At 40.1% G+C, this 113,806-nt stretch overlaps 5 protein-coding genes across 12 annotated transcripts; 3 read left to right on the top strand and 2 right to left on the bottom strand.

Annotated features, from left to right (window-relative positions):
- Positions 1-1,416: 1,416 nt before the first annotated feature.
- Positions 1,417-19,810, bottom strand: LOC117667088 (cobalamin binding intrinsic factor-like). Of its 2 annotated transcripts, none has more exons than XM_034420274.3 (9): positions 19,703-19,810; positions 13,764-13,943; positions 10,930-11,073; positions 8,794-8,949; positions 8,059-8,240; positions 7,746-7,932; positions 6,943-7,078; positions 2,464-2,582; positions 1,417-1,696 (listed from the first exon to the last, which is right to left on the bottom strand). In XM_034420274.3, the coding sequence occupies exons 1-9, from the start codon at positions 19,770-19,772 to the stop codon at positions 1,635-1,637; spliced, it is 1,236 nt and encodes a 411-aa protein (XP_034276165.2). In that variant the 5' UTR covers positions 19,773-19,810; the 3' UTR covers positions 1,417-1,634. The 2 variants fall into 2 exon arrangements, with proteins under 2 accessions (XP_034276165.2, XP_034276164.2); XM_034420273.3 differs by lacking the exon at positions 19,703-19,810 and adding an exon at positions 15,890-16,071.
- A 2,774-nt stretch (positions 19,811-22,584) lies between these two features.
- OOSP3 (oocyte secreted protein family member 3) lies at positions 22,585-33,897 on the top strand. The gene is given in 9 exon segments (XM_087883752.1): positions 22,585-22,654; positions 25,385-25,563; positions 27,194-27,306; positions 27,728-27,831; positions 28,610-28,781; positions 30,099-30,213; positions 30,605-30,788; positions 31,774-31,992; positions 33,599-33,897. Coding segments are annotated over 9 exon segments (1,455 nt in total).
- Positions 33,898-37,245: 3,348 nt separating this feature from the next.
- On the top strand, positions 37,246-45,597 carry LOC148116529 (membrane-spanning 4-domains subfamily A member 8-like). The gene is made up of 7 exons (XM_087891544.1): positions 37,246-37,313; positions 38,235-38,332; positions 39,669-39,779; positions 40,886-40,942; positions 41,044-41,196; positions 43,884-44,006; positions 45,420-45,597. Exons 2-7 carry the CDS (start codon positions 38,273-38,275, stop codon positions 45,465-45,467), a joined length of 552 nt encoding a protein of 183 aa, XP_087747670.1. The 5' UTR covers positions 37,246-37,313; positions 38,235-38,272; the 3' UTR covers positions 45,468-45,597.
- Positions 45,598-50,922: 5,325 nt separating this feature from the next.
- On the top strand, positions 50,923-61,782 carry LOC117667227 (membrane-spanning 4-domains subfamily A member 4A-like). Its single transcript, XM_034420435.3, has 6 exons — positions 50,923-51,345; positions 51,616-51,726; positions 55,150-55,206; positions 59,000-59,152; positions 60,439-60,564; positions 61,579-61,782. Exons 1-5 carry the CDS (start codon positions 51,286-51,288, stop codon positions 60,559-60,561), a joined length of 504 nt encoding a protein of 167 aa, XP_034276326.3. The 5' UTR covers positions 50,923-51,285; the 3' UTR covers positions 60,562-60,564; positions 61,579-61,782.
- Positions 61,783-73,736: 11,954 nt separating this feature from the next.
- PITPNM1 (phosphatidylinositol transfer protein membrane associated 1) lies at positions 73,737-105,058 on the bottom strand. Of its 7 annotated transcripts, XM_087881514.1 has the most exons (26): positions 104,108-105,058; positions 103,564-103,724; positions 99,670-99,762; positions 99,294-99,508; positions 99,080-99,201; positions 98,323-98,544; positions 95,538-95,849; positions 94,711-94,806; positions 91,940-92,047; positions 91,760-91,821; positions 91,277-91,518; positions 90,775-90,964; positions 89,992-90,099; positions 89,251-89,432; positions 87,919-88,118; positions 87,643-87,813; positions 85,134-85,286; positions 82,991-83,139; positions 80,799-80,909; positions 79,748-79,864; positions 78,398-78,546; positions 77,687-77,836; positions 75,749-75,932; positions 75,110-75,238; positions 74,686-74,929; positions 73,737-74,265 (listed from the first exon to the last, which is right to left on the bottom strand). In XM_087881514.1, the coding sequence occupies exons 3-26, from the start codon at positions 99,745-99,747 to the stop codon at positions 74,249-74,251; spliced, it is 3,711 nt and encodes a 1,236-aa protein (XP_087737640.1). In that variant the 5' UTR covers positions 99,748-99,762; positions 103,564-103,724; positions 104,108-105,058; the 3' UTR covers positions 73,737-74,248. The 7 variants fall into 7 exon arrangements, 4 of the variants coding, with proteins under 4 accessions (XP_087737640.1, XP_034276163.2, XP_034276162.2 ...); XR_015731075.1 differs by lacking the exon at positions 103,564-103,724 and having other exon boundaries at positions 78,426-78,546; XM_034420272.3 differs by having other exon boundaries at positions 103,564-105,058.
- Positions 105,059-113,806: the final 8,748 nt, after the last annotated feature.

Here is a 113,806-nt window from a genome sequence, read left to right as displayed (position 1 = left end):
CAGTCAGATTCACATTGATTCTTCCGCCAACAAAGTTTTAGATATCTCCTTTGAGGGTTCATCTCCACTGTGGCTTCATAAAATTTTGCTTTCAAAAGTATTGATTTGTAGCGATGCTGTCAGGACATGATTAAATAAAATGCTCAGATAAAAACAAGTGGTTTGCTTAGCAATAGAAATTTTGGGCTCAATTATGGTAATAAGTCAAGGACATATCTTGTTAAACAAAAAGACTTTTGCTTTCATCTTTTTCTCAGCCCGTGCACAAGATCGGTTAAGTTGTCCTTAGTGGCACCAATATAAAAGTATGTTTTCTCCTTTAAAGCCAGCAGCATTTAATGGCAACCTCAAGATGTATAAACATTGGAATATTACCAATTATATTAAAGCAAATTCTGGTGAATAGTTGTGGGTTACCTCAGGGCTATTTTTGTAATTCACTTTTTTTCTGTTGGTTTAAGGTTGATGTTGTTTTTGGTACATTGTAAATCACTTCGTGTCTTTTGAGATGGAACAAATCAAACTGGCTAAATAAATCAATGTTTAAAGTGTTGGGTCTCTCCCTTTAGAAGGCAATTTTCTCTTTGAACAGCTGTTACAAAAGACAGGGTGCATTTAAAGACCAGAGGAAAAGAAAAGAAAAGAAAAGAAAAGAAAAGAAGAAAAGAAAAGAAGAAAAGAAAAGAAAAGAAAAGAAAAGAAAAGAAAAGAAAAGAAAAGAAAAGAAAAGAAAAGAAAAGAAAAGAAAAGAAAAGAAAAGAAAAGAAAAGAAAAGAAAAGAAAAGAAAAGAAAAGAAAAAAGAAAAGGAAAGGAAAAGAAGAGAAAAGAAGAAAAGAAAAGAAAAGAAAAGAAAAGAAAAGTTAACTTGTCAGCAGCAAGTTAACTAGAGGGAAAAAAATATTTCCCCTTTCGGTAAAATCTATTCATTTATTATGAATCTATGTATTTATTCAGTAAGATGTATTTGTATTTCAATTATATTCATATTGTTTAAATATGTAATCATATATGTAAGTCAGCCTTTGTAAGTATTACTTAACTGCCTTTTTATTTCAATAGTTTCAACTAGCCTTTGGGTTCTATTTATTTAACTGCATTTTGTATGCCTATCTTTTCTTTCCCTATGCTGAATAAATACATAGCAACAAATAGATAGATAGATAGATAGATAGATAGATAGATAGATAGATAGATAGATAGATAGATAGAATTCTTTATTGGCCAAGTGTGATTGGACACACAAGGAATTTGTCTTTGGTGCATATGCTCTCAGTGTACATAGAACATCTGATAAAAAAATTGCAGGCTTTTTTTTCCAAAATAGAAGTTTTTATTAGTGTTATGTTGTCTTGTAACCTACTTTGGCCTAGCAAAAATGATTTACTTTGTGAATGTGAAAGAAATCAGTACTTTAGTGTTGTTGGCATTCAGTTTATTAAACGATTTTAAACCTACAGAACATTGCACACATTGAATCACTACTTTATTATCATCTTGCCAAAACTGTAACATATCAAATTCCATGAGGAAGGCTTGGCTCTAAGTTCCCATAATTTTTTGACTGGAAGGGAGATCATCTGATAAATACAGACTTGAACCTCAGTTCTTTATTTTCTTTATTATAGGTAATAGTTCAGTATCTACTGAAGATGGCCACAATTAGCTCATTATCTCTTGGTTTGTAGCTGCCAACACCTGCCAACATAAAAAAAATGATGTTGAAAAACTACAGCATACTCTACATTAGATCTATTATAAGCCTTAATATGTGCAGATGTTTAAAACTAGTTTTAGATTAGATATATGAAGATACTCAGCTGCCTTGCTGGTTACAGCCTTACGAAAAATAATATGCATACAGTAATATCACACTACAGCATCATACTTTTATAGTTGCATCCTGATACTAGATGCAAATGCATAAGTTGTAGGATTTGAGCCATGAAGCACACTTTTTCATTTGCCCTGTGCCCCACTCAAAGCATGCCTAAAATGCAGCTGCCATGTAATCTCCCAAAAGATATAGCTGCTTTAAAGAGTAGAAAGCAAATACTATATTCACATTTCCAAGTGCATTGAAGCATGTCTGGGGTCAAAAGCTAAGTAGAATCAAAGCTGATTAGTCTCTGGATAGGATATTTCTAGGACATGCCAGCACTGTAAAGTAGACTGGGAAGTTGAAAGCTTATTCCAGGAGAAGTCAATGACACATAATTTCCGTGTTGCACTGAGAAAACTACCTAGATATATCTATGAATTCATGAGGAGTTGAGCTCGACTTGAAGACTTTGCCATTTGAACAGGCATCAACCTATTATTTTGGTCTTGTAGATTATTATTATCCTATAGCTGCATATTTACTAGCAAGTTAATTATAATTAAGATGTGTGATAAAGGCTACAAGTATCTGAAGGAACTATGTTGTATCTTTCAGCACTTTCCTTCTTCCCAAGAAAATGTACCTTGTTCAAGGGGTGTTTTGCCACTGAGGAACTGCCAGTAGGTCTTTTCATTGGTGCTGCCTTTGAGGCCATTGATAGAGGTGACCATGGGGCCCCAAGATGTCTCCTCTGTTTGAAAGCTGCAAGATGCCAAACTCATTACAAAAGCAGAAAGAAGGAAGTAATTTAAGGGGTATTTAATATACACAAAAGAAAAAAAGGAAAAGGTCAGGAATGTTATAGGTGAAAATCATTCATAGAAATCAAATATTCAGATTTATCCAGCCTCCAGCCCAAAGGCAGGTTAAACTACATTGATAAAGGTTTGAGGTTTCTTGAATTAAAAATGTGAAAAGTTCACTGAGGAACTGCCAGTAGGTCAGTAGTTCACATCCTGGGTTGAATGCCTCCCTTAAAATGACACATACACAAGGCCGGATTTTCCTATAGGCTAACTAGACTTCAGCCTAGGGCCTCAAGATCAAGAGGGGCCTACACAGTGGTGGGATTCTGGGGGTTCTAGGGGGTTCGGCCGAGCCCTTTGTTAAATTGCTGGCTCGCCCGCCCCTCGCCTCCCACCCGTGCGGCGCCAGCCTACCGTAGCCAGGGGTGGGCAATTGTGGCTCTTTTACAACCTGTGGACTTCAACTTCCAGAATTCCTGAGACAGCTTGGCTGTCTGAGGAATTCTGGGAGTTGAAGGCCACAGGTTGTAAAAGAGTCACAATTGCCCACCCCTTCCCTAGCCTGAGTTCCGCTGCCTGGGATCCATGTGGGCTGCCACGTGGTTCCCCACCGGCTCCGGACACAAGAGAGCAGGATGGAGAAAGCCGCTTCCACGCCTTCACTCACCCTCACTCTCTGCTCTGTTGGATCGTCGACCGTTCGCTTACCCCGCCCACTCCCAATCTATTGCTGCCTCCGATGGCTAGAGGAAAGAAAAACTTCAAATTCTTGCCGCGGGGCTTCAAAGGGCCGCCCTAGAGCCAGTGCTGCAGCTGAACCCTTTGTTAAATTGCTGGCTTGCCCCGCCCCTCTGCACCACTATTATTGCCAATCAATAGTGGTGGGCGAGGGGCGGGGGAGCCAGCAATTTAACAAAGGGTTCGGTGTTTTTTTTGTAATTTTATTGGCCCCCGGAGCTTCAGCATAGGCTAATTAGCCCTTGCTTAGATGGCTCCCGACCCCCAGCTGATTTGCTCTCAGCTGTTTTGCTCACGGATCTGCTCCTTGCTTGCAAAGAGTGCTGATTTTTCCCCCCCTAGCTATACTGAAAAACGAAAGAGAAAGTAAAGCAGGCTGTTGGCTTTGCACGTTGGAAAATTAGGCAGGCAGATTTCTTTTTCCTCACCAAAAAAGGTAGGTGCAAACAACAGGAAATTTAGGGAAAAAGAGATTTTAAAACACAAAAGAAAAAAAGCTCTATTTAACTAGGGAATTGTAATAATTGAGATACTATTAATTGTATATTGTGTTGAAAGCAGAAATGGTTAAGTTGTGGTTTGGAGGAATATATGGGGGAAATTATTTGGTTTATTATTATTGGTAAATATAATTAATTGATTTGTAAGAAATTGGATTGCATGGAAATAATTGGAATATTCATGTTCATATTGATTAATAGACAAAAAAGGTAGTTATATAACTAATTGATTTATATTAAAATGTTGAATTCATATTAAACAACTGTAATATTACATAATTAACCAATGTGAGGATGGATATAAAAATAGATGACAATGGGAAGGGGTATAAAATAGAATAGAAGGGAAAAATTGAATTTGATTAAGATTAGAGATGAGGATGAGGGTAATATTGGTTTTTTTTACAAAAATAGATGAGGAATAAATATGGCAAAAAGGAAGTATAGAAATTGTAAATTTAATTGAAATGACTAAACACTGTTTAAATTTGTGAACCGGCCAAATACTCTGTTCAAAGAAAATACATTGTATGTTTGTATGTGTGTTTCTAATTATTGTTATTTATTCATATTTGTTCTCTTTTATTCTTTAAAGTTTAACAATTCATTCTTTAACTTAATATATTTATATTTGTTTGGGGTTGGCTTTCTTCCCTTTCATCTTTTTTATTGTACAGCAATCTTTCTCCTCAAACCTACCACCTCTCTTTTCTTTCCTTCTTACTTTCTCTTCCTCCCCCTCTTCTTCTCCTCCCTACTTCCTCTTCCTTTCTCCTTCTCCTCCTCTCTTCCTCCATCTCTCTCCTACTCTAATTTCCCTTCCCTTCCTTCATCCCTCTCTATTGCTGTATCCTTTTATGCATATGGACTACTCAGAGGGCTGAAAAAGTTATTTCTGACTGGTCCTCGCACTTTTGATCAGTCCTCGAACTTACGACTGTCCTCACATTTTACGTTTTTGCCCTATCTTGTCACCATGGTGAAGAAAAGCAGTTGTGAAATGAGTGACATGGTTGTTAAGAAAGCTGCACGGGCATAAATGTGAGGATACCAGTTGGTATTATATTGAGATATCAAGGAGAAAGATACCAGTTAAATACTGTTGAAAGAGCGGAAGAATTTTATCAAAATATTTTGAAAATGAATTTAACATCTTTAGGCACAATACAGGATAAGCAGAAGGAGTTGGAAATAAAGGGAAAATATCCAATTACAGAGACTGTACCACATAAATTGCCTTTGGATTTTTTGGATACCCCAGCCGGATTATTTACAAATTTGAGAGAAGTGCCATCTGACTCTAACGTGATGACTTATCAAGTCAAAGACAAGTATGGATACCAACCAGATGATATACAAGGGGCAAAAATGAAACACGAGATACAAAAACAAAACCAACAAGATCAACCTATAAAGCAGAATGAAAACCGATTAGTTGATATACAATCTGTAGAAAGGAAACCAGGATGGAAATTAAACCCACAAAAAGAAAAGAAAAAAAGAAATAGGTCGTACAAAAATAGAAATTTCTAAACCAAGCAACAGTGAAGCCAGTGACTTTAAAAAATGTATGAATATGTGAAAAGATAGTGGAGGCGAAGTATTGGTTAATATTATCCTGAGGACGGTGACAGACCTCTGCATTGCCGTAATTCTGGGATGTGAAAAGAGCCTTAAACTGTTGGATTTGAATCATCTACTTTGGATTTTTTTTTTGTACTGATAAATATATTATAACTATCTTGAGTTACAAGGCAAGAGAGATACGTTGGGGCATGCAGAAGATCTGGTTGTTACCCACTAGGATGATGGGAATCAATAATCCTGATGAAAGCCACAACTACAACTATATGGAATATAACTATAATGTCACTCGGGTGGTTGCTTTTACTTTTATATATATATGAGGATATTTACTACTGATGGGGGCAGATATGATTGAAGATTTTGAACAAACTGTTGCATCAGGAAGCTATGTTACCCTATTATGGATGATGGTCTTAATAATCCAGCGGAAAGACTTCAAAAAAGATATTATATGGACTATAAACTTAAAGTCATTGTCTTTTCTTTTTTATTTAGATATATTGGAATATATACGTATATATATATATATATATATTTTTAAGCAGAGTGGGTAGTGATTCAAGATATTAAGAATTGTTGTGTATGGCAATTTTGCAAGAAAGTGGGTGAATAAGCTAGTTTACAGACTGATTAGTTTAAGAAAAGGGATGTTTAAGTGATATATTTAGGGGAGTGGAGGAAATGGACAGAGTTGAATAAATGTTAAATTAGGATTTATGGGGCAGGCCGCTTTAAAATGTTATATTAATATACACAAAAGATTAAATGTTAAAGCAGGATTTACTATATATTTTTAAAGCGGAAGGTGGTTTTGAAATGTTGTAAAATAATATATAGATAAAAGTTTGAAAGAGGAGAAAAAGGGCAGATTATTGTTAAATTGGGGGTTATAAAAATATGTTAAATTAGAAGTCATCATATAATGTCATAGTAGAATCTTTTCTCTTTCTCTTTTTTTTTCTTTTTTTTTTTCTCTTTTTTGAAATGTATGGTTAAAAGGGGATGTTATAATATTAATAATATTTTTAGTAAGTAAAGGTCAGTATTTAGAGGAGGGAGTAAGTAATCTGTTATGAATTTGGTTTTTTGTTATGAAGAAGTCACGGGGGGGAGGGGGGAGGGGGGAGGGGGGGTTAGGGAGGGGGAGGGGGGGAAAGGGGGAAAAACTTGTATTTTAAAACTTTTTCAATAAAAAAAATGACTTTTTTCAGCCCTCTGAAAAAAGTCTATGCACATAGCCACGCCCACCCGGTCACATGACGAGCTACCCACGCCTACACAGTCACGTGACCAGCTAGCCATGCCCACCCAGTCACATGATTGCCAAGCCACACCTCCAACTAAGCCACGCCCACAGAACCTGTTGTTAAAAAATTGAATCCCACCACTGGTGAAAGGGCCTCATAAGTGGAATAGCCTAGGGCCTCTTTCAATCTAAATCTGGCCCTGCACATACAGAATCTAAAATGAATCTGCTAGGAGACTATTTACCTGAATTCTTTTGCATTAAGTTGTTGAGCTGCTTCCAAGACAACAAGCAGAACAGAACCCTTTGGCACTTTCACAGTTGTGGAATACTTGAAGTGAGGTCCTACTAGATTATTGATTACAATATAATGCACTGTTTCTGCAAAGAAAGAGAAGAGAAGGCGGGCAAAATAACTCATTACACCCTTAGCATATAATGCCAATCTTGGGCTTGCACAGTTGAGAAGAGGGATAGCCAGTGATATGAGTTGAGACTTGGAAGCACAGATTGGCATCCATTTGAAGATGCTTAAAATATTACTATTGCTAGCAGCTGCAATTGATTTTCGTCATTATGGATGATCCATTCAGTAGAAGTTGCAGATCCATAAGAGTGAATTAAGTGGATCATGCCAAAATACGTAATCCTCAGACCCACAACATCTTTTTTTGGGGGGGGGGATTCCAGAATTAAGTGAAAATTAGAATCATGCTATGTGAATATAGTATAACTTTGATAGCATTACTTTGTGGATTATGTGATTATTCCAAATGTTATTAGACTCTAAATGGCATGACTGTGTTCCCTTATTTTCATCTCCAACCTCCATCATTTCCTTTCTTCCAGAATAATTCCAGTGTCTCCAAGATAATCAATAACATCAAAACTGTACCTATTCTTGGTGTGGAAATGTAGTGATGGGGAACGTGAACCTATAATACAGAATTCATGACTCTATCTCACTAGCCGAATCTGCTGTTTTTTCTTCTTCAGAGAACACAGGAGGTGCCAGAGTAGTTTCTTTCCACTGAAGAAGCTGCCTTACCAGTTTCGGAGCTGCAAATGAGACCCCTCACATCCAAATACGTCTTGCCCACCAGAGAAGGCAGGATCTGAGAAGCAGCAGCTGGAGTGCTAAAGGCTCCCTCGATGATCTTACTCAGCACTTCATTCAAGGTCTTAGGACAGTTCCATGCATTAGGAGAGTAGAACTCAGAAGTAACACTGAGAGCCTGGAAATTAGCGAGTGAGTGAGAGAGAGAGGAGAGAGAGAGAGAGAGAGATGCTCAGTAAGATTCAAAGGGATAAAGACCAGATAGCTGGATTTTCATCCTCCCCAAATAAAAGGTCAGATGTACCTGCATTGCAAGGCCAGTGCTATAGATATTTCCAAGGAGGCCATTAGTCTGTTGTTCATTAAGGATCTGCTCTGTGATGAGGGTTAAGGCTGCTTGTATAGTTCCTGTAATTTTGCTCTGCTGAGACAAGATCCTTCCTTCATACACACAGAATAGTGCTAGACTTGCTACGGCACCAGTATCTGTGAATTACATCAAACAAGGGATGGAGCAGCGAGGAGAAAGTCAGGAGTATTTGCCAATCTAGGAAGAGTCGTGGATCTCTTTGGTTTAAATACTGGATAATAGAAGATATCTGAGAGAAGCAGGCCAAATTGGAAAAGGCTGTTTATTACAAGTTGTCATTGTGGATAGTGTAATGCAGTGCCCCCCCCAAGTTTTTGGCACCAAGGACTAATTTTGTGGAAGACAAAGACAAGTTTTTCCACAGATTGAGGGAGAGGAGGGAGATGGTTTAGGTTTTGCTCATTTGCAACTGGTACCAGTCCGTGGCCTGGGGGCTGAGGATCCTTGGTGTAATGGTTAATAGATTTCTAGCTTATCAATCATTTTCTCACCATGAAGTTCCCCAATGTCCCACTCACCATCTCCCAGTTTGGCCTGTTTGCCAGGATCATTGCAGGGTAACACTGAAAGAGCTATCCTGAGGTATGTGGAAGCTCAGAATAAAAAGGTAATTTAAAATCATATTCAAAATCATATATGTGTTTGTGTCTCTGTGAAGCATTTTCTTACCTACAGAGAAACGACCATCGAATTTGAAACTATTATTCAGGGCGGCCTTGGCCAAGATGGTGGCAGTAATTTCTAATTCTGGACTTTTTTCTACACACAGAGCCAAAGTATCTAGAGCCAATTGGTAGTAGGTTGTCTTGGGAGTCCCAGTGGTATCTGAAAAGTAAGCATTTTTATCAGTTACTTCCTGTGTGGTCACAGAAGACATCTACTTTCAGCCTGTTACTGTTTGGAGGTTGAGTTCAAAATGAGGCAGAAATGGAAAACTAATTCAAAACAGTACTATTGGAGAAGGAGAGATCTGAAATCAGAAACTAGCTATACTTCCCTGGTATCCCCATGGAATTGATAACCATAATGGTGCAGGATTCTAAATCACGAAAAATAACCTTTTATCAACTAGCATTTTCCAGATCTGTAGAAATCAATTTCAGAATTCCCCAGATAGCATCAAAATTGAAGTCTACTCATCTGGAAGATGTCCACATAGTTAGTGTATGGGAAATGATTGGGTTTGTAGCTGCAGATTTCCCCCTCTAATTTGGAAGGCAAGTTAGGTTTAAATACTGGGGAAATGATGAGAAGGGGCAGAAAATGAAGTCCCATTCTCCTGCTACATGAGAGTTTATAATGCTATAGGGAGAATATATCAAAAGGGCTATAAACCTCTCCTAGGCATAATTTATACTACCCTACCCCTCAATATGGACAGTCTTTAACTTAAAATCATTTGTTTGGCAACTGTTCAAAGTTACAATGCTACTGAATAAAGTGATGACTGGTCCTCACATTTATGGCTGTCACAGGGTCTACATAGTCATGTGATCAAAATTCAGGGCCTTGGCCACCAATATGTACCGTATTTACAACAGTGGCAGTGTCCTGGGGTCAAGTGATTGCTATTTGCAATCTTCCCAGCCAGCTTTTGACAAGCAAAGTCAATAGGGGAAATCAGATCTGCATAATGTCTACATGATTCACTTAACAACTGCAGTGGTTTATTTAAGAGCCATGGCAAAAAAAAGGTTATGAAATCAGACATGACTCACTTAGCAAGCATCTTGCTTAACAATGGAAATTCTGGTTCCAATTATGGTCATAAATCAAGGACTACTTGTACTGACTGTTGGAAATTCAGGATAGATGAGATAAATGTCAGATTGCTAAACTAGATTGTGTACTTTATGAATTCTACTCTTTCTAGCACAGAATTGCCTGAACTAAGACAAATCTTCCCCACAATTTCATCAGTGCAACATCACCTTTCAGAGATCTTGCAAAGATTTTGCTGTTTTCTTTTTTTTTTTTTTTTAAATTTTTATTAATAATAAAAAGAAAAAACAAAACCAACATAAATACATAAAATAACATACAAAACTAACAAACATCGATTCAGTCCATTGACTGACTCTTAGAAGTTACTGAATGGATTTTGCTGTTTTCATTCGTTTTTATGTACAGCGTTGATTGGCAGAAAATGTGATGTGCTGCATGGGAAAGTTTAGCTATAGTATCAGGTCTTTTGGTTTTAATGTTTTTATTGTAAGTAGATAAATATTTATTTTTGTGGACAGCTGCCGAGAATTTGGTTTATGATGGGTAGCTAGGTAAAAGTTTTGAATAAATAAATGCATGTTACAAATCCATCCTCAATTATCATTACCAGGCTGGATCAATTTTGCAGCTGTTATAAAAGTGCATTTTCTTCCTTTAAAAAAATAGGAAAATATTGCAAAATGCAAAATATGGGCTCAGAATTCACAGCAGGATCTGTATTCCAACAGCAGATTGATTCGGCTGTCATCTGCATTGTGAAACAGGGAGCAAAGGGATTTGAGTTATCTGTGGAAAAGTTATACAAGGATTTTTAAGTTGTACCAGTCTTTCAAATGTAAAAAAGAAAATGTTACTTGCAACTGAGACAAAGAACAGGCACTGCCAACATGGCTAAGAGATATTGGCTGTTAGATATTCTAACAGACTATCAATTGGGCATTTCAGTTCAACTGAATACCATCCTTGAAGGTAATGGTGGGGGAAGAGCACAGAGAGTCAAGAAGCCATGCATTCATCATCCCTTTTGTATCTTGTTATTTGAGAGAAAGGTAGGAATCTAATGCCCATTTGTCTCCTTACTGATATACTTAATCTCTTCCTTTGTTTTCTCCTCAAGGACTTGGACCAGGTTGACATGTTTTTCTGGCGTCCTGACATCAGCAGGATTCTGACAGGCGGACCGAAGAGCTAGGACATAAAGGGCCACTTTGCCAGAGGTCATCTCTGCAGGAAGGGATAAGAGAGGACAAAGACCGAGTAAGCAATGCTTCGAAAGCAATAAAGAACCCTTTCCCATTCTGGCTGGAAGTCTAGACTGCAGCCCAAAACATCTGGGAGAGCTGCTTTAAAACTGGAGATACACAGTAACTGAAATCAGACTTGTGAAGGCTTATGGATGAGATTCTTGTAATATAGGTGATCAACAATTTTTTTTTAAAAAAACTGTTTTGGCCTATTCATGAAATTGTTCTGGTTCCTTGTGCCAAACAATAACAGGGAAACATTTAGCCAAGTTTGCCAAGTATGGACATATGATCATAATGAAAACTTTGCCTAGTACAGGTAATCCTTGAGGTACGAATGTAATAGAGCCTGCCAATTACATTCACAATCTGAGGATTTGTTAATTGAATCACATTAAATGAATGCGATCCCTCCCTGCTTTTCCCAATGCATTTGTTAATCAAATGCACAGGTTGTTAAGTGCGCATGAGGTATTTCAGGGTGGGGAAGACCATGGAGGACCTGCTTCCGATCACCCAAGGCTTCCTCCCATCCACTGAAATATGTCATGCTCTGCTTACAATCCCCTGGGATCCCCCTAGTTGCTTCCCCCACCCATCCTCCCCACCGGGTCTCCACAGGCACTGGACCTGTGGAGACTCATTTATCTTTCAAAGATGTCCAGAGTTTCAGAACAGATTGACTGCTCCTTCTCACTCATCAAATGAGCTGTCTGTCTCCTCTCCAGCATCTCTGTTGTGGGATTTGCACAGCAGTGCCGTTTCTTTGCAGAGGCAGAGCGGGACTAATGCACTCTGCTCAGTTTGGCTGACTCACCAAGGCTGCATGTGCAGGACACCAGATCCACTTTTGGGGCATCGGGCAGCCTTGGTGAGTCTGAAGAAGTGTGATCTCGTGCTCCTTCAGGCTTTCGTCCTCTGAACCAAAAGCTTTTGCAAAGGGGACAGAGACTTGAAGGAGTGTAAGATTGTGCCACTGAAGGCTTCCATCCCCTTTGCAAAAACTTTGGCATGGAAAACAGAAGCGCCCCTGCAGGCTTCCGTTCCCCACGCCAAAAGCCTTTGGCAAAGGGGACACAAGCCTTTGGGGGCTTGATCTCGCGTTCCTGCAGGCCTCTGTCATCTGTTTTGCAAAGGGGACAGAAGGATGTGTAAGAACACAGGATCTAATGAAAACATCTTCACCATTTTCTGAGAAGTTGATCGCTTTTCTGCCACATGATCCTGAGTACTGACTCTGCAGATCTTCGAAAGGTAAATGAGTGATTGGTGATAGAATGGGGAGGAGCCAGTGGGCTAGCATAGCAGATCCAATGCCTGTTAGGTCCCTGTGGGGCGGGGTCTGTTGTAAGGGTGAATGCTTGCCGTGGTGCTGCAACTGAGAGAGTCCAGAGATATTTCACGAGAAGAGTCCTTCACTCCTCTGCTCACAACACAATACCTTATGCCACCAGACTTGAAATTTTGGGCTTAGATAACTTAGAACTATGCCGCGATCTGTCTGACCTAAGCATAGTACATAAAATTATCTGCTACAATGTCCTACCTGTCAATGACTACTTCAGCTTCAACCACAACAATACACAAGCACACAATAGATACAGTGGTGGGTTTCAAAAATTTTTACTACCGGTTCTGTGGGTGTGGCTTGGTGGGTGTGGCAGGATACTGTATTAAAATCTCCATTCCCACCCCACTCCAGGGGAAGGATACTGCAAAATCCCCATTTCCTCCTGATCAGCTGGCACTCAGGAGGCAGATAATAGATGGGGGTGGGGCCATTCAGAGGTGTTATTTACTGGTTCTCCAAACTACTCAAAATTTCTGCTACCAGTTCTCCAGAACTGGTCAGAACCTGCTGAAACCCACCTCTGAATAGATACAAACTTAAGGTAAACCGCTCCAAACTCAATTGCAGAAAATATGACTTTATAGCAACAGAGTGGTCAATGCCTGGAATGCACTATCTGACTCTGTGGTTACTTCCTCAAACCCCCATAACTTTAACTTTAGACTGTCTACTGTTGACCTCACCCTATTCCTAAGAGGTCTGTAAGGGGCGTGCATAAGCGCACCAGCATGACTACTGTCCCTGTCATAATGTCCCCATTTATTCGTATCCATTTCATGTATTCATAATCATGTTTATACATTTCATGTATTCATAATCATGTTTATATTTTTATCTGTAATCTTATATATGCTTGACAAAAATAAATAAAATAAATAAAAATAAAAATAAAATATTTGTAACTTTGAGACTATATCATAAGTACTTTGGGGGCTGGTGTCATAACTTTGATCCATCGCTAAATGACCTGTGGTAACTTGAGGACTACCTGTAGTGTTCTACCTATTATATTATAAAGAAAAAGTGGCAATTCTAGAAACAGAATTGGACTTACTAAGTTTTAATTAAGTTTGGGAGGTACATCATAGTCAAACCTAGGAGGTATTAGTAAAAACAAAAGAAATCATAAAGCTTTGTGGGTTTTTTCATTATTGGTTCAGCTTAGCGAGTTACCCAGTCTTCAAAAGTGACACATGAAAAACTATTTCCATGTTTCCCTCTTTACAAAATGGTACAAATTAAAGATATGAACTGGTTCAGAAGTGATTATAGAAATCAATAAACTCATTTATTAAAAACTTCTCATTTCGACCTCATACCTGTTCCAGCTGTTTCTTTGATCTGCCTCACCAACTGTGTTAGCACACTAAGATTGTGGTCTTCAGCCAGGTTCAAAGCAATCAGGACACTGGGATCAGGTTTATTCTGCGGGCAGGCTGCAGAGTTTTCCAGTTGAGTCTGGAGGCCTTTAACCAACCATTGCCGATCACTCGGGACATCTAGAACAAAGAAACCAGAGGTTTACCAAGAACAGCACCTCTTCCTTGAGAACTCTGATGTAGCTTGTCTGATGTAGTAGAGTTCAGCCTCAGAAATCGTCTCTATCATATTTTTCTTCTGCATTGGTAGGATTTGGGGCTCCTTTTTTTGCCCACCAAAATTTTTTGCTCACCAGCGAGTTCTGTAATTATAAGGATAACTTCAAATACTTTGCATATATCATGCATGATCCATACAGCTGAGTTGTTAATATTCATGCAGCAGATCTGTTATTCATAGAGGTATCCAGACCTATGTGAATTTATCTGCTTTTGGGCAAAAATGTTGCACGTGAACTTTATCACAGACAGTGAAAAAAAAAAAAGCCGTGTTCAGTTTACATTTTAGTTTTTTGCACTTTTGTATCTCTCTGTCTTTTTTTTTTTTTTTTTTTTTTTTTGATAGAGGCTATTTACAATTGTCTGAGCCTCACCTTCAGCTATGAATGTGGATATTTTGCTAAACTCCAACCAAGGGATTGGATGCTAGCCAAAATTGCCGTGCCACATATCCTCATGCAAGGTTTTGTTAGTTAACTCAATCAAACTTACCCCGTCTTGCTCTTTTTAAGCTGAACTGACTTATTGAAATCAATGGAAGAAGATACATGCAACTTTAAGTGCCATTATTTTCAGTAGGAATATAGATCAAGTAAGCTAACTTGAGTTAATATTAAGTTAATATTAATCCAGTTCTATACACATGAAGCATTTTTGCTCAATGAGACACTTAGCACTATGTTTTGAGTTTTTGCATGTTGTCTTCTGATGGGCTCCTTTCCTATTTTCTGTGTCTTCTACTGACTCACTGTGATCAATGAAAACAGGCAGATAGCAAAAGTAATGGATCTGCGGATGGGGGGGATTTAAATAGGCTGCTGGTCATTATCTCTAAACAGCTGCTTCCTCAAGTTCCTTCAGTCATTTCTTATATTCTTTGATAATTTTGTTGAAAATTATCCCATCGACACTCATTGGTGTGCATATCAGACGAACACATACATTTGGAAGGCTACTAGGTTAGGGAAGGTTCCACTGGTTTTATTACATTCATATCAACAGCACATAAGGAGATAAACCAGTTTCTGCAATATACTACTTAATATTTTTACGTACAGTAAGTGATTATTTAAATCTGCATTGAAAACTATTTGTGTATTCAGAAAGCTAATGTGCATGCTGGCTTGGAATCTGCAGTTCAATCGGGTGGGGATCATATGAGAGAAGACTTCCTAGCCATGTCTTGCTTTTATTAAACATGAGAAGATTTAGGTAGGGCACAGTTTTTCGGTTTCATCATTAATGATGTATGGAGAATAGAAACTGGCAGTCATGGACAAGGCTCAAATTCACATTTTAGTTACCTTTCTGTACAAAACTATTTCATGAAGGAAAGTTGATCCTGCCTAAACACCCTCTATGCATGAATTTTTCATTCAGTGCACAAACATTTGAAATGTTTACATACATTATCTAGGGTTGTGCAAAGAGACATTTTGCACAGTACATTAGTGCAAATGAACCACTTCCTTTTGAATTGTTAAAAGCATTCGTGTCCTTGGCAAAGCTGAGGCTGTCAGTGAAGTAATGTGACTACGCGAGCATATGGAGACTCCCAGCGATAGCCTTTGAAACAGTTACATGATCCTTGGAAATGATATAGCTGCAAAGATGGGCTTTCGACTGTGTAAGAGACCTATTGCCATTTAAATGTAGAGTAAATCCTGCCCCTACCTGATCACCGTGACCAACCTATTTGAAGATCTCCAAATGTGTTGGACTATAACTCCTTCAGTCAAGTTATTGACTGACTCCCATATCCTTCATTCAAGTTATTAATCAAGTTAGGGAGAAGCATCAGATTAAGAAGGACTAATGCAAGAGGAAAATTAACTTGAAATACTTACAGCACGTTTCTGAAGAACTGGAAGCTGCATTAGTGACTGTGTAGAACACACACATTACAGTAGTGAAGAGAAACATTTTGGGCTCAGATGTGGGTATATCCTTTCTTAAACCAAATCTTCCTTGATGTGGCAGAATATTGGAAGTCAAGGGTGAAAATTTGCTCGTCTTCCTTTATATAAACTGCTGGGACAGCTTTGGATCCTCCCTAACAACCTTTCACCTTCGAATAGTCACTTCATTTCTAGCACTGTTGACTTTCCTTTGCTTATCTCAGTTTCCCCAACACTGGGTCTGAACAAGTCTGGCAAGGTGATGCCAAAGAACAAATCCTTTCAGGAAAATCGGTGGGTTGCGTATTAGCAGGAGGAATGCTACTTATGTACCTTGGCAAGGTGTTGCATGCCATCTGTGAGAGAACAGCCACTTGCTACCCAAGCATTCGTTGAGTCACGTAGGTTAGTGGCTAGGATAAGATAAATTTCACGGAAGAGAAATTGTGTTGAGAAAGTTGTGCCCTTCCAACCTTTCTTGCCCAGGAAAAATAGCACTGTATCTTCCTCCAGGGTCCATGCTTAAAAAGGCTAAAGAAAGGGCATTGCTAGGCTATTCTAGAGAAATAGAAGATGGCAACAGAGCTTCCCTTAGGCCTTTCGCTACCACCCATATGTCACTGTATATGCCAAAACCGTGCCTCTTAAAAGCATACTATTGCTATAAATGATCCTACATTCAGAAATAAGGCTGTTCAATTTTTTTTTTTAAATGCTAGTGTAGAACCATGTGGAAAAACACAATTTGGCAATAATTATCATAGCAATGTCATGCAGATACTAGAAGCTCTTCAGAAATGAGTGATCAAGGCCGGCCCAAATTGCAGGAATGCATCCTGCTCTTCTTGAGCTTACCTCTCTGGAGGATCAAAAGCTTTTCCTTAAGTGTCAAAGCTTAAATGGAGCTTTGGGGGCAATTCCTCTGATTACTAAATGAGAGACCGACACTGTGCATGTATTTACAGTTAGTGTAATTCTGCTGCTATTGTTTAGATTCTAATACTGAGTATGTTTTACTTTATTTTTCAAATCTCATACCTTAACAATGAAAGCCAGTTGGGTGACTTTAGGCTGGTTAGTCACTCTCTCTTAGCCCAACCTACCTCACAAGGTTTTTGTTGTGGGGAAAATAGGAGGAAGTTACATTGGTTATGTTCGTTGCCTTGAGTTATTTGGAAAAATAATAAATAGCAAGAAGCAATACCACTTATATATCACCCAATAATGCTTTAGAGCCATCTCTAAGTGTTTTACAGAGTCAGCATATTGCTCCCAACTATCTGGGTCCTCATTTTACCAACCTAAGAAGGATGGAAAGCTGAGTCAACCTTGAACCAGTCAGGATCCAATTCCTGGCAGTGAGCAGAGTTAGCCTTCAATACTACATTCTAACCACTGGACCACAATGGCAGGATACAAATACATTAATTTTTTAAAAAATTATCCAACAAATGCAAAGTATAAGAAACTAAATTAATTTGATGATAAGAAGGAGCTGTGAACCTCCAATATCACCTTTATTGCAGCCACAAATTTATTTATTTCCAATTTATATTTATTTATTTATTTATTTATTTATTTCCAATTTATATACCGCCCTTCTCCCTGAGGACTCAGGGCAGTGTACAGCCAGAATTAAGAACATGAAATACAAATATTAAAAAACAATTAAAATATATATAAATTTGGCCCAAAAATTAAAAATCACAAACCAATTAAAACATTAAAAAATTTCTTCTTAAGCCAGCCCAGCTTGCTGGAAAAAGTGGGTTTTAAGGGCACGGCGGAAGGCACTGAGGTCTTGGATTCTCCTTATCTCTGGGGGCAACTGATTCCAGAGGGTAGGTGCCCCCACAGAGAAAGCCCTCCCCCTGGGGGTCACCAGCCTACATTGTTTGGCTGATGGCACCCTGAGGAGGCCCTCTCTGTGGGAGCACATGGGTCGATGGGAGGTCGTCGGTAGCAGCAGGTGGTCTCGAAGATAGCTAGGCCCTATGCCATGGAGCGCTTTAAAGGTGATGACCAACACCTTGAAGTGCACCCAGAAGACCACCGGGAGCCAGTGCAGCTCACGCAGGAACAGTGGTACATGAACGCTGCTGCGTTCTGGACCAGTTGGAGCCTCCGGGTGCTCTTCAAAGGGAGCCCCATGTAGAGAGCGTTGCAGTAGTCAAGGCGGGAGGTGACGAGGGCGTGAGTGACTGTGCACAGGGAATCCCGATCAAGAAATGATGTGTAGTCTTGAGCAAACCATTATCATTCCTTTTACTCATGAAGTCTTAGGCTTTTATGGATTGTTCTGCATCAGAAGAGGCTTACTATAGGATTGCATAGCTAAAGTTTCTTGAGTGTTATGAATGAAGACAAATGGAATTAATATAATTATTTTATTAATAGTTGACATATCTATTGTACTTGTGAAAAAACATTGTATCAGTAGCACATCTCATCTCTTGGAGAAATGGGGGAAATGTAACAATATTGTATGTAAGAATGAGGAAAATATTTGATATTCCCTAAACTGGAATCCAAGCAAGGATAGGATAGGTGCAGTGCCCTGTAGATTAGAACTGCAATTACTATTTTGCATTCTTTCTCTTGTTTCTGCTTCTGTTGGTAAATTGATTTGCTCATTCTGGCTCCTTGAAGACACGCATGCAAATAGAAACAGGATTATCTTCCCTGCTACCCACAGAATGATGTGCTGTCCAATAGCCCCTTAAAGCTGAAATTTGCCTGACTTTCAACTAGATGTACTCTAGCAGAAAGAGTGTAGGATTTAATGTCAAGAAGATGAGAATGAGGGTGAATATAGAGATGGAGGCAACTGGAGCTGACAAAATTGATACGAGAAAAATCTAATTCAATCACTTAATCCAATTGCTGTATTAAAAATCCAACTTTTAATCGCCCAATGTGTAGGAAATTACTGAAGTTTTTCAGGGCATGGAGATAAACTTGAGTCTCTCTGAATTGCTGCAGAGTCTCAGCAAAAGATCAAGGAAATGGTGTTGTGTAAAACAGAGCTGTGTGAACGAACAGGTGAGCAATGAGTTTTGGAGGGCAGATTAATCTGAATTCTTTTTGAGGATTCATTTCCAAAACACTGCACTGAATGGAGAAATTAGTATAATTACCGCTGAGGCAATCTGTCTTAACAAAGGCACAATTGGGAACCACTGTTGTCTTTTCAATGACTCATAAGTCAAGTTATTACCAGAAAACTATAATAATGCATTGGAAACTGAACCTGAACAATGATAGTGGTGATAACTCATTTTTCTTATCCAACTAAGAATCTGGTTGTATGGATAGTAGTGCGTAGACTTGTGCTGAATTGGGAAGAAATAATAAAAAACTTGGTAAGAAATGATGTGCCAATAAGGGTTCCCTAAGAATCTGACATAAAATAAAGATCATTTACAGTAAATCTATTATTATTAAATTCTGTGTATCTGCATAGGTGTATTAATAAACCCTTTTATCGTGGAAGGAGATTATGTTCTTCCTTCCAAGGAACTTGATGCTGAGTAGTGACTACTCACCCTTTAAAAGTGGAACACAGGCAGCTAACAGTAGGAAAACAAAGATTTTGAAGTTGGTTACATCCATAAAGAAGCTAGTGAAGCATAAGTTATCACAGCAGGTTTGTGGTACTGAGGAAAATGTATTGTGTTTTCTAAGAGCACCTCCTGAAATAAAGGGAATAAGGACCCAAGGAACTAGGAATTCAAATGGCCGCATCCAGTTTTTCCTACTTACCACACTTAAGGCAGTGCTGTCCTTGGCTGAGAAGCAGGAGCAGGAATCCCATAAGAGCTCTCATCATCATGCAGGACTATCATGCAATGTGATGAGACCAGAGAAGTATTTATGCTTTGATTGAAAAGGACGGGCAGAGGGCTCCTCCCTTGTCCTGTTGCTTTCCCATAACAAAGCAAGAGGTATTGAGTAATGCCTCCTAATGTGGACATCTCCTTCAAGACATGCAGGCTGACACAACTGTGATTGTAAAGTTGAACTTCAGTAAGCCTGGAAGGCGGGTGCTGAGTACCACTGAAAGATGATTCCCAGAGAGTCCTGTTTAATAATAAAACAAGGTTCAACTAAAACCACTGGATGAGCCAGATGTTTATCTTCCCCACTTTTCAGTTTTGTAGTCAAAGTTTTGCTCCATTTTATGACTTTTCTTGCCACATTTGTTAAGTGAATCACTGTAGTTATTAATAACACAGTTGTTAAATAAATCTGGTTTTTCCAGTGACTTTGCTTGTCAGAAGGTTACAAAAGACGGTCATGGGACTCTGCAACTGTCATAAGGATGAGTCAGTTGCCAAGCATCTGAATTTTGATCATGTGACCATGGGGATGCTACCACAATCATAAATGTGAAAACAAGTATCAAAACCTGGTTTGCTAGTTGCCTTGGGCCCCAAGGGGAGGGGTTACTGATGGAGGTAATTGATAGGGTAAAATCCTTGCTGCCTGTCCCTTTGGTTCTATTTTTACATGTAGTCTTTAAAACTTGTTTTTAGGAGGCAAAACTTACTTAACAACTGTCTCACTTAATAACAGAAACTTTGAGTTCAATTGTGACCGTAAATCAAGAGCTTCCTGTACTCAAGTAGGATAATGAATTAGAGACTAAGATCTGTGCCTTCTCACTGGCAAATTTCAAAGATCAACAGAGTAAGAGAGGACGAGGTTAAAACTAGAACCCAATGTCCTTTTAAATAAGTTACCCAAGAAAAGGGTTGTTTCAATTAATACCTCTGCACCAGTGGTGGGTTGCTCCCAGTTTGCATTGGTTCTATAGAACCGGTGGGAAAACTGGCAGGAGGCTCCGCCCACCAACCCCGACATCATCAGAACCCTTCTACACATGCGTAGAAGAGCGTGTGCACGTACGGCCCCGTTGCAAACCGGTAGTAAAGGTAAGTAGCACCCATCCCTGCTCTGCACATATTACATACTAATATTTAATTACATAGGAAATGAGCTCAGCTGATCTTTCATGGATGAGATCATAGTTTTTAAGGGCTGATTTAGGCAGCTATGGATGTATCTCTTTCCTCTCCAGTCCCTTTTTCTGTAGTCCATCTGCTCTTATTTCCCTATAACCGTGATGGTGAACCTATGGCACACATGCCACAGGTGGCACGTGGAGCCATATCGGTGGGCACGCAAGCTCAGCTCCGGTGCACACATTTTCAGGCCTTCTGGGCTACCCAGAAGTAGGAAAACAGGCTGTTTCGTGCCTCTGGAGGGCTTGGGGGGTGGGGAAGCCCCATTTTTTGCTCTCCCCAGGCTCCAGAGCCTCTCTAGGAGTTTGGAGAGGGCAAAAACAGCCTCCCCCCCCCAGAGGCCCTTTGATGGGACTGGAAGTCAGCAAATGGGAGCCTGGGGAGAGCAAAAGAATGGGCCTACCGAGCACACTGTGTGCCATCACATGCCAAAAGCGGGGAGAGCGCGGGGGGGTGTCACACATGCATACACGGGGGTGGGGCATGGGGCGTATTAGAATTATGGGTGTGGGCACACACGTGTGACCCTCCCCACATGACCCCCGCTTTTGGCACGTGATGACAAAAAGGTTAGCCATCACTGCCCTATAAAGTTGATAGAGAAGTGCCATGCTGATGGTCTACGTGACCATCATTAACACTAACATTAGACTGCCATTAACACTAGATTATTCTGGCAGTATTCTAAAGAAATGAATTCTTATTTGATGACCCAGTATTTAATGCCACACAACATTCTTGAAAGATGAACAAGTTGAAAATGCATGGACAACTGTTTGAAAAATAACTTATATTGAACATGTGTTATAAATTCTCCCATTTGTAGCTCTTTTATTCCTTATAACACATAGTGAGCTTGATATAGCAATAGCACTTAGACTTACATACCACTTCACAGCCCTCTCTAAGTGGTTTACAGAGTCAGCCTACTGCTCCCAACAATCTGGGTCCACCTCGGAAGGATGGAAGGATGAGTTAACCTTGAGCCGGTGAGACCCAAACTGCCAAACTATTGGCAGCCAGTGATCAGCAGAAGTAGCCTGCAGTACTGCATTCTAACCATTGTGCCACCATGGTTTGTTTTAGCTATGGTCTGCTAAACAAGCAAACTGCTGGGTTTAAATATCATACTAGCCAAAGCCAAAGCAATTATTAGTTATGTCTATGAGTTTACTTACAATGTATTGTAACAACTTTCTGTATACTTCTGTTGAGCATATTAGAATGTTGAATTCAGAATAGCTGATGTTTTGGATTAATAGAAACTAGAACTTGTAACTTTGAATAAACTTTGGTTACAAAGTCTATTCCTGACTCCAAAATGTCTTAGTATTTGAACAACATGGTGGAATTACTATTGACAAAGTATGTTACATGAATTAACCAAAAAGCAGCCTGTCTTTTATCCCAGAAACAAGTGTGAACCTAGCCTGAATACCACTTCTGAATTCTCTCAGAGTAGAGGAAATGGCTTCATCATTTAGGTAAGGAAATAGCTTATAGAGTTTCATTGGAAGAAGCCAAGGCACCTGAGTATTGCATGAGCTATAAATGAAGCCAATGAGAGGCCCCAGGACTTGGTTCCCACCTGGGAGAATTCTTGAGTAGTTGCTGTGAACGATGGAGAATCATCTAAGAATATGGGCTTTGTTACTTTTAATCACTGGCGTTTCTACTCAGAACTCCTCAGGTACATGCAGAGAGGGAATACAACTTGGAGAAATGAAAAGAAAAGGAAAAAAGATTAATTGATTGCTCCTTAACTAGCTACTGTAATTAGTTTTTGGTTTGTACTCAATCCAGAGAGAACCAGGCTTAAATGTTTTTTGATCATAGCTTGTTTCCTGTTATTAAAGATCTGCCAAGATGCATGTCTAATTATAAAACAATTTTTAATGAGGATTAATTAAAGCTGATGTGTATTACTTGATGTTAGGGAAGAGTTAGTTTTGTTCCTTTAATGTATTCATAACACAAGCTACCCAGCTCACTAGGCTAGTGAACCAGTGCTGGGAATGGGGAGAAAGTATATTTATTAGAACATCTTACCAAGTTGTAAAATGGGAGGGGGGGAAGTGGGGAATCTGGTTCAGAATTAGAAAGAAAACCCATTGGTTTTTGAGTTCTGGACATTTTGCTAGATTTAGTATGCTTTCGGATCAATAGACAAATCTTGTTGGAGAACACTTAATTAGAGTAACTTGTGCAAAATCTTTAATTGCATGAAGATTTGCTGGTGCAGAGTTAAGGAAAGCAATTTAGGAAAAAAAAGAACTTAAAGTGTATAGAATCTGTTGAGTTACATGTAAAGAAACATGTTCAATTTATCTATTGGAACTTTTAAAATGGAAACTCAACTGTAATAGTAACCAGTGCTTGGGGATATGCAGTTTCTAAAAATATAAACCATCTGCAGATAGCAAATGACAGTCCACCAATTTTTGGATTCATCTTTGCATGGTTTCCAAACTGGGCCAACCAGGAAAAAAGCCAAAGAGGATTTAAAAAAAAAATAGAATCCAGAGCAAGGTGTGCCTCAAGCTGTTTTATTCATAAAATGCCTGTAGGATCTAGAGAATTTAAAGATGGTGTCAATTAGGTCATCTCTAGATTTATTTATTTATTTTATTTTATTTATTTTATTTAACTTATATGCCGCCCTATCTCCAACGGACTCAGGGTGGCTCACAACAATAAAATCCACAATAACCACAGTACAAAGTTAAAATACCTAATTAAACCAGATAAAAGTTAAAAACCCATATAAAACCCCATCAGTCCAGGCCAGGGGACTTGAATAACCAAGTTTTTAATTCGTGATACAGTAAAAGGAAAATTAAATAAGTTCATGACTGTTAAGGGGGAACCTAATGGTCAACATTAAAAAAATGTTACTACTGGAGACAGCCTGACTTCACTATACCAGTGGTCAAATCCATTTTTTTTAACTACTGGTTCTGTGGGCATGGCTTGGTGGGAGTGGTGTGACTTGGTGGGCGTGGCAGGGAAGGATACTGCAAAATCCCCATTCCCTCCCACTCTGGGCCAGCCAGAGGTGGTATTTGCCGGTTCTCCGCACTGCTCAAAATTACCGCTACCAGTTTTCCAGAACCTGTCAGAACCTGCTGAATTTCACCCCTGATTCATACATATGCAGTTTATATGTGCACATTCTTTAGCATAAGAGTTAGGTTACTTTTTCCTAGGAGTCCTTAACTTGGCCTGTTTGCTGGCAAGGCCCCACATTTGATCAAAAGTTTGTTTCTTAATTGCTAAGTAAAATACTGGTAGTTTTCCTACCATTGTCTGATTAATTGGGATAGCTGCTGGGCGACAATATTTGGAAACAGCCCATAAGACAAATGTGTGTATACACATGAAAATTGAAAAAATAAAAAGCTAAAAATGGAACAAAGAAAAAAACAGGAAAAAAAAGATGCAAAGAAGTAGTTCCTGGTTTCTTTGCAGAAATTGTAAGTACAGTTATAAGTTACATCAATATATTCTGTGTATTGGAAAACAGGATAAACTAAACTAAAAGTTGTATAAACTCAGCCAATGTATCGGTTTAAGGGGAGCTTTGGAGAAATGCATGCAAGGTAAATTTACAGAACTCCCAGGCCCACAAGCTACTAATTACCTTTTAGATTTACATATTGTAATTAGTTCAGGGTTGACAATTGGGTCAATTGAATAAGTTGTAGTTTAGTTAAGCATGAGAAAACAGCAGGGCATGTAAACTAAGCCACAAAATGGCTTGATAGGACTGTCAAGTGCCCTTAAAGAGTTTGGTGACTTAGATATAACAAAGAGTTTGATCTTAATTTTCTGCCTGAGTAGTTGCTTCACCTGAAGTGGCTGCTTCTGTGCCCCTAAATAGGCGACAAGCTTTGAATATGTGAATATTACTTCAGTTGCTTGTTGGTTTTATTACAAAGGAATGAGGGATGTTGAAAAGCTTTCTAGACCCTCTAACTTTTAAGCAGAGGCTTAACAAATAAGACTGATGATTACAAAGGTTAGATGGTGTTAGAACAATACACTGCCAATGGCAGTAGACTTGACATAAGGACTTCAGACCAGCCACAACCCTCTCTTCCTCTTGTGGCTTTCCTCACTCTCTCCATTATCTACTCTCTGAGCTGCCTAGTTGCTCTGCCAGCAGCTCTGAAGCTAATTGGTGAGGACCAACAACAAATGAGGCCCTTATGTCTTGGTCCTCCTGACCTCTTGGAGGCATTTTATGCAATGTGTATAATGATAATCTCAATTGATCGGAGCTCTGATTTGATCCTCTGGATCCTCCATCTTTTCAGGAGCATAATGGTGCCATTTATGAAAACTCTTGCATGTTCCTGTTTGTGGAAAAATATGATGCTACAGGTTGCTCTTCTAGCCTGACCCCTTATATCTTCTGCAGTTTCAGTGTCATGTGGAAGCTCGCATCTAATGATCACCGTTCCTGTGAATCTCTTTGGGACTGGTGTGATGATTAACGCCAATGAACTCATTCTGGGATCTGGCTGTACGGTGACAGCTGTACATCCAAACGTTCTCCTGCTTGAATATCCTCTCTTTGCTTGTGGAGCCACCAGACAAGTAAGATAGCTCTGTGTTTGGGATTTTGTGAATAGATTTAATTATAGAGGTCTTTGCAATAACATTACTCAGGAAGGCAAGTACCCTTCTGGATAATAGCAGTAGAATGACAGAACCACTAGATCTCTGGAGGTCTAGCCTGAACCTCCTTCCTTGTTATTTTAACCCTTTGGATATGATTCTGTCATAAATTCACTGCTGCTTCTATGCAACAATCTTCATGTATTTGAAGACTGCTATCGTATCTCCCCTCATATATAGAGACATACTCTACAGGTATGTCCCACCTATAGAATTTCTTTTATAGGCGGGACATACCCAGATACTTTAATTACAGTTTGATTTCCATATCATCATCTTGGCTGCCCTTTTCTGAAGTTGTTTCAAGATGTCATTGTCCTTTTTGAGCTGTGGTGCCAAACACAATATTCTAAGCATGTCCTGATTTGCGCATAATAGAATGAAGTGATTGCTTTCCCATGATTTGAATTCATGGGAAATTGTGTCTTGAAAATTATTTAGCAACAATTGTTGGATGTGTTCTACAAATGCAGATATTAGTATTGGGATGGTATCAGTAATAAATAGTACTTACAAGCATAGCACAATATATACATTTCTCCAAAGAGTTTCCATTTAGTTTTATTTCTTTCCAAAAAACCCCAAATAACAAACTACAGATAAAATCTAAAATTTGGCATTAGATAAAGCAGTTTAACATACCTACTTTATACTTCTTTATATTTTTTTTTACTTTTTCTTTGTGTTCTTTTTTATTTAAACTTTTGAGATAATTTGTATCTTTTTTTTTTTTTTTCATTTGTAATTTCTTGTCTGGCAAGCAATGATCTGCTTATAAGGTTTGGGCATTTTAAAAGTTATTTCTCTTCTCGGATTCTTCTGCTATGTCATATATCTCCATTTTCACCATTTGCTGAATCAGTTTGATGAGGGTAAAAATTGTCCTTATACTCAATTACGAAGTTTTTGATTAAGAGAAATGTGCACCCATTTTCTTACCTAATATATTAATAGATTGCTGAAATTGCTCCAAAATATCTAACTCCGAGTAGGTTTTCTGTTGAAAAATAATAATTCTAAATCTAGCTGACAAGGGTGCTTTGTCAAAAGATCAGCTGGTTTTATTTGTTATCATGTCATCCTCTACCCAACTATAGATGACATTTCTTGGGATGAAGCTTTAACCTTGGCCTTGATTATTGGCAAGAGTGAGCTACTTAACAAGAGTCACATTAATTCATTGATCCCCTCCCCCCGAAATCAGAAAGAAGGATCTGTTAATACAACTTTAGTAGCCGTGGGGGGTGGGGGCGGGAGATTATTTGCAATCTGTTGGGATTTCTTTTCATTCTTCTCAATCCAACAGAATGTTGGAACAAAATTATGCAATATCCAAATAATACTCTACTGTTCACCCATGAGCAGAACAGAGACATTAAACAGGGTAAGGATCAGCAGGTGGGGCAGCTATATCCTATTGAGTTCATGTTTGTTTATTCAAGGATGGGTGAATGGCACTTTAATTCACCAGTGGGGAAAGGCCCTTAGTCATCTTAGAATATAACCTTAAAATGAGCTTCTGCATATTTTTTTTTATTTGACTCCATAGATTCTTCCAGGAAGCATCCATTATAAGAACATTCTCCACTATGTGCCTTCAGCTCCAGATGGGGTGATCAGAACCAATCCATTCTCCCATGCTATAAACTGTTTCTATCCTAGGTAAGACATGGAATACTGGTGAAAGAAGTGAGATGGTCTCAGTTATAATTACTCTGTGTATTTGTAGACTGAGTCTTAAATATTGAAATGTGGGAATTCATCTTTTGTCATTTGTTATCTATTTAAAGCAGACCAAGGAGCTAAGTACATAGAAAGTCTCTTATACGATCAGAACTGGCATTATTGCTACCAGCATCCTGAGCTCTGAGAATTGATTTGGATTGGATTTGCATTTAGCTGCCTCTTTCCTTCTAGGAAATTATATAATGTCCTTTATTTTTACATTAAACTTATATACTGCCCCTCTCACCTATAAGGTGACTTTGGGCAGCTTACAGACGGTAAAATGATAAATGTAAAAACAAAGAGCTTTGGAAACGCAAAGAGGATGTGAGTAGATAAACGTGGTGTCTAAATTTAGGTCCTGGAATGTCTCTTCCCTTGAACTCCGTCCTACTTGGGTCCCTTTCACTTCTACCGTGATGGACCATCAGAGCCTGGTGTTCGCCCTGGAAGTCTATGACAGTGAGTGTGCTAATCAAGTCGAATACAGTTTCCATTGACTTATAGAAAGTTGTGGTACAGGTAGTCCTCAATTTACAACGACAATCGAGTCCAATTTTTTTTTATTGCTAAGCGAGATAGTTGTTAAGTGAATTTTGCCACATTTTATGACATTTCTTGCCACAGTTGCTAAATGAATCACTGCAGTTGTTAAATTAGTAACAGGACTGTTAAGTGACTCTGGCTTCCCCATTGGCTTTGCTTGTCAGAGGGTTACAAAAAGGGAATCACGTCCCTGGGACACCGCAACCATCATTAATATGAGTCAGTCGCCAAGCATCCGAATTTTGATCACGTGACTATGGGGATGCTGCAATGGTCATAAGTGTGAATAATGGTCATAAGTCACTTTTTTCAGTGCCATTGTAACTTCAAATGGTCACTACATGTACTGTTGTAAGTTGAGGACTACCTGTATTAAGTAAATCTAACAGACAGCCATTTTTAAATCCCTAATGAGCATTTTAAAGAGTATTTAAAACAGAAGAACATTAACATCCCCTAAACTCTGCTGAAGATGTTACCTAGCCTGGTAACAAAAGTTCAGAAACCAACCCATAAGCTTGGAGAATGAACCTTCACGCTCAGTATTTAAAGCATTAAATCCATATCATTGAAACTTGCACTGGGGAAAGGAAGAGCTTAAGAAATTATTAAGGAAAAAAAAGTTTTTTGCTGGCAGGCTACCGGTTGCTTTTCTGGGATATTGATGATGCTCTATTAATATATTGTTCTTCAGGCAGCTGGTCACAAGTGATGCCTCACCCTACTTACTATCTTGGGGACTTCATCAACATCCAGGCATCAGTAAAACAGGGTAACCATGTCCCATTGAGAATCTATGTGGATGAATGTGTCGCCCGGCCAAGTGCAGAATCCTCTATGAAATATGAGGTCATCACAAATCATGGGTAAGTCTCTTGAGAGTTTGGGCCCAGCAGAATGAGAGGTGGTAGTCATTATCTTTACAAGTAGCCTCATGTTTCTTAGGAGAAGTGAGCATTTATAACTGAGTTCCTATGTTTGTGAAAGTAAGCTCACACTCATTGGACTTTGAGGGTAAATGGTGTTCAGTTATTTTCTTGGAATTGAGTCGTATTTACCCCATTTGGAAACTAAAAATAGCTGAGAAAGCAGAATGTTTGGTAAAGTCAATGGTTGAGAATTTAACAGCTTATAATTTTTACCATTGGAAGGGCCCATAACATTTTAGTACACTTGCACCATGTATAAAAAGCATATAGGTGCCCCAAAGTGGCTGCTGAAGAACAGATCTATTCTGAGTTGAATTGTGTCCAAAGACAGAGTTTTCTTGTTTTTCTTCCTGTCTGTTCTCAGACTAAACCTGAGAAAAAAAGAAGTGAGGGGAGCAGTCCTATGGGAGGTGTAAGGAGACTTGTAGAAACCATGGTTATTGTTTATCACTTCTAAAATGAACCTCCACAACTAACCCTTCCTTTGACCCACTGAAGAGTCTAAGGCTAAGCCATAGAATGAGGTTGTAATTTAGCATGATGAAAGAAGCTGGCCACTATTTCATCATTGTCAACTTGAACTTAGATTTGGAGGAAATTACTTTTGTTTCCAAAATATGTAGAAATGGCAATGATTTCCTGTTTCTCAAAATAAAGCGTCTCTCTAAAGTAAGGGGTTTATCTGGAAATCTACCACTGCTGCTAGCTTACGTGCAGAGGTCAAAATGGCGATTTATTTTGTGATCCCACTTTATTTTGTACAACTGAATGTGTGGTACATAATGTTCCCTCCTCCTGTTTCCCAATAGACAGTAAAGAACATGATGGAGATGTGCACAATGCTGTTTCCTAAGCAAAAGGGCCTAAACATATTTAAACTCAGCAATGTCTAGATAACATTGAGAAGTGGCTCAGGCACCTCCCATAATTCACTGAACTATAGAAAGGAGGAGGGGTACAGCACAATCAGATTTGCAAGATTCTGTTGTTGTAGCCAATCTCAGTAAGAGTAGTTTTAGCCATCCCTGTGGTGTTTACCATGGTCTGTTCCACCTAATGGACATTTTCACACAACAAGTATCCTGTGATGTGGGCTGGACCTAAGAGAGGGTGTCTGGCTCAAAATCAGCCAGCTTGCAGTTGTGTTCATCATTGCAATACTGTTGACAAACACAAAGAAAGCCATAATTAAAAGTATTGATAACCTGGAGAAGGAAAATGAGCCCATTCATGTTGTCTCTGTCTATTCTGCAGATGCTTTGTAGATGGGCTGCACAGTAGTGGCTCCCATTTTCTTGCCATGAGAGAAGATGGGTTTCTCCGTTTCCAGCTGGATACATTTACCTTCATTGAAGCCTCCAACAATCAGGTTAAGATAGAAGATGGGAAGAAATGAAAGTTGAATTTCTAAATGTAGGACTGGTATACTTGATTAACGTGTGGGAATGAGTTGGGGTGGAAAATCTAAGCATACATATATACTGTATAGATATGATATCATCTTCAAAGGTGAGGAATAAAGCCATCCTACTAATTTAGTTCTGGAACTGCCTGTATTGAGAGGAGGTATTGAATTGGAGCAAATCCTCCTTATGCATCACAACAGATGCAAATTAATATTATTATTAATAATAATTATGCCAATAATAGCAGATACTTTGGTGTAAGGGATTACCATGAATTCTTCGGTACCTTGTCTTCCCTTTCCCAAATATAGGACAGTTACAGTTAGTAGCTAATATCTATTCTGATTCTTTTAGATCTACCTCATCTGCCACTTGAAGGCAGTACCTGTGGGCTCAGCAAACCATTTCAATAAGGCATGCTCCTATGATCAGAATACTGCAACCTGGAGCTCTCACGAAGGGGTTGACTGCTCCTGTTGTGCATCTCATACTGGCTGTGGCAGCAAAAGAAGAAAAAGGAGACAGCAGCAGAGGAGAGGTAGCGTGATCTCCCCTATTAGAATGCTCCATCTCGGGCATCTGGTGGACCTGGTCCAGTGATCCCACTTTGGCCTCTGGGCCCTTGACAAGATTGTGTCTTGGTTGGTCAGTCCCAGCATGTCCTTTCGTTTTCTGCATTTCTCTGAGAAATGAAGTGCTAGAATCAACCTGGACAAAGCATAAAAAAGGGGGGAGGGGAAAGAGAAAGAGCTCCTGAAATTGCTGGTTTTAATTTATAAACCCTTATACCTTGGTGCCCAGATATCTCTTCTCCAGCCAGAATCAACCAGTCCAATGTAGCTGTCCAGGGGGAAAAGGCTGGTGGTGCCACACTTTCATGAGGCAAGAGAGGCTGAAGCTACAAGACATTGTATCTGGATAATGGTACCCATATTTGGAAATAGCCTCGCGGAAACAAGATTAGGTCCCTCTGTGGTAGCTTTCCAGAAGCTGGTGAAAACAGAGCTCAGGACATTTTTCAGACGATATTTGGGGATTAATGCAGATATTGCCATCTGGGTTTATTGGTTACAGTTTTTTCTTTTCCTTTGTAATTTTGGGTCAGGTTTTATTTATTTGGGTCAGGTTTTAAAATTATTACTGTAGACCCCAAGATCTCCAAGAGTCCAGTATACAAATTTACTAAACAATATCCACTTTGCAGGATAATCCTTGAGTTTAATGTTTGTTATTTAAAAGTTCAGCAAAACCATGCTTTATTTACTGGTCCTGTTTGGCACCTGCTCAAGTAGAAGCATCCAGTTTGTTCCTCTACATTAGCAGAGTTCAGACTAATTTGGAAATTCTAAAGTCCATAAAATGTATTTACTTATCAAATTTCTACACCAACTATCTTGCATGTATCCCAAGTAGAATTAAAAGAACAGCATGGAGAAATTGAATCATATTGTGTAAGAGACATTGTGGTAATATTGTATGGGATTGCAGGGCTGAATTCCAAGATGTTATTTGCCTCTTTCCAGGAACATTTGGAGAAGGAGATCTCAAACTTGGTCCCATTGAACTGAAAGGGGAGCAGGCCCACATCTCTTTGTGGAATGGCTCCAGGACCTTGGAGCTGGTTTCCATTGTGACCAACTCTGCCCCTGCTGTATCCAACACATCTCCTGCTGCTGGGCCATCTCTGAACCAGATGGTGAATATTATCGTGAGGAAAGAAGGAATGAAAGACGATGTCTCCAGTGAGAATACCACATTTTTCCATTTTTCGATGGGTTGAAATTTGGGGCAAGGGGTGGGACAGAACTGAGGCCGTGGATATGACGCTGTGTTTTACAAAGCAGTTGGTAAGATGGCAAACTGCACATTTCTTCCTTCATGCTGCGGTGGCCAATGGATCTGGTGTCAGTAGAGATAAACGTATATCAGCCATTTTATATGCTGCAAATATTTTCATGCGATAGATGCATGTCTGTAAGAAACAGTTGTAAACATAATTGTCAGGGAGAGTAAGTCTTTAATTATAAGCTAAGTTGTTTTGTAAAGCTGCCTGCAAATACCTGTGATTCTTGAGAATTCAGTTGCTGTATCAGGTTTTGGGGTTGCTGTTTTTTGCTTTGTTGTTTTGCTAAGGACGGGTGTTCCTTCTGATCTATAGGCAATAATGCAAAGTAAACATTTCCTTTTTCCAGAGAAGTAAGCTTTTTATAGCAAAGAACAACATGGTCTTGTCAAATCTTTTAACTTTTGACTAATTTATTATGGTATAAGATTTCATAGCTAGATTAGGCTTAATTGGGTACATGAGATATTGTCATTAGGCTAAATATTTGAAGCAGGGTTTTGCTACGGAATCTTATAATTGGCAAATGGCTCAGCTATGAAAGATTGTTGATCAAAATACAGATTCTGGTACTTTCTGTAGTAATAATGCATTTCTGATGCATGAAGGAGCAAGTCTCAACTTGGTATTCTCCAAAGGAGGTACATGTCAGATCCCAGGGCTTTTCCTCTTTGCCAAATTAAAGTTTTCAGCAGAAAACTTTACCTGAATGAAATTTGCTGTCCCCATTGTGGATCCTTTTCCTGACTCTATTTTGTCTGTTCTCAGTCAGTGTCCATCACCTGATTTTCCTTTTAAGGGTCCCTTCACTTGAAAGCTGCCTTTGGATTGTATTAAAATAAAGAAGCATTATATTAACACTGATACAGCGAAGGGCCACTTCAACCTGTCTTGCTGATAAATGAAGGCAAAATCATGGGCACACAACCATAAAGGTCTATTGCCAGGGCATGTTTGTACTCTGGTTAGGTGCAAGTGGGAAAAGCACCCAATGCCGGGGCAGGAAAGGCTGCCCAAGCAGAGTATTTTTTTTTCAATGGTCTTTCAAATCTAAAGAGATATTTAAAGAGAAAGCCACAGCTGTGTTTGTACTGTACAGTTAACAGTTGCCTCATGACATTTGCATTAGACCAGATATTATCTACATAGTAAATATTCTATCCATGTAAAAATGCCAAGACTTTTTTTGAAGCCTTGGTTTAATCAGAGAACCTGTGTTTGAACCCAAAGATTAGTGCATTAAGACAAGTGTGTGCACTGGCGTTTCTGCAGCATTCATTTGGAACCGAGTACCAGAAGTCACTACAATTTGGAGTGGAAATGAAGAGAGCTCTTTGGATCTGATATGATTTTCAATCAGCCATCTAAAAAGATTGAGAGAATGAACGGGTCTCGGAGGCATTCGGTTTTCTAGCTGATATACTGGTAATGATTCAGTTTGTCATATTTGTGAATTGGCATTCTGACTTTCCATTCTGTCTCTTCCTCATTTATTCTCCTTACAGGGTTTCATCTCCCCCTTTCCACTGCCACCATAGTCATATTAGCTGCCTGTTCCTTCATTGTCTTGGTGTCCATCCTGGCCTGTTTCTACTCCAGCAAACATTCGCGCAGAAGATACCAAATGGGGATGATCCAGCCAGTTCTGAGAGAAATTAGTGCTGTGGCCATGGCACCTGCATCAGTTGGAACATCTGGCGCTGGAATCTCTGGGCAGTCCAGCATTGCTTCTAAGAAACCTGATGACCTAGTAGCTGTATTTTAGAAGGGCAAACCTACTGCTTTCTGGATAGCAAGTATTTAAAAAAATAAATATGCCAATGCAAAACAGAAAGTGTAATTGTGTAATATGTAACAATCAAATTTTTGTTATAGTCATAGCCCAAGGTAATATGCATACTCAACCCAATTCTAATCCACAAAATATTTCAGAGGTCCCAGCAGTGGTGGGTTTCAGCAGGTTCTGACCAGTTCTGGAGAACCAGTAGTGGAAATTTTGAGTAGTTTGGACAACTAGTAGTAAAAATTCCCACCCCCATCTATTCTCTTCCTCCCAAGTCCCAGCTGATTGGGAGGAAATGGGGATTTTGCAGTAACCTTCCCCTGGATTGGGGAGGGAATGGAGATTTTACAGTATCCTTCCCCTGCCACGCCCACCAAGCCACACTCACCAAGCCACACCCACAGAACCAGTAGTAAAAAATTTTGAAACCCACCACTGGGTCCCAGTATATGAGTTCATAATAACAAGCTGGCAAAAAGTTTCTAAGGAAACCCAGGGTGAGCTCCAAAAGCAGAACTAGCTTGCTGGTTTTGTACTCTGCAAAATATATTTCATCTGCTACCATTGCAAATACATTTCTTATCACAAAAACATCACTGGCTATTAATTGCTTTGTTGATCAGCTGAAACACAACTGCAGATATCATCTGACTCCTTGTCACACTTTAAGCGGCTTACCTTCAGCCGTCCACATGGAGAGCTATATTTAGAAATCTTTAATGCTCAAGAATTAGAGAGTACAGGACTAAATGTCCTTCTCTCCAAATATGGACCCTTCCTCCAAAGCTCATTATAATACATCTTACACACGTAATCTTCAAACAGCAGGGATGAGGGGTAGGTAATGTAGAATTAGGATGCTCAAGATATTCCTAACACAGTTTACATATATAGTCTGGGCATAACTGAAGATCCACAGCAACAAGACTTCAATAACTTATTTTGTTTTTGAATTCAGGTTTGGGGTGGCAGTGGGGAATAAGAAGCACCAGATTTCTATTGGTGGAGAACTCAGCTACCTGTTTCTCTTTTAGTCTCATGCTCATCCCCAAAACGTCAGGCTTGTGTGTTTACCCCAAACCAGGCTTGCTTCTTTCCTTTCTCTGGAGGTTGTGTGATGGGAGAACAAAAAAAAGAAAAGGATGAGCCTTTCTTCATTTGCACCCAACTCAGTGATGAAATCCAATTTTTTTACTACCGGTTCTGTGGGTGTGGCTTGGTGGGCGTGGTGTGGCTTGGTGGGTGTGGCTTGGTGGGCATGGCAGAGGAAGGATACTGCAAAATCCCCATTCCCTCCCCACTCCTGGGGGAAGGATATTGCAAAATCTCCATTCCCGTCCCACTCTGGGGCCAGCCAGAGGTGGAATTGCTGGTTCTCTGAACTACTCAAAATTTCTGTTACCGGTTCTCCAGAACCTGTTAGAACCTGCTGGATTTCACCCCTGATCCAACTGCAGCACAGTCCTGCCCGTAAACCTCAGCTGCCTTCATCTGATTCCCCAGGTCATACCTGAGGCAGTCTTAAATTGTTCTTAGCTGTAGCAGGGTTAAAATTGTATTTTCTCTCTCATCCAAACACATATTTTGCCATGGATACACTATGATGTGTTTCATCCATTGACTACTACTCTATTGGTGACAAAGTCAAGTGACTAGAGAGGGCAGGCTGCCTCCCCTCAGATCAGTGTTCTTCCAGGGCTACGCTGCTCGGGTAGCAAGAGAGTCCATTTTCTTTCAAACTAAGCTCTTCCCTTGTGTCTGCCAGATCTCTGAGCAAATCCCCAACTTAGAAACCTTGATTAACCTTAAGAGAGTCTAATAACTGGAGGTGGCCAGGAAGTAGAGGCTGTGCATGGAAACAGTGAGCCAACTATTTCTGATGACTCCCTTAACCTGTCAGTTGCTGTTTTCCTCCCACACTGCTGTTGAACACTGGTTAATGCTCTTCTAAAATTGTTCAACTCTGTGTCCAAAAGGAATCCAACTATAGTTGATTGATTGTCAGGCTTCCTTTGGAGAAGGAAAGAAACATTTGCATAAAACCACAATGGGTTTTGACAGGTGGTTAAACCCATGTTTTTGTACTGGCTGATGACTTTTGCTAGACATGGCTGGGAAACAAAGCTGGGGTAATTCACCAGTCTCCCAATCCTTGTTTTAACATGCCGTCTACACTGTAAAAAAAAGAAAGCACTATTTGCCATCATTCCTATGCACATTTAGATTCCACCATTGACAGCATATTTTAGATAGGCATAATATCTGCCAGCTCAAGGTTGGGTGGGTAGCCCTCGCTCTTTTGTGGAGAAGGGTCCTCACCATGTTTCTCATTCAGATAGACAGGCTCTCATCAATCATTTGCCAGATAGATATTAAAAACAGTTATCTTCATCAGCACCTTAAAAATACCACTTTTAAAAGTGTACTTATGAAACTAGTACTGTATAGCAGATTCCCCTTTTATGCCCTTAAAAGTACAGCTATGAAAAATTTGAGAAGGCTATTTTTTTTTCTTTAAAGCACTTTAGTAGAAAATTACAACATAAAAGAAAGGAGAACTGCTACAAATGCAGTATTGAAATGTAACTTTAAAAGGCATGGAGGAGAAATTGCTTGAAAATATATAAAGCTGAATCACGACTGTATCTTTCGCCATTCCTGCCTTACCCAATACAGACATCTGGTTTGTATTGCTCCATTTTGACTTGCTTTTTCTTTCGGCCTGATCTTGCAAAGGAGAGCTTTGCTTTCCGTCTGGAAATCCACTCTTTTCTGGTCTACCCAATACTATTTGCTTCTACAGCAACTCTCAAGTTTAACAGACTTTAATTTTGTTTTTTGATTCATTCTCTACTAGCAATAGCAATAGCACTTAGACTTATATACTGCTTCATAGTGCTTTACAGCCCTCTCTAAGCGGTTTACAGAGTCAGCCTATTGCTCCCAACAATCTGGGTCCTCATTTTACCCACTTCGGAAGGAGAGAAGGCTGAGTCATCTTGAGCCTGGTGAGATTCAATTTGCCAAATTGCAGGCAGCTGGCAGTCAGTAGAAGTAGCCTGCAGTACTGCACTCTAACCACTGCACCACCGTGGCTATTGCTGCTTCTTTGACACAGATGTAAATATAAGAAAGTCATGCAATGCTTGGGAGCCATTGACTCAATGGTTGCAATCAAGCCTGTTTCAACTTGCTGTGCTTTTCTAAGATAAGAAAGATCAAAATTTTATGTTTGATATTGCCCAAAAAGGATTGTGTTGAAAGCTGCACACTACAGAAAGAGTGGTCTGCTGTGGGAGAGATTGGGACACTTCCTTCTCTGTAACAGTGCTCCTGCCCAAACAGAAACATCTTTCTATCCTCAACGGGGAGAGAATAGTTGATGAGAAACTCTGGGCCAAAAGAATTTAAGTTCTATGCTACAGGCAGTGACATAGGTGAGTGCTGGACTAACTGGGGCAGGTATTGGTGGTCCAAAGATATCTAGCTCAATAGGAGCAATCCCCCCTTAATATGGATAGCTTCCTGGTCTTTCATTGTTTGAAGCACCAACTATTCAGTGCGGAATTATTTTAGTTTCATCCCATTAAAAACAAGTAAAGATGTCCTTCAATTCAGGCAGAAGAGATGGAGCATAGAACCCAGAAAGCAGAGCTACTATGAAATGAAAAGGATTGTGGAGCTAGCCTTGACAACGGTATGCAGGAGCTGCAGGGAGAGGGGTTGAAAGAAAGTAAATGACAGCTCAGTCCTGGAAGTAGGGAGAGCAGGAGACAAAGACTCAAAGTAAGCCCACTTTGATTCTGATTGGTAAAAGAGGAGACAGACAGAAAGGCTGCTAGCAGCCTTTTGTGAATATATCCTACAACATAGAAATTGCATCTATTGAAGTTTACTAATTTTAATTGTTTTCTAGTATTTTTTTAATATTTTATTATATTGTAGGCTGCCCAAATTCTCTTTATCAGTGAGATGGATAGCATAGAAATTAAACAAACATTTTTGTAGTCCTAATGATATCTATGTCTCGAGCAGGCCTACCTTAAAGAGCTGATATTAATCTTAATTTGAAGATTCTTAATTCAAGACTAAGTTTATGTATATCCTTATAGAGGGCATGCTCTCTGCAGACTAATGTGAATGGATAGAACCTTGTTTATGAAATGGATAGAATAGGTTTTAATGGAAGGATGGAAACTACGAATGCATTTCTTGCAACTTGCTTTTTTAGATCCTTAGGAATGATGGTAAGGTTGGAGTTCCAGCTAACTGATCAGCTGCAAACTTACAAATGATGTGACATAACTAAGATGGACCTTTGTTTTCCTAACTCCTACTTACTCTGTTAACACTCATAGGTGCTGTGCTACAGAAGCTATAACCAGTAGTGGAAAACATGCTGGAGACAGCACCCTTGTTACAGAAATTTCTTGGGATTCAGCCAAGAACATTCGGGGTGAGTGACAACCTATCTTCTGTCAGTCTCTTTTAGGAAGAGACCAGAAAGAATTATGAGATCAATTCAATTTGGAAGTACACAGGTACTACCTTGGGGTGTTTTCAGGCGCAGAAAAACAGCACTACCATTCAAAAGGTGTTGTGCCATGTTTCCCTCTGTTTCTCCTTCATGGATTTTCTGTGGTCAGAAAAAAGTTGGAAAGTGGTGTTGGGAGACTTGGATGGGCTCTCAGTGGAAGATGCTGTGTGCAAACTGCCTGTGGATGAGGCAGGATGGATGCACGACAACATTCTTCTCTGGAAGTAGCTGAGGCAGCTCTGCTCTGATACCCTCAAGGGTGGAGTATTCAGAGGTGGAGGAAAACAGTTGCATAGCCTTAGAATTTTTCTATCATTTTCTAACTTGGCTTTAAGTCTAGACCTTGAGGCTGATCCTTGTCTCATATTAAGAACAGAGTTTTAAGGTACTTTAGTAGGAATTCCTGCTTCATAAGGCCACGCTCTATGCCCAATGCTCAACAATAAAAATAAAACAATAAAAACCTTAGCAATTGTCTCTCCTTGAGGCCGAGGTCCCTGTTTTTTGCCTTAGTCATCTTACTTGCTTACTGCTTTCCCCTTTATTGACCCTAAGAAAGAAAATGTTACAATCTGCTCCTTTCCCTATTTTTCCCTTTCTGTTTTAACTTTTTATTTTAACTTTTTATTTTTGAGATTTAACAAACATTTTAAAATAATCTTTCTGTGCTTTCACCTTGTCTTTAAAGTTTTGAAAGTGGGAACTGAAAGTAAAACTAAACAATATCCTTATCCTCATTATAAAATGGCTTCCTAGAATTCCTGCTTTCCCCAACTATAAAATCCATAGGGTTACAAAATGGCTCATTCCAGTCAATATAAGTCTCTCCTCCTCCCACCCCCACTTCCTAATTCTGAAACCCTGACAACTATGTACTCGTTTTAAAGAAAAGAGCATCTAATTCAACTCATGCTATGTTCCATTTCTTGTATTTGAATTCTGTACATATATGGTACGTATATACTATATATATACGTATACTGTAAATCAGGGGTAGGTTCTACTTACCTTTACTACTGGTTCGCATCGCACCCGCGCTTCTGCACATGCACAGATCATCTACGATGACGTCCGGGTCAGTGAGCGGAGCCTCCTGCCGGTTTTACTACCAGTTCTTGCGAATCGGTCCGAACCGGGGGCAACCCACCACTGCTGTACATATACAGTATATCCTTCCAATACTTACCTAGAGCATGATTTCTACTGTGGCATTACAGGATACTTTGCATTTAACTCCATGGACTCTTTTTTTCAGGCTGTGCTGGTGATACTTGGCCTGCTGCAGGTGGCTTTTGGTGTCCTCTTTCTAACTGTCCGCTGTTCTTATACAGATGACCTTGGCATTCACTTCTTCTCAGGTTCCCTGGTAAGTGAATTAATGGAGATATGCTGAAAATTCAGAAACAGAAGAAAGCTCTGATTCCGCACCTTTGGTAAGATTGTACAAAGGAGAAAATCAGCGGGAGAAATGGCAAGCTATAGCTGCTGAAATTATGTTTTTCTTTCTTTGATTAAAGCTGCAACTGTCTTATCTTCTTTTTCTTACTGTCTGAAGAGACTCACTTTCTATGTGAGTCTCTGCTAAATGCTTCATCTTCATAATTCTTTACAAAGGTTTAAATAAATCTTTCTAACACAGATTTATATTGACAAATAAGTAAGCTTCAATGACTGCGCCCTGCTCATTGGGGCGTAAACCCCATAACATTTAGTGGGATTTATGGTTTGAATAGTTATGTGTTGGCCTGAATTATATAAAGTCCTTTCCTTTGTCAGGATTTTGTTGGACAGCAACTCCCATCATTCACCATTAGCTATGCTAGCCAGGACTGTTGGAAGTTGGAACCAGTGGTGGGTTTCAAAATTTTTTACTACCAGTTCTGTGGGTGTGGCTTGGTGGGCGTGGCATGGCTTAGTAGGTGTGGCTTGGTGGGCGTGGCAGGGGAAGGATACTGTAAAATCTCCATTCCCACCCCACTCCAGGGGAAGGATACTGTATAATCTCCATTCCCTCCCCACTCCAGGGGAACGTTACTGCAAAATCCTCATTTCCTCCTGATCAGCTGGGACTTGGGAGGCAAAGAATAGATTGGGGCGGGGCCAGTCAGAATTTTTACTACCGGTTCTCTGAACTACTCAAAATTTCCACTACCGGTTCTCCAGAACTGGTCAGAACCTGCTGAAACCCACCTCTGGTTGGAACTGAACCACACAGCCCAATGTTGTTGTGTCCTCAATGCTGTGAAATTCCATAGCCATAGCCAAGAACAATAACATTTGCTTTGAGGTGTTAAGCTGTTTCTTGCTTCTACATATTATCACCTATTTATAGGCTTGTTTAACAAATGTACAGTATCTGCTGCCCATTCCCAAAGCTTTGGGTGTCTTACAAATCTGCAATGATAGTCTCCTAATTAAAATAATGAACACACTAAATTAGTATTCATTATTCCTTCTTTTTCCTTTGGATAGTTTTTTCTGGCTGGTGTTATTTCTGTTATAGCTGATCGAATTCCCTCTGTTGGTTTGGTGAGTCCTGCCTTTCTTTTCTCTTTAGATTTCTCATCTATTTATAAGCCTAATTTAGCCTGGGATTCTATAAAAGTGAATAAATTTCCCCTCTCTCCTAGATAAAAGCCTGTTTGATCTTCTGCATTATATCAGCTACCACTGCGGTTGTAATCAACTTTCTGTACCTGAGAGATATACTTTATTTTCTTCCTTCCTCTTGTCCCTTTACTGACAAGGTCCAATATGGTTGCAGAGTGCATGCTCGGCTGGTGGTAAGTCATTTATGAATTCAGCTCTCTCTCAACCAATCAAGTCCTCACGTTCTGCCTGGTCTTACCTCCGTAGAGTCCTAGGTCATTCTGAACAGACTAGCTGAGGCTACTTCCACACCACAGTGCTTCCATCATTTTTCACTCCCGTTACAACAGGGGTAGGCAACTATGGTGCCTTTACAACCTGTCAACTCCTAATTCATGAGCCAGCATGGCGGTTCAGGACTTCTGGGAGTTGAAATCCACAGGTTGTAAAGTTGCCACAGCCATCCCCCACCCCTGCTTTACAACAAGGGTTAAGCTGTCCTGCAATCATCTTTATTTCTTCTTGACCTTGAAAGGTGAACAGGAGAGAAAAGAGCAAGGAGACAGAGTGAGTTAAATTGCCACCAGGAGGGGAATGGACTGTTTCAACTGTTCTGTTTAGTTAAAAAGAGGTTTCAGGGGAGAAAAATGGCTCACTGTGGTTTTGTATAGCCAGCGGCAAAATCAGCAAATCAATCTCTACAACCGTCAGCATTTCACTGATTTTGCGCTATTGTTGTTGGCCTGTTTTAAAAGAGAGATTATTTTCTTCCCTCTGGGGGAGCGTGCTTATGCCTTGGACATGCCTTGTGCAGCTGTTCTGTTCCGCCAATGGTACAGATACTGTAGTTAACAGTAGACTGTACTATCCCAGGAACAGAGGGTGGGAAGATGTTTGCATAATCAGCCACATCTTAATTGGAAATAGGCATCATGCTTGTTTTTTTCTTAAAAGGAGCATACAAAAAAATAAAATAAAATGAATTTATTTATTTATTTATTTATTTATTTATTTATTTATTTATTTATTTGATTTTTATACCGCCCTTCTCCAGCGGGACTCAGGGCAGTGAACAGCCAAGATAAAAACATAGCATACAAAAATTAAAACAGTTTAAAAAATATTAAATAATTTTGGCCACAATTTAAAACAACCCAATTAAAATTAATTTCAAATTAAAACCAAAGGATGAGATCAAGCCAGCCCGGCTAGATGAAATAAGTGAGTTTTAAGGGCCCGACGAAAAGTCCGGAGGTCCGGTATCGTGCGTATCTCTGGAGGTAGGTCGGGTGCCGCCACAGAGAAGGCTCTCCCCCTGGGGGTCGCCAGCCAACATTGTCTGGCCGACAGCACCCTGAGGAGGCCCTCTCTGTGTGAGCGTACTGGCTGGTGGGAGGCAGTTGGCGGCAGAAGGCGGTCTCGTAAATATCCAGGCCCTAAGCCATGGAGCACTTTAAAGTGGTCACCAACACCTTGAAGCGCATCCGGAAGACCACCGGGAGCCAGTGAGCTCGCGCAGGAGAGGTGTCACATGGGAGCGCTCCGTCACTCCCATAATCCCCCACGTGGCCACATTCTGGACCAGTTGGAGCCTCCGGGTGCACCCCAAGGGGAGCCCCATGTAGAGAGCATTGCAGTAGTCCAGGCGGGAAGTGACGAGTGCTTGAGTGACCGTGCGTAGGGAGTCCCGATCTAGAAAGGGACACAACTGGCGTATCAGGCGAACCTGATAAAAAGCCCCCCTGGCCACGGCCATCATATACTCTTCTAAAGACAGCCATGCGTCCAGGAGGAAGCCCAAATTGCGAGCCCTCTCCATGGGGGCCAATGACTTGCCCCCAATAACCAGCGATGGCACCAGCTGGCTATATCGGGACACCGGAAGCCACAGCCACTCGGTCTTGGAAGGGTTGAGTCGGAGCCTGTTTCTCCCCATCCAGGCCCGCATGGCCTCCAGGCACCGGGACATCACTTCAAGGGCATCGTTGGGGTGGCCTGGGGTGGAGATGTACAGAATAACTACATTTATTTAGGCAGCTACTTTTTTTTGTTACTATAAATCTTTTGAAACAGAAAAGCAACCCTCAACAAGCTATGTTGGGATGGGCTGCCTCTTGTCAAAATCAGCCCAGATATTCAGACTGAGTCTCAGTCCAATCATCTACAGCAGTGTTTCTCAAACTTCACAACATTACAATGTGTGGATATCAACTCCCAGAATTCCACAGCTAGCATCCTTTTGCATCCCCCATTTATTTTTATTTTTTTAGGCAGACTCCAGAGCCAAACATCTAGCCATGATTATTGTAATCCCTAAAATAGCCTTAATTGAGCTCTAAAAGCAAGAAAAGGCCTCCCAAAAGCCAGAAAACAAATCTTTGCCATTTGCATCACCACCACTCCTCCCACTGCAGCTCTTAGTCTGCTCACACATGTTAAATGTGGCCACCAAAACATCACTACCTCCCTAATCTGCACAGTAATTTTGGAAGAACTTCGCTGTAAGGCCAAGATATGATTATGGAAAGAGTTGCACTGAGATTATGGAAATGAAATTGTCATTTCAATTCTCCTTCTCCATCACCAAGTAAACAGGAGGGAATGTGGAGATGGCAGGCAGAGTAAATGTTCCCACAAATATTGTTGCCATCTTCAAGATGCAATATTATGTGCTTTCAGGCTGTTTGGTCATCCACAGTTAAAAAGAAAAGAACTGAAAAGTCATCTCCTCTGAATTTATTAACCAAACAGAGGTCTTTCAAAGAATTTAGCTAATCTGAGGTTGAGACACCTAAGGATTCTTCCCTCTCTTCCTTTTCTTAAATAGAATTTTAGTGGATTTGAACTTTCTTCATTTTTCCTTCTCTGGCTTCCTCTCTAGTTTTATTGTACTGGACTGCGTGGACTGGCATTCGCAGCTGGCACCGTAGGCATCTGCCTAACCATCGTTTTGGCAGTTTTTGGCTGCAAAACTGTCTGCTATAACACCTCGGAAGATACTGTGGTAATTCCATAAGAGTTCCAAACAGGAAAAGATAAAGAGTGTGATTCTGTAATTTAAAAAAAAATAAATATAATTCCTGGTATCTCATAAATTTCAATAGTGAAGCTAAGGAGTAGATCAGCTTACCCCTACACAAGTTATGCTATAGCCTGCTTTCTCAGAGACATTTTCCTTTATTGGTACAGTATACTTTTGATGCTGCTTGTAAAAAGGTATGAATGAAGACAGATCAATAAAAGATCAGTCTGGAAGCATCCAGCTGAATGTAAATAGTTTATCTGGAAAAATTGGGGGTGGGGGGGGGAATCCCAATTTGTCTACTGCTTTGTATTGGCATACTGACATCTTGTGGCTAAGTAAAGAACTGCTAATAAATGTTTATACTGAAACTAAAAATATACGAAGGCTGGCTAGAAAGGAAAGTCTTCCTGTTGCCAAAATTGTGCAGAGAGCTGGCCACATCTGAATATTTTAAGTCTGCAACAGAGTGCATTTTGGGTTCCACCATGTCTTTCACATTAACATCTAGCTTCTGTGTTAAATCTACTGAAGCATCCTTTTCTCTGGCAGGATTGATACAATGAGATAATTTTTTATGTATTAGATTTTTATCCTGCCTTTATTACTTTATAAGGAACCCAAGACAGAGAACATACCTAATACTCCTTCCTCCTCATACTTTTCCCACAACAGCAATCCTGTGAGGTACAGTAGGCCCTCAGTCTCCCAGCTGGAATTCATCCCTAAGGATGGACTAGAATTCATAGTCTCCTGGTTTCTAGGTCAATACCTTAACCACTGCACCAAATTTGTGGTTGGAATTTAGACAATTGCTGCATATTGCAGTTGGGCTATCAGTGTGTTAAAGATTTTTCTGTTTTGTTTTTTAAAAGAAATATTTTAATTGTTACATTTACTGTAGCTTTAAATTGAAACTTTAGATGAAGCCATTTAGTGTTATAGTTATAGTTAAAAGCATGGAAAATGGAGTAGAGTTACATGTATGGATGAAAGGGTACCTTAATATTTGATTTAGGGATGTGTGGAATTAAAGCACCCTTATAAAGAAAAATACAGTTAGGGAAATAGTGTCATGTTTGTTTGATTGTTTGTTTATTTATTTATATCTCATCCATCTCCCCCACAAGGTGTTGACTTGAGGAAGCTCATGAAAATAAGAGGTTAGTCATGAGATTCATGACTAATATATGCCCCATTGGTTTTCTGGGGTCTGTTTTTAACCTTAATGACCCCCCCAAAATAAAATACTTTTCAGGCAGCTTAAATTATAACTAAATAGAGAGGCAAGGAATAATACATCAATAATGACTGCGTCAATTAGATGTGATTAGATTCCATGAATTTATTGAGATTTGAACACACTTTTCCATTCTGTTTTTTTTCCCCTCGTAGCCTGTCATTGCTCTTCAATCCCAAAATGGCAAAAGAAATCCAGAGTAAAAATTGCCTGCCAATATCCGAAGAGACACCAAAGAAGTTTGCTTGTTCATCCTGTATTTGCTGTTGTTTTTGTCATTTCATTCCTTTATTCCTATCTACATTAAAATGAATAAAGCCTGCTCAGACATAACATCCGAGAAAAGCTTGTGGTGTATTGGCTTAGACCTAAGACAAAGATATCCAATTTCAGGGTCATTTTTGATGCTCACCAGGAATGGCAGACAGGAGCAGTTTCTTCGGGAGCTCTGGAAACTCTCTCTTCCTTGCCAGTAAATAATTAGGACAGTCTTCCTCAATTGGTAACTTCCAGATACATTGAAAGTAAACCCTAAATTAGGATTTTCCCTGAAGGATGGCTTTGAATATGGTCATTAAGATGAGTGATCAATCTGATTCCTGCTAAAGCTATAAAATAAACCTTGCTTTGGAGGAATTCTCTCCTTTTGCCATTGAACAGAATGGCAGTCTGCACCTCATTTCTTATATATAAAAGACACCATAAAGCATGGATGATAAATCCCTGGGATGGATTCAGCAAAATAGGAGATAGCAGAGCTTTATCCACCAGTAGGATTTTTGGAGGCAGTGAAGTAAAATCTATGGCCTCAATGGGGAAGGAGCTTTGCCAATGGCCTCCTCACCCACTCATCGCTTCCCTTCGGGAACATTATGAATGGACATTTCTTCTCCATGTCTGTAAGCACTTGGGAAACTGGATTGAATCCTTTTAAAGCTTTCTTTGTATAAGGAAAAACAATTACGTGCATTAAGTAGGTACAGGCAGATTTCAGGTTTATGGGATCTACTTTATTTTTTATTTCAATACCATGATGATATAAAACTATAGTTTAATAGATGGGAATAATTACGGTAAGTATTACTTCTAAATGAGCAGCACCTGGGGTGAGCATCTTGCCCTGTTGTTTCTATGACATCAAAGACATACAAATGGGATGGGGTTTCAATCAGAATAGAGCACATTGGAAGGCACATTGGAGGTGTTCTAGTCCAACCTCCTGCTCGAACAGGAGAACCTACACCATTTCAGACAGGTGGCTGTACAGTCTCTTCTTAAAAACCTCCAGTGATTAAGCACCTACAACTTCTGAAGCCAAGCTGTTCCACTGATTAATTATCCTCATTGTTAGGAAGTTCCTTCTTAATTCCAGGTTGCTTCTCTCCTTGATTAGTTTCCATCCATTGTTTCTTCTCCTGCCCTCTGGTGCTTTGGAAAATAAGTTGACACCCACCTTCTTTGTCACAGCCCCTCAAATACTGGAATACTGCTATCATGTCACCTTTCTTTTCTCTAGACTAGCCAAACCCAATTCCTGCAACCTTTCTTCATATTCCATAATTTGCACGGCTACGCCATAATGTATCTGTCTTCTTACAGATTTTGACAAACGTGCATGTATGTATGATGCATCTCTTCTAAATCAGGTTCTAGAATGAGCTACATATACAAGTGCAAACATATATCTGAATTACTGAGCTTGAGAATTTATTTGATCGTTTTTGGCACAGGAGCATTTTACCCTCACCGTGTAAATGACCAGGGGTTAAAAGCGGAATTGTAGCAACTAGCAACAGATCCTAAATTACTTTCTGTTCATTCCTTCTTTAGGAGGAATGCTCAAAACCAGAACCCGCCCTTTGGAAGCCATTCTAAATCTAGGGCAGAGTTTCTTAAACTGGGAGTGATGTAGCAATTTGCAATTGCTTGTTTGAGAGTTAAGGATACAGTTTGGGACTGCCACAGCTCCCAGCGACCGGTAAGATCCCACAGAGTTGGTCTCCTCCGGGTCCCATCAGCTAAACAATGTCGGCTGATGGGCCCGCAGGGAAGGGCCTTCTCTGTGGCTGCCCCAGCTCTCTGGAACCAGTTACCTCCTGAGATCTGGACTACCCTCACCCTCTTGGCCTTCCGGAAAGCAGTGAATACCTGGCTTTTCCGGCAGGCCTGGGCCATTGATCTCACTGTTGCAATCTTGCGAGATCCGGCCATGAATGGTGTGCATGGGCTTTTAATGTTTTTAAAATGTTTTTAAAATATTTTTTAATAATTCTCCTATGTTCTTTGTTGTATTATTTTTTGCTGTAAACCGCCCAGAGTCCCTTGGGAGTTGGGCAGCATAGAAATTCGATAAATTAAATTAAATTAAATTAAATTAAATTAAATTAAATTAAATTAAATTAAATTAAATTAAATTAAATTAAATTAAATTAAATTAAATTAAATAATTAAGACTTCTATAAACAACAGAGTCTGGAGGGAGTTTTTTATGTGTGTGTGTGTGTGATTAATGAGATTATTCAAGACCAAGAAAAGGAGTAATTGGATCAAACAGTTTAAGAACCACTGATGGAGGGAAATGCTAAAAGACAGAACTCTCTGTGCCACATTTCTTGTCTTGCATCTGCAAAATATTGTCTGCTGTCAGCTACATTGACAAAAGAGGGGAAGGAATATCATCTTGTACTTTGTATCAAACAGCAAACTATCTTGGGTCACCTCTGGTTGGAGCTGAAGGCATGTGCCAGATCATAGTAGATATTGAACGAAACATGTGACAGTTCCCAGTTCTAAATTCATCCTGCAAGCAACAGCTGTTCTCCAAAAAAACCGTAATGTGGGAATCTGGTTTCTCAAACTGAGAAGCACTAGAAAGCATCAACTACTTATGCAGACGCACTTTCCTTTAAGTACTGGGCATTGGATTTCATAACTCTACACTTTTGTAAGAAAACAAAATACTAATTATTAATTTAATTTTAATTAATTTGTTAGGTGAATCTGGCTTCCTCCATGAACTTTGCTTGTTGGAAGCCAGCTGGGAGAGTTGGAAATGGTGATCACATGACCCTGCTCAGGATTATGACAACAAGGCAACATTTTGGAGAGAATAGCAAAACAAAAGATTTGGTTACTGCTCTCCAAGCTCTGTTGCAATTGTGATGTCCGATGATGATCTGAAGCAAAGTTCATGCTGTTTTGAAAGCACACATTTTGGTAACTGAATCCAGTGCTGCCTCTCTTGCCCCTTTTTTTTGGTGGAGCTCCTGGCATGATTGGGGAGCTGTCCAACATCCTTAGTTTACTCTCTTCTGTGTTTTCGGCAATGGCAAACAGCACAGTAAGATTGTATCCAGGCAGTCACTGACTTATGACCACAATTGAGCCCAATATTTCCATTGCTAAACAAAGCAGTTGTTCAGTGAGTTATTCCTCATTTAATGACATTTTTGCCACCGTTGTTAAGTGAATCATGCAGTCATTAAGTGTATCTATCTTCCCCTATTCACTTTGCTTGTCAGAATCCATCTGGGACAAATGATGATCATATGACTCTGGGACATTGCAACTGTCATAAATACATGCCAGTTGCCAAAAGCCCAAATTTTGACCACATGACCATGGGGATGTTGCAACAGATGTATGTATGAAAATCGGTCATAAGTCACTTTTTTCAGTGCTGTTGTAACTTCAAATGATCTCTAAGTGAATGGTTGTAAGTAGAGGACTATCCATATTGACGCCAAGAATAAACTAAGTTCAGCATCATACGTACAGAGGTAAAAAAATGGAATTACATAGTTCCACAAAAATGGAATTACATAGTTCCACAAAAATGGAACTACTGGCCATTCCAGTAGTACTGTAAATCACTGGTAAAAACCCATCTATTTCAAGAAGTGGCCTTGTGCATTGACTTTGTAGATACAGCTATAATTGGAAAACAACATTTGATTGCTCTTAATTTTGTTTTTGTTTTTTTTTACTAGCTCTCTCCTATCAGCAGCTTGTAAATTAAAATTCTGTTGAAGAAAACTTTACCTATATATTCATCCAACCTCAAATAAGTATCCAAACCAGGGGTGAAATGCTCCAGGTTCGGACCAGATCGCCCGATTCAGTAGCAATGGCGGCGGGTGGTTCAGAGAACCAGTAGCAAAAATCCCTGCACCCACCCACCCCCATGCCCAGCTGAGCCACACGATCATCAGAGGCTTTTTTTTTTTTTTACTTTTAAAAGCATTTTTTCTACAACCTCTTCCGACGAAAAAATGCTTTTAAAAGTAAAAAAAAAAGCCTCTGATGATCGCGCGGCTCAGCTGGGATCATTAGAGGCTTTTCAAAGCATTTTTTTTTTTTTGCAACCTCTTGGCAGAAGAGGTGGTTTAAAAAATGCTTTGAAAAGTCTCTGACGATCCCAGCTGAGTTGCCTGATCGGCAGAGGCTTTTCAAAGCATTAGAAAAAATGCTTTGAAAAGTTAAAAAAAAAAAAGTTGGCCACGCCCACCCAGTCACATTACCCCCACCCCCACCAAGCCACGCCCACAGAACCAGTAGTAACAAATTTTACATTTCACCCCAGTCCAAACCAACATTAAAGAAAATAAACCCTTGTTTTTTCATTTTTTTTTTTTTTAATTTGATTTATATGCTGCCCTTCTCCGGACACTCAGGGCGACTTACAATGTGCTCAGCAATAGTCTTCATCTTTTTGTATATTTATACAAAGTCAGCTTATTTTGTTTTGTTGTTGTTGTTATATTTGTTTTGTTGTCTCTCTGTGTATTTCTTTTCCACTTTTTGCATTTCTTTCTATAAAATGTTTAAGAGAAATGTTAAAAAATAACCTTTAAAATAAAAGAAGTGGAAGGAAAATAATCAAGATAGTGTTTGAAATTCCATTCTCATATAAAAAAAGAAAAGGTTTCCGTGGTTCCGAAATAGTTCCTCTTCAGTTTATTTTAGGAGGCAGGCAGGGTGGCCTCCTTACTCAACTACGTGGCCTGCCAAACACAGGGATGTTGCTTAAGATGGTTTGAAAACTGCTGGAGGAGAATGTAGTTCTGTGTATTCTCAAGCTTAAAAATTATGTATTTTGTGCTCCATTCTGGCACTCTCCAATTAATACAAATACTAATGTGTCAGTTCTACATAAAAATATGATACCCGAAGCCTCTTTTTTTGGTGGTAACTTTCAGCCTTCATATTTCAGTAAAAAGATCCATGCCTATAGGTAATTTAAATGTCGGGAAAACATTGCAGAGCTAAGTACGCAAGATCTAAGTAAACAAACACTAAAGCTGTTTCGGGATGTATTTCTATCAACTCCTCCTTGAGACCCCCAGTGCTAAACTTTCCACATGTGCAACTGTTTCCATCAAGTTCTTTCCTCAATGTGACAATTATGAGGGGTTAATTTGTTCCATTTCCCCAAACTGTTTAGAATCATTGTGATCAGAGTGCTGGGAACGTTTCAAGCTACCTTTACAAGATACGTTGCTATGTGTGTGCTAATCTCCTTGTGGAATAAGGAAGGAGATGCTTCAAGTGGGCCAATGCTGGTGTTGAAAGTGTCTTCAACAACAGCCCATTTGGGGGGTGGGTGGGGATTGAGACATTTCCTGATATTGTTACAGTGCAATTTGCAAACCTCCAAGTGAGAAGAGAAACAGGGAGTAATCTGAAAAGAGACTTTCACTCCGTAAGACTACATCATCACGGCTGCTTCCAGAAAAATTGCATGCCAGTAGAACTGGATGGGAATTGATGAATAAATATTAGGAAGAATGTTGAAGGAGATATGAAGCTAGCACAGGAGAGAGTAAAAGAAGATAGATAAATCTTCCTGGTTTGGGTATAAGTGTTTAATCAGGATCGTTCATTCTGACTTCCAGGAAAAAAAGCATAGTTTTTCATTGTTCTATCTGTGATCTATTTGATTTTTTTTTCCTATCCAAATAATCAACTGGGTTTAGGGACGTGCAAGAATTTTTGTTTCTGTCAAGAAGCTGTGAAGCTGCCATGTCAGAAGCTGGAATCCTTCTGCAGAGATTCCTCCAGGGACATCCCACAGTATTTGGGGTAAGCACTAGGCATGGGGCTTTTAGAAGTTCAAGGACACACAAGTTCTTCCACATACAATTTATCAGTATTGTATGTCCTTGTCCAAATTTCCTGGGTGCAGCTAATGCAAAACAGTGTCCTTTGTGAATGGCCTTAGTAGACTAATTCCTTTACCTGTCAGTGAGCATGCCATTCCCTATCCACCTTCTGGTATAAGTTGTCATTCTTCTCCATGTTTTCTCTATACTTGGAAAATTTTAAAAAAAATGTTTATCTTTTACTTTGCAGGCACTCCTGTTGATGATTGGGCTCCTCCAATCAGCTTTTGGAATCATCTTATCTGTGTCCCCTTGTGCTTTTAGGGATGAGCTGGGCACGCATTTCAGTTCAGCTGCAGTGGTGAGTCACCAGCCTCTGCTTCTCCTGCTCTTTGCAGCCTCTGAATCAGCAACAATGCTGTACGTTTTCCATGACCTTACTTCTACAAATTTATCTTCCAAACCCCACAAAGCTGGCAAAACAGCCATTTTGGTATAGTAGTTAAGACTCTAAGGCTAAAACCCAAGAGGCTGAGAGTTCACAAAACCAGCTGGGTGGCCTTGGGCCAGTTAATCTGTCCCTCCCTCCCTCTCTGCCCTCGGAAGCAGGCAATAGCAAACTATATCTGAAAAAAAATTGCCAGGAAAACTGCAGGGACCTGTTCAAGCAGTCCCCAGGAGTCAAATACTGACTCAAAGGTGTGCACGCACATGCGCACGCGCACACACACACACACACACACACACACACACACAAGATGGCAAGACCAAGAAAGCAACAATGATTCAGATTTCAGTGAAGGATCTTTAATGCAACAACCTTGAAAACTATATGAGGAATTTCTCAACCTCAGTTATCATGAGTTAAAATAAGGTAGCATCTTTTTCTAAGGTTTTCCTCACCTTTCTCAGAAGCTAGACTGAAGTGTTGTTTCTAAGCTAAAGCTTTGACTGCCTCCCGTTTGGCTTTCCTACAATTTTTCATCTGTGCATCATGTAAAACGGGGGCCCCCCTTTCAGATATTGTTCACCCTGCGTGCACACCTTCCACGCATGCGCCCGGCCTTCTGCGCATGCGCTCTGCTTGCACACACTCCTTCCATGCATGCTTCTGGCCTTGAAAACGTGGCTAAATAGGATGGCATAGTGCCGGGGCAGGTGGGCGGGCCCACCTGCGATCTCCGCTACCGATTCGCCCGAACCAGTACAAACCAGCTGAATACCATCTCTGATTCCCAACCCCCTAGGTCCAGGAACAATGCATGAAGCTTCATTGGCCATGCGTGGGATTTAGGTTGTGCTCAAAACCATTCCCCACCACACCAAAACCACTGAAGTCGCTGCCGCCACCACCGGTCCACAGACCAAAAAGGTTATAGGATCCTTGATGTAAAACACATGCAACCATATTTCAATTTATGAGAGGAGAGACAGATAGCTGGTGTCTTGCAGTGAAACCAGGACGGTCCTCAATTCATTCTTCTCCACCATAACATTTGCACGCCAAAGCCCCCACTTTCAATCTTGCTGCCCTTAGGAAACAGATCAGGTAGCAAATGATGAGACAGACTCCCGAGACTTTGGCCAGCAAGTGGAAGGAACAATATCGAATTAACCTGACACTTGTGGTATGACTAAGATTCAATAACTTCTCTTGTTTCTACTCTTCCGAGGGGAAGGAATAGTTCACAGGACTGCATTTGGAGATGATAAATAAACACACAGGTATGCTTGTGACATTAATATCCAACATGGGAAGCATTTCCCAACCTTGGCAACATTGAGACTTGGTGAACTTTAACTCCCATGGCTAGCTGGGGAATTCTGGGAGTTGAAGTCCACCCATCTTAAAGTTGCCAAGGTTGGGAAATTCTATCCTAAGGTATCTACTCTGTTTTCCCCAAAATAAGACATCCCCTGATAATAAGCCCAATCGGGCTTTTGAGCGCATGGCAATAAGGCCAAGCACTTATTTCAGGGTTCAAAAAAATATAAGACAGGGTCTTATTTTCAGGGAATACGATAAGAAACATAATGTTAAGAATCCTTATTATATTACATAAATATAAATTATATATATTATTGTCAGGTGCAAGAAGTCATGGACCAAGGTAAGAGTTCAAAAGTATTACACATTTATTTCATGCTAGCTATACACAAGAATCTGATCTACTAATGGTCAAGGGCAATTGGCGGCAGATAAGATTCAGTGGACTTCAAGGGGGAGGGGCTGGACTTAGGTCTCTTACGGGGGCATATGGATTCCAAACTGATGATGCAATTGACCACACCCTTGGGCTCAGCCTGGTCGTCTCCTACAATTATTTTATATATGTAATATAGATGATGTGTACATTATAAATATAATCATTATACTAAAATAATATATTGAATTAAAACTGAGAAAAGGGATGGAGCAATATAGCATCTTAGTGACTAGATTTAATAATGTGTTAAAGATTGAGCTAGCTGTGTATCAATACTCTATAGATGTATCTTTTATTTTTTCAAACTCACTCATTTAATTACTGTTTTGCACATTCTTTTTTGATTAAATTAGCAACATTATATTTTGGGGTGTATTTCACTATATTTTTTAGTTGTTAAACTTAACCAATAAAAATATGTAAATGTGAGCCACAACTAGGACTTATAATTTACCTACCACTCTTCCTCCTCAAGGAGCATGGAGTAGTTTGCAAATAAATGTAATATAAATAAGTATCTAATCATAACAGTGAAATGCCAAGCTGTTCAGGAATGAAGAACAGCTGTCTGGGTTTATGTCCTCACACGCTGAACTGCCAAAAGCTTGAAGCTTTTCAACCTCTTACCTCTGTATGGGAGGGGACTCCAACTCCCAGAGTGCTGTTCTTACTTCCTAAGTCCTTGGATTTACTTTCCAAATTGTGCGTCACTGTTCTTCCTGCCAAGAACCTGAACATTCTGAGACCATGACAAGAACCAGGCCAGCTCAGCCTTCCTTCCAGGGTGACAACTGCAAAAATTTGCTTCCATGCCACATGTTCTGGTAAAAAAAACCTCAAGATGGCAATTTGTCTTTGATTCACTGTTGTAACCGCCATCTTGATTTTTTAAATCAGAATCTGCAGATATCCTGATTCATCAGTTCTCTGCTCAGACCACTGTCTGTACTTAAGGTTTCACTTATTTCTTCAAGGATTATTTTTAAAAACCCTGACATTCCCCAGGAATTGGGAGGAGTGGTAAAGAGGGAATTCTTACTCATGTGTCCTGCCATCCCACCCAAACTCCAGTATTCCACTGCATCTACATCTGCATTTTTTATTTTTTATTTTTTATTTTTGCTTTTCTTCTTTTTAAGTGCTAGAACTTATTGGGAAGTTGTCACCAGGATTGTCCAGCCATATAAATGTGTGGTAAGAAGATTGGTTGTTTTTTAAATTCTGTTCAGTCGTGTCTGATTCTCAAAGACCATCTCGATAGGTTTCCCCAGTTTTCTTGGTGACTTTTCAATGGTTGTTGTCCATTGCCTCCTTTCTAGAGCTGAGAGTGAATGACTGGCCCAAAGTCAACCAGCTGTCTTTGTACCCCAGGTGGGACTAGAACTCACAATTCTCAGTTTCTAGCCTGATGCTTTAACCATTATATTAAACTGGTTGTCATAGTAAGAAGATAGATGTTCTCATTTAGATATTTGAAGTGAAGTAGCAACTTGTCAGCTTTTCTGAAGTCAGTGTTCAATTTTGCATAGGGATCTTGAATCAATCACATTATTATTCTTTTCATTCTTTGTCTCCAGCTGATTCTGGCAGGCATCCTCACCCTTGCTGCAGACAAAGCCAAAAGCCTAAATTTGGTAAGTATGTGAGGAGTAAGTATGTGAGAAGGCAAGAGAGGCCATGTTGATCAAAGCTTATTGGTCTTGTTCACTGAAGGTTATAGGGTAATCAGCCACTGTTTTCCAGTAGTCCTCCAAGATACTTCATGTTATCTTCTCTCTGTTCTTATTGTGTCTCGGTAACTTCATTAAAGAAGAAAGGAAGAGATGAGCAGTACAATGTCTTTTGATTGGACTAGGAACCCATTACCTATAAGTAATAAAATAACCCTTTGCTCCTCCTTAGAGAGTGGGGATTTCCAGATACATTGACAGTTCTCATAATACTGAAATGGTTCCATCTCCGATGTGATTCATATTTTCTCCTCCTGTCACTTTGACAATTTCTTTGGAGGGAGATATTGCTGGCTGCTGTTCAGAAGCTCCTGAACAGGAGCTTCTGAGCTCCTGTGTAGTTCTGCAGACTGTCTACTGATCTATTTACACATTTTATCTCAATTCACTTTCTAATCTCAGTCAGCCAAATAGTATGACGTTTCTTCCTTGGCCTTATAATAGAAATTTAGGGCCTAGTTGATGTGCATTCCTCCAGTCCTTGAGTCAGCCAACAAATATGCCAGCGTAATTTGTGCTGCTCTGACAGCTAAGCTCTATTATGCTTCAATTACAAGGCCAGCAAGAGGAATTCTCAGAAATCTAATATGAAACATTTTAAGGACAATGGTGGATGGATTACTCTCTTTAAGGTGTGTTGGCAGAGGTGGGAAGGTCCAGGCAAAGCAAGTTGTCCAGCTGAATTTATTCCTGGCACAGAGAGTTTGCCAGGACTGCCTCAGGGAAAGGCTGCTGGTGCTTTACAGCAACAATTAGTCACTTAAGCATTTTTTCTTCATCACGGGTCTTTTCGTATCATTATATTTTTTTTTCCTATCATTGGACTCCAGCTACCAGTCCTGGATGATATCTTCGAATCTCGCTGTTTGAGAAAGTTACATAACATTCTCAGAGACTTTTCTCATCCTGCTTACAATCTTTTTGGACTGTTGCCTCCTGGCAGAAAATACAGAACAATTAAAACTCAGACCACATGTTTTCTGAATAGTTTTTATCCCAGAGCTATAATTGCACTCAGCAATGAACTAAAGGGCCACCATCAGTGAGCTGTTGGACAGTATTACTTGGTCTGTTGTGTGGATGTTTGGGTGGTTTAGGGGTGGGGAATTGTGGTGGGTGGGAGTCTGTTTGGAGATTGTTATGTGTGTTGGACCTGGTCTTTGGGTGTTAGGTGAATTTCGTTGTATGGGTATACTGTGTATACATGTACAATGGCAATAAAATTATTATTATTATTATTATTATTATTATTATTATTATTATTATTATTCTGAAAAAGTAGCAAAGCCATGTCCAAAAACAGCCCCATCGACAGATCAGTTGGGCAGAAGAGGGTGCAGGGTGAAGTGAGGGAGGAATCTCCACTGCTTTGGGAAGCTTCCCTCCAGAGGCCACTAGTTGTTTTCCTAAACATTGATTTTAAAAAGAAGTCTAGCAAAACTATTTCTGTATTCATAAGAAACCTATGTTTAGCACTTGGCAAAGGGTAGTAAAATCTTACTCAAGCAGAAGCCTCTGTTGCTTCTAGGATTCTGGTCTCTCCTGCAGTCCAAGGCAAAATACTACTGCAAGGCGGTGTCCCCAGAGTTAGGAAGGGGCTCGCTTGCAACAGCACCCACAGTTGGACTGTTCTCAGCTTCTGGATGCCCCATCACCAACCGGTCAGTGTGTAATTCATAAAATGAGACTTAAAATAACTGCTTTAAAAGTGGAATAGTTAAAGATGAACTCTGGGCTCAGCCCAAGTTCAGGCTAGGGATGAGAGAAAGGGGACATAACGAAGACATGAACTTAAATAAAAGTTAGAGAAGCATGTGGTACTGTACCGTAGTTAGTGAATACAGGTAGTCCTTGACTTACAACCACAATTGAGCCCCAAATTTTTGTTGCTAAGTGAGACTTCTGGTAAGTGAATTTTGCCACATTTTTTCGACCTTTCTTGCCACAGTTGTTAACTGAATTACTGCAGTTGTTCAGTTACTAACACGGTTGTTAATTGAATCTGTCTCCCCCATCGACTTCACTTGTCAGAAGGTTGCCAAAGGCAATCAAATGACAACAATCGTCATAAATATGAGTCAGTTGCCAAGTGTCTGAATTTTGATGACATGATCATTGGGATGCTGCAACAATCAAAAGTGTGAAAAATGGTCATAAGTCGTTTTTTTCAGTGCCGTTGTAAATTTGAACGGTCATTAAACGGACTGTTGTAAGTCAAGGTCTACCTGTACAAGCATTAGCATTTAATATTTTTTCTATAGAGCTTCCTGTGCTATTTTTATTTTTATTTACCTATTCGTATCCTTGCCTTTATTATGTTTCCAAATAACTCAAGGCGGCAAATCTATCTGACATACCTTCCTCCTCCTATTTTCTCCTCTGAAGTGAATTGGGCTGAGAGAGGCTGAGTGATTGGCCTAAGTCACCCAGCCTGCTAACAATCTCTGGCTTTCTAGCGTGGTGTCTTAATCACTAGATCACTTTACTCTCCCTCTAAAATTTAGCTTCTTGTTCATGGAGCTTCCAATGTCTTAGTGTTTTTTTAAAAAATTCCCTGCTTTGGTCTTCTCCCAAGCCCAAATATACAATCCCATTTCCTCAGCAGAGTAAATTATTCCAGGATTTGGAAAGCGTCTGAATATAGTACCATATGACTGAAAGATTTCTTGGGATCTCGGTGCCCTTATTTACATATCAATCTTTTCCCCATATGCCTCTTGAAGGGAATTTATTTGCAAAACACTATAAATATACCATAGTGTGTGGGAAATGGAAGTTGGGTGGTTTTTTAAAAATAATTTTGAATGAAGGATGAAGGACACTCAACCATTGAACAATAATGATATCGCAAGGGAGAACAGGATTGCTATATTGGCTGTCTTTTATGCTGCAAGCTCTTAACCCTGAAAAACCTGCAGAGATGCCTAATGGTATTTGCAAAATGGTAGAGATCTGAAGATGTCTTGGGGAAAAAAATGACTTGATTAAGCTGGAATATTTGTGAATGCTTGCAAAATAGAAAGACTAGCAACCTGGAAGCATCAGATAATTTTCATGCCATGTTGAGTGGTTCCTCAACCTGAGCAGCAGAATTGTCTCAATCATCTTCTGTGACTTAAACAGCAGTATTATCAGATGTATTCAGATCTCAAAGCATTGTCAGAGACCCCACACACCCACTTCACGGTCTGCTTCTGTTGCTCCCATCTGGGAGGAGGCTTCAAAATATTTCTAGCAGGATTACCAGATTCTGTAACAGTTTTGTTGCCTATGCCATCCGTCTGGTAAACTTGCAGGATTCTTTTTTCTTACCATGTACATGTATACATCTGAACTAGACTGTGGTTTCTCTGTGTCCTATAAAAAGATGGCTTCCAGGCCTGACAATATGTAGGTATATGCATTATTTATTTGTTTGTTTATTTATTTTGTCATGTTTATGTAGTGTATATTGGAAGTAGTGTCCCTTTGAGAGCTGTATGCAATGAAATTTCATTTTCATGTATGACAATTAGTGTACACAGTGACAATAAAGTTATTCTATTCTATTCTATTCTATTCTATTCTATTCTATTCTATTCTATTCTATTCTATTCTATTCTATTCTGATTTCCTATCAGGTTTCAGATCTGGGAAAAGGTGTCAACAGTACTTCACTTTTCCCCTAAAGGTGTCAGCATGAATACTTTTCTTTCAGGTGAAAGCTTGCCTTGTCCTCTACATTATCTGCAGCGTGGTAGTGGCTGTGGTCAACATTTTCTATTTGATTGATTTAGTGTACAACCCCCGTTTCCAATACATTCGATGCAATACTAGTGATAATTTTTGTCAACTACGGCATCAGATTGCGGTGAGTTCTCCTTGGGGCCAAGTTTCTGTTTTCTTTGTGAAGAATATCTGAACAACAAGGGCTAATACAACTGGCAGAAGTTGGATTGAGTACTGGGGAGATGGTTTTCGCTGGCAGAATATTGAATGTCCTCATTGAGTTAATTAATATTGAATTTATACAATATTGAACACACATGCACCAATTCTACAAGAAGAAAATCCATCTTGTGTGAAAAGGACATACTATGGATTTTATTTTATTTTTTTTGGTGTAGCGTTTCTGATTAGAACCAGACCAAGCTTAGTAGACTCTGGCTACTGTGAAGTCACTCTTCAGACCTTCTGTGGTATCCATTTTATGACTTTGTCACTAAGATTATTTTATACCACCTTATTCACGTCACAGACCATATTCCCAAAAACAGCTAAAGCCTGAACTAAAACAAAATGTGATTGAATTAAAGATAATAGGATAATTAATAGGATTATTGCTAGTGTGTTGTGGGGAGCCTGAGAGGTACAACCTAGAGGTTGCATGCATTGCAACACACTCTGTCCACTCCAGCCCTAAGTAGTCTTGAGATTTCCAAGAGAGATTGTTAACCCCGCTCATAGACTTATATTTCCCAATCTTATGAGGAGTTTTGTTTTGTGGAAAGATGGAATAAATGCTGAACTGCTTAATCATAATGTTAAGTGCCAGGGAGATCAGGAGATCCAGGCAGTTCAAATGGGTATAAAGTTTTATTGCAAGTTTAAGTTCTCTACAAAAATCTGAACTAGTAACAGTCGAAGATAGATAAGGAACTTAGATCTCTTGTGAGCCCATAGGGACTCAGAACTGATGACATGTTTGACCCCTCCCTCGGGCTCAGCCTAGTCATCTCCTACACATATATTGTGCATTTAACTTCATACGCAGAAGCTAAATGAGTTTCAACTGAATGCGGGGGGCACCCAGTGATCACTATTGCCTCATTACTCATGACGTAGTAATGATCACTGGGTCCCCCTGCCTCCCACCCCCTCCATTCATGGTTCCTGTGATTTTTGTTGCCTTTGTAAAACCTGTGTGACTGCTTCAAGAATTGGTTTCTATCCTCAGTTCTATCTCTTAGTCCCCCTGGTCCCTGCGGTTGAGCCAGAATGCCTTAAGAATGCCTTAAAATCAGTAAGACTTTAGTACTGCTTATTAAATCTGTTTCAGAAACATTTGGGGGAAAGCTGACTACTCTTGAGTCTCTCTAAGGGGAGGCCAACAAACAATGCAGCTTCTTGTCCTTGATTTCCTGTTCTGTTTTTCAGGCCTGTTGCACGGCCATGCGTGGCATTGTCCTAGTACTAACTTCCCTGGGATTCTTTGTTTGCATTTCCATGGCAGCCTTTGGATGCAAAGCAGTGTGTCGCCCAAACACAACCACAGATTAGGAGGTAATTTGTTTCCATCTGTTTTGATGAGGAGAGGAGGGTTACGGACAAGAGGATTAGTAAGGTCAAAGAATGGTGAAAGGGAGATGGGTGAGGGGTAGAGAGAAGACAAAAAGGACAGGTTAGGGATAGGTGACTAATAATCTGTTCTGTACCTCTAGCAGGCAATTATGACAACTTCACAATCTGTGGACCTGCATGGCTGGCTCAGGAATTCTGGGAGTTGAAGTCCACAGATTGTAAAGTTGCCATACTTCCCCAATTCTGCTCTAGCAAGTACCAACACAGGTCCACACAACTGAAATGATGAAAATCCAGTGGGAGAGCCAGTATTAACCAGCTGTGCTGCGAATCAACTCCACATATGAATTTCAAGATAAAGTAATAATGGAACAAAAATGAAGAAAACAAAAATATTTCTACATGTATGAGAGATAGGAATACCTGGTTGCTAGGATAATGGAAATAGCCAAGATGATGATTTGAGGACAATTTGAACATTATAGCCTCTGACGACAAGCTACCCAAAATTTAATAAATGCAACTATCCACCTCATGGGTTAGCTTCGACCACAAAATTTCTTGGCTATAAGATGCAACTCCCAACAGTATGATTTTCAGGTAAAAGCTATAGAATAAAGTGAGAATGGAAAGCATCTGCAAAGCAGCTGTGAATTAAAGCCTTCTACTGCCATCTTGCTCATTCTCCCAGGCAACCAAACCAAACCAAACCAAACCAAACCAAACCAAACCAAACCAAACCAAACCAAACCAAACCAAACCAAACCAAACCACAACAAAACACCCAGACATATTTAGTCCTGCTCTTTCTAGAGATGTTGCTAAACCATCAGAATGTGTCTTATGGCCTGCCAACCAACTGGAAGTTTGAGTTGGTGCTTTTAAGCTAGAAAAATGTTGCCTAGCCTTGCCTCAACTTCTCAAATAAACCCAACAAATCATCATGATTAAACCAATTATATCTTTGCATGATTTGAATGTTTGTTTCTTTCACAGACCATTGTTGTTTCAAAGCATTTTCCTAACTCTACTAAAGTCAACAACGAACCTGAACATGTTTTTTATCCAAACTTCAATGTCCAGAGCAGTGTTTCCCAAACTGTGAGGTGAGCCTCCCTTGGAGAGGTGCAGACAGAGTCTAGGGAAGATGTGAAGAACCATTTAGTTGAACATTGTTGTAATAAATCCATCTTTCCCAAAGTTTCATTGTATTGTTTTCATTGCTTGTGTTCAACTTGGTGTTTGAATTGATACTTTTTTTTTCATTTGTGTACATTGATAAATGGAAGCACGATGGCAAAAAGATGAGGAATTTCTGATTTAGAGGAAATTTGAAGTAACCATCTGCATTCTCAACTAGTGCCCTTGTTCCCTTTTATCCAGTCCATTTCTCTGAATGTTGACCGTACTGTTATTTCTAAAGCCCATTTGCCTTTCTAGATGCAAATTTAGTAAACTGAACTGAAGGCAATTCAATTTTTGTTGTTAGCTGCGAAGTCGTGTCCAACCTATCGCGACCCCATGGACAATGTTCCTCCAGGCCTTTCTGTCCTCTACTATCCTCTGGAGTCCATTTAAGCTCACACCTATTGCTTCAGTGACTCCATCCAGCCACCTCATTCTGTCGTCCCTTTCTTCTTTTGCCCTCAATCTTTCCCATCATTAGGCTCTTCTCCAGTGAATCCTTCCTTCTCATTAGGTGGCCAAGATATTTGAGTTTCATTTTCAGGCAATTCAATATGTATTGTAAATAGCAAAGTTCCTGCTGAGTTTATATTCCACCTCTTATATTTATTTATCTCGCCCCTTGATTCTATCTGTTTCAGATTCTGCAAGAGGAAATCTCCCTTAATAGCCTTAAATCTTCTCAGTAGTTCAGACAAAATGAATGAGCATGAAATTAAGAAATAGCTTGTCCATTTCTTCTCCAACAATGCACAAGAGGAAAGCAGTAGGCTAGCAGTGTGAGGGCTCTTTTTTGGGTGAACAGATTTCTGTTGCTGCAGGAACTTTTGGCGAGCAGTAATCCTCACTCCTTGTTTTAAGCATTTCATGATGCAGAAGTGAAGAAAACCACAGAACACCTGCAAAGTACTTTTGAAGCTTTCCAAGAGTCTTCCTTTATCTCTTACTTGGGGCCCTTCCCAATGCGTCAAAGTTAACTTGAAAACAATCTGTGAACCTTTTTTTCAAACCTGCTTGCTTTACAGTGTTGAGAATTGGGAGCAAAGGCATAATCCTCCCCAATCTCCCCTAACATCACAAGCTGGAAACATGTCAAATTACTTTTCCTCTTCTTACAACAACCTTCACTCAGGTTCTGTAGAACTACAGTATTAGAAACCACACACACAAATCATTCTAGGGCACTCCCACATGCACTTTGCAATTTATATCAGGATCATCTCTGAATATCTTTAATCCCATGACAGCTTCTCTGCTTAGTAGTTGAACCTATTGATGCCTGGCTTTATAAATCTAAATTTATTTCCCTTGAACATATTGTTGCTTCAGGATTTAGGGCAGCTGGAACAGGACAGCAATTTTCATTCCTTGTTCTCAGAATATCTGTTTCAGCATCTATGAAGCCAATGGCAGGTCATCTACCAGACTGTTCTTATGGGAATGGGGAATGAAACAAAGTAATATCTTTGCTTTATTTTAAATGTACTGCAGCCGAGTTGGAAATAATAACACTGAGTTCTCCTGAGCCAGTTTGATAGGATCACAACTCTGCTTTTCAACTCGGGCAGAGTCTTCGTGAGAAAGTGGCCGTAAGGTCATTTTTTCATATCCTGCCTTTGGGGATAGTAAAGAACAAGTCACATCCTTCTTCTATATATCCTCCACCCACCCCCTTCCTGGAACTATAAAAGCATTGATAACTCCTCCATACTCAGATTTTTTTTTCTTTTTGGCTCAACATAACCAGTTTTTCAATGTCTCTTTGGAACTTAGTTCTCAACCCTTGGAGAAACTTCCTCTGAACCTTGCCTAATGTGTCTGAGTTCTTCTTAGGCCTAAAACCAGTGATGAAATCCATTTTTTTTTACTACTGGTTCTGTGGGCATGGCTTGGTGAGTTGTAAGTTAAAGATGCTGGCCTTAGTCTCTACACCTTACAAGAAAAAGGGAAAATTTCCATCTCACTGCTATTCCCTTTCATCTTATTTGCTGGAGAGGCTACAGAAGACCACTCACAATAGGACTAAAAAGAGAAAGCAGCAACAGCATTGTCTGCATGGTCCAAAACAGATTTTGGAGTGGTTTAGGCCTTATGCAAATGTATAACCTCTGCTATTTATTAAAGTTGTCAGGTTTTTTTCCAGGCTCACATAAACCTGGAAAATAAAGCGCTTCTGCTTTAAGAATTAGATTAACTTTAAAAAGCAGATTCTCTGAATAAGATTTCAACAACCCCAGGGAGATTTATGGCATCTTAAATGTAAACAACTTTATTGCCACAAAGACCTTGTTCATGTCATCATGCCTCTGGCCACCTGGGGTTTCCAAGCAGCTGTTGGAAACAAAATTAAGATGTTGCCTGATTTTGTGCCATGTCTTGTTTGAGGAAAGCACAACAGCCCACAATGCATATCAAAAGAAATTTATCAGCTTACTGTTTTGAACCATGTTTTTAAATCATGCCATTACAGCTTGAAAGAAAAAAAGAGGAAAAAAAATGCACTGAAACTCAACCCTCCATGTATTTCTGTTTGGGATAGCAACTTTTTGTCTAGATGGTAGCCCCCTTTTCTTGGTGATTTGTTTCAAACATGCGATGATTGAGCAATAAATTAACTCATGGTTTAAAGAACAAATACAGATGCCTGAGCTGGCACTGAAGTACCTTGAATCATCAGGTAACTACACTGAGCCATAAACTAGTATAGTGTTTATATGATCCCACTCACATAATAAGCAAGGAGGTCACTAGCACCTTCAAACCAGTTGTTATATTTTAGCCTGATCTATCTTACAGGTTTTCTGTGAGAATAAAATGGACAAAGAGCCAAACCAAATGTATTAAATCAGATGAAGGACAAAATAGTAGAATGGTACCAAGTATGTTACCCAAGCAGTCTTCACAGTATAGGAAACCAGGTTTAGACAGTAGTCTCAAGTCTACAGAAATAAACCCTATCAAACTAGAACTTAATTTAAAAACATATATAGTCTGGCACTGTTATACAGATCTCTCCACTGCCCCAGCTTTTTTTCAATCCTGTGTAACACTGCTAATATACTACCTGCCTACATTATCTATCAACCAATATCACATTTGTGTTTTATATACATAGTATTTGCATATCAGCAAATTCATCCAACTATCATCTCATATATGCAGATTTAGTCAAGTTTCCTAATGCTTGCATTACTCCAAGTGATAGGCAAACAATTGGCTAGGACCTCAGCCACTTTAGCATTTTTAACAACCACTTGTTGCTTTATGGTAAGAAGGTGTTTTCAGCACTCACAGAATAATTGGAATAGCAGAGATGTAGCTTAAGTGGAAAGTATTGGAGGAGTTATTTATAATGAATTAGACCTGCAGGAATCTGTGATTCCAATAGGGTGATGAGGGCGTAACTGACTTTCCCAGACTAGGAAAGTCTGCAACTTGAGCACCAACTAAAACTGTACAATTTATTTGCCTTGGCTTCAGTCTCTATCTCCATGAGCAGGAACAGAATCCAAGAGGACACCCAAAATGTGGTCCTGCTCTAAAGGGGAATTGTGACACCATCCCAAACCAACTTCAGAAATAGAATTGAGTCAGATTGCAAAATTCAATTTTGTATTGGGATTTAATTTAAACACAAATTGTTTTGACACATGCTGCCTTTGAATGCATAGTGTAGCAAGAATAGGAAAGGAAATGGCTGCAGGGGACAAGTTGCAATGCATTGTGGGCAATCATTCTGTTGATCTTTATTGGAAAACCTTGCTGGAATTTGTGGAGCCTAATTCTGAATAGATGTTTGGTTCACTTATCGCTGCCAACCTTAATTAGGAGACTAGTCTGCTCCAAAATTCTACACCATTTTATAGTTCGAGGAAAGGGTTTTCTAGTTACTCAAATATTAGTACTCTAAAGACTGGGAAGAGTGATAAAAGAGAGGGGAACTCTAGTAAAGGTTTAAATATTTCCAAGATTCCCAATCTTAATGTGTATGCATCTCTCAATAAACTGGAAGCATTCTGGCAACCAGTCATCATCTCTTTCCTTTTTCTATTCTAGGTTCAACCTGTCCGACATTTTTTTTTTTTGCCTTCTATTTAACTACAAAGTCAACCTTTTTATCTGCTTAAATGGAATGTTTGATCCCCAAAGCAGATATTTTCTTCCTTTAATCCTACTTCAACCTTTCCTGTCGCAAGCAATACAAATTTTAGGCAGGCCCTCTTACTGACAGCAGAGTTCAGTAAGTCCTGAAACAAAGTGGGTTTTGCTAAATCAAGAGCTCTTTCATTTTCCAGGAACCACAACTTCAGCTTTTCCTTCCCTATTGCTAAAAACTGAAATTCTGGTTTCTGGCAGGTGAGGGAAATGACTTGGAAAGGATATAGTGCCTAACCCCATAATGTAGCATGTACCACATTTTTGTGTGCCTAAGAAAAACAAGGTTGCTATCACAAATATAGACCACTTATTCTTCCTCTTGAGTGCCCAAGAATCAAAAATCCTACTCATGATGACTTGGACCAGTTCTTATCCAGAGTGAGAAAACTTGAGTTTATTGGGGTTATGCAGCAGCTAAGACATCTGGGTAGATTTTTCTCAATCCACTGGCTGGATTGATCAATGTAGTTGGTAAATCATGGTTTATGGTTTTACTTATTGTGAAATAGAGCCATGAAATATTACAATGCAACTAAGTAGTTAAATAGCCAATTGGACCAGAGTTCCAAGAAATGTTTAAAGAAGATACTTTGATCCACATTAGACCAAACACCAACAAAATATGGTGCCTGTGACCTCTTGATTCTTACTTGACCATAATTTTGCTTTAGAGAATAAACAAAACTGCAGTCAAACCCAAAGTGCAATCTTGCACCACGGGACAGATCATATGAGACTAAACAAGTCAGGAGGTTATCTACTTTCCGGTTCTCCAGAGTTTAGGCAGACGTTTCCCTGTCTTTTGCTCTCATTTGTTTTTTAGCTGGAGCTGTCAGGAATTGTGCCAGGAAAAGATGGCAGTAAAGGAATATTCCTCACCAAGAAGCAATGACGCTAGCCAGGATTGAAACAATCATTTGATTACTGTAGCCCAGTGTTTCAGAGGTACTTAAAATCAAATTTATTTGCCAGCCTATGTTGACAATTAATAGAATATTAAAATCCCATTAAATAACTATGAGAAGCAATAGTGGCAGCAAACGCATCAATTTTAATTTTAATATGGTAAATGTTACCCATAGAAACAAAAACTCTTTTGGGGGCCTCCATAATTTTTAAAAATGGAAAGGCATCTTGAGAGGAAAAAATGTTTAAGAAGCACTGCTGTAGGGAAGCAAATAGCTGATTAAGAAAAGAAATGTAGTTTTTTTTCTAGAGCATGGTTGGGTTTCTTCCTATATTTAGCTTAAAAAATAAACTGCATTCTCTATCTCAGTGGTCTCCAACCTTTCTGGCTTAGCAGCCCGTGTGTGTGTGTGTTGGGGCGGAGGTGATGATTCCGTTTGAGTGGCAGGCACAGGTGCAAGTGTGCACAACTCCATTTGTGCAAGCAGTGGACACAGGTGCCTGCCACTTGCACAAAAGGAGCTTCACGCAAGTGGAGTTGAGTGCACATGCTTTCCCACTGCTTGTGTGTCCTAGTTCCAAACAGGTTGAGGCCCAGTAGTGGGCCACGACCCAGGGATTGGGAACCCCTGCTCTAGCTGAGACTAGAAATGAATTGTTCGTATTCGGTAGGCCATCACTTTCTCTGTAAGCATCATGTTGGAAACTTTTTCAAAGGCTTCTAAATTAAAAAAGGGATGGTGCGATGGCTCAGTGGTTAAGATGCTGAGCAAGACCTGAGCAGCACACAATGGAGTGAGCGTCCATCCTTGCCCCAGGTCCTATTAATCTAGCAGTTCAAAACTATGCAAATGTGAGTAGATAAATAGGTACCACTTTGGTGGGAAGAGTGCTCCATGCTATGCTGGCCACGTGACTGAGAAAGCATCTTTAGACAGTACTAGCTCAATTGCCTTGAAATGGAGAAGAGCAACGCCTCCTATAGTTGGCAACAACTAGCAGAATAAAATCCACAGGGATAACTTTATCTTTACTGTCACCTAAATTAAAATATCTTTGTTCACTGGATTAAAGTTCCAAACTCACACTTCAGCAATCCTAAAAATTTTGCTCAGGCATTGGGCACTTCACCACACCATAATTTTCACCTTGTTTCTATTTCCAACCCATCACATACCAATTTAAAGGCTTCCTTCAATGATCATCATGTGTGCCAGACTCAAAGTACTGAGAGCAGTCAGGAAACCAGACAGTTCTACCATTTGCTAACTAATACGACACAGTAGGTTTGTTTTTTTTTAAAGACAATAGGTAGTATCCTACTCCTTAAATTAACAGAGCTTCTGGAATAATAACTTCCTAAACCCTATCACTATCACTATTCCACGTACATACATGCATACATAACTACATACATACAATTATTAACAACTCCCTCCATCTGCATTTTCAGTCCATGTTTTGTCAATGGAGGACATGTTTTGTAGGAGCCTTGGTAGCACAGTGGACTAATGCACTGTTATTAACATCTGCTGCTTGCAATTACTGCAAGTTCAAATCCCACCAGGCTCAAGGTTGACTCAGCCTTCCATCCTTTCAAAGGTAGGTAAAATGAGGACCCAGATTGTGGGGGCAATAAGCTGACTTTGTATAAATATACAAAAGTATGAAGGCTATTGTTTAACGCATTGTAAGCCACCCTGAGTCTCCAGAGAAGGGCGGCATATAAATTAAAGCAAATAAATAAATAAAATTGAACTTTGGGGGCAAAATAGCAGATATTATGGGAAGAAGCCACCCCTGTTGTGAAAGTACTATTCCTTCATTCCGTTTGAAAGTCCCTGCTAATTAGGGTGCTGGAATAACATGAAAGCATTTTAGTAACCAGGTGCTTTTCATATAGGTATAGGTTGCATATCTATACCTGTATGCAAAAAATACTGAATAACAGCCCATTTGACTCAGCCTTCCATCCTTCTGAGTTGGGTAAAATGAGGATCCAGATTGTTGGGGACAATATGCTGACTCTGTAAACTGCTTAGAGAGGCCTGTAAAACACTGTGAAGTGGTATATAAGTCTAAATGTTATTGCTATTTGGGCTCATGGTTTGGGAGATAGGGTGAGGGAAGTGTTATGTGCATACATAAAAATAAAACCAAATTGTGGAAATAAAAACCAGTAGAAATAAAACCAAATTGCTGCTGCTGTTCTCCTCTTCCTCCATAAGAATTGTGACACATATTAGAAATTGAGTAGGAATTTGCTGTTGGAGAAGACTCTTGAGAAATGACAATCAAGAAAACAAACAAATGGATCATCAAACACATCAATGCAAAGTTCTTATGTGGCTTAGCTGTCCTAATTTGATTTAGTTTGGAGACCTGACATTCAAGACACGATTCAATTCCAGTTTGTGTTTTAAAATTCTAATTTTAAAATGTGTTTTAAAATTCAAAAGCAAACCTAATCATTCAAACCACTAAGATTCAGTCCATAAGGCTTTTCAGAGCATGTTATTTCTATTGAGGATACCTTCAATTGTTTCATTGCCAAGAAAGTTCAGAGGTAGCAGCAAAGTGAAAAAGACAGTATAACATTCTTCAAATTATCCAGCAAGGAGCCTGCTGTGCTACTGGAATTTCAAATGTTTAACTCTGCAACCCAAGCTTCTATTTTTTTATAGTCACATCAGTTGTTGGAAAACACCTATTATCCAGAATTTAATTTTGGATGAAAGCATTGACCTGGGTGCACAACGGAGATTTAGTTGAGGGGGAAAAAGGGGGAGGGGAGTTAAGCTCTTTCAGCTCTGCTAGCTGGATTACTCCGAGATGCCGCAGGCTTGGGTGGAAGGTCAAGTTAAGAGATTGCTGCACTCAGTAGGAATTCCACCAGCAAAGGTTCTTTCAACAGTCTGCAATTATCAATTTGCTGGTTGTACAAGTTTCTCTCCCTGAGCTAACTGGGGTAAGATCCATGGAGGCAATGGATGACCATGGGTGTTTTGTCTTCAACCACCCCAAAAACTAGAAGGTTGCACTCAACCATCTCAGGGTCTCCAGTTTGTTGTATTGGTCATAGGCCTGTCCTTAATTTGTATCTTGCAACAGGATCTATGTTGGATATAATGTTTTGTTCTGTTGGAGCCAGCAAACAGGAAGAAGGCCTCTAAGTCTTCTCAGAGACAGATCACCCTTTGGTGAGTTTTAGACTAATAGTTGCTGTAAATCTCTGGTAGGAGGAGAAACAAACTAAAATGATCCAACCCAGGAACTTGATATAACCGGTTTTCTGTAGACACCGGGGAGAATATTTCATTTCATTTGTCACTGGTGTTGTTGAAATCTTGGGTGATCAGTGAAATCTTGAAAGTCCCACATAAGCAAATCTCCTTATAGCACAGTTCACTTGGCTCAACTAGTGGGCTAAATCCATTTCTTCCTTAAATAGAAAAAAGAGAGGCCGAGGACTGCTTCTGAAGATTAATGATGACTGCTACACACTAAATCCCATGTGTAATAGAAACATAATTTCAGACAGCCCTTGGTGTCCTGATCCTAGCTACTTCTTTTTGTCATTGCTTTCACTTCTCCTTTCTATAAATAAAATAATCAGGAGGAGGAGCTGTATTCTGAACAAAGATTACAAAAAATACAGTAGGTGACAGAGACAGGGAAAAAGGAACTAAAAACATGCAAAATCACACTGGCCAATCGTATGAATACAGAAGCTAGCTAGTCAAACTCCATGTTTCTTAAGATTTCTATCCCCCTTTCCACTCGTGGCAGCTAGTAATTTTAATACACAACACAAGGTTTAATAATTAAATTGAATATATTAAAATTAGTAAAGATACACATTTGCCAATAGCTGAGTGTTGCTTATAATCTCTAAATCTAGAGAAATTCAGACCAAATGCATTCTATAGTCCATCGTTGAAACTATAAGATATATTGTTCCAAAGGTGCTTTTTTCCAAAAGGCAACTGGATTTTTTTTTTTTTTTTTGGGAAAACGTTTCATTTCTCATCCAAGAATCTTCTTCAGTTCAGAACTGAAGAGGATTCTTGGATGAGAAGCAGAGAACCCAAGAAATCCAGGTTCATTTTTGGAAAAAAGCACCTTTGGGACAACCATGACCTGAATGATTGCAAATCTCCCTAGACATTCTATGCCTTTTTATACTGACACCTGCCCTCAGCTAATAAACTGACCACACTTCAGAGATTAGTTGTGGAAAAGAATATTGCTAAAAGATCAGATGTTCTCTTTCCATGCACCAGAACTTCAAGTTGTCTGTTAAGCACAGTAAAGTTTCAACTGCATTCTTCTCTTCATGGTAACAAAATTCATATACAGGATGTAAGTAAATTGTAAGGCTGGAATCCATCATCCTGGCTGCCTTTTATCCATGGCCTCCTTGATCGAACTGCACATTTCAGTGACTCCTAACAGAAATTCACTTAAACCTCTATGTAGTACCATTAAGCATCTCTCAAGGGTCCAGGGCTGGACTGGGTGAGGACCAAAGCAAACACACAGGAAACCGAGCTGCTCAGTAACTCAGACTTTAATCCTCAACAGCAGGCTGGAGCCTCAGAACACGATCAGTATAACACACAGTTTGGTGCAAAGCTCTCGCCTCCCAGCACACTTTATAGTCCAGGACCACACCCTCCGGCCACTGACATGCCCGCTGGTCACCCAACATCCAGAAGCCTGTGGCAAACATCCGGCTGCAGTGGCATGGCCCAGCCAGCGGTATGCTTCGGGACCCTGTGAATCCCGACCGGAGGCCCGTGCATGGAAGGGGGTGATCGCTGGTGAGCAGCTGTTTGGCGTTGCCACCAGAAGTCCCATCACCACCAACGCTGCCTTGTTCGTCATGCCAGTCGCTGCCACTCTCGGAGGACCGGCCAAGGGAGAGATCTACTGACGAGCGACTGGTCAGCACTGCCCCAGAGTGTCCCACTGCCTCGCCCATTATTGTCTCCGCTGTGTGCTGCTCTGTGCCCTTTACCCCCCCCCACCAGGTATGGTGAGCCCGATTGGGGCTCGACAGCATCTTTATGCCAAATTTAATACATAGTTTTAATGAGCAACAGTTTTAAAGATTTAAAATAGTGAATATGGCTGGTGCAGAAGCCTGGCACCTCTGTTCAGTCAGCTGTTTGTACTACCTTCTTTAGCAGAAATAACAGTTTCCAGAAATTTCCTATAGCCACTTGAACTAATTTAGTTTACTTAGGAAAAATAGCTAAATGGCTCTTCTGAGATTCCTGAGGATGAACCTGCCTGTCCTTTCCCAGAGATGGAGAACATAGTATTGATTCCAGAGACTATGAAGGAAGTAAAATAATTGCATAATCTCCAAAAATATCATGATGGAATGAACTTTTGCTTGTTCTAGAACTAGTACGAGCTCAAGATCTAGAAATAGATTAGTAGTGGAGTAAATGTGATGACAATTTATCCCTAATTTTACCTTCCAATAAGGGGTTCATCTAGCTGCAAATCATAGCTTACGGCTTGAATCATGGCTTCTTGGCTTTAATTTCTGAGATCATTTCTTTTTTAATTTTCTGACAGTTGTGCCAGCAAAAGCTATTTGAGCTCTGGAAGATCACATCATGCCATGCTGCAGAGGCTCAGAGCCCAAATGGTTGAATCTCAGAAACCACAATGAGGAACTGGCAGGCAGGCAGTGAAGTAGAAAAGGTGAGTCACAATGTTCCTTTCCCCCCCAAAAATGTTTTACATTTTATTTCATGGAGGCTGGCTACACATTCTCTTCCTGGTAACTTATACAATAGGTCTTTACCTGAGAATTGGTACAGAATTCCAGGGAAAGGTATGTAGAGGTATAGTGTGTCCAAGTAGCATATCAAAAAGCAAACAACACAAGCTAATGTTGACTGTTTCAAAAGGGGAAACAATCAACCTTGCTTGAAACTGAAATATTTAAATGAATATTTAAATGAATATGTTTAATCTCATAATAATGAACAGATAAATTATTTCAAATTATACTAAAATTGGGAATTCTTTATATGAACCCTCATGGCACGCTTTCCTAACATTGAAGCAGAAGTTAAAATATGAAAAAGCAAACCAAACACTTAAAAACAAAGGCCATATGTTGCCAGACATTCTGCCAAGAAATGTTATTTTTATTGTTGAATGTGCTGACAGTCAATGTTGCATTATTGATCCATGCATGTTTTATACATGGATTTTATGTGTCATGATGCAGTACTTGGTGTGCATGAAAATGTGTACTGGTAATTGCATCTACTTCAGTTAGCATCCATCCCATCTTAGCGGTACATAAATTCATTGGTTGAGATTTTTTTTCTCATTTAATTTCTATGAATTTATATCTCAGCTTCCAATTTTTTTTCAAAAAAGGGATATGTTTTACATTTTGCTAACGATTTCCCCCAATATAGCCTTTGTAATACCACAACAATCATACATTCATTATGTTCGTATATTTCATTGGAAAACTGGGACTTCAGTACTTAAACCTATCTTTTTTTTTTTTTCATATTCCAGTTGGGGAACTTCAAAACAGATTATAGATAAGCACTTTTCCACCACACCCAGTTCAGCAGCTACCATGTTGGGCAAAGTTTAGATGTGCTTTGATAAGAGAAAAGTCTTTCCTTTTCTCCGTATGCATGGAGAGGCTGGGAATGGTTGTTACCTTTCCCATTTCAGTGGAGAAAGAAAGAGAAGTGAAAGTGAGTTCCTCCTTAAAGTTCAAACCTTTTGCTATTGTTTTAGTGTTTTATACACAAACACACACACATTTAGATCAATGGGCAGAAGTTAGTTTCCTATTTTGAAGCATTCATCCCTACCTAAAATAATGTTGAACTAGACATCCCAACTGCTTCAAGACATTTACAATGTTTAATACTTAAATTTTATTGTTTTGTGAACACATTGAAAGAACGCAAAACTCCCATAAGTCCTCCAAAGCAGGGTTCTTCTTTCTGCCTCTCTACTTCCCAGCAATTCGGACGCTGTGAAGCAAATCCCACCCCCCACCCCCCCAAATGTCCAGAAAGGAAGTACAGATTCATCCTTAAACCTGACACTCCTGTGCTCTCATTCCGGACACAATACATGCACAGAAAGGCAGTATCATGCAGATATCCAACGACCAACGAGGTATAGGCAGGATGAAGGCTGACAACTGAAGTAGAGGCTGGAGCAAGGCGCTCAGCCTCGGAAGTGAAATGGCCATGCTGGAATCCATATATGGAGATATATAGATATATAGATATAGGCATTTTTTTTCTGAACCATTACTCCCTACCTTAAACTGGAGAGAATTGTGGGAAGACTTGAGAAATTATGGGGGCCACTGCCTCACCTATGAACAGGCTGGGAGAATGGATATAACCCAGTCTTAACAGGCCTCACATTCTGAAAAAAAGGAATTCACAAACAACATAGCACGGTTTAAATAAGGGGAGAATATGAATAGATTCCCATTGTACCCTTCCCCTCCACCCATCCCTAGGGGGCATGAGTTCAGGAACACTGGCTGCACTGTAGGTCAATGAAGACCACGAACAGAGGCCAAGAACTGGGACCAATGGGAATGGAACACTCTTTGGGATTGTACAGAAGCTCTCTCCTCCTCGTCCTAGCGGCACTGTCTGCCAGCTTCTGGCCTCGACAAGGCAGAGCCCTCTTTCTCTCTCTCTCCCTCCCTCTCTATCTATCTGCATGGTGTTTTTAGCTTCTTTCTCTCCCATCTGTGGCCTCTACAGGCCCAATCCGAGCATCAGCTGCTGCAAGTAAGAAAATGCAGAGACTTTCCCTCTTGGGTTTACTCCTCACTTTCCAGCTTCAGACTGACACTCCGGATTTTGGCTCGGGGCTGGGTGCTTCCAGTTCCCTCTCGTTCCACCTGGCTCTGTCCCCGGGAGCGCAACAGCTGGCTCTGCTTGCGCAGGAAGTCGACAGGAGCAGGGCAGCCATAACTGCCTTTGCCCAAGGTGGGCCTTGTGGTTCCTTTCGGCGAGTGGGCGAGGGAGGCTGCTTCCAGCTGGGCTAGATGGGCAACATAGCCATCTGAAAGGAACTGCAAGGAAAAAGATTAAGGCAGTTAATGCCTGCTTTTATCTGGCCCACCCATTTCTGAATGAGCCACAGCCTTTGTGGGTGGGTGGGTGGGTGAGGAAAGACCTTATCACAATATGGCACTTGCACATTTCAGTCCCTCGATTAGTTGGGCAGGACAGTAGCTGAGCCAACTCCATACCTGGCATTGGCTTTGCAGTTTCTTCACAGCCCGACCCACAATGTAGATCTGGGATGAAGGGAGCCCTAAAGAGCTATAAACTGAGATGTCCTTGGTGGAACCATATGCAGCTACAATAGTGACCTCTGCCTACAAGAAATAAACAACGACATTTTAGAATTAATTTTAGGTCCCTCCTATTCAAGCAAAAATACAAGTGTAATAATAATTAAAATACAGAAAGTACCAAATCCATAAATTAAAATGAATATGAACACTAATTAACCACTCAAAACCTGGTGAAATTAATGCACTGTTACACACGTTACACTTTACACGCTTCAGATCTATTATGGACCGACCCACCTCCAGAGTTACACAGCTTGACCTGGCAGCAATATGAGAAAAGTCTCTCTCCCATATGCCACCCAGATAAGCAAGGCCGTGAGGCCTCTCCTACAGAATGTTATAGCAAAACCAGGGAAAGCTGTTCCTCTGAGAGTTGGGCTCTACTATGCCACTTCAGCACCATTGTTCCCTCACTTCCCTTTCTCCTGTGGTACTCCTCCAGCTTTTTCCGCAAGCCTCCTCAGTTACACCAGAATAGAATCTCCATTGTATGCCTCTTCTGGTTGTGAAAGAACACAAGCAGTTACATACCTCTTGCTGAAGGCCCTGTAGAAAGGCAGCTTTCTGGCGAAGAGGGTCATGCGTGAGGCCATCACAGAAAGAGACTATGCCATGTGGGAAATTATGTTGGGTAAGCCAAGCCACCACTCTGTGCTTCTGCATGTCTGGACGCCCTGTCACATAGATGATCATGAAACCAGAATCTTGCCAATGCCTACAAAAGCAGAGGGAAAGATAAATTATCTCTGGAAAACAACTAAAAACCTGGTGTTCTCCAAATATTTCAGGTTACTTCTCCTTAGCACCTAGCAAAGGGTTATGGGAAGGGTAGTTCATAATATCTAAATTGCCTGCCCCTATTTGGAGTGTAAAGATAGAACTGTAACTAGGAGTGATTGTGAGGCCTAATTATGACAAAGCTTAACAAAAGGGCATGCCGTATTTATAGCATTTTGCATCTTAGTTCCTTAAAGAACATCCTGTTGAGTCACCAGACCAAGGATCCATCAATGTATGTTCAAAGAATATTGGTGAGACAGATTATAAATATGCCTTGCCTCTGGAAAAGTCATAACAGGTCAGGGAGGGAATAGTTATCACTAGTACCTTCCTTCATGGTACACTGACACTGAACAACAGAAGTTACTGTGAGGTGAAGAGTTACTGAGTGGCCCATCTTCCTCCCACTGTTAGTCTGCACAAATCCCCTCCATGGCCACTACCCATATCTTACAGTAGGCATGTGCAACTACAGGTACAGTCCTCAATTTATAACCACAATTAAGCCCCAAATTTCTGTTGCTAAACAAGACAGTTACTAAGTGAGTTTTGGTCCATTTTATGACTTTTCTTGCCACTGTTGTTAAATGAATCATGCAGTTGTTAAGTGAATCTGGCTTCCCCATTAACTGTGCTTGTCAGAACATGACTCTGGGACACTGCAGCCATCATAAATACAGATCAGTTACCAAATGCCCAAATTTTGATCATGTGACCTTGGGGATGCTACAACAGTTCTTAAGTGTGAAAAATAGTGGTCTCTTTTTTCAATGCTTTGTAACTTTGAACGGTCACTAAACGAATGGTTGTAAGTCAAGGACCACCTGTATAGCCCCTTCACGACCTGTGGACTTCAACTCCCACAAGTCCTGAGCCAGCATGCTTCTGGAAGTTGAAATCCCACAGTTGGGAAAGGGGCTACAGTTGTCCACCCGTGTCTTAAAGCAACTGATACCAGTGAGTTTGCTATGTTGGCTAAGAAATCTACAATTTGTGGTCCAACATTTGGAGGAATTCTCCCTCACTGCAATAAACTTCATTTTTTTAATTTGGGGTTTATATAAAGACATCCTTTCATTTGGTTAACTACGGTGATATTGAAAACAATAAAAAGAATCTGCATTCTGTAACAAATGCATATATTGTTGGTATGAATCCAGTCTGATTCATAGAAAACACTATCAATATTCAACTACCAGACAGTTTATTAAAGCTGTGAAAGTGAGCAGACATGCTTCTCTCTTCACTTTTCATAAAAAGAACAGGGATAATTAGAATGCTACTTTAAAGTAGAAAAAACATCCAGTTGCTTTAACAAAAGCTTCTTCCAAGAAATCCATTTTGACAGCATGTTGGCAATGACAAATATGGAAGCTGGCAAGTGTGAAGGAAAACAGCAGAACTATTTCCAAATGGTGCTTGAAATAGCTTTCCTGTTACTGTGTTACTTATTAAACATCTTTTAAAAAATATTTGCACAATGGAAAAAATTAATTAGGCTAAGTATTGGGATAAAAAGATTTACAGAATGTGGAAACATACTAGAGAGTAACTCAGTTGAGGAATGTAACATATATAAGAATTTCTCTATAGTCCTGGCACGGATTTTGGAGGCCTTAAGAAAGAGAAACAATCAATCAGTTGATTCAAAGAAATACAAGGAGTCTCTGAGGAGGGGTATTCACCTACCTTACCACATCAACAGCACCTGCTCGCACCTTGGGATCACTGCCCATAATGGAGACACTAGCTGTGAAGGAACCATCAATACTAAAGACGACACAAGGTGTGCCCTTAGCTACCACTGTCAGAAAGCATTCAGCATAGGTGTGATCACCTCTGTGGAGAGACAGAAAGGTGTCAGTCCAAAAGCAAATATTCCTACCTATTCAGAATCAGAAATGCTCAACTTATGCATTCAAACAAGCCATGAAGATAGAAGCAAGTGAGGGTGTTTTTCCCCCTCTATAGTGTAGAAAACCAAAGAAGGAAAAAGCCAAGCAGTTCAACTATTAACTATAAATCTGCAGAGATCCTGTAGTGAAATACACCTCCAAGCATCCCCCACATCGGCCATGCTGATCAGGGCTGCTGGGAATTGCAGTTCAGCAACATCTAAAGAGCCACCAGTTGCTTACTTTCACTGGCAGGCAATTGGATTGTAACAATTGAACCTGTGCGCTAAATAGTTGTCAAGGCCAAATTTGAACCATTCTGGTCCAGAAGATCACATCCCACAATCAAGTGCTGCAACCAATATAATACAGATATTTTTGTAGTGCATTACGGACATGTGCGTATATTGTGTTACAAGCTTTCCTGGATAGTAGAAGAGAATATCTGGCACAGAGGAGGCCGCCCAAAAGATCAAGCACAGGAAAGGATCTACCATGCATTCACCTCACCACCATACGGATAGGGTACATGCCAATGCCCAGCATCTTCTCTTCAGGAAGGGTGTAAGAAAGCCTCCCGCTACCACTTGTCACTTCTGTGCCATAATGTACCCATTTCCCTGACAATGGCTGTGCCATGATGTAGATATCGACCTGTAAAGAAAGATCAGGACGGTGTTCACCTCATTGCATGTACTGTTATACTGCATTGCTAGCCACAAATAACACTTGAAATGGCTAAATTGCAGCTGTTATTACAAGGAAAGGAGAGAGCACAAACCCTTCCTTCACTCCCATCTTCTTAAGTTGGTTTTTAAAAATCCATTTTCTCATGACCTTTTCATATTCATTCCTCTGAAGGATTTTTTTAAAACTTACTTTTATTTAATTTCTACTACCTTTTTCTTACAACACTTCTGTCCTTCTGGAAAATATCTATTCTTTGCCTTCTCAAGGGACTGTGGCATTTTCATATTACAACTCCAACTACATCTACTCCATTTTGCCTGTAAATTATTTCCCGCTCTTAGGATACAACACTTGCCATCTACCACAGTTTCAATGTGAATGGCTTCCTTTAGTCTCCCCTCCCCAACTCCACCCCCTTTCATTTTAGACTGCTAGCTCATATTATGGATGAGTTCCAGGCTCATTCATTAAGGGCCTCAACACAACTCTAATCCTGGAGAAATGAGGAATTCACATTAAGATAATCTGAAAACTGGTTCTACGGTAGGTCTCCTGACAGCAAGGCAGCTCTCTCAGTCACCTAAACAGAAGAACTAGGGAAGTTTTCCCAACAAACCTAAGAATCCCTCTGGAGGCCACATTCTATCCCATGGTCTTGGCTTAGCTTTAAATCTGAAGTTGCAACCCTACTTATTTCTGTTCCCCTCCTTACTCCCAGGAAAGCCTCGCCCTTGGTCTAGTGTCAGGTCTTCCTTCTTCTGCCATTGCAGAAAGCAGAAGGAATGGCCTTGAAGGACAAGAGGAAGAGCTGCCATCAAGATAACAGGCAGATAAAAAGAGCCTGAGTTCAGGCCAAGAAAGTAACTTTAGAAAACATCTCAGAAAACCCCCTCCCTCGTTCACATGGAATATTCAGACTTCCAAGTTTCTGTTGCTACAGATGTTACAATAAAAGTAGTACTAGCCAACATGATATTGGTTTCCAGGTCTGGTGTACCTTGGAGGACGAACAATCATTCTCAAGTGAAAACATTTTGCATATATGCCCACTAGGAAAGAGAAGGCTTATAGCACATAATGCTGCTTGCTCAGGTTCATGCCAGCATTATACCCCACCCGTTCACTTGTCCTGGTAAATCAATCCTAGAATTAAAACCTTGGTTACCTTCTCTCCAGTGAGAGTTACCACATCAAGTGGACCATACATGAAGCGCCCACTAAGGACTTGGGGTCGTCCCTCACACACAATCGCATCACTGGCACGATGGTTTGCTGTAACATTCTGAGAAACAAAAAGCCAGACATTATTATTAACCTCATCATTGCAAAACTGGACAAAGGGAGAATTTCTCAAGAAATGGATGACTGCAGTGAGATTGCAACAGAGCAGGTTGGAGAATTTAAATACCTTGAATCCCAACTCACGAACGGAACTCATGCAACAACGAAGAGTTATTTAGAGCAGGCAGGAGAATCTTACTACATAATAGCTATCTGTTCCTCTGTCTGCCTTAGAAGATCATTTGTGGGACTGAACGGATCTTTTTTTTCTTGGTTGTGTGCCAATTTGATTAACTATATAAGGCTATCTTTAATAATAAAATCAGCTGCCATAAGAATTATAGGGATATCTTGTATTGAGTTTTTCTTACTAATAAAACAACCACCATTACATTCCACTAGAGAAGGCAGTTTATCATCTTTTATGCACTATGAGTAAATGAACTTTCATCCTATATTTGGCACTATGACCCCACATTTAATTTGCCAATAGCTCATGTTTTGGGTGTCAGTGCTCACAACCATCACATCAACCATAACAGCTTGCTAATTCATTTGAGGGGCCAAACCTGAACCTAGAAAAATTCAAGATGTTATGAAAGTGAAGTAACTCTCCCATTCAATAACAAAAACCTAATATATTATACAAATAATATTAACCAAGAAAAATCAGATTTTGAATTGCAACAACAGTATGTCATTCCTGCAGAATCAAATTGATTGTTCTAATGTTTAGGGGAGTTAAAGGCAAACAATGTGAGATCAACACTGGTGATGGATTCAGGAACATTATGAGCAGAAAATAAATAGGATCAGATTGTGTATCTTCCTACAAAGCCAGTAGAGCAACCTCAACACATGCCCTGAAGACTACAAAAAAAAAAAAAAAAAAAAAAGACCAAAAAAAGCTGAGAGAAGCCACAGCAGGTTCGTACCCGGATCTTCACTTGTGTACGTTTGCGCTGCCACTTTTCACGGGGAAATGCTGGGCTGTAGATCGAACTCTCCTCATTCTCAGTCACTTGATGCTGCTCCGTCTCAATCACCTGAAATCAGAGACTGTAAATTCTAGGCCTCAAAAAATAACCAAGCAAAAAGACAGACTTGCCTTACGTTAATATGTAGCCAGTATTTAAAAGGAATAACTCCTTAATTTTCGGCAGCTAGATTGCTTCAAAAGCGGACAAGGCAAGCACCTTTGCCATGCTTCTGCTATCCTTGACAGAATAATGCTGGGATCCCCATTATCTCTGAGGCACTGCTTCCTGGTATTTTTCCAAATGCAATTTTTGCTGAGTTGGCACTTGTTAATGAATATGGCATTTAATCTATAATGGGTAATACAAAATTAAGGGCCACATAGCAATGTACAGAATTGAAATTTTGGGAGAAGCAGCCAAAGTTTTAAAGGTCATTGATGTTTTAGTATACCCAACGATGCCAAAAGCCGCAGCATAATGCAGTAAGTAGAGGGGTATTCACAAAAGCTGCTTCTCTGTTGTTGCAATGTATAGCTGCATGAACACCTGTAGAGTTATAAACAAATGTTGGCTTCAAAATAAAGCCAAGTAAAATGCTATAATTCTGTGAGTAGTGGGAAACTCTGCAGCGGTTTTATGCCCTGTGACGGCCTGTGCAATTACTGTATATAACACACCTGCAATTATACACAGCAGAATCTAACTTTAAACATAAAATTGCATGCATATTGAAACCTACACAACTGTGTGGGTGTATGCAGAAAAACAGCAACACAAGCTTCCTTCCCCCAGCAAGCGTTTTCCTGTTTGCAGAACATTTTTTCGTTTGCAATTCAAGAAAACATTGGGAAAATACTAAAGATATTATGATTTTAAAAAGATTTCCGCTGATAATTAAAATTTTATTAAATTAGAAAACAGGAAGGAGAAATAGAAATTTTGGTAGCAGAATGGAGTGGGATGCGTATTGTGTGTCTTATGAGGGGGCACTGGAATAAAACCTAGGGCAGTTGGGCCATGGTTGTTCTCTACAAATAATCCTTGATTTACAACCACAATTGAGCCCAAAATTTCTGTTGCTAAGCAACATATTAGTTAAGTCAATTTTGCCTCATTTTAGAACTTTTCTTGCCACTGCAATTAGTAACACGGTTGTTAAGTGACTCTGGCTTCCCTATTGACTTTGCTTATTGGAAGGTCACAAAAGATGACCGATCACATGGCCCCAGGACACTGCAACTGTTATAAATACATGCCAGCTGTCAAGTGTCCGAATGTTGATCACATGACTATGGCAATGCTGCAACAGTTGTTAAGGGTAAAAAACAGTCATAACTCACTTTTTTCAGTTCAATCGTAAAAACGGTCATAAGTCACTTTTTTCAGTGCTATTGGCTGCTTTGAACAGTCACTAAATGAACTGTTTTAAGTTGAGGACTATCTGTACTGCTGTGCTTTTTCAGTTCTCCAGGAACTCAGGCAAAAGGTCTTTCTCTTTTGGATGGAGATGTTAAGAATAAGTATAGGACATTTGGAAATCTAAGCACATCATTTAGCAGCTAAACTCTGAGTCTCATAACTCATGTAGACCTGACCTGTCAAGGTAAAATTTAGCCACCAAAGCACACTTGATTTCTACGTTTTCTACCTTAGATCTCTTCAAGAAGGATCCTGTATTATTTCAAAGGCAGTTTCAGGTCTCTGTGATCCCATGATGACAGCCATGGTCAAGAGATGGGCCAATATATTTCCAACTCAATAATAGGGTGTTTAAAAACTGCAAAAAAATGCCTTCCTTCCTTCCTTCATTTTTTTCATGAGAAATACTCTTCCCCTTTTTGCATTTAACAAGGTATACAGAGTACGAGGATGTCACAGGGATATATCTAGGTGCATATGCATGTACGTAATCTATTTCATTCTCCTTTTTGCCCAGAGAGGTGAGTGATGGGAGTTCTTTTCTTGCAAGACCTATGGTAGTGGGGCAGTGATACTTTGCTTGACAGCCTGAAAGACAATCCCAGATCATCTTTAAGCGGATTTTGAGGGAAGTTCCCTTAGTTGCCTCTGGTCAAATCAAGCAGTTAAAGGAACCAGTTCCACAGGACATACACATGTAATTTTCTATCTTGCTTGCAATAGCCCACCTGGCGTAAGATGAAGGCAGCCACATCAGCACTTTCCCAATAGCTGGCATGGAAAAGATGAGGCAGGGTGATGGTGGGAAAGGCCGTGAGTGCCTCGGGGCAGTAGAGAGAATAGTCGATGCGTTTTGAACCCCACCAACGATCCAGAACTAGACCAAAGGGGAGGAGAAATCATATTAGCACGATCCCCTGAAGGTGCCCCTATCTTTTTTTCCTTTCTCCTGTAAAATGGATAACAAGGTTCTTGGCATGTTTGACTGCTTTTATTGGTCATCCTTTTCTAATTTTTCTCTATATTTTACCCTTCAAAAACCATATAAAGATACAAAATACAAGGGAAAACAATCCCTGAAAAAGAAATGGTGTAGGAACTTTTTCCCCGTGTACATTAATGCATTGTATCTTTCATCTTATAAAGCTATATAAAAACAGTAATATCTGCAAAGGACTAATTGCTTTGATATAGTGGATCCAGATATAGTGGATCCATCAAAGCAATTAGTCCTTTGCAGATATTAGTATACTCAAGATAGAAGCACTACGTTACACTGACCAAGACCTCAAAGCCGTCCTGAGTCTTCGGAGAGGGGCGTCATATAAATTAAATTAATTAAATTAAATTAATTAAATTAAATTAAATTAAATTAAATTAAATTAAATTAAATTAAATTAATTAAATTAAATTAAATTAAATTAAATTAAATTAAATTAAATTAATTAAATTAAATTAATTAAATTAAAATGTTTGACAAAACAGAAATGAACAATGCATTTTTTAAAAAGCCAGCAAAACATGTATTTTCCATAGCTATTATCAAGATACATGAATAAAGTTACAACGTGGCAGATTGTTGATTTCTCCAGAAGGTTAGGGACAATACTGACTAACAGCAAACCATATCCATGTTGTAACATATGCTAGAACAGAACTAGTGAGGAAGCTTATTCCCAAGGTAACACAAATACTGTAACATCTATTTCTTTCCAGCAAGTTAATGTTGCCTATGTGTTTAATAAAAGCAGAAGGAAGTAATAGCCAAAGGAGGTGACTCTAAGTGAAATCTCAGCTCAACAGCAGCTGGTGAACAATTTCACTAACACTCTAATGAATACTTTTTCAATTTTTCCTGTTTCCCCACCCCCCCAAAAAATCACAAAAGACTCAAGGATCAAAGGGCACTTGCCATTAAATGCATCTTTAATTTTAAACTGCAGTTGCCTAAAAGTGCAATTAGCATTAATTTCTAAGCATTAGTACAGATATGGCAAAGGAATTCAATATTCTATTCCTCCACTTCAATGGAAGCTATAGCCTTGTTTTTAATGATTAAATTCTGATACACGTCAGTCCCCACCTCCAACTAATGACTGGGGTTTAAAAGAAACACACAAACCTCACACTCTTAATGCAAATATTATTTTAACATATCTAGTTTGATGATACTTATCAAAATTTCTGCAGAAACTTTTAAAGCTATTTTATAACACTCTGTTTCCAGTTGCCAGAAATTGAAGTGGCTCAGCTCTGCCCAGAACTATATTCTTAATCACCATAATGGCTCTTGGATGTTTCTGAGCACTCCAGAAGTGACACAAAGTGGCCCAGTGTGGCCAAGCTATGGCAACACTGCGGAATTTGGGTTTTCCACTCAATGAACAAGTATTTACTTGGCACCCAAGTAAATTGCAACCTTTGCAAAATGTACTCATTTGCTTCACAGAAACAAGAGCCTTTGTTCAGATTTCTGTCTGAATCGTCAATGAATCTATTCAAGGAGCAGGCAGTTCATTCTGAACGGCTGACGTGAAAGAACAGCTTTATACACCAGTATCGGAGATATAAGAGAGACACAGAAAAGGCAGATAGCTTTCTAGCACTTCAACTAAATAACTAGATGACACATTTTCTAATATTTATTATTTGTAACGCCTAAAGCAGTTAAAACAGGACTCAACCTGCCAAAAATAAGAATGTTTAGAAGAAAATAATGCTTTGTAAACGTAGAAAGCTCGTGGTAACCTTTCCAATCAGCAAATGGATTCATAATAACAAATGGCCTGCTAAGCTGACTAAAACGAACAATAGATGCATAGTCAAATCTGGTTTTGAAGAAATTAGTATAAAAAGGCAGCAATAACTCACTCTTGACAACTTCATTGGTGCTGGTTGCAGTGCTGTCACTTGCAGCTCCCTCATTTCCTTTCCAGAAGCCCCCAAATGCACCTGTTGGAGTGGGTGGTGTCACAAGGTCTAGCTCACTCACAAAGAGGGAAGAATGACTCTGCAAGGCGTCGGCTAGTTCAAGGAGAAACATAAGCAGAGGTGAACACAGTGATGGCATATTTCCAGTCCTCCACTAGTGTACTGCAGCATCAGCCTTTCCTAAATTCATTGTTTCCACCTATACTGGAACTATGATTCTCATAATTTCTTTTGGGGAATTAACTTAGCAAGATGGCATAAGGTTACCATTCCTTAAAAGGAAGTCTGTTCACGTACACATACACACACACACATACCTCATCCACACACAATATAACAGTAGTTTCAATCATGACATGGATCCTGCGATGTGTGTGTGTGGGGGGGGGAGAAACTGGATTAGGATCAGAGAAACTCAATTCTAGTCCACTCCCAAGCTCATTGGGTGACTTCGGACCAGTCATTCACCTCTCAGCCCAACTCATTCAATGGATGATTTGAGGGAAAACAAGAGAAGGGAGTGCCAAATATATTGTCTTCAGCTGCTGAATGACATGTTAATATATGTATAATATTATGCAATATGTAAATATAATAAACACTGTGATTTGGTGTTTGTAGTCAATTCTTGGACTCTAATGTTTCTATGGATTTTCTCCTATAATAACACTCTCTCTAGGCTCCAATTCCTCAAGAAATACTCCTTGCTGAACTTCCTCTCCTCAGATATCTCAATGCAACAGAACATGGCATCAGAGTGCACCACAGGCAAACATGAAAGGCTCCTTAGCATGGCAGATAATGTAGAGCATTCCTCAGGAACACTGGGTCACCAATCAAAAGCACATCTGCATTTCCTGTTAATTTATGCAGCATTCTAAAAGTTCTCTCACACACGTACACTTCCATTCATGTTCATATTCCATTCTACCTCTATGAATTACACAGGAAAATAATTAAAACATTAGTTCTAAAAAGAAAAAAAATGGAATAAAATTAAAATAAATTGCACATTTCTACTCAGAAGTTTCAAATTTACACTGCTGACAGCTAAAAAAAGAAACAGAAAGGAAATTCCCCTCCTATCATTATAAATGACTCAATATACATTCTGAGAAAGGAAGTAAACTTCCTCCTTGGGCCTGACAGATAAAACCTTTCAAAAGCTTCTGGTTGATCATTAATATATGGAAGAATTGTAGAAGAAACTCCCTCTGAACAGATCTGGCATAAAAGGAAAAACGCTACTTTAACATGAGTCTAACTAAAAGGGCTTAACACTGCCTCACTTGTGGGCCGGGGGTCCAAAGTAGGCAATGTCACGAGGACACTAAAAGCAATACAGATTCTGTCACAACATGTTTCTGTCTTGGTTAGCCTCAAGTACACAGAGGTCCTGCATATCAATCAGCACATGCAGCAGAATTAGTGGTGGTGATCACTTCAGACCATGGAGATGAGAACTTTTATGTCCTTCTGTATAACATTCCCTACAAATAGAAATCTATTATTCAGAGATGTCTACTTCACACCATTACCATCAGTTCCATGCTGATTTTCAATGCAAGGACAAAACATTTTATTATACCGCTACTGCAGGATAATAAATAGGAAGCAAGGCTAATTAATGACTAACTGATGAAATACCAGCTCTATCAGGCTCCTTCTCTTCCTAAGCTGTTTCCCTTCCAAACAGTCAAGCACTTACAAATTGCAATTTCAAATGTGCTTGACCTTTTGCTTGCTTTCTTCTTTGTCCCTCTCTGTTCCCTTCTTCCGTGTCAGCTTAAATAAACTACCCTGGGAGCCTTTCCACTTAGAAATAGGTACAGCGACTACAAATAAATAATATAAACATGTGGCATCCTCCCAGCAAAGGGCTAAAGGGACATGGCTGCTCTACCAAACTCCTCTATAGAATTAAGAGACTGACTCCAGAGAATTCCTCCTTATATATTAGGGCTGTCAAACTCCCGGCCCACGGGCTGGATGCGTCATATACTGGCCATGCCAACACCCGGTTTTGAGAAGGGGGGGGAAGTCCCAATACGTCATTGACACCACCGTGACAACATGAGTTTGACACCCCTGTTATATAATATTCCCCCTCAGCTCTGTTATAGCATATTGTTTAGAACAACATAGAAGCCTTTATTATTGAACAAAACAACATCTCCTAAAACATGCATTTTACTTTATTTTGTGTCATAGATTTAAAACAAATGCACCACCATACTCAGTAATATTATAATCCAGAGAACCAAATCTTGTGTTCTGCAGTTCCCTAAGTGCAGAACCACATCTCAAACATCCTCCATCCCTTACACTATAGCCCCAGCCTTCCACTTTCATATTTCCAAAAGAAAAGAAGCAACAGAGTCCTACCAGGTCAGGCCAAAAGTCTTTCCAGTCCATTATTTAGTGCCTGGCCTACACAGTTTTTCCTCACCTAATAAAGTGGACGAGCCATCTCCCAGGGGATATTTCTGATAGCGGGGGACCCCAAAAGGAGGTACAGCATGAAACTGTTGAGCTAGCAGAGGTTCTAGGCGGGAGGCACAGGGGTCAGCAGCATGAAACAAGTTATAGATCTGTTCACAGGACGGCCGCATCTGAGCCACTGAAAGACACAAACGACTATGTAAATTGCTGTTGTCTACAATGGATGAAAAAAGCAGAAAATATGATGAAATGTAGAAAGATGGAAGAAAAAAAATCTCCGTACCATCCAGGGCGGGCATTACTGTCTTACGAAGTGCAAGTACCAATCCCAGAGGGGAGCCAAATAAGAAAAAACCAGACACTTTAAATTCCAGCTTCCCAACCATGTTAGGGCCTTCAAAAGTCTCCACCAACGAAGATGAAGAGTTACTGCTGCGTCGGGGGTCTCCTTCTGTTTCTGAGGCAGGCACGCTAGACTGCAGGCTAAAGACAAGAGGGGGGGAAATCATGTCCCTGCCAGAAAATACAAATAGCCCCCAACCAAGTCCAAATAGTCCACAAATTACATTTGTCCATTTACTTTAATTTCTAAAGAAACTAAAGACGCACGATGGTAAACAGAAAATCAATAACAATGAGAAAAAGGAAAGAGAAGAAATTTAATAAGTGTACAACACTTATAGGGTGGAAATTAAAATTTAAAACAGAAATGTTTCATTCCAAAGAAGCTTCTTCTCTAGCCCAGTTGATTCAGTTACTGAACTACAATTTTCAGCATCCTTCTTGTTGTTAACTATAGACATACAGCATTTGGATCTGAAGTGGGAAAGAATACTGGGAATCCAGGAGGGTCACACTTACTGTATGAGTTGTGTAAGCCCTAAGAAATGCATAACTTTAAGGAACAGCCACACAGCACAGCAAGAGCATCTGTGTTGGATCCAAAGCACCTCTGCCTAGTTTAGATCTGTACATTGCACAACTCCCGTGATCTTTACAACATTATTACCACAAGAGCTTCTTACACAACCAAGGAATAGCCATAGCTCTCTTCCAAAATTCTACCTTTCCAGGAAGAAAGGTAGCACAACATATTATAAGTCTTCATATGTTGCTGAACTACCTCTCAGGTTTTTTTTAATTATATGCCATCAAGTCAGTATCAACTCCTAATGACCAAATAAACAGATTTTTCTCAAGGAGGATCGTCCCCGAAACCTTCAGGTCTTGCAATGGTGCAGCCATTGCTGCTGTACTTGAACTCATCTATCTTGCTCCTGGTCATTCTCCTCTTTTTTTTATTTCTACCTTTGTCAGCATTACAGAATATAACATTATTATACACTATTAGCAATTCTAATATTAGCTTCTGGAGTTGAGATTCAACAACTTCTTAAGGATTCTAGATTATGCACCCATAATTTTACTACATTTCCTCTTAAGTGTGAAAAGTTTAACAGACTCCTTAGAGTATGCTAGAGAAATTCTTTAGAAGACTGAGAGCAATTCAGCTGACCTCCTGTTTCCAATTGGCAAACAAGCAGCTCAGATTACTGAAAACCGATACCTAATAAGTCATCTTGGTTTTATAGCCTTGGATTCCTTAATCTCTCACCTGGACAAGATTTGTTGCTGTTGTAAAGAGTCACTCTCTGGAGCTACGCTGTCGCAATATTTCGGAGTAAGAGGAAGTACTCCTGGCTCAGGACTGGCACGGCCAATCCCTCCTGATGTTTCTGGCTTCTTGAGCAGTGGGTCTCGCACCACAGAAGTCTCTGGAGACAGGAGATCAGCATTCTGGAAAGAAACATGGAAGGCTGAGAAGTTCCTCTTCTGTTCAGGAAATTAGAATGCCTTTTCTTTAGGCAAAGAAGGGTAGATCATGACCACAGGAAAGTTACCCAGATTATTTTTCCAGAATTTAATAGCAAACTGCTGAACAGTCTTCCGTGATTGATGGTGAAGTAGCCACTAAAACAAGCAGCATAAAACTCCGATGGCCACAAGATGCCTTTTTAAGCAAACCAAACCATGACAAAATATTGCCCCTCACTCTCTTAATCAGCCCTCAGAATTTGAAACAGCTGTGCCTCCTTGCTAAAAAAAATATATTACCCACCCCTGCAGATCTCAACCAAAAAGAAACAGGACACTTGACTGATCTACTACATTATATTCTAGAGCAGACATACTTGGGCAGTTCATCTCTAGAATGAAGTCAGAAGAAAATATTTCTCCTCTTCATCTATTTTCAGTTCATCTCGTCATTATGTAATTATCCATCTGCCCATTTTAGAATTTGGAAGGAGAACATCGTCACAGGTAAGGAGAGCTACCCCAGGGCTTGGGAACTGACCATGCTGCCACGACGGCTGCTCCCATGACTTCCTGACCCACCAGCACGACTGTGGCAAAGAGCATCAAAGGCCAGGATACCCCCAACACAGTCTCCAATCAGCAGCACCTGTTGGGAGAGATGAATTGCTAATAGAAGAAACTCAAGGCATCAGCATTTTTTCTTGCTAAATTTTCAAGAAAATTAGAAAGGATCCAAAAGATATATTCTACCTCTTTTCTACAATGGTTATGACTGGAGTAGCAGGAAAATATAATGCATATTAGAGCAGCATTTCCCAAACTTGTCAACTTTACAATGAATGAACTTCAACTCCAAGAAGTCCCTACCACCCGTGGTATTAGAAAATTACTAAGTTACTACTTACTAAATTAGAAATTTTCTAATTTCTAAAATCAGAAAATAAATTTTCTAATTCTGCATAGTGCACAACCATTGCATGGTCAGATGGGAATAGGCTCCTATACATAACCTTGAAATCATAAGGGATTTGAAGACCTCAATTGCTATGATTGTTATGGTGGTCTCAATCATCTTGCAAATGTTAATGTTGCAAAAAGAATGGATCTTTGTAATGTATTATCTCAGTGTTTTCTGAATTACTTTTCCAATAAACATCACAGCTCTATTTCAAAACAAAAAAAAAAACTGAACAGGATGCATATCTAAATGTCTGTTCCACTGGTCATGTGGGCACATAGGAATTAAATATCTTTCTTACTCTATTCTAGATTTCTGCCTCCAACTTCCTATACAAGCTCTAAAAATTGCCAGCAATCTAACCTGGCCACAGAAGCCCATGCCATCAGGGGAATGGATGAAACTGGCATAAGCCTGGTTGGTGCGAGAAATGACTGTTGCCACGGCACTCTGATAACTGCCCGAGGAGGTTGCAAGCAGAGGCAAAGCAGCCAGTGGGATGTGATCTTGGCTACTGGACAGACTGTCGCCATCGTGGCTGTAGGGGCTGAGTCTAGGAAAAACGAGTTGAAACGAACATCAAAGCACAGTTCACCTTCTTGGGTATTCATTCTGAGTGGTACATCAAATACTTCAAGTACTTTACTTGGCTCTACTATACCCAAGCTAGTGCAAAGAACAGGTCTCATATTTTTTCTAGATCCCAGAACAAAAAAAAAAAAATACTATTGATGTAGCAGATACCACTGCCCTCATTAAGCCCCTTCATACTCTTGGTGCCTGCAATTCTTGTTTTCTCAGGCAGACAGCCAAATAGCACTAATCGCATGAAGTCTTTAGCAGCTCAAAAAAACGTGCTTCCTACTTGGAGACCAGGACATAGGCAGCAGCACAGATCGGTGGACAGGGCACTAGGCGTAATGCTATGTGCCCCAATGCTTCAGGAAAGTGCAGTCGGGTGACTGAGTCCAAGGTAGCAGTGAGTGTATGTACATCAGCCTGTTTGGAGCCTGGTTCTCCTACACCCTGGTCTAGGATGTTGCCACTGTGGAGGATCAGGAAAAGGGCATGAATACGGCAGGTCCCAGAGAGCCCTTCTGAGCCAACCTATGGAAAGACACACAAGGCACTGTGAGGATGAGATCTACTGATGGAAGTGGCGCATATCATCCAAGGGGGGGGGAGTTTTAAATGTTGCCACGTATTGCAGCCAAGGATATGAAAAATTGACTAAGGATAGGACAACAGTAATCCTGTAATCATCACAAGCCCTGTCTGATGGCTTGGGGCCACAGTAACTGAAGGCAGTGAAATAGGAATGCTGTGTTGCAGGCATGGGTTTCCTCACCTCTGGTGGGCCAGGTACGGGGGCACCATCACTATCTGACTTGGTTGCTCCAATCGCATCAACTGCAAAGGAAATTTATATTGCACTCAGTGCAACGTGACAAAAGGCAAAAGGCCAATAACAGACTCTAGAGGTCGGAAAGGGCAGAAGTCATAGAACATGGAAATGGATTTCTCTTACCTAGAACCTCATCCCGTTCATTGGGTCGCTCCAGAGTATCAAGGAAGTCATTTGAATTCCACTTAGTGATTTCCTTTGCAAACACATCATCACTGTCAGACAAATCCTCTAAAATGAAAAAGGGTTACATGCAGTCTAGTCACTGCAAATATACTGAAATGCCCACCATGGTTAAAAATCAGAGTTAAGAAAGAAGGGATAATTTTTAAAGGGAGAAAGGCACATTAGATGAATGTCTCTAACAGTCCTCCAGATTCATAGGAAGAATTCTTTTCTAGCTTTGCATCTATCATCTGTGGAGTCCTTGGTGCTCTCTGAGCTTGGTTGTTTGCTTGCAGGCATTCCATTCCAACTAGGTAATGTCATCAGTGAGAGTACATGTAGCTCTTGCTCCCTATGTGTATACAGTAGTTTGCCCTGCCAGTTTTGGTGGAGTATGGTATTCTCCTTGGTAGTTCCTTGATTGTTTTCTGCCTGATTGTCTGGTATTAATCTGCCCTACACAGTGGCAATTATAGTGCTTGCATTGAATCTTGTAGATGACTCATTTTTAGTTCTTGGGCTATTGGGTATTTTTGTTTGCTTAAGATGTTTTGGAGGGCTCACAGGTAGTCCTCAGTAAAGAACTACTTGTTTAGCAATGGAAGTTACAATGGCACTGAATGAGAGGTGATAACAACCGGTACTCAAAGTTCTGGCCATCTAAGCAACCCCACAGTCGTGTGATATGGGTACTTGGAAATTGGCTCACTTTTATGACAGTTGGAAATGTTCCACAATCACATGGTTACAATTTGCAACCTTCCCTGCTGGATATCCACAAACCAAGTCAATGGGGAAGATGGCAAGGAATGTTGCAAGTTGCTTGGGTAAGCCTCCCCCACCTGCACACCCTGCCTTAGCCTTCTGTGCTCACGTCAGCTACCTACACACCCTCCCTAAGCTTATGGTGCATCTCCCTGGCCATTCATGTGCCCTCCCCAAGTCTTCTTGCACTCATGCGGCACCTCCCCAGCCACCCTTCTCATCCAGCAGCAGCCATCCCAGGGCCCACAGCATTTGCGCTGTGCCTCCCTCCTACTTGCATATACTCCCCAAGCTTTGCTGCCTTGTGACAAACCATCCTGGCAACCTCCTTCCTGACAGCAGCTGCAGCTACCCCAAACCCCACCGTGCTCATGCCTCCTCGGCTATCCATGCATCTCCTTGCTCTCTTTCTCACCTGGCAGCAGCCACTTACTACTGGCTGGGCTGCTTGCAAGCCACCTGACAACTTTCTGCTGGGTTCCTCATTGAGTTTGCTTGCTTTGCTGAGCTTTATGACCATATCGCTTAGTGATGGAAATTCTAGTAAAACTTACTGTCACAACCTAAGGGCTACCTGTAGTTGGGCCATATGCTATAGTAAATTGTCAGGTGGTTATTTCTGAGATCGTTTTGATGTATGCTAATGCTCCCTATTTTTGTAGCTTCTGCTGGTTGTGCTATAGTGGGTTGAGTGGTCAGGCACCTTTAAATAAAGTTGTGGGACTACTCTGATGTCGTATAAGTGGTCTTTTTTTGGTGTTGCTGCAGTGCATTTACATTCATCTGAATAATATTTTTATATAGCTCCTCTTGTGAGAGGTTGAGTTGTTACTTTGTAATGGAGGTCTTGGGTTATTGTGGATTGTTGTACAAGGACTGTAACAGCTATTATGTAGGCAGAAGATTAGCAGAGGCAATCCTTGAACACCAACTAGGAGTCAAAGACATGATGAAAATTCCTTAATCTCCAAGAATCAACCAGTTTCAACTGGGAAACTCAGCATATTAGACCACAAATGCTAGCAAATTCCTGGAAGCTTGATATTCAAACAATTCAGCTATCAATAGACATATAGCGATAAACCACATTTACATTCAAAAGAGACAATATAAGTGCTAAGAAGGAAACAAAGAGACTAGAATACTTCCTCTCCAGCAACCAAAACCCAAATAAGGATTAACCCAGGCAAACAGGCAGAAAACAATATCCTAATCAAGGAACTACCAAGAAAAAAAACCATGCACACAACCAAATTGGCAAGGCAAGCTACTGAATATAAACAAAGAGCAAACCGCACATACACTGTTAATGTTATCTAGGTGAGTAATGAAATGTCTGCAAGCAAACAAACAAGCTTAGAGAGCACCAAGAACTCCACAGTTCAATATGTGAGCTACGTATCTAACCCAGTTCAATATATGAGTTTATACGTGTACCTATACATATTCTCTCCTCTACTGGAATCCACGATCTGTAAGTAGAAATTTTAAATCCCCTGGAATTAACCTTTGGGATTCACAAAATAGGAGTCAAAAAGTTTTCTATTTAAAATTATTAAAAGTTATTGACCTACCTGTTGATAATAATGGATTGGACAAGTGTTGGTTTGATGGAAGGTAGCTTCCTATATTTCCTAATACACTTGATCACCATATACACAAAAAACTCCATGTGCCTTTAACAAATAAGCTAAGAACCGTTTTTCTTATATAGACATATTATCTCTTTTCAAAGAGTAAGGATAAGAGATTCTGACCATTCCCTCACCATATAAATCCATACAAATCCAACTCTCAATACATACGTAAATAATTAGTTCTTACAGATCTGCCTCCACATAACTGGAATCCCAAGTCTTGCAACCAAAAGCAGCTACCTGCCATCTACAAATGAGTCTGAACTCAAGTCTTCTCAGAAACAAAATACAATGTAGAATCAAGTTACTCTATTCAGTATTACGAACCATGAGCATCAAAGAATTCCTCTTCGGAACTGTTCTCAGAGTCCCGTGCAATATTTTGCATCCGCCATTCTGATAAACTGTGTGGAGATACCGCAACTGCAGAGACATATCAAATGAAATCATGACCACCAAGAGAGCTGGGTAAAGACGGTCATTCTTAGCATCAACAGTAACACTTCTTCATTACAGGAGCTATGATCACTGGAATCAATAGTATCTTACTATGAAGTTTGCTTTACTGTCTTAATTTTCTGAATTTGCAGAAAATTGCAGGAAGTCCTTAATTTTTACAGACAAGAAAAGAATAGGAAAAGGAAATAGGTCAGATTACAATTATTAATAGAATCAATGTCACAAAAACTATTTTGCAACAGAACGTTCTTTCCTGTATATCAGTATCTATTTCCACCTTTTCATGAGTTATTCTCCTTCTTTAAGTTCCAAACACAAGAAGAAAATTACAAAGGAAAACAAAAACAATGGTTGCTATCACGGATACTGTAATACACACCCTAAATAATTTTTCTTTAAAATGTGTATCAATATTCATAATGCTATGCTTTTGCACAATGCAAAAAAAAATAAAGTATTTCAAATGAGTCAAGAACCAGTAAGGGAAGAGACAAAAATCCCTTGTGAAAAAACTAAGCCAACATTACCACCAATACAGGAGTAGCTAGTCCCCGATTATAATCTAGAATGAAATATTAGTGAATTTCATCCTTTCTCACAATTATTGTTCCTCTGCAGCGAGAGTGTATTTTCAATATCATATTATGTTCTATTCTTATAAAAGTTCCTTTCTATTTTTTGCAGTGGTCACTCACCAGCATGTTGAGAAGAGTACGAGGACCGAGAAGAAGTTGACCACTGCTTTGCAAACGGGTCATCTGGAGAGGAATCGGGAGCCCTCAGGCTGTCAACTCTGTCCTGTGTCTCATGGTCACCTAACTCAGCTGGACACTCAGGGCTGGGCACACCAGGACCTAATTCAGGTTCCACGCATGTAGCCATCTTCTGAGCCAGCATACGAGCTGTTTCCTCCTCCAACCTTCGAATGTCATCCATTGTGAGATCTATCCATTCGTCCTGCCAACACCAGGCCTGGCGATGAGCTCGTAGCATTACTTTCCGTAGACCTACAATAGGAAGGCATTCAGGAATCATGATGGCATAGCTCTTCCCAGACACACCGCACTTTGGTTAGGTATAACTTCAGCTCTTCAATACGTTAAAAGAGATTAAACGTTATTTACTTTGTGAATGCTTCTTCCAATGCTTTTTAGTAACTTAAAGGATTACAATCCAGTTCATCTTTAAAAGAGAAATTCAATTCAGAGAATAAGAGGAGCTAATAGGATTGCAATTCTTTTTTCTTTTTCATGTGAAGATGCAAGATCCGTTTTGGCATTTTATTTACCTGTAACCAATACATGAGCATTTTTATTTATTTATTTACCATATTTACATACCCCCCCCTCAAATCTTACATAAAAGTGGCTTTGGAAGACATATAGCACTTAACAATACATACATTAAAAAAGTCACACTTAAAAATAACTATTCAAAAGACAAACAAAACAAAGGGGGTGATATTAAACCATAGCAAGGGAGCCATTGCAAAATCTCCCTGGTTCCCTAGGACCCCCCAGGACTGATGACATATCTTGAGGGATTTATGGAATGTTGAGAGGGGTGGAACTAATCTTATTGGGATGTGGGGCTCTGCTAGATGTAATTCCTCTGCTAAAATCAGAAGACAATGTCAAACTAGTAGTCAGGAATAGAGATAATCCCTTGAGTTAAATTGAAACCGGGTCTCTAAATCAACCTACATTATTCACATAATGATGTTGTGGAAAAAGTGAAGTAAATTTATACAGACACACCTGAAATCAAAACATGCCGTACCACCCCATTACTACCACTTCACTACATCCAGCATATCATTAGACAGTTGTGGTTTAGCCTGTTTGTCTAATTTCATATCACAAAACTTTATCTTTAACATATGACAATTTCTGTCACATATGTTTAAATTGAAGAAGGGATCTCACATTTTTTTCAATCTAAACTTTTTCAGAAATCCAGAAATCATGCTCACATCCAAACAAAAAATACTGTATCCAATTTATATTGGGATCTTGTCATCCTCATAATCTGCCACATGTCACCAACTGCATCCAGGGACACAGATTAGATGAGCAGACAGCATAGCATATCTCATTTTTTTTGTCTGAGAAGTGCTGCACAAAGTTGGATGACAATTCTGTTCATGTCAGAAGCTGATTTACATGCATAATCATAAATGTCGTTAAGCCTCTACTGGTAAGTATCTCCTAATTCTAAACAAATCTCCCCAATCTAATATTAGGCTTAATAGGCAACCATTATTTTATATCATTTATGTTTCTGAAGTCTTTTGAAATCTGGCTGCTCCTTCAACTGTGTTGTCAACACAGTGGCTTCTCTCTTTCTCTAATTTACTGGATTCAGCCCTTGTGACTGTTTGAAGCCTTTCTCTTACATAGTTACCACCATTAATACTTCTGAGGTCACAGTAGGAAGAGTATCTCCCAAGCAACCAACCAATACATCAAAACCTTTTGTGTGCATTTTTACCCCAAAGGGTAGAATTGGACTAGAGCAGTAATTAATCAGCAATACAGAGGAAGAAAGTCTAATTTCTCACCAATTTCAGAGATAATATTTAGAGTTGCCATATGCTGGAAGATTGTAGATCCTGAATAAATGCCTTGTAATTAGCAGAGAAATGTGAACAATATTGGTTTTCAAAATGGCAGAGGACCCAATCATTTATTTTCAGCTCAGAAAGAATGGTTCTGAACATTGTGCAACCTAGGCCTTAGACCAGGAATGTCTAACTCAAGGCCCGCGGGCCAGATCCGGCGCATGGGGTGCTTAGATCTGGCCTGCAGGGCTGTCATGGAAACAGCAAAGAACCGGCCTGTGATGCCTCTGCCAGTGAAAAAGGAACTCGGGGAGCTCCTTTTTCGCTGACAGAGGATTGTAGGAGGCTGTTACAGCCGAAAATGGAGCCTTGACTAGTGCTGTTGAGCTGGCCACACCCACTCCAGCCATGCCTCCCCCCTGCCTCCCCTGAGGTCAAACATAACACTGATGTGGCCCTCAATGAAATTTAGTTTGACGCCCCTGCCTTAGACTGTCTTTTTAATATAGGGACCACGAGGGAGGCTTAGAACTGTATCATTGGGCCAGTATTAAATCTGATTTTGCATTAGAGTAGCTTTAATAAAATTCATATGAGAAGGGCAGTTCAATAGAAAAGGTACTGCATAAGTACTGCCATGGAGAAGAAATAGACAATGTGCCTTTGCCAGCACGAGTACAGGATCAATCATCCTATTCCATTGCCTAGGGCCCAAATCAGCTAGCTTCAGTAGGCCAGAATTAGGTGACCCTGTGCCCCCCCAGGATGTTGCTAAACTATTACCATTGGCAATGTTGGATGGAGCTGCTGTGAGCCACAGTTCAACATCATGAAAAACCAAACTATCCACTACTGCCACAGATCTTTGTTTGCTGAAGGAAGATGAAAAAGAATAGCAATAAAGAAGATATCATGCTTACCTACATCATGGATGAATTGTTCAATCTTGGACTGCATGCCCCAATAGCGAAACTCCACCTTACAAAGCTTGTAAGCACACATAAAAGGCCCAGTATTTTCACTGTCTAGCCAATCATCTCCTAGAGGTCCGCGTCCCGTCTTCATCGAATGGTATAGTCGTGGATCTTCCTCTATCTTGTATTCACTGGGTGAGATGGGATCCCGTACAATATCAATAGTATCTGTGGGTAAGTAGAGGAGGTTTTGTAAAAAGTGATTCATTGTAGGAAATTAAGATAATTGTCCTTGGGTTTCTCAAATTGCTGTTCATCTCAAAATTGCTTCAGATGCTCAGCTACATTCCTGACTACTGCTCTTGCATGGTGCACATGTTTTGCCAGGAGCCTACTGGCTGTTCTTCCGCTCCTGGTGTATAACAGCAGCAGCCCCCAATCTATTGTCCTCCAGCTGCATTGGATTTCAACAATGGAATGATGGTTGGAAATTCAAAATGTGAAATTCCTAACATCTACATGGAGTGAAGCATTCACAAGGCTGGTGAAGGCTGCTTTACAGCACAGCACTTTATATGCTATGAGTGAAACAGATGCCCACTAACTTATACCTCAGTCACTTACTGACCCTAAATACCATCAGATAACCATCATCGTTCAGCCGCTCCTACACAATCAGTTGCTCAGCATAGAAGCATTCATGCGATATTACAGCCTAATAAACTTAAAAGTAAGAGGAATGGCCCAGTGTTTGAAAACTCACCCACAATCCTTTGCCTGCGCTCTGTGGTATTTAGATTGAACACATTGGTTTGCTTTCCAGCATCTGGTCGGTAGTAAGTCTCAATCTCTATTGAAAATTTTTCCACAAAGGGGCATGTGTATCTATGAAGAAGAGTATGAAACTCACAGTTCTACCTTTACCACCTTGGCAAACTCCAACCACGTCTTCCAGCCCCCTACTGTCTTCCTCTCACCTGGTCCGTGTGTAAGGGTAGGCATTCCAAGATTCTTCCTCCACCTGCAAAGCAGCCTTAGGTAGGAGAGCACGGAACCAACTAGGAATATGAGAGCCCACATGGTAGATCTTATGTGTATATTGACCACTTCCTCCTGGACCATCATCATATGGTCGGTTGGACAGGATTTCAACCCCACTGCCTTCGCCACTGGATTCCTCACGGCTTTTTTTCTAAGGGGGGGAGAGAGAGAGAGAGAGATCTTCAGCTTACAATCTATATCTTTTGTTCCTTGCATCCCTCAACCTGCTTGGTTTTGGTCCTGTTAACCCCAAAACTCTATCTGGTTAAATAAATACGCATCAGCCTGCTCTATCTATCAAACTGATATTACCTGAATCATGTAAAGTTGGGCCACCTGGTATTCGGTCAGGCTCATGGGCAACAGTATATGATATTCTTTTATCAGCATCTTGACTGTCAGATCCTGTGAGTTGAGACACAGTAGAGGGCAGATAAAAGTATGCAGCCAACACAGGTGCCTATTTGTGGCTGTGGGACACTTAAAAACATAATATCAAAATGGGATCACAGAAAACATTTAAAAAGTCTAAGAAAATTGTTTTGGGCAACACAGCTTAACCAATTACAAGATATCTCCCAAATGCTCATCTCTATCATAAAGATATTTTTTTGTATCAACCAGATTGGCATGTATTTATTTTTCTCATTATCAGAAAACCATCATATGTCAAAATGAAGCATTATGTAATTATGGAAAGGAGTTGCTGGTCAAAAGTAGTAGCTTAAACCACATTCTTACTTCCTCAGATGAGAAGCTGGAAAGAAATCCCCATCTGACCTTATTTCAAAATCCAACCCACTGGGTAAGTTTCCATAGCAACTCTTAAGCAAATGAGAGGCTAGGGAGTTTCAACATAGCAAAAGGGACATGTGGAAGGGAGTAAAATAATAGCATCTAACGCTCTTTTATATCTTCCTGGACCATGTCAATGGTTCCTAAACTTTGCCATATTATGATCCGAGAAAAATAAATTGTGCCATGTGTAAATAAATGTGTTCACTGGGACTAGGTGAGGCAAGAAACAAACCTAAACTTATAACAATATATAACAATTACATTTTAACCTATATGGCAAATAAAACAGTGGCAGAACTTAACTTTTTAAAACAACAGTTACTTTGGGAAAAAACAAAGATACAATTTAAAACCAAGAGCCTTGATAGTAAAGTGGTTTAGTGCACCCTGTCATTAACACAGCTGCCTGCAATTTCTGCTGGTTCGAATCTCTCCAAGGCTCAAGGTTGACTCAGCCTTCCATCCTTTCTAAGGTAGGTGAAATGAGGACCCAGTTTGTGGGGGCAATAAGCTGACTTTGTATAAAATATACAAAAGAATGAAGGCTATTGCTTAATGCATTGTAAGCCGCCCTGAGTCTCCGGAGAAGGGCGGCATATAAATCAAATTAAAAAAACAACAACACCATTTTAACATGAAGAATGAATTGCTTTTTTTGGCCTAACATTTGAAATTGGAATTCCATTTTGAAAACCACTCTCTCATTTACCAAATTGGGGAGTGGGGGGGGATACCACCTTGCCCAAAATCGACTTCTATTAAACTGTTCTTAAAATGCTATAGCTTGCAGAACATGACCAGACTATAATCTGTTTTTGATGCTCTTTAAATTAATACAGTCACTCTGAGGTAACAGTCTCACACGTTCCCCCCCCCCCCCAAGCCTGGTGCTTGTAAATCCTTCCCCTACTGTTGCAATTTCCTTCTAGCTGCAGTCTTACAACCCTTCCCCTCAGAAGTGATAATTTCCTATGCAGAGTGAGTATCTGATCAGATGGTCAATTTTGCACAGAAGCTTCATGCCTTCCAGGCATGATTAACTCCTCCTCTAAAAGGCAAATTCAATATGTTAAAAGCAAACATTCAGACTTCACACAGGGCTCTAGAGCTGCAGGGTTACTTTGTATTCAGAATAATTTTGCATCAAACTGTAATTTTTGTGCAAAAATAGCACAAAAAAGCACTCTGTAGTGATCCTCTTCCTCCTATCTCACAACCTCCTTTAAGAGTTCATTTAGAGAAATGCTGAAGTATGTAATTTCTTTGGTTTTGGCTTAACATAGTTTCAAAAGCCGCCCTGAGTCTTCGGAGAGGGGCAGCATATAAATTGAATTAAATTAAATTAAATTAAAAGCCAGTTATATAGCTTATTATGTTGTGTGAAGCTAGCTAATAACGGCTTGTGCACCAAACAATGGCTAAGTGAAGCTTGGCTAAATAAGATGTATGGATTTGTTTTATGATTCACAGGCTTGTTGTGTCAATCCAGCTAGACTAGAACATGGAGCTGCTAAAGCTATGTAAGTAACTTGCTAAAATAAGGCTTTAGTCTTAGCCAAATTTATTAGAATCAAGGTTTCTAGATAAGTATCCATACGGTTGTGGTATCAATGCTGAGGCTCCTTCTAATTCTGTACTTCCATGATTCTGTTTATGCAACACTTTGCAATCAAGGTTTCTGGGGATTTAAGGGGCGTCACTACCGCCCCTTCTCTCCTCTTATACCAGCATGCCATGCAGAATTTAAATCATGCATAACTTTGCTCAGCAGTGTTGTGCAGGGAGAAGCTACTAAATCTCTGTCTATCCTGCATCTATTCAAAGCACTGGAGTACTTTCAAGAAAAAAAGTCTGCAGCCCTCCTAGAGAGCTGTTTTCATGAATATCTTTTGCCTTATGAGCCTATCAAACTGCTCTGGCTCTTGGCCCTTCTACAGTAGATACTGTTCCTGTAACATACCTCATATAACTTCACATACATTATTATATCCTGCAATATCCTGAAAAGTCAAACAGCCTTATTATCCCCATAAGGGAATAAGAAGGCAAAGAACAGCCACTAAATTTACAATTTACCCATTGAAAGCTATATCATAAATTCTTGTGAACTCTGTATCCCATCTGAAAAATAAAGTACTGTACTAGATGTGGCCATAATTGAAAGCAATACAACAGAGGGGTTTACAGAGTTTTTATGAAAATACATCTGAAGAATGTAAATTAAGTTGTATGTTCTGCTCACTAACTAGAAAATGTCAGTGTACCCTATGCTCTATATTCTAGTATCAGTGTTTATGAAAAAACTTCTTTCCAAGTACAAATACATTAAACCTTTCAAAATTCTGAATGTGAAAAAAAAAGCCAAAACCTGTTGAGACTTTACAGAATAAGTAACATAGATTAATATGCTATGTTTTCCATTCCATGTATATAGATAAATATGTAGGAAACATATGTTAAAGAAATTAAGCAATAGTTATTGTCTATAGTACATTTGTAAGATAAGGTGAACTTCAGCACAAGTAGATGAAATTCAATATTTCCTACAACATATTAGAAAAACTGCTTCAAAATCTAACTCCTTATAAAGTCATGTTCTACAGAAATAGCATCTAAAATAGTGTCTAAAACATTCCCGTGTTCTGGCCACAATTCACTCAGCCTGCTATACATTTAACATGCACTGTGTTATGTCTAGTAAGTAATCTTTTTCAAATCAATTACCCAAATTCTTACAAGCACATAGTTGATGGGAAGCTTGCTAATTGCCATAACCAATTAAGCAAAGCTCTTTAGAGGGAAATACATGTAAGCTTCCATCCTAAAAACTTATTCAGGACATACATGTAGGATTTGGATACAAAGCTAAGCATACTTAGAAGAGAACGAAATAGGCACACTGAGTAAGTACACACGCACACACACACAGTTGTTTATATGATCTTCAGCAATTTCATGGAAGCCTTGGGCTATATATTTTTGTTTGTTTCTTGGTGTATTTATCCTCATAATCTATAACTAACTTTTTAAAAATAATAAAGGAAGCACCTCTCCCCCTCCAAAACATGCTTGCCTCAAAAAAAACCCCTAACTTTGCCTAATTCATCTAAGTTCAGTTTCAATAGGTCTGCCCCATTAGAAGAAATTACCACTTTGTCTTTCTCACAAAAACAAAAGTAAGCCAGCAGGTGCAGTTTACACTTGACTTCCACGTTTTGGACACTACTCAAGTGACTAAAAGATATGCTTGCCTTGCAGCCATTAACGGGCACAGGCGCCCTTGTATAAATAAAACATGGCAACCTGATGGCTGAACGATGGTTGGTTCAAACCCACCTTCGTTCCGACCCAGATATTCAATACAGCAGTAAATTACTATTTAAAAAAAAAAAAAAAAAAAAAAACTACCGTTCACGCTAACAGAATCCAACCCATAGCTCACTGTCAGAAAGTCAGAAAAGCATTGCTCGGTTGGAATAATCGGAGAGCAGAAGGGACACGAGCCGCTGTCATCGCTCTCGGCGCCTCTGCTCAGGTGAAAAAGACTGTTGCTTTTGGAGAATGGCGACCTAAGATGAAGGAGGGCGGGTTGGCACGGGGGTCCCGCTTCAACCCACATGAGAAGTCGGTGAGGAGGGGAAAACGTGCTGGGCTGCTTGGTTTCTTTCCGGGGGCCCAAAGAGGCAGCCCCGTTGTCTTTGGAGCGACATCCCTTCACCTCTCTTCCCCATACTCCCCTCCAAAGCCCATGCAGCGTTATTCTGCTCCCCCCACCCTTCCTTACAGCCCAACCGTGCCCCAAAACCGCCCCTGCTGATACCGGGCTCCTGTCCCGTCCCTTCCACCCAATGCACAGCGCGTGCCTTTCCCCAGCCTCCCAGCCCCACGGCTACGCGTGCACACCGATACTGCCTGCACACGCACACACACGCGCCTCCTCCCGGGCCCAGACCTGTGGCTCGATGTAGGGATGCCGGCGATGGAAGCAATGGTATGCTACGTCGGGGGAAGACGTCGGGGGGGCGGGGAAGGGAAGGGAGAGGAGGTGAAAGGGGGGAAGAGAGAGAGAGAGAGTTGAGAAGGGAAAGAGACCGCCGGCCTCACTGAGCCCTCCTCGAACCCGCCCTTTCTCTGTCCGGGGCTGCCCGGGCGCTGTCAGGGCTCGGTTGCTGCGCTGGCGGGAGCATGGTCTCGAGAAGCAGCGCGGTCGGGGGAGTCCCACTGACTGGGGACGGACGGATCGACAGACCGAACCAGCCCGCTGCCTCTCGCGTCACCGCGGCGGAGAAGCGCGTTCAGCCGCAGTCCTTGCGGGGGAGGGAAGGAGGAGGCGGGAGTGCGATTGGGAGGGGAGCGGGCAAGGGCTGCTCGTGTGAAGGAGCGTCGAAGTGGGCGCGCGGAGAGAGAGACGGGCAGGCGGAGGCAGCAAGGCAGGCAAAGCCTCCAGCCGGAGGTGGACCTCGTGGGGTTTGCAGGATACGGAGACGGCCGGTCTCCTGTGTATTCAGTGAGAGGCCCTCTCCTGATGCTTAGAGGTCGAACGGTCGGCTCCCATTGTATTTTTCGCCCTTTGAGAGAGAGAGCAGAGAATCGGAGGAAGGAAAGCGTAAGGGGGAGGGGGCTGCAGTTCAGTGGGAAGGCGGCTGTGCCGGCATCGGGCAAGTAAGGAGCTGGCTGGGGAAGCAAGTGCAGCCTCCGGGTCCCCAACACTCGGCGCTTGGGGCTCTCTCCACCCCCCCCCCTTCTTTCACAGAGTGCGAGCGAGGCCTCCCGCTGGCTAGTCCCTTTTTTTTAGCACGGGCGTTGGTTTCCATAGAAACTGCGACCCAGAACTTGCAAGGTCTCGGCACCTCCGAGCGCGCGAGCTCGCTCTCCCCCGCCCATCCTTCTGTGACTTCATTGCGCGTTACCACGGAAACGCCAGTGACGTCAGGTCCCAGTGACATCAAGGACTCGAGGAATGGCGAGCTTTTTCGAAGCCGTTCGAATAAGCTCGGTTGTTTTCGTTTGGCGTGGCTGAGCTTAGACAACCGGGAAACTGAAGTCTACTCCCACTTTAGGCGTGAAAGCTTACTGGGAGATTGTGGGCCAGTCGTGCGCTCTCTCTCAGCCCCGACCCACTTGTGAGGAAAAGAGGAAGCAGTATTAAGCATGTTTGTCGCCTTGAATTACTTATAATAAAGGCGGGGAAAAAAATCAAATAATTAAATAAGCCTGTATGAATAAATAGCAACTGAAACAGAAATATATTTGCATTAGACCACATTCAAGGGACTCCTTCACCTTTTTTAGAGAGAACTCTTACTGTCTGCTTAATTTCCCAAATAATGGATCACTGCACCCAGCATCTCCAGACTCCAACCTACTGCAACACAACTGGGATGAAATAAAATCAAGAAACGTCAGCTTTAATTATGTTAGCCTTTGGGTAGAACTGGGGCTTTTGTCAGGATAAATTCTTCCTCAGGTTGAGCTTGGCATCTGGTTAACTCCATATTATTTTCATGGCAACAGTAGGGAAATCGTTTGCATTGCTTTTTTTTTAATGGGGTGTTTTCCAGTTCCTCGCCTAGCCTGTGATTTCTCTGTAGTCTATCCAAGTATGAACTGGTCTGGCTCTTGAGTTTTTCTGATACCAGTAGTTGGCTAAGCATGACTGCCTGACATGATGAGACTATCTGTTATATGTTAGCAAAACAAATCAATAAAATTTCAGATTAGTGCTATTCAGATATTATATACAGCCACAGAGATAACTTTGGAGAAACCACATGGAGCTTGTTACAACATGTTCAAAAACATCAGTTGAGCCTGAGAAACGGAATATATTCGGAAAAGACACAGACTGACTCCTTGACTCCCTGGGATATAAGGGAAAATGCATTCAGGCTTGCAAGACTGATGTCAGACCTTTGAAATTAGGAAACAGACTCCATACTAGAACTATATTGATACAGGCTATTGTGACAGAATCCTGCAAGCATGACTACAAATACAACTATCTAGAACGGGGGTGTCAAGCTCATGTCATCAAAACGACATCAGGTGATGTATTGGGACTCTTCCCCTTTGCTAAACTGGGTGGGGGCATGGCCAGCGTGTGACACATCCGGCTCACGGGCTGCAAATTTGACAGCCCTGATCTAGAAGCTGTAACTTCTTTAGAACATAGTGGCACATTCCTGATACTCTGCAATTTGTCTATGTTGCATCATTGCTGTGCAAGCTGTCCTGGCTGCCAGTTGCTTTCCGGGTCCAATTCAAGGTATTGATGATCACCTTTAAAGCCCTTCATGGTACATGGCCAGTTATCTGTTGGACTGCCTATCTTTGGGGGTATCTGCCCATCTCACTAGGTTAGAAAGGGAGGACACACCTGTAAAATTTTGTCATCTAGTGGAACATCAGAAGGGCAGATTTTCTGTAGCCATCCAGGCTTTTGAAATAACCTCCAGCCTGAGACTGAGAGGGCCTCTACCCTTTTAGCCTTCCAGAAGGCCAAGAAGACCTGGCTCTTCCCCCAAGCATTTAGCTAGCATTGAAAAGAGTTCTGGCACCTTAGCGGGAAGGGTATGATGGTTTTTAAGGCAAGAGATGTATATGATTTGAGGAGAAACCAGAGTACTGTACAGCACATTGCTGTTTTTATTGGTTGCTGTGAGCTGCCTAGGATTACTGTGTGAGGCCAGTGGATATGTTCGTTTAAATAAAATAAAATGTGCAGTTTGGAGGTTATCCTTGACTCTCTGCTCTTGTTTGAAGAACAAGTGCCATTATAGCTGAAGAGCTTTTACACAACAGATATGTCAATTGTGCCCTTTTCTGGATCAGAAGGCACTACTCACCGTTATTCATACTTGATCAGATCTCAAGTGGATTTCTGCAACATGCTTTACATAGACCATCCAGAATGTAGCAATGTGTGCCCATCTCTGTGCCCACCTCTGCTCTGCAAACTGCACTGATTCTCTGTATGCTTCCAGGAGTGATTCAAGGTGCTGGTTGTCATCTATAAAGCTGTATGTGGCATGGGGCCGGGTTATTTGAGGGACCACTTCTCTCCAATTGATTCTACCTGTCCATTAAATCTGATAGGAGGCATGCATCAAGTCCCGTGTATCAAAGAATTTCATCTAGCAGGACCTAGAGAGTGGCCTTTTCTGTCAGAGTGCCTGTCCTCAAGAACATCACAACCCCACCCAAGAGTCATTTGGTTCCAACTCTGCTGGCATTTCAGAAAGCTTAAAAACATGGCTGTTTTCCTGGGCATGGGGATTGGGAGATTAATTGGCTTTGTGAGATTAGCGAGTCACTTGCTAATGATTTATGCTGTCCTCAGTTGCCATTATACTGTATACATTACTGTTTATTGTGTCTGTACATTTAACATTATGCCAGCCTCCAGAATCACTATTGTAAAATGGGCAGCCATACAAATTGATTAAAGTAAATAAATCAATCGAAATTAAAAATACATTTTCTTCCTTATCTTTTCTGAATATCCTTTGAAAAGATATTTACAACTGTTCTTCAAATATTTGTTAACACACTAGATGGCAAGCAAATTCTAAGAACAAAAACGTATTATTATACTGGGTGAATTTTAAATAAAACTGTTCTGGTTTTGTTCCTGTACAACATGGCTACAAGGAAGAAGTGTATTGGCCTTCCTTCCTCCCTCTTTTTTTTGCCATCACTAGTCAGTAGGATCATAGGATAATAAATCTTGTGGTTTTATGTCAGTATCATTAAAGCAAAATCTATAAACAGGATTCTGCAAGATTTTCAGGCAACATTTTGCTTGTGAAATTAGTTAAATCCACTCAGATCTTAATTCTGAATGTGTCAAATCTATATTGATAACAAAGGTAGAGAACTGCAGTGAGTGATACTATTTCATGAATCTGAGGATAGGTGCCTCGTAAGTATGACTCTTATTACATGGAAACTGGAGTAATAGTATGCGCTATCCTGAAAATATGTTACTTGGATCTGACCATTACTCTTATCCAGGTTTGAATCTCTTAGGTGAAATTTATGGAGAGGCTGGGGGGAAGGGAATATTTCAGGCTTATGCATTGGATTGAAATGGCATTGTTTACGTTGCATTAGTATTTGGAGATGTATCCCTGCCAATTTGTGATGAATTGTGTCTGTGAAGGGGGAGGTGGTGTGATGAACTACGGTGAAGCTGCAGTTTCTTGGGAAGGAGGGAGCACATTCCAAGGTGGGAAGTGAGACAAGAGACAGACAACCCAGAGCTGGATCAGGGAAAGATGAAGAGATTTCGGATAGCCACTCCCTAGAATCTCCTAGAACAGGAATATCAAACTCAAGGCCTGGGGACTGGATCCGGCCTGCAGGGTGCTTAGATGTGGCTCACGGGCCCACCCTGGAAACAACAAAGGACTGGCCCTCAGGCGGGCCTCCCGAGCTTTCACTGACAGAAGGTTACAGGAGGCCATCGCAGTCGAAAACAGCTTGCAAACCAGGGGTGAAATCCAGCAGGTTCTGGAGAACCGGTAGCGGAAATTTTGAGTAGTTTGGAGAACCGGCAAATACCACCCCTGGCTGGCCCCAGAGTGGGGTGGGAATGGAGATTTTACAATATCCTTCCCCCAGGAGTGGGGAGGGAATGGGGATTTTGCAGTATCCTTCCCCTGCCATGCCCACCAAGCCACACCACGCCCACCAAGCCACACCCACAGAACCGGTAGCAAAAAAACTTGGATTTCACCACTGTTGCAAACCTGTTTTCGCTGGCAGAGTGCTTGGGCCACCACAGGCGCCCCCAACATGAGTGATGTCGAGCTGACCCTGGCCACACCCACTCGTCCCTGTCCCCTCCCCCCCGAGGTCGGTCACGATCCTGATGTGACCCTCAATGACATCAAGTTTGATACCCCCGTCCTAGAATATATCCATTAGAGTTATAGGTAATAGGGTAATATTGGTTTAGTATGGCGAGATTCTGTCTATATGGCAAATAAAGAACTGAACTTTAGCTGGATTGTGCTATGCTGATCATGAGCTGGGCCTGACATCATCCTTTTACATTTCTCAGCAACATTTGATAACAATGGATCATAGTATTGTTCTTTCCTCTCTTTCCCAATGCCTGCAAGGATTGGCAGTCAGAGGGTTGGAAATCAGAGCTTATTTTATAATGATTTGATTCCTTCCTAATGGTTCCAAAGTGAAGGGGGAGGAAGGAATGTTTGTCTATTGGCCTTTCTAACATAGATGCCATAGCTTTTTTCTTTTTATTCCCCCCATACGCCATGCACATAAAGTGATGTCATCCATTGATTTAGAGTGAGGTGTCATTGATATGTAGATGATGCATACCACCATCTAGAACTGAAACAATGACATGTCCTTGTTTGAAAGCTGTAAGAAAAAGAATAAAGTACAAGGTTAAGTTACTCTTTGTCCAGCAACTTTAAGGCATTCTAGCTGATTCAGCAGTGTCTCTAAACAGGGAAGTACTCCCCAAAAGAGATTCTAGATGCTTGGCAATTGTTGATCAGCTGTGTGGGGAGTGGACTGGTTTTGGCTGCAGCACCAGTTGTGACCTTTCTAAAACAAAGAGACTCTGGTTTCTGTGACTTATCTTTGTTTTTAACATATTTTTATTAAAAGTTTTACAAATAACATAATAAAGAGTAAAATACACTAATAAAAAGTAAAAGTAAAGAAAAAATAAGTGCAGAAAGAGAATAGACGAAATAGAAACAAAAAATCTCTGATTTTCTTTGCAGCAAATATAAATACAATTACACAATTATTTCTTACTCTATAATCGCAAAGAAGGTCACTTTTTTCTATCATTCAGGGTCTTTTTTTCTAATCATTAAAACTACTAATCATGTGCATTTTTTCCATTTAATGCAAAAAATCCATAAAGGGTTTCCAGTCAACCATAAATGTAGAATTGCTTTTTTTTTCTCTGAATCAAATAAGTTAATTTAGCCATCGCTACAAATTCCATCAGTTTCAACAATCATTTTTCTGTTGTGGGTTGTGACTTCATCATTGTCACCTATCTTTTAGATGATTGCATCATGATCTATATGGGGCAGCAGCCTTAAGACACTATTTTCAAGCTGCAGTTAAAAGATCTTCAAAGACAATTTTATTTCACTGGGCCTTTGACTCTACTTGAGAGCCAGTTAGACGTAGTGGCAAAGGCATCAAGCCAGAGAGTGAGTTCTAATCTTACCTTGGGCACAAAACCAGTTGGATGACCTTGGGCCACTCACTTTCTCTCAGCCCTAGGAAGGAGGTAATGACAAACCACTTCTAAAAAACCTTGCCCCCAAATTGGGCACCATTGAACAGAAGAAAATTACTCCAGTTAGGCTTGTTTTTGTCTCTCCTGAGGGATGATTGGTTTACAATTTGATTTAGTTTAGTTTATTACCAATATTGCTTTTATATTTTGATATGTTATAATCTGCTAAAATTCTTTGGAATTGGGTGGGCTAGAAAGACCTATAAAGTAAATAATATTTTAAAAAACGCAGCAATTCACATGCAGACATATAATATATGTGGTGTCAGCACTGCATTGGCTGCATCAGTTTCAAGTACAATTCAAAGTACTGGTTTTGGCCTAGAAAGCTATACCTGGTTAGAACCTAGGTACTTGCAGGACTATCTGTTTCAAGAAAAATCAATGTAGGTGCACATTATGGGGACTATGTGAATAGTCAAATAAATAGATAGATAGATAGATAGATAGATAGATAGATAGATAGATAGATAGATAGATAGATAAATATGAAGATTTTTAAGTGGTAGCGCCCATGTTTTGGAACAGCTTCTTGCCTGCCTTTGCTCCTGAATTTCAGAAAAGCTGTGAAAACAGAATATTTTGTATGGTGTTTAGAGATCAACATCTGGTCATGAAATGCCTATTTATATTAATTGCAGCAATGTTGATGTACCTGTGATTTTATTTGTTTTGCTCTTGGCATATCATGCTGATTTACTGTTTTGTTGTTCTATTGTCTTTACTCTTTGAGGTTGTAATTGTACACCACCATGAATCCTTGCAGAGTGTAGTGATACAGAATATAAAAGACATCAATAAATAAATGTTCATGTTTTAAATACAAACCCCAGCAATTTTATATGTATCCAGTTCTGCTGCCTCTATTTAGTTCAGTTCCATATTTTAATACTGTATAGCTTATACAGAAATAGACCAATCTGATTTGTAGCACATTTTTTCATATGCATATTTAATTGGTAGTATTCATATAACATGCTAAACCACAATCTAGTTAAGACATTTTTAGGTACCATATTTGTGAACTCATCTCTGCAGTTAGTCTATTAATAAAAAATATGAGAAGCTGCTAGATAACCTGTAAACTGTTAGATCATCATTTCAGGGATATTTCCTTTCCTAAACTGAGAAGCAGAATTACCATGGTCAAAATAGCCACGAGAGCAGGAGCGACATCTGATTTCCTACTAGCTTAACCTCCAATAGCCAATGATGAAACTGGTTTACTTGGCCTCCAGAGGGCTAGGATAAGACCAATTTACTAAACCTCTGGATGGCAGTGCGGTAGCACTGAAGCACCTACAAATTTGGCCAAATTTCAACTTCATGGGAGTTATAGGTGCTGGATTTTAAATGCATACTGTGTTAGCCCATTGGAGGTACCTTCATTCAAAAATGGTGGCCTGATGATGCACCATTTCATTCAGTTAAAGGTTATAGACACAAGAGTTTTAGTAGTATATTTATTTATTTTATTTATTTATTTTATTTTATTTATATACCGCCCTACTCCCGAAGGACTCAAGATAAAAATACATCATACAAAAGTTAAAAACCATTTAAAAGTACATTAAATAATTTTGGCCCAAAAAACGAATTTAAAAACACCCAATTTGTATAAAACATAAAAGCAAATTAAAAGGGAGAGTCAAGCGAGACCAGCCTGCTGGAATAAAAATGTTTTGAGGGCATGGCGGAAAGTGCGTAAATCTGGGATCCTCCGTATCTCCGGGGGGAGCTCATTCCAGATTGCAGGTGCCCCCACAGAGAAGGCTCTCCCCCTGGGGGCCACCAGTAGACACTGTTTGGCCGACGGCACCCTGAGGAGCCCCTCTCTATGGGAGCGTATTGGTCGGTGAGAGGCTACTGGTGGCAGAAGGCGGTCTCGTAAGTACCCTGGTCTATTGTTTTGATAATATTAAGAAGAGTGAATTAAATAATATAGAAGATAGATAGTCCACTATATCTTCCATCCCTCTAGACAGCAAGTGTATATAGAATTAATTTTGTTTTAAGGATCATAAAGCAGCATAGAAATTAAATCTTGGTGTCTCCGTAAGAATGAAAGCAACTGCAATGAGTGAGAAATCTTTTTATTCCCTGAAATCTATAGCTGCTTCCAAACACTGATGGGGTTGAAGCTAATGATGAATGGTGTCAGAACGCAAAAAGGGCAGGGGCCATTTTTCTTCCTTAGGGAAATGTAAACACACTTGATGATTTTGCCAAGATTTTAAAATGTATTTCAATAGTTTTTATATCCTCCTTTTTGTATATAGCATCAGAGAGGAGAATTTTTAAAAAAATGAACAACACATACACTTTCTTTGCCTAAATATATGACACACCTGCAATCTTCGATTCTTCCTAATTCCACACCTTCCTAATTCCACACCTTGGTATGATTTGGAAGTCAAATTTCTTCCATTACTAATTTTAATAATATTTTAACAAAGCATTTCTTTAAAAAATTCACAACATAGGGAGGTCAATTCAATACCATCATTACTGTTTAAAAATACTCAGCAACAATTGTGAACCTCAACCTAATTTCCCAAACTAGTAAGATTTCTGGACTGTTCAAAGTTAGGTCAGTCTAAAAAAAAAAGTTACTAATGAACTGTCCTTGTATGACTGCTGCACCATGCCCCCAGTCACATGATTGCATTTTGGTCACTTGGCAACTGGCTTGTATTTATACCCAGAATATCCCAATGCTTATGGGATCATGTTTTGCAATGCTTTTGCCATTTTCCAGCAGAAAACACCTATTTGATAAGCTGGATTCAGACTTAAACCGTATGATTCACTTAATTAGTTGCTTAATAATTCTGGTAAATTGCTTAAAAATAGCCATAAAATCGAGTCAGGGCATGTGATAACTCGATTTAGGTTTTTGGCAAAAGGACAATATTTTAGTCCATAGAGCAATCATTATCTCCCCCTCCACTTAAGTTTTGGGAGGACAGTTAAATAATCCTCTGAATGTATGATATTCAGAGTTTAAGGGCTGAAGTACATTTTACATCTGAAGACATATACTTTTTATCTCAACAATAGTTAAAACTTCCTCTGCGAAGAATCAGCAGGTAGGAGGGGATCATTTAATACATCCCACTCAATCACACTTTTCTACAATTCCTCATCCTGAAACTACTCTTCTTCTTGACAGGTATTATTTTTCAACCATCTATGAACTATCTTTTCTAAAAAAGGAAACACAGGAAAAAGGGAAGGTTTAAACACCCTTGTATTCTATTGTATCCTTCTGTAAGGCATCCTTTCTAGATATATTGTAGGAGGCACAACTGAATCTTCTAGCTCCATGCTTCACTAGTAATATCTAGGCCTCCTTAC

This window comes from Pantherophis guttatus, chromosome 1 (genome assembly GCF_059756535.1).
Source record: "Pantherophis guttatus breed Tessera chromosome 1, ASM5975653v1, whole genome shotgun sequence".
Lineage (NCBI taxonomy): Eukaryota > Metazoa > Chordata > Lepidosauria > Squamata > Colubridae > Pantherophis > Pantherophis guttatus.
The sequence above is the reverse complement of the archived record's forward strand: the minus strand, read 5'-3'. Positions and strand labels throughout refer to the sequence as shown.

Coding starts and splice junctions, on each gene's coding strand:
- LOC117667088 (XM_034420273.3), bottom strand. CDS start 15,965: ATGTTTCTCTTCACTACTGTAATGTGTGTGTTCTACACAGTCACTAAT. Junction 7,933..8,058: donor GCACTGGCCTTGCAATGCAG/GTACATCTGACC, acceptor GCTAATTTCCAG/GCTCTCAGTGTTACTTCTGA. Junction 1,697..2,463: donor CAAAACACCCCTTGAACAAG/GTACATTTTCTT, acceptor TTATGTTGGCAG/GTGTTGGCAGCTACAAACCA.
- PITPNM1 (XM_034420272.3), bottom strand. CDS start 99,747: ATGCTGATAAAAGAATATCATATACTGTTGCCCATGAGCCTGACCGAA. Junction 88,119..89,250: donor CAGCAACAAATCTTGTCCAG/GTGAGAGATTAA, acceptor TCTTGTCTTTAG/CCTGCAGTCTAGCGTGCCTG. Junction 79,865..80,798: donor GTACACAAGTGAAGATCCGG/GTACGAACCTGC, acceptor TTTGTTTCTCAG/AATGTTACAGCAAACCATCG.
- LOC148116529 (XM_087891544.1), top strand. CDS start 38,273: ATGCTGGAGACAGCACCCTTGTTACAGAAATTTCTTGGGATTCAGCCA. Junction 40,943..41,043: donor GAATTCCCTCTGTTGGTTTG/GTGAGTCCTGCC, acceptor CCTCTCTCCTAG/ATAAAAGCCTGTTTGATCTT. Junction 41,197..43,883: donor GAGTGCATGCTCGGCTGGTG/GTAAGTCATTTA, acceptor CTTCCTCTCTAG/TTTTATTGTACTGGACTGCG.
- LOC117667227 (XM_034420435.3), top strand. CDS start 51,286: ATGTCAGAAGCTGGAATCCTTCTGCAGAGATTCCTCCAGGGACATCCC. Junction 51,727..55,149: donor ATTTCAGTTCAGCTGCAGTG/GTGAGTCACCAG, acceptor CTTTGTCTCCAG/CTGATTCTGGCAGGCATCCT. Junction 59,153..60,438: donor AACTACGGCATCAGATTGCG/GTGAGTTCTCCT, acceptor TCTGTTTTTCAG/GCCTGTTGCACGGCCATGCG.